At 36.4% G+C, this 136,137-nt stretch overlaps 8 protein-coding genes and 2 long non-coding RNA genes across 15 annotated transcripts; 7 read left to right on the top strand and 3 right to left on the bottom strand.

Moving 5' to 3' along the window:
* The first annotated feature begins 10,311 nt into the window (after nt 1-10,311).
* Nucleotides 10,312-20,291, top strand: LOC121423227 (putative methyltransferase DDB_G0268948). The gene is made up of 6 exons (XM_041618546.1): nt 10,312-10,422; nt 10,852-11,012; nt 11,720-11,936; nt 12,151-12,248; nt 18,273-18,404; nt 19,878-20,291. Exons 1-6 carry the CDS (start codon nt 10,312-10,314, stop codon nt 19,972-19,974), a joined length of 816 nt encoding a protein of 271 aa, XP_041474480.1. The 3' UTR covers nt 19,975-20,291.
* A 9,986-nt stretch (nt 20,292-30,277) lies between these two features.
* Nucleotides 30,278-51,980, top strand: LOC121422737. The gene is made up of 3 exons (XR_005971182.1): nt 30,278-30,350; nt 31,241-31,243; nt 51,861-51,980. It is a non-coding gene; the product is annotated as an uncharacterized LOC121422737 (long non-coding RNA).
* LOC121422736 (putative methyltransferase DDB_G0268948) lies at nt 30,343-44,436 on the bottom strand. Of its 2 annotated transcripts, none has more exons than XM_041617916.1 (7): nt 43,980-44,436; nt 38,892-39,038; nt 38,305-38,465; nt 37,628-37,844; nt 36,219-36,316; nt 34,633-34,764; nt 30,343-30,685 (listed from the first exon to the last, which is right to left on the bottom strand). In XM_041617916.1, exons 2-7 carry the CDS (start codon nt 39,015-39,017, stop codon nt 30,589-30,591), a joined length of 831 nt encoding a protein of 276 aa, XP_041473850.1. In that variant the 5' UTR covers nt 39,018-39,038; nt 43,980-44,436; the 3' UTR covers nt 30,343-30,588. The 2 variants fall into 2 exon arrangements, with proteins under 2 accessions (XP_041473850.1, XP_041473849.1); XM_041617915.1 differs by lacking the exon at nt 43,980-44,436 and adding an exon at nt 43,769-43,914.
* Nucleotides 51,981-52,068: 88 nt separating the features above from the next.
* Nucleotides 52,069-67,318, bottom strand: LOC121422735 (putative methyltransferase DDB_G0268948). 2 transcript variants are annotated; one of them, XM_041617913.1, is made up of 7 exons: nt 67,095-67,318; nt 58,693-58,839; nt 57,441-57,601; nt 56,139-56,355; nt 55,102-55,199; nt 54,215-54,346; nt 52,069-52,195 (listed from the first exon to the last, which is right to left on the bottom strand). In XM_041617913.1, exons 2-7 carry the CDS (start codon nt 58,816-58,818, stop codon nt 52,099-52,101), a joined length of 831 nt encoding a protein of 276 aa, XP_041473847.1. In that variant the 5' UTR covers nt 58,819-58,839; nt 67,095-67,318; the 3' UTR covers nt 52,069-52,098. The 2 variants fall into 2 exon arrangements, with proteins under 2 accessions (XP_041473847.1, XP_041473848.1); XM_041617914.1 differs by having other exon boundaries at nt 56,172-56,355.
* A 4,615-nt stretch (nt 67,319-71,933) lies between these two features.
* On the top strand, nt 71,934-77,971 carry LOC121423068 (putative methyltransferase DDB_G0268948). Of its 4 annotated transcripts, none has more exons than XM_041618347.1 (7): nt 71,934-72,019; nt 73,616-73,743; nt 74,286-74,446; nt 75,366-75,582; nt 76,145-76,239; nt 76,613-76,744; nt 77,468-77,971. In XM_041618347.1, exons 2-7 carry the CDS (start codon nt 73,633-73,635, stop codon nt 77,559-77,561), a joined length of 810 nt encoding a protein of 269 aa, XP_041474281.1. In that variant the 5' UTR covers nt 71,934-72,019; nt 73,616-73,632; the 3' UTR covers nt 77,562-77,971. The 4 variants fall into 4 exon arrangements, with proteins under 4 accessions (XP_041474281.1, XP_041474280.1, XP_041474282.1 ...); XM_041618346.1 differs by having other exon boundaries at nt 71,934-72,102; XM_041618348.1 differs by lacking the exon at nt 71,934-72,019 and adding an exon at nt 73,055-73,346.
* Nucleotides 77,972-84,439: 6,468 nt separating this feature from the next.
* Nucleotides 84,440-84,984, top strand: LOC121422913 (late histone H2B.L3). The gene has a single exon (XM_041618155.1). The coding sequence runs from the start codon at nt 84,547-84,549 to the stop codon at nt 84,916-84,918; it is 372 nt and encodes a 123-aa protein (XP_041474089.1). The 5' UTR covers nt 84,440-84,546; the 3' UTR covers nt 84,919-84,984.
* Nucleotides 84,985-87,296: 2,312 nt separating this feature from the next.
* Nucleotides 87,297-88,089, top strand: LOC121422971 (late histone H2A.L3). Its single transcript, XM_041618221.1, has one exon. It carries the CDS (start codon nt 87,434-87,436, stop codon nt 87,812-87,814), a length of 381 nt encoding a protein of 126 aa, XP_041474155.1. The 5' UTR covers nt 87,297-87,433; the 3' UTR covers nt 87,815-88,089.
* A 7,437-nt stretch (nt 88,090-95,526) lies between these two features.
* LOC121422401 (electron transfer flavoprotein subunit alpha, mitochondrial-like) lies at nt 95,527-108,041 on the top strand. The gene is made up of 8 exons (XM_041617413.1): nt 95,527-95,646; nt 98,247-98,396; nt 99,144-99,408; nt 100,061-100,171; nt 100,698-100,802; nt 101,772-101,923; nt 103,146-103,292; nt 104,292-108,041. The coding sequence occupies exons 1-8, from the start codon at nt 95,602-95,604 to the stop codon at nt 104,325-104,327; spliced, it is 1,011 nt and encodes a 336-aa protein (XP_041473347.1). The 5' UTR covers nt 95,527-95,601; the 3' UTR covers nt 104,328-108,041.
* Nucleotides 108,042-109,913: 1,872 nt separating this feature from the next.
* LOC121423232 (28 kDa heat- and acid-stable phosphoprotein-like) lies at nt 109,914-124,540 on the bottom strand. The gene is made up of 6 exons (XM_041618553.1): nt 124,433-124,540; nt 121,596-121,705; nt 118,223-118,327; nt 117,398-117,519; nt 115,536-115,687; nt 109,914-110,671 (listed from the first exon to the last, which is right to left on the bottom strand). The coding sequence occupies exons 1-6, from the start codon at nt 124,443-124,445 to the stop codon at nt 110,640-110,642; spliced, it is 534 nt and encodes a 177-aa protein (XP_041474487.1). The 5' UTR covers nt 124,446-124,540; the 3' UTR covers nt 109,914-110,639.
* An 8,010-nt stretch (nt 124,541-132,550) lies between these two features.
* On the top strand, nt 132,551-135,334 carry LOC121423233. Its single transcript, XR_005971248.1, has 2 exons — nt 132,551-133,591; nt 133,655-135,334. It is a non-coding gene; the product is annotated as an uncharacterized LOC121423233 (long non-coding RNA).
* The last annotated feature ends 803 nt before the right edge of the window (nt 135,335-136,137 follow it).

Genomic DNA, 136,137 nt, shown 5'->3' with positions numbered 1-136,137 from the left:
GCAATCAGGTCATTTTGTCTTTATTTTGAAATTGAAATGAACAATCTGGTGCAAATCTTATGAAGATTTTTTTTTTTAAGTCTGAGTTTGGGATGGGAGCAAAAGAGAGCCCAATACCCCCCCCCCCATGTATTTGCTCTAATCAAGGCTATCTTAAAGGTCACTTCCAAATAAAATAAAAATTTTGTACCTGCCCACCCCCTATATTTCTCTATCGATTACACCCCCCCCCCCCCCCCTCTCTCTCTCTCTTCCACACACACGCATTCCACATAATCATGCGAGCAAACAATTATTCTCATTTCATTTTTATTCCTATCCCACTTTTAAATCAAACTCATTCATGTCTTTAATTCGGCTGCACCTGAATGTCACAGTATGCCATGTTGCAATGGCTTTTATGGGCTTTCTTGCCACGCATGTTATTTTGATACTAAATACCTGTTGTACTAGTATTATACCCATGGATACCCGACATACAGAATCAATCAATCAATCAATCAGTAGCACCATCATATTCCAGTCATATAGAAGTAATCTTTAGTGCCATTTCATCACAACACAGTTTGGTAGCAATAACATCATCATCACATATCTTTCACGGAATATAAATTGGTGGATTAATTAAATCACGAATATCAATATTAAAAAGTAATATTTCAAAGTAAAATGTTTATTAATTAATAAATTTTTGAATACATGATAAAAATATTTTTTCTCTTTTTTCTCACCAAAGCATCAAATTACATCAGCAAAATGCCTATAATGAGTGCAAAAGAAATTGCAAGGATATTACAAGAGACGGGATGTATTTTTTTGGTAAAATCTAGAGAAAAAAAATGAAAAAAAAATAAGTATGTATATTCACTTACATAGTTATTGATAAGCCTTACATATTCAATATAAGGGGGGCATCAAGGATGTCATTAATAAAAAGAATATCAATATACCTCTCTCTCAAAGTCAGTTACTCAAATATCAAATCATTATTTTAGCATTTGCTGACAAGAAATAGCCTGCTAATCTAATCGGGGACACTTCATAAAAAAAGGGGAGCACATTGCCACATTTCTCTAAAGGGTGCCTCCCAAATCTGCACATTACAAAATCAGTAACAAAGTTGCTTATTGTCTATTGTTGTGAAGTGCTGCTAGAGCTGTGTTCTATTTCCAACAAATTCTTTTATTTTCAGAGCTAATCTAGTTCATTATATGGGACATCGACAATACAGTGTTACAAAAACAAAGAGATTAAAAACGAAAAAAAAATAGTACAACTTTTCACTTCCCCCAGAAAATGAATTCAACAGCTTAATGTCCAGCAATACATAGAGGTTCTTGTTTCATAAAGACTTCAATTATGGTAAATTGGCCCCAAATGTAACTAGCAACTAGCATGGGAACCCCAATTTTGATCTGTTGCTTTAATGTTTCCATAGTAATTACCAGAATTTCAAAGTTAGAATAGTAGTTAGTCTTAAAGGGGAAGTTTACCCTGACAAAAAGTTTATTGTAAAAATAGTAAAAAAATAATAAAAAATATTGCCAAAGGTTTGAGAAAAATTCATCAAATAATTAAAAGTTATTAGAATTTCAATTATTTGATTTGTGACGTCATATGCGAGCAGCATTCATACATAGCGAATGGTAAAAAATCAAATAAATGTCATTTTCTCAGAAAATTGAAAATGGTTTTCACTCTACCTTTTGTGTGTCAATAGACAAATCATTTCATACCCGATAATGAATAGAAAACAAAATTAAGTCATCAGGAACCATACAAAATTTGAAATTTATGCATTTGATATTACATAACACATGGGGCAGCTGCTCGTCTTCTATGACGTCACAAATCCAAAACTTTGAACTCTAATAACTTTTTTACTTTTTAACGGATTTTCCTGAAACCTTCACCAATATTTTTTTACTAATTTTTCTGCTATTTTTACAACAAAGTTTTCTTCAGGGTGAACTTCCCCTTTAATGAATTGGGGTCCCGGACTGAGAGTGATTTCTTCGCCCTTTGTTCTGTCACATTGTTTTTATTATGCACATTTTTTCAATGAAAATCCATTATTTCTTATCACCTTTATATGTCTGTAGGTGTTACTTAGCCCAGACCTCAGTAAAGGTCCATTCTGCATTGTTTAGATAACCAGAATACAACCTATCCCTTTCAAACTACTAATATTATTCAGTGCTTTCACTACCAGTATAAGTACTACATGTAGATGATTAGAACATTGATAAGGGGGGGGATAAGTGTGCCCTTTGGAAAAATATTTTAATCTTGTGTGAAACCTATGGACCTAAATATCTATACTCCAATTATTTTTTTTTCAACAGATGTGTAGTTTAAGCAACATTCACTATGTATTGACACATTTATTTAAATTCATTCAAGTTTTTAAATCTGTAATTGCAATGAAGAAACTGCTTGTTATGAACCTGGCCTTCATATTTCTTCTTGATCTGCCCTGGTGATACTCAAACTGCTTGTGAAACCTGCATAGTAAACAAAAAGAGAAAGGAACAAAATGAGCTGCTGATATAAATTATTCTTACTCATCTAGTCCAGTTTATTTAGAAGTTTTAAACTTTTTATGAGCCCCTACTCTTCCATGCAATATTATTTAGAAAATGTACATGTAGTAACTTATGTTGCCAGATAAAAATCATAGATCACTATTATAGATCATTATTCATATAACTTTTTTTATTAAGTGTGAAAACCCATTCAAATACATATCGAAAGATTAATCTCAATATTTTGTCCTTTTATTTCTGTCTTCAGAGTAACTGAGTTTTAAAGTGAATTTATGTATGATTAATATAGCTAAGAGACATGGACAAGAAGTATGCATTGATGATAATGGAAATACTGGTGAATTTGAATCCAAAAGAACATTATCTCATCATGGAGCTTTACTTTATGGGATAACATGATTCAGAAAAAATATGTTTTTTTTATATTTTTATGAAAACAAGCATACCTGGCAAGCTTTTAGATCAGATATCCTGTTACTCATCAGATTGTACCTCTTGGTGATGTGCAAATGGTATTTGACTTTGTACTTCTAACTAGGCTGGGACTGCTAAGAACTGGATCCCATTGGATCTGCAATTCAATATACATACAATACTTTACAGTTAAACATTTCAAAAGTGATAAACAAAATTCCTCTCTTAAAACAATTTTTCAGAGTTCCAGCTTTCAAAATTCCCAACACAAAAAAGCAGGTCTTGACCAAAAACTAAATGGTTCAAGCATACGCGGCCTACTATAGTGAGGTCTTTTGTCAATCTTCAATGTATATATATACACCAAGCCAGCTTTGACAGATGTAGGATAATTATCATTTGTGTAATAATATGGCTCTCGCTCATTCATCAGTGCGAGACAATCGTTAATTTTTTGCACTCGTCTATAAACATGTCTGATTTGAATCTCTACGTTAAGTGAGTTCCTCTTTAAGTTTGATTTTTATTTTAAAAAAGGGTTAGCTCACTTGCTGGCAGGTTTAAATGACCCTTTGCCTTTCACCACAAATAACATCAAGTGAGGACAATAAAGATAAATCAATTGGATCGGCTGCTCTCTCTGCTTAGCCTTATACATAAACAATGCAAAATAGGGCACTATAAATTTTCTCAACCCTTCCAAAAAACAATTGAGCAGTTTGAACCCTGACAAATAAATGTTGCCCCCCCCCCCCGAAAAAAAAGAATCATTAAACTCCGTTGCTAGGCTAATTATATTTTAGTCCAATGGTCCAGCCAGGAACTAAAATAAAGTTAACTTAAATCTTTGTAGAAAAAAAGTCAAACCAGACAGATCTAGAATTTTATTTTTTAAAATCTATGTTCAAGTTAGACCTATCCTAGGGCCTTACTTTTCTAAAAAAAAAAAAAAAAAAAACGTTAATATCTGTCTCAAATCATTCCATGAGCATGGCAAAATCTACCAATAAATATCATTCCAAACAGATTCAGTTCATTTAGATTTCATTTCATTTCATTTTAAATGCAGATAATTATATTGAAATAGCGGTGTCGAAAAATCAGTACTAGGCCAATGGCCTATAATTTCAAATTTCAACTCAAGCTTGTTTGACAATTAATTTCCAACACCTAATGACCTAGCCTACATCGGCAATTTCGCAGCCGGCTGGCACCGGCGATATCAAAGTCCGCATCCCGCTCTGGCTATATGGTACGGTATTTGGCTTAATTTTGATGCAGCTTTGCCGTTAAACAAGTCCACATCTACCCCTGATATTTGACAATAAGAACTGAAATACAGATTTAATAAGGGCGGACATGAAGCATCCCAATTAACAAACTTAGTTCTACGAAGAACTATGTTATTTTCTGAGAAAATATGTCAGTCAGATTTCAGACTAATTTAGGATCAGGACAGGAAAAAGAAATGGAAATATGGAAATTGTGGCTTGCGTTGTAAACTGCACATAAAGCCATGCATGCGACGCCGAACCCCAGCAAACACACTACAATTTCAACTAAGATCAAAGTAAGGAATTGAACTTAACTTACTTTTATTCCTATGGAATTACATTACATTGATATTAATGTTTCCTCCAAGATTTTCTGCTCCTTTGAAGTTCACTCAGAAATCATAATTTCGAACATCAATTCTAAAAACAGATAATTAGACTTGCTATTGTATTTCAAAAAGTTGAATTTCGCAGAATCAAAAAGAACGACACTTCGCACAGATATCGTAGGGAATTGTGGGACGGAAAAAAATGTTTAATGCATGAGGACATGAATAAAACATTAGCGTTTTATCCAATCATACAAGTGCATTGTGCGTATTTTGACGTCATTACTCATGAATTAAACATTGACCTTCCAAAATCAACCTTCAAATTGGACAAATGGCAGCCATGTTTGTTATGTACAAAACCTATGGAAAATCAAAAACGCGCAAAAAGAGTTGCCTCTCTAGCTCCCTTCGGGAGCTTACGTATACGTAAGATCGTATCTCTGTGGTACTAAACGTTTGTAGCGCCCTCTTTTGGCAGGATCATTACCTTCTCAAATATCATACACATGCAGATCTTTGTAAATGTAAAATCACATTATTTTCTTTTGAGACTCCTCTTATGAATCCTGATTTTGGTTCAAAACACACCCCGATACGTGAATATTTGAATTCTATGCCTGCGGTTAAATGGCCTCGATCACCACCCCCGGCCTAATGTCATGATCTTACCTTTGCCATTATTACCTCTGACATTATGACTTCATGCCATTTTTACCTCTGCAATTTTTTATCTCTGCCATTATTACCTCTGCCATTATGACCTCTGCCATTTTTACCTCTGCCGATTTTACCTGGCACCATTTTTTATGCCATGTTCCCTAAAAATCAATTTTATCATAACTACCCCACGAGACACTTATATACCACTTTACAGAACTTTACTGGCCAAAAATACATTCCAATTCAATGGTCCTAAATTCTGAAACTCCCTAGGGGAAGGCGGGGTAAGTTGTGACAGTTTTTACTTTTTGCATGTTAGAATTGATATGATTAATAATCTTGTCGAAATAAGTACCTTGCCTTGAAATTTAATTCTTCTGACATATTTTCCACCTATATATAACTTTCTATCCCCACACTGAAAGTCATCGTGACCTTTAAAAAAAACGATGTCAAATGGCTCAACTTGCCCCATATATGGGGTAAGTTTGAGCCACCTTCTGGGGTAAGTTGAGCCACAAAAACTATGTACAAAATGTATGGGGGAGAACCAGCATGTCAATTTTTTGTTTAAAGTCTTTTCATTTGCTAATTCTCTATAAATACTAACATCCTGTAAAAGGAAAAGAGCAGTCATGTAAATTTGCTCCTTTCAGCCTGCATTTCAATCGATTTTTATGGTTTGTTTGTTTTTTAAGATACATTACCATAGGAATTACCATGGCTCAACTTGCCCCATGCTGTTTGGCTCAACTTACCCCAGTCCCAACTTAGTGCGATAATTTTGTATCCACACATTTATTATGCATCCATCATATAAAAGACTATGACAAGAATGAAGATCCATACCTGGACTAATAATGTTGTTATCATGTCTTTATTATATTAAAGATGTGTCTGTTTATAAAGCACTTATCTATTTCACACTCTTTTTTACTTTTTTGGCTGAAATTCATATTTTTCCCTCTAAAAAACTACTTTTTGTTTCAAAGTTGGAAACAATGTGGTGGGGTTAGGGGTTATGCTATGGGTCATCAATACATGGCACCACCACAATATCTGACTCATTCATTATTGGCCTGGGGCTGGTGGCTCAACTTGCCCCTATGCTCAACTTACCCCGCCTTCCCCTATCTATAAATGTTAAAGCCGTGTCTCTTTAAATTCATTCAAACGTAAACTCAAACTTATCCTGCTTAATTCCTATAATTCTTCGCAACAGAACGAACACTTTATTATCTTATCATTCTTACGTGTTTTCATTTGTATTGTTTTATCTTTTTTCATCTATATTGTTCAGTTATATCATCTTTTATTGTTATTTCACCAGATCAAGCTGGTTTGTGGTCAGCCCTTCCCCAATCTGACTAAACCTCCTTTTTAAGAAATTAACTTGTTATTATCTTGTCTTGTATATATACTGTTTTGTCTTGTGTATGTTTTGTCATTCCCTCTCTCTTTCTGCTTTTTTTCTGTCTATTTGCGCAACATATCCTTCACAACGAAGACCTCTTTGTGTAAATAGCTTTGCATTAGTGTTTAGTAATTATGTTTATATACATCAATATGATTTTGACTCTTTTGTTCCTTATTTTTTTCTTTCCTGTATATAAACGTATATATGAATAAGTCGATTATATTTTCTTCATTTCCAAGGGACTTTTCAAGCTTTGCTGGCCCCCCTCATTTCCATTCATGCTCAATATTATACGGGTTTTTTACAAGTTTATTTTTTTTACGAAGTAAGAAAGCTCGTCTGTAAATTGTACTTGATTTGTATTACTTTATACTACTTTGTATTATGTTTTGAATGGAAATGGAATAAAGCCTTTGATTTGAATTAATATGTGCGTCGACAGTCCACAGGTAATCCATATACCTGCTCGCCGGCGAGGGGCCTTGCGTGCACCAAAACTTAGGCCTAGGCCTAACTTTAAGATAAAAATGCACAAAAATATGGAATGTTTTCCCTTGTTTCCTTCCTCAATTACACACACACGCGCGCGTGCTCTTACACCCTCACCCACATCACACCCTCACCGTAGGCCTATACATATACCCTCACAAACTTACCCATACATAAACAACTACAGGACAGTACTCAGCACGGCCTTGCATGAAAAGTCCCCCGGTTTTCCCGAAAGGGTGCGTTAATTTGACTACCCTCCCTATTGCATGCCTATAGCTCAACCAACCCTTCAGTAACACCAGTTTGAAAAAAAAAATAACTGGTATACTTCTTTGCATCAAATTGAATACAGTTGACGGAATTGGTCTCCAATCCTGGTCCAGCTAAAATCAACTGGCCCTGTAAAAATATGTTTTCTTTCATGAGGACATGTATGACAATGTAAAACAATAAGTGCATTTTATTTTTCAAATTTATACCATGAGCTATATAGCGGGAAGTGGGCTTAATTTGGAAAAAAAAACACATTCTCGATGATGATGATAATGATGATTATGGTAGTAGTATAGTAGTAGTAGTAGTAGTAGTAGTAGTAGTAGTAACTTGAGGTAAAGGTAAAGTAGTAGTAGTAGTTTTATTATCATCATCATCACCATCATCATTATTATTATTATCATCATTATTATTTTCTTATTATTTTCATCATCATCACTATCATTATTATTATTATTGTTATTATTATTATTATTATAAAATAACATCTTGTCTTATCTTCTTCTTTCAATATTTTTTGTGGATAGTCATCTAGTCTATGACCGCAGACCACTATACAAAAAATAGTATGTTTGGCCTTGCCTGAATTTGATCATCCGATCGTGTTTGGTTCAAGTAACTTTTCGAAGTTGCCAATAATCATATATCTACTATCCAAATCATATGAAAAATCAGCATTCATAGAGTTGATTGATATTTCCATATCAATGCATATATCAGGAATAAATTAGCCACACTGCAAGCCCTAGGCCCTGCATATGAGACAACTATACATTTCGGGGAATTCCCTAAAATAATGCAAGCTGCGCCAGCGAGAGATCGGAAGCGATCTAGCCACTAGGCCCTACTCTATTGTTGACAAACCAGCCGAGGAATCAATCTAGTACAGCATCTCTGACCCAACTACGATTTTCTGGTAAGAAGCGGTAATATTATAATTGGAAATATTGTAATTTTACATTGATTCTTCTGTTTTCAATTGCTCGCACATCATGACGACTCGCTCGTGTCACTCGTCGTAGTACCGGTACCGTGTACGCTAACTTGTTAAGTTCAATCCCGGCCGGTCCCGGTGGATGAAGCGCTGCAGCGGAAGGGCGCGGCAGCTGCACTTGCAGGGAAAGATTTCTCTCGTTTAGCATGAAATTATGATGCAAAAAAAAAAAAAAAAAACATAGAATTCTATATGCAGCAGACAGGCTCAATTTGTGTAAGAGGAAAACTTTGAGAAGTTCTCTTTTTTTTTTTGGGGGGGGGGGTTCTTTTTCACAATAATATTAAAAATGCTATGCCTTGGACCAAGATAAAAATGGGCGTCCTTTCTGCGGCACATACATGACATAGTACCCACCACGTATTATGAGTGCCCCCCGCCGGGGGTTCCCCCAAGCAAGTCTGTGCAGTCCCCCTAGTCTGCGCATACGTGTATCTGTGCGATTCTACTAAAGAATGTGACGTCCTCAAAAATTCTGCCATTCTCATCAAAATCCCTGAATCACATGTAAAGACTATAAAATGATGGGTGCACAGACATGGAGCACCTTTTTTGGTTCATTCTGAATATGACTTCCTGAGGTTTTTCCAAGAAAATCATATATTTCTTTAAAATAATTGTAAGATTTTGTTACACAGTTACAGGAATATAAGGAACATTATCAACCGAAAGATTTTGTGAAGTAAACAGTGAAGTAAACAGAAATTCAGGTGCACAGTTATGTGGGGCCCACCTTCGTACAATTTACTCATGATCTAGAAAAACACCATCCCCCCATTGAATAAAAAACGTGAGCGGATCACCCATGCCACCCCCTTCCCCACTTTTAATACCATTGTGCATCCCCTGTGATGTTATGGTGTAAATTCTATTTGAAAAGAGAGGGGTGCAGATGAGAATTTGCTTAGATTAATCTATATTTATTGTGTATGTTCAATGCAGTGTTCGAGCTAGACCCATTTTAGTGGTACTCGCTATTTCATGGCAATTCAAAGTTTTTTCAGGACGAGTTGTGGTCTTAAAGCCAAAAGTGAAGGAACATCAATGTAATAACGATCTGACACTAGCAAATCTTCAAAAATAAACTAATATTTATCAAAAGAATGTTTAATGTAAATTATGCAAATAAAACAAGATTCAAGATTTAAATTAACGCAAGTGCAATTCCTCTTTGCAAGAAGTTAGTTTTGAAACACTGGTGGACCGTGGATAGAAGTAGTGTCTTTCGTGATGAGTGGTGGTCAAAAAGCTTTTATGCCGTTTGGGCCCGACCTCTGCCTTCCACTACTGTATGTACAATTGTAGCTCTAACACTGGTACAATGATGTTGAAATATTGAGGGGAAATGTATCGCTTGCCTGGATCCACCAGTGTGGGTCATCTTTCAATTAAGAATTCACAATTCCTTGATATGAGAGCCTAGATGGTTTCATATAATTTCAGTGATCTTTTGGGGCGATTCCATGCTAGAAAAATCACCATTTTCAAAACATTTTTCAACCTGCTGTCCAAACAAACGAAGAACTTCAATTTCTTTTGTGGTAATATTAAAGTACCACTTGGTAGACATGCAAAAAACTGATAAACAACAAAAATGTGTCGTCCATAGATGAATTAGAGGTTAAAATGTTGCATATCCTACAGGACATTTCTGAGCATGACATGCAACATTTTCACCTATAATTTGCCCTTAATCATTTTTTTTTGGGGGGGTTCGTAATTAGTTTTTCACATGACTACCCACTATAGCTTTATTATCGACAAAAAAAAAGAAAATTTTATTGCTCAAGCATTTGGCTAGGAAACTAGAAATTGTCAAAATATCCCGTACAACACGTATGGAATCGCTCTTTGTATTTTACTCTTCATCTTCTTCCCTTTCCTTTTTTTTGGTCACAGTGCAGACACCATGTCATACAGGTTGTTTGAAGGCATTACTCACGTTGATCATTACGTCAAATTCAGACCCACATATCCTGCCGAGCTGTTTCACAAGATAACATCCTTCTTGAGTGAAAAGGTTAGAATGATGAATATGGGGGAAAGGATTGTGAAATAGTGCTAGGCGATATTTCAGTATCAAAATTATGCAATATTGAATATTCAATAATGGCTTTATGATTATGTTGATATATTGCAGTAACACAAAAAATATGCCAAAATGTTGTTGATTATGAAAAGTTCAGTATTTGTTGACCACAATTGCTGCTCTACATTTTTTTTCGAACCAACTAAGAAGTTTGTTGGTACCAAAAGGTCTGACATAATCCCTTATTAATATACCTTGGCTTATTATTCTTTATTTTGCAGATCTCTCATTGTTTATGTTTGGAATGTATTATTATATGTTGACAGGACATCAGTGAAAAACAGATTTGCAGATACGATTCATTGTTTTTATCCTGTATTTACATTGAATAAATAAATCTTGACTTTTAATTGCCTCTAGGTGCCCCCTCCCCATCAGCTGCTTGTAGACGTTGGTTGTGGATCTGGCCAAGGGACCTACGGCTTGAGCTCACAATTTGAACATGTCATCGGGTTTGATGTGAGCCCAGCACAGGTGGAGGCAGCAGCGAAGGCAAATACCGCCCCCAATGTTGAATTCAAGTGAGTCCTTTGTTTGAATTTTCAGTTGAGAGCCTTGTGAACATTATAAAGACCAATTGAGTAATATGTTTTAGAATAGAATATTTGGGTACTTTAATTCGCCCGTATTCTGAAGTCAGTTTTAACTTAGACCATGGTCTAACTCTGTGCTAAAATTATGGGAAGCCAAAAGTCTCAAAATTTTTATAAGTTGTATGTTTCTTATTTTTACTGTGCTCTTTCCTGATTCATCGATGGTGAAGATAATCATCTATTTATACTTCCTAGACAATTATGAATGATTTGAGAGCCAAATGAGCTGAAATAATATATCTGCCGTTAGTGATTTTTGTAACAATTGGCTATCCATACTTAAACCACAACTTTAAACCTGAGTTTAAGTTAAACCCGACTTCAGAATACGGGCCAGTGAGTTTTTGTTACGAGTGGTTGGCATTGTCTTTTTTCAACCAATTAAAAAGTTGTAACTTTTTATCAGATTCAGTGATGACCTGCTATCTTTTAAATTGATTCTCTGTAAAAAAAAAATCTATGCTTGTAATCAGCCAGACAGATGGACATAATCTAGCTTCAATATACAACGCATGATATATCCTATAATTTGTCACTTGAAATTTTGATCCATCTTGGTTGAAAATAAGATAATTGAACAAATGTACTTCCTTTTCTCTTGATTCACTCTCCCTTTTCTCTCTCTCCTTCTTTAGAGTTTCCCCAGCAGAAATTCTTCCTCTCGAAGATCAATCAGTGGATCTCATTACATGCTCTCAGGCTGTTCATTGGTTTGACTTCCATGCCTTCTGTGAGGAATGTAGGCGGGTCTTAAAGCCAGGTGGATGCCTAGCTATCACCAATTATGGAAACCCTAGGTTGGATCACAAGAATGAAGATGTGAGGAATAAACTGGACGATTATTTTGATGAGGTGGGTCAGATTTTTTATGTCTTTGGGTGTTAATATGCCAGTAGTACAGTAGAACATTAAATGGAGGCCCTGTGTAGAGGAGAGTCACCACCTTTGCACGTTAAGATCTTGCTGCATTATTTGTATAAGAGTAGGCAGTTAATACTAATGATAATCTGCCATTATTACAATATTATTACAATAATTTAAAATTACTATCTTATTTTTATTTCAGCTTTACAATAAAGAGCTTGGTTCTTACTGGAATCCAAGGAGAAAACTTGTTGAGAATAACCTGCCAGGTTTTGAGATACCTTTTCCAGACTTTGTGAGGTAAATTGTGGGCTGAAAGAGTGAGACTATTTGTTTATGACATATTGTTATTAACCCTAAATAGACTGGGCTATTTCAACGCCTAAGAAGACGGGGGGGGGGGGGGCTGATTCAGCCCCCCTTATGATCTCGGCCGTCAATCGCAAAAATTGGCACACGCGTTACCCATGGCATTATCTACAAAACTATAGCATCAAATTCTGCAAAAAATCTCATGTTTCATTAATTATGCTTATTTATGCGTAAAATCATAAGTTTGCTCTAATTAATAAAATAATGCCCCTGAAATGCTAATTTTTGTTTCACATACTCAAGATAGGCACCTGATCAAATTTATTTTTAAAAAATTTCAACATCACATTTATTTTCTTATGTTTTCTATTGTTTTCTAACTTTCTTTGTGTATTTCGTTGTTTTTCGACTTTTTTTTTTTAATGGAAATTGTCGGGGACTTCATTTTGACCATAAAAAATATAAAATTAATTGATTTTAAGCAGTAAAAGGAAAAATAATGATACATTTATGAATTTTGGCTAAAAACACTATTTGCATTGGATTTTTACACAATTTCACGTTTTTGAGTAATTTTGGGTCTGCATGCACTTACGAAATGTTGCGTAAAGGGGTCACAATTTTGGTCTCAAAAGTTGCGCGAGACTTGAAAGTAAAAAGTCAGCGAGCGACGCGGTCAAAAAAATTTGCGCGGCAGATTTATCGCGAAAAATGTCGAGGGGGGGGCTGATTCAGCCTTTTTGTCTCACCTGCGAAGCAGAGTGAGACTATAGGCGCCGCTTTTCCGACGGCGGCGGCGTCAACATCAAATCTTAACCTGAGGTTAACCGTTAAGTTTTTGAAATGACATCATAACTTAGAAAGTATATGGTTCTAGTTCATGAAACTTGGCCATAAGGTTAGTCAAGTATTACTGAATATCCTATTAAAGTTTCATGTCACATGACCAAGGTCAAAGGTCATTTAGGGTCAATGAACTTAGACCATGTTGGAGGAATCAACATCGAAATCTTAACCTGAGGTTAAGTTTTTGAAATGTCATCATAACTTAGAAAATATATGGACCTAGTTCATGAAACTTGGACATAAGGTTAATCAAGTATCACTGAACATCCTGCATGAGTTTCACGTCATATGACCAAGGTCAAAGGTCATTTAGGGTCAATGAACTTTGGCCGAATTGGGGATATCTGTTGAATTCCCATCATAATTTTGAAAGTTTATGGATCTGATTCATGAAACTTGGACATAATAGTAATCAAGCATCACTGAATATTTTGTGCAAGTTTCAGGTCTCATTATAAAGGTCAAAGGTCATTTAGGGTCAATGAACTTTGGCTGAATCAGGGGTATCTGTTGAATTACCATCATAACTTTGAAAGTTTATTAGTCTAGTACATTAAACTTGGACATATGAGTAATCAAATATCACTGAACATCCTGTGCGCGTTTCAGGTCACATGACCAAGGTCAAAGGTCAATGAACTTTGGCCGAATTGGGTGTATCTGTTGAATTACCATCAAAACTGAAAGTTTATGGATCTGATTCATGAAACTTGTACATAAGAGTAATCAAGTATCACTGAACATCCTGTGCGAGTTTCAGGTCACATGATCAAGGTCAAAGGTCATGTAAGGTCAATGAACTTTGGCCATGTTGGGTTTTTTTGTTGAATAACCATCATATCTCTGTAAGTTTATTGGTCTAGTTCATAAAAAGTGGACATAAGAGTAACCATGTATCACTGAACATCTTGTGCGAGTTAGAGTAGTATTCAAAGTCAGCACTGCTGCTATATTGAACCGCGTGATGCAGGTGAGACGGCCAGAGGCATTCCACTTGTTAGGGTTAAGGATGAAATGAGAAGATTTTAAACAACAAAAGAGTGATGATTTCTTTTTACATTTTGAAGTTTGCATCCATGAAAAAATGAACATCCAAATACAAAAAAATATATGAAGTGGATTATGTCGTCAGCCCTCCTTATTTTAGGTCTTTCATTTAATGATATCTTATTATTTTGTTGTTGTTTTTTTGCTCCAAGAATAAACTATAGATTCTTTAATTCTCATTTGATGTGTAGAATCATTTAAAAATATGGCTGTGATACAATCGGTTACACTTCGTAATTCCGAAGCTTCGTAATTCCGAAGGTTCTTTATTCCGAAGGTTCGTATTTCCGAAACACGTAAATTGCCTATACCTCGATGTTCATTAATCCGAAAACGAAAAAGGGTTCGTTAATCCGAACATTTGTGGCGTTATTCCGACGGTTCGTTATTCCGAAGGTTCGATAATCCGAAAACGAAATAAGGTTCGTTGTTCCGAAGGTTCGATAATCCGAAAACGAAATAAGGTTCGTTGTTCCGAAGGTTCGTTAATCCAAAAACGAAATAAGGTTCGTTGTTCCGAAGGTTCGTTAATCCGAAAACGAAATAAGGTTCGTTGTTCCGAAGGTTCATTAATCCGAAAACAAAATAAGGTTCGTTTTTCCGAAGGTTCGTTAATCCGAAAACGAAATAAGGTTCGTTAATCCGAAAACAAAATAAGGTTCGTTAATCCGAAAACGAAATAAGGTTCGTTAATCCGAAAACGAAATAAGGTTCGTTAATTCGAAAACGAAATAAGGTTCGTTAATCCGAAAACAAAATAAGGTTCGTTAATCCGAAAAATGAATACCGGGAAAGCAGAGGCGAGGGGGCGGGGGACACTGTTGCCGTTCAATTGTTATGAGGATGGGAAGGCAAGGGCGGCCGAACGAATTTTCGTTTGGGGGTAAAGCCAAAAAATGAAACTCATACGTCAAAATGGACACTTTGGTGATATTTTCCCCTTAAGATTATCATCTGCTTGAAGTCATTGTGTTTGATAGTGATTAAGTAGAAAAAAACCTTTTTTGAAGTGATTTCTTATTATAGCAAATCGTATATTTAGACATTATTTTTCGGGAGAGAGTGTAATGAGCGAGCGGCTTGGTAAAATAAATTCAAAGGTGAAGTTGTAAAACGTTTTGGGGGGTCAATTATTCTTAAAATGGCATAATTGCGAGGTGTTGCGAGCGTGAATCACAAGCTAAAACTTTAGGGTATTTCAATAAGAAATGAAAATAAGTTTTTAAAAATCCGAGCAGATTTCTGCTGTCATTAAAAAGATGTGCATCTAACTAAAAAATTAACACGAGCGCAAAACGCAGCTTAAACATACTGACCAGAAAAGGAACCTGTTAAAGAAAGCATTTAGTGACCTCTTTAGGATGCATATTTCACCAATCGAATGAGAGTGCGAAGCGCAAGCTGAAAATTTGCAATATTCCAGCCTGAAAACTTAACTTGTATACTTTAAAAAGTATTTTATTTCGAAAAAACACGAAAAACCGCATATTTATTTTTGAAAAAGGAACTTTCCCATTTTGGAAAATATTCATTTCCCTGTTTTGTTATTTCATTTTGGGGGTGCAAGTGCCCCCTGCCTCCCTCCCGGCGGATCCAACTTTCGTCAAATAGGGGGGGGGGCAATATTTTTTTCAGCCACATTTTCCTCGATCAGCAGCTTAAAGTTGATTTTTGTTTGTTTCTTTGAAAGGGTAGTCCTAACAGTCAATAATTAGCTTTATACTTATAAAAAAAGTAAATATGTAATAACATGATAAACCCTTTTTAAATAATGCGAGCGCGAGCTATATATTTTTTTTTAATATGATGGGCAATATGTTTGTGATCTTCAAAACGAAATGCCTATGTAACTAACTTTAGATAATAACTGCGAGCAAGGTCGCAAACAGAAATTTTAAATATATAAGCTCTGACCTGATCTAAAGGGGACATTTAAAGAATTTTTTGCAGTTAGCCATGAAGACGATGCGTGTTTCAACCAGTGGCGGCGGAATATATTTTCCTGGGGGGGGGGCAAAGCCAAAAAAGGGACCAATAGGGGCAATTTGGTGCAAACGTATATTTTCACCATGAGATTATCATCTGTGTAAAGAGGTTGTGTGTTTTGTAGTAATTGAATTGAGCAAAAAAATTAAGTGATCACTGATTGATAAATTATATATTTACGTTTCATTTCTGCGAGCGTAGCGAGCAAGCGGTTTGGGGGGGGGAGAAATCAAATCTGAAGATGTAAAATTCGCCTTTTTTGGTCAATTACTGTTAAAAGGGCATCCTTGTGAGATGTTGCGAGCGAATCACGTGCTCAAACTTTTGGAAATTTCATGTAGGCCTAGAATGTTAATAATGATATAGATAGGGAAGCCACTTCAGTTCTGAAAACTGTTCTCCCAGCTATTATTTTTTAACAAGAATGCTTAGAATGTCCAGTTTTCAGGTTGGAAAATCGGAAAATTTTGGCTCACGTTTCTCGCTCGCATCAAGTATTGTTTATTGAGGAACTCATTCTATTCCTGGTTACAAAAAATGTCCAGTTTTCAGGTGGAATATCACAAATTTTAAGCTTGCGGTTCGCGCTCTCATTATTTAGTTTGTGAGATATATATTCTATTCATGAGTCACTAAATGCAGTCCTTAAAAGATTACTTAGGTCACTATATAAACAAATTACAGCTCGCCCTCGAGTTAATTCTTTAGAAAGATACACATCTTTCTCACGATTAAAAAAAACTGCTCAGAATGTTTAAGTTCACGTCTTGTTACATGAAATGTCTACTAGTTTGAGCTTGCGATTCGCGCTTTCAACATCTCACAAGGATCATTATTATAGTATTATTTTTTATTACCAGCAGAAGCTGTTATTAAAAATGACATCCCCTCCAATACAAATCCTATTATCTAGAGGTTACTCGCACGCGACCAACACACTTGATCCCCTGCATCTTTAAACCATTTGCTTAGGCAGCAATTGCTCAGATAAAATCGAAATTAGCCTATGCTTGATCAGGGCGCATATTCTTAATGAAATACATGCTTTTGGCCACAACACATGCATGTATCATCGATCGTCATTGCATAATATCGTGTAATCTTGTAATGACAACACCGTTTTTGTTACCAAAATGAATAATTTTTCATTTTCGGAAATACGAACCTTATTTAATTTTCGGATTAACGAACCTTATTTCGTTTTCGGATTAACGAACCTTCGGAATTACGAACCTTATTTCGTTTTCGGATTAACGAACCTTATTTCGTTTTCGGATTAACGAACCTTCGGAATTACGAACCTTATTTCGTTTTCGGATTAACGAACCTTATTTCGTTTTCGGATTAACGAACCTTATTTCGTTTTCGGATTGACGAACCTTCGGAATTACGAACCTCATTTTGTTTTCGGATTAAAGAACCTTCGGAATTACGAACCTTATTTCGTTTTCGGATTGACGAACCTTCGGAATTACGAACCTTATTTCGTTTTCGGATTGACGAACCTTATTTCGTTTTCGGATTGACGAATCTTCGGAATTACGAACCTTCGGAATTACGAACCTTCGGAAATACGAACCTTCGGAATAACCGAACCTTCGGAATTACGAAGCTTCGGAATTACGAATGTATGCGATACAATCGATGGAATACCCTAATACTCTTAGGGTATTTAGCTCTTTGTCAATACCAGGTAGGCATTATGCCCCCTCCCCCCTTGAGATCTCGGCAGGGGATTGCATGAATGCATCTAACATTGGCATGATGATAGAGAATTATGTAATCTATGCATCTAGGGCTAAACTCATATATTCTGTTTTATATTAATCAGTTATGCTAATTTATGCATGAAATCATACTTTTGCTCTAATTGACCATCTAAAGCTGAAATGCTATTTCAAAAAAAGTATTCTCTATACCAAGTGTACCTGAAAATATTCTGGTATCAAAATCAAATTCTTATTTTTTTATTGTTTTGGTCATAAATAGAATTAAGTGACTTTTTTCAATAAAAAAATAATCACTTATTAAAAATAATGAAATTTTTTACCTAGCATAATTATCTCTGTAAAAAGTTTGGAGGTGTTAACATTGTTGTACCCTTTTTTCATTATTCTCTTCATTTTGAAACAGAGATGATTCATTGGAGCTGAGATTACAGTGGTCAGTATCTCACCTTATTGGTTATATCCAGAGCTGGTCGGCCTACACAAAATACCTTGAAAATAATCCATCAGGAAAAATTCTAGAAGAGTATCATAAAAAGTAGGTATTTCTCTTTTTTTCTCTACATATTTATTTATTTATTTATACATTTATTCATTCATTCATGTATTCATTTATTTATGTATTTATTTATTCATTCATTTATTTGTTTATTACTGATGAGTAGACAGGACTCTTCATCACCTTTGATGGTGGTCTTCCATGAGGCCCTGTAAACGATGAAACCAGGGGAGCGTTTCATGAAAGGACTTGTCGGATGTTTTATCCGACAAGTCCCATTCTATCCGACAGTTACCATAGGAACAGTGCCTCTCAGCCAATCAAAATCATGGAAAGATGTCAGATCTGACAACTTGTCGGATGAAAATATTGATGAAACGCTCCCCAGTGGTGACATAAAATAAAGACAACGTAATGAAGATCAAGAATATAAACTCATTACCTCAACAAAAAATAAGAACGTGTCTTTCTGTTTTGATGAGCAAAAGAATCAATAGACACAGGTGAAGCAATATTTTTTCAAACATGATTTGCCAGAAGATAATGTTTAAAATATGTTTGGAATATAAGTAAAATACCATGAACATGGCCATTTGTTTGAAAACTCTTATTTCAAAATAGGGAAAGTCTCAGATTTTGTTTAAAGAACATTATTAGAGGAGTAGAAGAATTTCATTTTTTCATTGTTCTAAGACTTGATTTTTTTTGCATTAAAAATGTGACTGAAAGCATTTGTCTCTGAAAGGGCCCTTTTCCAGGATGGCACCCCTTTTATTTCATAAAATGCTTAATTTAGTTGTAGGTTCCATGTTGAATAATACAGTCATAGAAGTTTGGATTGGGAAGAGTCTAAGAGTCAATTAAAAACATCAAGAAGAATGAGTGAAATATATGTCTAGTAAATACATACATAATATGGATCCCTGTTTACATATGTCCATCTGTTATAGCATGAATCTGTTACTCTGGTGTACAACTAGGTACAATGTAGTTTTTTCAGACAAATAGCCTTTTAACATATATTTATTACATTTGTAATGAGTAATGTGATGGTATTGTATTTTCTTTTAGAAATGAATATGAATTTTAACTTGTGTCAGGTATTTTAAATGAAAAAGTTAATAGAGACAGGTAATGGTATATTTCTATGTAATATGAAATTGGAGCATGCATTTATTTAATTGAGTTACACTTTGTTTTTTCCATCTTTCCTTATCCTCATAATACTTTCATCTATTTCTCCCGCTATTTGTTTTCCTTCTTATATTTTCTCTTCCTCTATCTCCCTCCCTCTTTCCCACCCAACCCTTCCCCCATCTTCATCCCCCTCTCCTCCTTTTCCTTCCTACATTTCCTCCTCCTCCGCCTCTCCTTTTCTCTTTCACCTCCACCTCCTTTTCCTTCTTATATTTTCTCTTCCTCCTCCTCCATCTCCCATTACTCCTTCCCGATACAACCCTTCCCCCTCATCTTCATCTTGCTGCCATATTTATACATCCTTAAATCATCTAGGGTCATGTCAGCTGTGGCTAGTCCTGGTTCATCTTCAGACGATACAATGGTTGAAGTAGTCGCTCGTCTGACCTTGCTCCTAGGTCGTGTTTCATAAACCTCTCAGCCTGTTGACTACTGGATTCTACGATTCCTACGGGCTTTGTACAGGAATCACCCAGTATCAGTAGGCAATGAGTTAACCTGTTGACTACCGGATTCTATGATTCCTATAGGCTTTGTACAGGAATCACCCAGTATCAGTAGGCAATGAGTTAACCTGTTGACTACCAGATTCTATGATTCCTATAGGCTTTGTACAGGAATCACCCAGTATCAGTAGGCAATGAGTTAATCAGTTGACTACCGGATTCTATGATTCCTATAGGCTTTGTACAGGGATCACCCAGTATCAGTAGGCAATGAGTTAATCTGTTGACTACCGTATTCTATGATTCCTATAGGCTTTCTACAGGGATCAACCAGTATCAGTAGGCAATGAGTTAATCTGTTGACTACCGGATTCTATGATTCCTATAGGCTTTGTACAGGAATCACCCAGTATCAGTAGGCAATGGGTTAACCTGTTGACTACCAGATTCTATGATTCCTATAGGCTTTGTACAGGAATCACCCAGTATCAGTAGGCAATGAGTTAATCTGTTGACTACCAGATTCTATGATTCCTATAGGCTTTGTACAGGAATCACCCAGTATCAGTAGGCAATGGGTTAACCTATTGACTACCGGATTCTATGATTCCTATAGGCTTTGTACAGGAATCACCCAGTATCGGTAGGCAATGGGTTGACCTATTGGTTATGAACCTGGGTGTATCTGTTCTGTAAAATATATCACTGGTCCACAGTTTCATCAAGATTGCAATATGTTTTTTTCTGAAATTCAAAGTGCCACTGAAATATTTGGAATACATTCATCATCATATGAAACGTCTAGCCGATAGACAGTACGTATTCAGGTCATACCTTTAGGTCTGCCCACGAGGCCAATGTTTACATTTGTCTACATCAAAATTATTTTCTGCTTAGCCTCATCTTATTAATCTTCATTTTGGTTTGAGATCATTCCCAAAAGGTGGGTAGTTGGCTTTATTGAAGCACCACACTTCCATCTTCATGTAATGTAGATAGATATTAGTGTGACAGAGTTTGGGAGGCTTTGTAGCCTTCTAGGTGGTTAAAATGAGTGCAGTATTTTCTAGTGTGTATGTATCAGAATGCAATGAATGAAGATAAGGCCTGAGCAAAAATATCTTTAGATGTAGACAAACATTTGTAACACTCAGCCTCGTGAACCCTTCAGACATTTCATTAATTCATTACTTTCTTTAAAATCATATAACAATATTGATATATACAGACATAAAAAGGAGTACAGACATAGGGATAAAGAAAACATAAAACAAGTAGGTAATACAAATGAAAGCATTGGGAGAGGCAGAAAGGCAGAGCCTTATATTAAAAGCCAATCTCCATACAAATCATACTCTTAATTTATCAAACAAATGCAGCATTGAATTTAAGATGGAGCTTTTTGCTTCAGGTACCTTGTTAAAAGTCTGTGCCAGGGGCGGATCCAGGATTTTCCAAAAGGGGGGCACATTTTTTGTTTTAACAGCATTTTTACATTACTAATTTTAATTATGCCTCTGGAAAGGGGGGGGCACGGGTCGGCTGTGCCCCCCCCCCCTCGATCCGCCAGTGGTCTGAACCACATCTTTTAGCAGAGGGAAGTGGGTTTGAATTCTATCCATGAAATGAGAAATTACTTCAGCAAGAAATTTACTCACATTGTGCTGCACTTAACCCAGGTGAGGTGAATGGGTACCTGACAGTGTTAATTCCTTGAAAGCAGCGAGTGCTGAAAGGCAGCTCTCTAGCTAAAGCTTGTGTAATAATAATATGCATCTTAGAATAGATTATTCCTAGCTAGATGGCACTATATAAATGCCTATTATTATCATTATTATTATTATTGTATCGGTTAGTTCTCAATAAGATTCGTATCACATTAAAGCTTATGGATGCATGGTAGTATTTTTGATGCTGTGACATTGTTTAGTGTTAATTCATTAGTGAGCGATTTGATAATAATAATAATGATAATAACAATAGCTGGATTTATATAGCATTTTTGCCTGGGGATACAAAGCGCTGCTATTATTACCCCAGCTTTAGCTCAAGCTACCATCACCGGCGCTCAGTGCATGCAAGGAATTACTCCTGCCGAGTGCAGCACAGTGTGGATAAATTTCTTGCTGAAGGAAAACACCCACGACCCTCTGTTTCAAAGGCTAGAGTCAGAACCACTAGACCACGACGCACCCCTAATGTAATATTATCTGTATGCATTGTAGACAGCAAAAAATCATATCAGCCAGAAGACTTCTACCTCATGTTCAAAGAAAATATAGCCATTAATTTTTTGTACTTAATCATGTGTGATGATAAAGAAATATCTTCTCTCTGCATTCATTTGAAATTTTGTGTTTAAGGAAGAGTTTAACACACAAAATGGTAGCACTTGTTCTCGTAAGCTTTCACAATCTTTAATTGCTACATGTAACTTGAGTTCATTGGTCAATTATAGTAAAGACAAGGAATCAGGGGGCCATTTCATAAAGGACTTGCAACTGTCGTAACTTTGCCATTATGGCAAATACCATGGCAACCTTGATTCTGATTGGCTGTTGAGCCCTGTTACCATGGTAGTTACCATAATGGCAAAGTACAACAGTTGCAAGTCCTTAATGAAAAGGGCCCCTGATCTGCCTCAGCGCAACATTTACATTGAAGCTAATGTATTATGTATTATGTTTGTATGGGCTTGATATTATATTATAGCTCTAAAAATTGAGCAATAGTCATTTCAGGATCTGAAATATACTGAAAATACTGTATCATATTTTGAAAAGAGTATCATGATATGTTTTGATTAAATCAATATAATAAACTGTATGTATGTATGTCTTATATTTTGTCTTGTTGCCTATCACATTACACTGGAAACATGTGACGAGAGACGAGCCTCAATGTATGATTGTCACTTGGTCTAATGTCCCCTTGTCTAATGCCAGTTTTGGTCTACCGTTATTATCATTTGGTCTCATTGCCATGTTACCATTCCTTACTTGGTCCACCACAACAAGAAAATCGATTTTATAAGAGAAAAGTCAATCAGCATAACATTAAATTAAGACAATTTTAATGATTTTTTAAAAATGTTTTGCCCTCTCGCTTTTGAGTTTCTTTAAAAATGTGCATGTGTCTTGCCCGCTTATCTTTCCCCTCCAGGAAAACATTTCTGCATAAGGCCATGTTCAAGTCTTGTAGCAATAATCCCATTCATGGCCCCGTATTCTGAACTCTGGTTTGAATTAAGCCCTGGTTTAAAGTTATGGTTTAACTATGGAGAGCCAATTGGGGCACAAATCCCTAAGAGTACACATCCAATTTACTAACTCATGACACCCAAATTGTCTGGGAATGATAACTTAGGTATTTTGAAGCATTTTTCTTCATTATGAAAGAAAAAAGGAAACAAAATAGAAAACATAAGAAATATACAATATAAACAGAATTTTACAATTTTTGGCTACCCATAATTTAGCACAGAGTTAGAACATGGTCTAAATTAAACCTAACTTCAGAATACAGGCCATTGTCTCACATTCAGAATTGTTTCGTGTTTCCTGAAATAGAGAGAAAAAGTCGCTGAGTGTGATTGCCAATGAAGGTATGGCCCCAGGAATCGGACTTGTGTTAAAGGTCAAGTCCTCCCTAGAAAAATGTTAACTTGTATCAATAGAAGAAAAAAAATCAAACATGCATAACGCTGAAAATTTCATCAAAATTAAATGGATGTAACATAAGACAGTTCAATGTCATTTTAAAGTTTCGCTTATTTTTCACAAAATAGTTACATGTACAATGAGAAAGTTGATGATGTCCCTCACTCTTTTCAATTTTAAGTGAAATATATATCATTGATTCTTCTAAAAAAATCTTTCAATATTTCAAAAGTAAATATGCCCTAGATAGAGAGGGGCCATTTGATGATGGTTAGGGATGCACCGGGGGGAGGGTTGCTGGAATTTTGCATTGATGCATTTTCCCCCTTTCCTTTTCCCCCTTTCAGATGATTTGTCAGTGGACCAATTTTTTTTTTAAACTCTGGTCTAATTTTTTGCTTTTTTTGCTCATATAGCAACACTTTTTTTGGGGGGGGACTTCCAGCCCCCTGGATATAGTAGTGCGTCCCTTATTCGTTTTTTTTTTGAGCAACTGAAACTGTCTAGCGCTTAAGAAAATGCAGTCTCGTGCAACAAAAAAAAATTTATGTGCTTTTTTTTTTGCTGTTGTTATTCATCGTATTTAAGGCTTTCAATATTGAAGAAACCAAAATAACGCTCTAATGAAGTTTTTGGACAGGAAAAATGGGGAAGTTCCTTTACGGTAGGCCCTATAATTATGATTCGGGCAAAGTGGAATATTGAAAGGGCTTAACTAAGTTTAAGTAAAATAATGACTATGCCTGTGAAGTTTTTGGTAACATTACACAAAAAGGGGCATGTGTAATAATTTTTTCTTGACGGGCGATATTTTAAGAGGTGTTACTTTTGGCAGATAGATAAATGGTTCATTGATAAAAATCAAAACATTGCGGCTAATTCCAAACTGCGATGTATTTACAAGGTAATAATGACCCAAAAATTGTTAAAACAATAACGCAGATAATTACAATATGAATAGCTGAAATATTATTGTATTGAAATAACTTGTCATTGTGGAATTTTTGGAATGAAATATTAACTGGAAAGTAAATAGGGTGTTTTGGAAATGACTAGTGGGTATGCCATTATAGTATATTCAATTATATCTTATTAAAATAGATTCCTAAAAACATGTTATCTTTTAAACATAAACATAATGAATGAATGCTATCATGCAAGTGAAACTAATGAAGATTATAGTCAGAAGCTTTTCCTGGTCATCTGGTTATAAAAAACAGATCTGAAGAAAGCAGAATTAAAATTAATCCAAAACTAACAGTTTCCTTCTAAGTATAACATAAAATAAGAATTAACAAAATATTACGAAGTAAAAAAGAGATTGAAACATATCATTTTATAAGTATAGTATATATTTTGATATCAATAAGTGGACCAAACTAGCACAGTCCACAGGGGCGGATCAAGCTTTTGCCGATAGGGGAGGGTTGAAAAAGATTTTCACCCATATTCTCCCCGACCTGCCGCTCGAAGTTTATTTTTGTGCGTTTCTTTGAAGGGGTGGTCCTATAACAGTCGCTTCTATAGCTTTATTCTTATAAAACATATCAAATTATCACTGATTAATAGTTCGAGCGCAAGCTAAAGTTTTGGGAAATTTCATGTCGTTTGCCGTGAAAATTGAACATTCTGAGCAATTTTTCTGACCCTTAACAAGATTTGTAAGTGCTAAATAATTATTGTGATCGAAAAGGGACCTGTTAAGGGCTGTTTGCAGTCACCCCCTACTATTTTGGGTAGAAGGACGCGTCCCCCCTGGGATTTCCTTCCATGCTTACTCGCATGTTTTTTTTCTATTCTGTTTGTCTCAATGTGTATAGGCCTGATGATCTGATGACCAACGATCTAAAGCGACTTCTCGCATCTGTCTTCATTTTATTTACGTCTATTAAATGTGATGAGATATTAAGAAAGTGGCGATGGGGCGTAGCAAGTATCTTCACTCTTCTTATTTCTTATCTTTTAATAGCAAAGCTTTTGACATTTTCACGGGTCTTCTTCAGGGCATTTGAGACACAAATTACTGAAAAATAGGCAAATAATAATGAATATAATGAAACCATGCGGTAAATCAAAGACGAGCAGGCAACAAAAACATAACCAAACGAATACAGCATTGTAACATACCGGTAAATAGAAATGTAAATAAAAGGAATCGGTCATTCGAGCTAAAAATGAAAATGAGGTATAACGGAAAGTGAAAAAATAGTAATAAAGTAATCTTGATTGTGGCAAGAGGATAGGATTTGGGTATAAGAATGTAGTGGTGTCGTGAATGAATATATACAGTGAGGGATTCAGTTTTGGAGGAGGTGCTACAATTGAAAGTATATAGAATGGCAACCATGCGTAAGTAATCACCGACGCATTGCCGGTCATGCATCGGGTAAATTTGCCTTGCGTCCGATATACTTATGCATGCCAAATTTACCGGATGCATGGCAAGCCAATTACTGATGCATATTTGTAAAAAAAAATGATTTTAAGCCCCCCCCCAAAAAAAAAAAAAAATCCACCATTCTATAAAACAAATGATACACAGGTATGTTCGTGCATCGGTAGGACTAGTTAGCATGAGGTAACTATGAAAACTAGTCTAAACCCACTCGGCTGAACCTCGTGGGTTTAACAGTTCCATAGTTACCTTATGCTCACAAAACTGCACTCGCATCTGTGCATCATTTGTACTTTAAGTTAAGTGGGGATTTTTCACATATTGTACGTGTTCATAACATGGAAGATGATACAGTGAATTCTGTTCTTTTTCAATCAAATTTATATAATTTGAGAAAAAATAATTATTATAATTCAGATTTATAGATTGCAAACGTAAAAAAAAATGGCTAAGGTAAAAATTCAACAGGTAAAAAACGCTTGAGGTAAAAAAATGGCTAAGGCCCGAGGCAAAAAAAATATTGCATATGCTTGTTTGTTTGATCATTTATTTCACATTCACATAAAAAACCCAGATCATTGCAATATGATATAATGAATGCAATGTACAAATTGATACAAATAAAAATACATCTAAAGAAATTATTGTCATTACAAAGCCTTTCATTCAAAGAGAAAGGGTTAAACATACAATATTCAGTAGCTGAAAATGAAAAGAGGGAAACTAAAGTAAGGCCAAATGGCCCTGTAAAATAAGTTCCCATATACGCAATACAATGAAGTATCAAATTATAGATAGACAATGAATAACCAGTACTGAAAAACATGTAATTCACAAAAAAATAAAGAAAACCTACCAAGCTAAAGAAATATCAGTCAGAGGAACATTGACAATGTAAATGAGATCTGGTAATACTACAGTGTATGTGAATTAGTATTTTGACATAAATAATGTTTTCAGATTTTTCTTAATTTTTTTTGGTTATTACAAAGAATAAAATGATTTGGTAATCAATTCCAAATTATTGGTTAACTACATCATGGAGATTTTTCTTCATACGTAAATAAAACTTTCCAACGATGAAAATTGGATTGATTCCTCGTATTGTAGTTGTGAATATTGAGATTTGTATTTAAGGTTGAAGTGTTGTACGGAAGGAGATTATGAAAATACAAGTAACCTAGCACTCCTATGATATCGATCAGATATATTCAATGTTTTAAGTTTTATGAAGAGAGGAGCAAAATGGGCGAGGTAATGGCTGTCGCGCATATTCGTAAAGCTTTTTTCTGCAGCTTAAATAAAGTATTTATTTTCAACTTGGCACAATTACCCCCAAACACAGTATGATAAATATGGTAATACAATAGCATTATATAATGAAAATAAAGCATGATTCGAAAGATAAAATTTGAGCTTAAATAAGACACCAATACATCTGGATACTTTACCAATAACATAGTTTATATGAGTATCCCATTTCAAATGACTATCAATATAAATTCCGACAAAATTTACAGCATTTCCCCTCTTTAATGGAATTGAATCAATGTTTATAGTAATATCAGGCAATGCGTTATAAGCATCAGACAAATTTTGTAAAGAAAATATCATGAAGTTTGTGGGGGCTTTTTTTTTCATAAAAATTCTATTGGCTTTAAACCAATAAGTTAATTCAAAGTTTAAAATGTTGGGTTGTGTACAAAGTATTTGATTTGATTTTATTGTTTACTTCTGCAATTACATCATTCGTATATAATACATTTTCCATAACATAACAAACATAGTATATTGAGAACTTTTTTTGGCATGAATCATAACTAAATGTACTAAAATTATCATTACAAACAAAACTGATCTCATACCAAATTAGTTAACATTTACAATTTGCAGGAGAAGGATTGTCATCATAAGCAGATTGCTTGAAAAAATGACAACCCCAGGTTAGAACTCATTGATTAATATAATACATTAATACAGCAGAATCGATAAACAGTTCATTTCATGAAAAACAGCAGTAATGTAATTTGAGCAATGAAGATGGAGATGATAAGGATGAAGATGATGGTGAAATGGTGAAGATGAAGGCGATGGAGAGGATGATGGTGATGATGCTTTAATGATGACACATCGACACAGAAATTTTACTTCAAATATTCTGATATCAACATAGATTGAACGTTTGCCTTAAATGAGTAAAGAGACGTGGATCTTTTTATAGATTCAGGTAGAGAGTTCCACAAATCAGGACCATGGTGTCTTATGGATCTCTGCGCAATAAGCAATTTGGGGTTGATTAAATGGAAATTAGAAGAGTTCCGCGTAGGGTATGAATGGATAGATGTGTTCATAGTATAAAAATTGTGAAATGAAGGTGGGAGCATGTTATTTACGTATTTGAACATAAGCAGTAAGCTTTGAAATGAGTTTATGTCAAAAATAGTTAGAGTCTTTAGTTTATGGAATAATGGATTTGTGTGTGATAAATATTGCGAATTAGTACAAATTCGAATTGCTTTTTTCTGTAATAAGTATATTATATTAATTTTAGTTTTTGCACACGTTGCCCAAACTATATTGCAGTACGATATATACGGCAATATTAATGAATTGTATAGTAGAACGAGTGTAGTATGAGGAATTATGTTTTTCATTTTGTAAAGTACACCTACGTTTCTGGAGATGTTAGTAGTTATACAACGTATATGTTCATTCCAATTTAAATGTTCATCTATTGTGACACCTAAAAACTTTGTTTCTTTTTTCCTTTTGAGTGGAATATTATCTATGCTTATGTCGTATGGAAACTCAGTAATATGTGAACTTGTATGCGTAAAATACATAAAGTTTGTTTTGTCTATATTAAGTGAGAGCCTATTACATTTAAACCATAAAGATAGTTTAGGTAATTCACGATTAAATGTATCTACTAAAGTTTCTAAGCTAGTGTTTGAACAAAAAATGTTTGTATTGATGTATCATCTGCATACATTGTAAACTAAAAATTTTCAGACTTGCCTATATCATTAACATATATCAAAAAAAAGGCAAAGGGCCAAGAATAGACCCTTGGGGTACTCCATTATTTATTATAGAATGAGCAGATGAATATTCATAAAAAACAGTGTATTATAACTATTTAAAAAAATAACTCTCAAACCACAGGTGTGGAATTCCCCTAACACCACAATATTTGAGTTTATATAAAAGAATATCATGATTTACAATATCGAAGGCTTTCGAAAGATACATAAATAAATAATAATATGTAAAATTGTAGAGGTAGAAACGGCAGAGGTAAAAATGGCAGCGTGACAAAACCGTGAATACTTATACACCTACTGATTTAAACACATTACAATAAATGTCCCACTTCATTATGGGACTGCGGATACAGCGTGATTCGCTCTCGAAGTCACTGTATAAAAAATTAGTGTTGACACAGTCTGTACCACAGTGTGAAAACATGTTCCAATTAATCGAAGTTGAATGAAGATGTGAAACACTATTTCACATTGTAATAACTACATGTATGTGTTCTTTCCGACCATCGATCACTGGTCTTTCTCCGACACTTCTGTTTCTGTTTGTGGTAACTCCCGTAGGAACTCGACAGGACAGCATTTTGCTGGTAAACGCCAAGCTGGTATATAACCAATTATCTTTGAAACGTTTTACGTCTAGGTTTATCAGTCATAGTGGCTGACGTTATAGACGACAGATATCACTCTCGGGCCTTTTCATCAAAGTGGAGACAATGGCAGAGTTGGAGTTCGAACTCACAACCTTGCGATTATGAGTCCAATGCTCTAACCACTGGACCACACGACCCTTCACTTCAGGAAAATCAGTGGTCTCTCAATGAACTTCTAAAGATATAATCTTGTATGTAAAAGAATGTTCCACAAGAGCCAGACCGGTGTAGACCGACGAACCCTGAAAGACCATGAAATTTGCCCTACCTTTTGATTTTCATTCAATGGACATTTAGCCGTTTTCGTATTCCCATTGGCTCTGAAACTTTCGAAATGGTTCAAGACAGTCTTAGAGAAAATGGTCTTCCATTAGCCTTTCGGCGGTCTGAAAATGAACTTTCAAATGTCATGTTTAGCTTTCCATGAGTGTTATAGCAAGACTCTTAGAAATCATTTTATGTAAATGAGAAACAGACGGGCAGCAAAACAGATCCCTTACAAACAACACAGTCATATTTAGAATATTGACACCATGTACCACAACAATCTGTTTTCTATTACTCAAATAACTTTGGAAAAGCTTGATTATTTACGTCATAAACCAAGTTATTTTCATTGTCATTTTTACACTTTTGAAATATATTATTAAAATACTGTTGTTTTGTAGTTCTAAAATTGGTAAGTTTATTTCTGTAAATTATTATTACTGTAACAAGTTTGCTTTTATTTTTCAAAGTGGGCTTCTTCGTTTTTCTTCAAACACTTTTTGGTAAAATTTGTGCTTTTGTGCTCTCCCTCTATTTTATTCTTAACCAAAATCATTTTAAACGTTTAGGAATTACGTCCTAAGAGCAAGGTTAGAGGAGCGACTATTTCAACCATTGTATCTTCTGAAGACGAACCAGGACTAGCCACAGCTGACATGAACCTAGATGACAGAGCAGGGGATGGGGGTCATATGAAAGGGCAAAGGAAAAGGTAGAATCGGAAAAGAAAGAATTGTAGAAGAAAGCAGGAAGAGAAGGAAGAAACAAAAAGAAAAGGGCAAAGAATGAGAAAAGAGAGAAATGGAAAATGTGGAGGAGGAGGAATGTGAGAGAAAGCATGAGGAATATTAATGATGACACAGAAATTTAAATTCAGAATATCTACTATGTTGTATAACCATATATGCCACATCCCTGATGTATACGTCTAAATGTATACCACTACTCTAACATTTTTTATTCATAAATTTGACAAAAGTGGGTCTACTTTCAGTTTTGAGGGGGCACAATAATTTTGTGACAGAGGAAGATTGTCCGCGAGAGGGCAAAAACTTTTTCATCCACATTTCCCCCGAATTAGTTGTATTGCTAAAAGCTAATTTTTTTTGTGGTCTTGAGGGGGCAGTTCCAACTAAAAACTGATGTTTAAAGGTATCCCATACACTCGAAAAAAACGTTTTAAAAAAATTAAGCAATATTGGTAGAAAAGGAACAAGCAAGTTTGCTATGCAATTTTTCCACCAGTATTGGACAAAAGTGCAAGGGTAACTTTTACCGCAACATTGCGAGAAGATTAGTTTGCTAAGTATTTGGAATCATTTCACACAGCAAACATACATGTTCCCATTTTCATGACGAAAATCTTGCTTTGAAGAGCAGTATACCCCAGTTTCCCTTATCAAATCTCTTCTCCCAGTACTACAAACCCTATTGCCCTCAAGCATGAAATTTAAGTATAGAAACACCTGTTTCTTGACCTCGGTCCGAAGATAATACACCCCAGCATCAACGGTCACAGCAGGGGGCCACACACGATGGATTGCAATGTGTGTAGTTCTGGTGAGTGCATGGAGTTCCATGTATACATGCATTGATAGAAACTTTTTTCTTCCTTTCTTTCTTTCTTTCTCTCTCTCTCTCTCTCTTCCTTCCTTCCTTCCTTTCGTTAAGACTGTATCATTGCGCGAGTGAACGGCATGCATCCCATATTTTCTTGCTGGATGGACAGAAACTATATGGGATGCATCGCGGTCCTTGCATGCTAAGCATACCGTAATTTTTATTCCGCTTACTTTCCTTATTTCGAGGTCGATTTTCTTCGTTCGAAATTGAAAATGGACTAGTATTGGATGTCTGAATGTAATATGCCTTTGAAAACGTGATTAATATTGAATACAATAATTTCATTCCGAAGATCCTTCTACAGGCAGACAAGTCTTACGTAATAGCACAGCTGTTGTTTATCATTTCGTCCTTGGCTGTGTTTATGCGACCTCGACCCAGAATCATGATTTGAATCACAATTTGAATCATGATTCAAAACAGCAGCATGAATCACGATCCGACAGAATCAGCGTTTATACGACCATCTTTCTAACGCTGTTTCTCCCTGAATTAGGGCCGATCCAGTGCGCATCACAGTGCGCAGTTTGACCCAGGAAGTATAGGTCAACATTTTCGCACGTGTTTCTAACTTCACGTCGGCTGCTAGATTTTTGCTGCCGCCGGAGCTAACGAGCAAACGTTTGTGCAAGTGCAACGCGTGCAACGCTTACTCGGCTTCCGAAAAATAAATCTTTTACTTCCAGAATTCCGTGTATTGTACCTCATATTGTTTTTGATCGGGAACCAGAAGGGGTCATTATCCTCCCTCCCACCTCCCGATCGATTTTTCTTGTCTATGATGGTCCTGTACTGGGCACGAATTCTGTTAATTTTGTCTCGACAGGCGGTGCCACATCTCCGTTGAAATCCCTCCCTCGAAAGCGCCGCTGAAAAGGATCGTCTTATTTCTGTGAATCCCGGTAAGGGATGCTTGTGCTTCAGGCTGAGCCCAAAGCACAAGCAGAGCCCTGAGTTAATTCATCGTCGATCAGTCCAATTTGTGCCTTTGGAACTTGAAGAAATGATTGATGAAAACAATGAAATATACAAATGACGCTACAGTACAACCCCGGGGGTACAGGTACAATACACAGAATGATAATTCCTAAATGCTGGCAATACTGCTACACGAAAATTAACCTGCACGAAACACAGCGCGCGCCTTTGAGTCGAACCCGGAAGAAGCACGACACAATGACGTCATAGAATCATGATTCAAATCACGATATCGTTTATACGACCTTTTTCGTTCGTGATTCTACAGAAACGTCTTTCCAAACGCCCCTTTTTTCGTGTTTCATGTTTGTGATTCTAATCATGATTATATTCAATTTCGACTAAACGCAATCGTGATTCTGCAGAATCGTGATTGGAATCATGATTCTAATCATGATTCTAGGGTAAAAAAGTGTCGAATAAACGCACCCCTTGGCTCAACGCTCGTTTAGCTGGCCCGTGGTGGTGAAATTGAGACAAGGGGATTCCCTGGCCAAGATGGGTTTATCGCGGTTGGAAATGTTGTTTGAGATTTTCCAAACAAAAAACGGGGTATACGACCGCAGTTTGCAGTCCGAAGTGCGGTCGAGAATCAAACGGGAAATTTTCGTAATGTTTCCCAATATTGGGTATACTTTTTTTTTAGAGCGTAATGCCTGAATAAATAGTACAAGCGCGTGAAGCGCAAACTAAAATTTAAAAAAAAAAATCATTTTTTCAGTTATGTAATTGAAAGTTTTAAACAAGACAAGAGCCATTGTGGTTTTTAGCTTTGAAATAATCCCCCTCCCACTACTTCGGGCACCTACGTACTTTGCATGCATCCTTCTCAAATTCAAATTGCATGTTTATAACTTTCAATTGTCAGTGCTGATTGTGAGGTTGTTTGACACCGGTTGGGAAGCAGGCCATGTGTTCTATACGTTTTAACCCTAATAAAACTGGGGCCGATTTGCCCACATTTTTTACGATAAATCCGCCAAGCAACATTTTTTGATCGCATCAGTCGCTGACTTTTAGTTTCACGTCTAGCACAACTTTCAAGACCAAAATTGTGACTCCCATGTATGCGGTTCCGAAATTGCGCAACATTTCGTAAGTGCATGCACACCCCTAATTGCTAAAAAACGTGAATTCGTGTACAAATCCAATGCATAAAGTGTTTTTAGCAAACATTCATGAATGTATAATTATTTTTTTACTGATTAAAATCAACTAAAAATTCCTTCTTGTTTATAGTCAAAATAAAGTCCCAACAATTTCCATTGAAAAAAAAACAATGAAAAAATATATGAAAAAAGTTTATAAAACAATAAAATGAAATACATAAGAAAATAAATGTGATGTTGAATTTTTTTCATAAGCAATGAGATTTTTCGCAGAATTTGATCTTATAAGTATGTAGGTTATGCCATGGGTAACACGCATGCCAATTTTTGTTGCAATCGCGCGATCAACGACTGAGATCGTGGGGGGGGGGCTGAATCAGCCCCCTGTCTTCTTAGGCGTCGAAATAGCCCAGTCTATTCAGACAAAGGCCCAACAAGTCCAAGAAGAATCAATAATAATAATAGCTGGATTTATAAAGCGTTTTTTGCCTGAGGATACAAAGCGCTGCTATTATTACCCCGGCTTTAGCTCGAGCTACCATCACCGGCGCCCAGTGCATGCAAGGAATTACTCCTGCCGGGTACCCATTCACCTCCCCTGGGTCGAGTGCAGCACAGTGTGGATAAATTTCTTGCTAAAGGAAAACATGTCATGGCTGGGATTCGAACCCATGAAATAAACGATAAAATCAAATTCCTTTGCCAACCTTCGATTTTGAAACAAGCCTTTTAGAACGAGAATTCGTGTTAATGTTTTGTTAAACAAAACATGACGCCACATTATGTATTGACGAGAACATAGGTTTTTAAGTCACTATTTATCTGAAACAAATCATACTTTTCAACTCATTCGTGGCGGTTGCGTTTGGAATCTAAACTTAAGATATTGAATAACTTACTTTTTCTGATACTCTTCTAGAATTTTTCCTGATGGGTTATTTTCAAGGTATTTTGTGTAGGATGACAAACTCTGGATATAACCAATAAGGTGAGAAACAGACCACTGCAATCTCAGCTCCAATAAATCATCTCTGTTAAGAGAGAATAAAAAATAGAAAAAAAATGGCACAACAATGTTAGAGACACATCCAAATCTCTGATTGCCTCTTTTTTTTTGGGGGGGCGGTCTATTTTTAGTATGATATTTATTTGTTCCTTTGCTCCCTTCCTTATTCACTTGTGCACCTTCAGCATGTCTGACGAGATGGATATGGCGCCTAATAACTTGCATTATTTCTATTATAGGGATAATTATGCTTACAAAATATTCATTTCATTTTTACGCTTGTATTCATTCTTCATTGACTGAGTCATCAAATTTGTATTTAAATGAATGAAATACAATATGAGTAAAAGGAAGTGCTTGCAATAAAGAAAATTTGTGTTGTTCAAGTTAAAGTTAAAATTATTACAAACAAGTGGGACGCCTCAGGCAGTCTCACCTGCGTCGAGCGATTCAACATGGCAGCAGCGTTGACTTTCAAAACTACTATAAAATAATTATTCACAAAAAACACCATTTATGTAATGATATAATACTACGTTCATCGACAATAAATGACATTTGACCTTGATCATGCAACCTAAGTCTTGTCAGTGATACTTGATTACCCCTATACCCACATTTTATTAACTAAATCTATAAACTTTGAAAGTTATGACACAATCTAATAATTACCTCCAAAATGGCCCAAGTTTAATGACCTTAATTGACCTTTGACTTTGGTCATGTGACCTGAAACTCACATGTGGTGTTCAATATGATACTTGATTACTCTTATGTCTAAGTTTCATGAGTCAGATCCATAAACTTTCAAAACTTACGATATGGTAATTCAACAGATACCCCCATTATGGCCAAAGTTCATTGACCTTTGACCTTGGTCATGTGACCTGAAATGCGCGCAGGATGTACAGTGATACTTGATAACTCTTATGTCCAAGTTTATGAACTAGATCAATATACTTTCAAAGTTATGATGGTAATTAAACGAATACCCTCAATTTGGCCAATGTTCATTGACCCTAAATGACCATCGACCTTAATCATGTGACCTGAAACTTGCACAGGATGTATTATGTCCAAGTTTCATGAACTAGGTTATGCTGTCATTTCAAAAACTAAACCTTCGGTTAAGATTTGGTGTTGACGCCGCCGCCGTCGGAAAGCGGCGCCTATAGTCTCACTCTGCTATGCAGCCGAGTCAAAAAGCAAATCTTGTGTGGGGGGGGGGGCTACAATGAGATGTATACAATGAAGGAACATACATGATAAGCACATTATATAAAGTACAGTTATGCACATATAACACAGATAAAACAAAAAACAAATTATCAAAAAGATATTTCCACTCATGGACGTCAGAGCAGAGGATAATCATTTGCATTTGAGGGGGACGCAACAATACACCCCCCATGATCAAAGGATACTTACCCCTCTGCGCTGACGCCCATTGTATACTTCACTCCTTGGTCCAAAACTTACCTCACAAACTCTGGAAAAGGTATCTCATAGCCTATCAAGTTATCGTAAGAAATTTTAGCCCTTGGATCCCAGTAAGGACCGAGCCTTTTCTTGAAAAGCTGAAACAAAATATATGTTGAATAGCGTAGTTTTAGTGCGACACACCTACAATTTTGGAAAAGCTGATGTGGTCGGGTGACTCATTTGGGTGGGGGGGTCTTTTGTGGGATGGTTAAAGATAAGTACTCTCATTGTTATTAAATAAGACCCAGAGACATCTGGATGAGAAGTTGGATGTAGACGACGTAAATAAAATATGTAATGTGCGTAGTCTTGATCAAAACACACGCTTCTCCTTTGAATATATTCTGACCATAAACAAGATCAAATAAATTGAGTTAAATCAACAAACGTAAAAATAATGTTATATTTTATCAATGTTTGCTTAAAACGAAAATTGCGTGAAATTTGCGCACGAATTGACGTTTTTTGAGAAATTTGGGTCTGGAATGCACTTACGAAGTGTACTTCGGACTGGAAGCGCGTATACCCAAGAGCCCGGACCCGGGGGGGGGGGGGTTACTTAGTATAAATGGATGATAGTATATGTGCCGGGGTAGAGACGCCCATTTTCAATCTAAATTAATTCCACTGCAAAGAAATTCCTATTTTTCTGTTCCAAAGACCCTCAATTTGGTTTCTCCCCCCCCCCCCCCACATTTGGATCACATTTGGAGAGCTAAGAGGGTTTCGTCGAAAGATGATGGAATCGGGGGGGGGGGGGGGTGGCGGGACAGCATCAAAATTTGATTGTATGTCCAGTGCAAATCTTCGGATGATCTGCTGTCCTAGTCCAACAACTTACAACAAAAGCCTCTTAGCTGTCCACTGTGATTTTAATTGCATTTTCTTTCAAAGGAATCGATGTGTTGTGGTAGTAGACTATGGGATGGGTAAGGAAAACGTATCTAGTTTTTCATTTCCGTTGGGCGCCTCCTGCAACCACACAAAAACGCTGTAACTAGTGGTAATTAAGGGTGCTAAAATCAATTATTAGTATACTTTTTATCCTAATTTCACTCCATATGCATCCTCCTATATGATCTACTGATAGATGTGAGAAAAGAGGCAGCTTAAGTGAAATATATACAAAACTAAAGGGAAAGTTGTTCACATGTGACGGCACACATCTTCGTCGCATTTCCAATGGGAGAATTTGCGTTGCAATAATGATCTGAATTTTAAATGCTCATAATTTTCTTATTATTTATTCAATTTTCTCACACTTTTGTTGATTTGTTTCTTTGATTTTCCTGTTTTCGCACAAGCTACCTTGTTCCAAAGGTTTAATTTTCCTTTAGCATTGCATAATATTAGGCCCTACATGGGGACAGGAATAGTTTTTTTTTTCGGATCGATCAGTAACCCACCTCATCAGAATATTCGGCCAGTTTATTCCTCACATCCTCATTCTTGTGATTCATCATAAGTTTTCCATAATTGATGATAGCTAGGCATCCACTTGGCTTTAAGACCCGCCTACATTCCTCACAGAAGGCATGGAAATCAAACAAATGTACAGCCAGAGAGCATGTAATGAGATCCACTGATTGGTCTTCCAGGGGAAGAACTTCTGCTGGGGAAACTCTAAATGCAGGACAAAAGTGAATAGAATAAGACGAGTAAGTGGGGTTTATACGTTTATCAATTAAAATTCATTTTGATTTAAAAGGAGACACCTATGCCCTTTGGAGTTGCCTCGTCATGCGTCATGCAAAGAAATGTAAAATAGGTCCCCCCCCCCCCGATTTATGAGTATACTGTGACCTGCTGGGCAACAAGTGTGAAAGGGGCACGAAAAGGATGAGAAGCATAGGTGAAAATTTGGAAATAAGCCATCTCGGCTTTCATGGGCAATCCTGTCAAGGTATATACTGTTCATATTTTCATGTACTTGTCCACAGTTACCTGACAAATAAAATCAATCAATCAAACACTATATTTTATGTATGACGACCCAGTAGAAATCTTATCAAATTTTAATAACATTTCTTCACTGGTTTTGAAAATTTATGTAAGTTGGTCTCAGCTCAGATATTAGACTCACTTGAATTCAACATTTGGGGCAGTATTTGCCCTCGTTGCGGCATCCACTTGTGCCTTGCTCACATCAAACCCGATGACGCGTTCAAATTGTGAGCTCAAGCTGTAGGTCCCTTGGCCAGATCCACAACCAACATCTACAAGCAGCTGATGGGGAGGGGGCCTCTGAAGATCAAGAGCAGAATAAACATAATTAAATGTGACTGTGGGTATATAGCAGGAATAAATCAATATTCTAATCACAAGGAAATACCAATAATAAAAAGTAGGCCTTGATGATTCGTGCATAATTATGGTAAGAATAGTTTGTGTTACTGCGGACTCAACATTGACAATAAGTTTATGTGTGTGAGGGTGTGTGTGTGTATATATATATATTATATATGTGTGTGTATATAGTGCGCCCCACCCAAAAAAAAAAAAAAAAAAACACGAAGCAACTGGTTCAAACTCCTTTTAATGCCAAACTCTACTGATCTTCAGGGCTCGAAGAGCAGGAGGAGGGGAAGGATTTTGGTGTGTGGATGTAGTGGTATCTGGTAAATTACGTTAAATATTACAATATATTTACCTCATAATTAATATTCTAACCTTTTCAGTCAAGAAGGAAGATATCTTATGAAACAGCTCTGCAGGATAGGCATGATAGGTAGGTCTAAATCTGATGTAATGTTCAACCTGGGTAATGCTTTCAAATAGGCCCAACCTGTATGACATGGTGGATGATTAAAGACCGCCCTGCGATACAATGAGAACGATATTAAAACAAAGCCTAAATTGATAAAATCACAGGAGACATTAGTTTACATCATGCGCCACGAGGGTGGGGGCAGGGGGCAACCCGAACCCCTACGATTTTTAAGTCGTGAAAAGGGAGAAAAGAAAAAAAAGAGATAAAACATGTAGAAGGGGGAAAAGAAAGAAGAGCAACAAGAATAGTCAATCCTCAGGCATTAGTTATCAAGAATTTTTTGGGGCATGATCAGACTTTAATTGAACACAATGGGGAAGAATGAAAACATAGTGAGCCAACAAACTCGATATATATATCTCTGCGGTGGCAGATTTCTCATCAACTCAATCTATCTTACTAGTATTCCCAAATAAATAGTAATGTCATTGTGTGTTTGTGGAAACGGGGAAATAAACAGGGAAATTAACTGAACATGTCATACCGTAAGCAATATCACCATTTAAACATTAAGATTATCAATGATGGGTGTCCTGGTCTATATAGTGGTAATGGCTCTCGTCTTTCAATCTGAGGGGCGTGGGTTCAATTCCCAGCTATGGCGTGTTTTCCTACAGCTAGAAATTTACCCGCATTGTGCTGCTCTTAACCCAGGTAAAGTGAATATGTATTTTATCCTGAAAGCCTAAGTCAGGGGCGGACCCAGCTTCCGCCAATAGGGGGAGGGGCCATTTTTTCACCCACATTTTCCCCGATCGGCCGCTCAAAGTTGATTTGTCCAAGTGCCGTAATGAGCCAATAATTTCGAGGGGGCTGGATATGGCGTATCGCATAAAATTCGATCAAAATCCAAAAAATACTTCTATTATGAATCTTGGCATGAGAAGAATGTTGTTGTAATTTCAGACTTATTAAATCCACCTCATCCTGGACATAAACTGTTTGAAGAACTTATTTTAGATTTTGATATTCCTGTGTCTGATAGGAGAAAATACAATTTTTAATGAAAAATATTCCAATGGAGTGGTTTAATAGAACAGTTTTGACTAATGTACACGTTCATGATATTTTGATTACTAAACTGATTACTGCGAAAAAAGTACCATGTTATGCCTATAAAATTTTGAATGTGCAATATCTTCCAGATAGACGGTACAACTACTGGAATGAATGCCTATCAATCCCTGTACCCACTTTGTGGGAAAAGGTACATAAAGCCAATTTCTTTTGTACTATCGATACTAAACTCCGTTCCTTTTACTTTAAGATTTTTCGTAATACTATAGCTCTAAATGCATTTCTGTATAAAATCAAAAGGAAAGATTTACCAAACTGTACATTTTGTGATAATGAAGAGGAATCAATAATTCATTTGTTCTGTGACTGTGATAAGGTTACCCCAATTTGGAATCTTCTATTGACTACGATAAAAAAACATATTTCAGATTTCAATCTCACTAATTTTCAAAAATTGTTTGGTGTATCAACGGATAGATTTGTTACTTACCTTTTACTATTGGCCAAATAATATATTTATATTTGTAAATTCAAGAACACCTTACCTAATGTGGATTTATTTAAAAGTTTTGTGAAGAAACAAAAGGAAATTGAGCATCACCTAGCCAAGAAAAGAAACAAACTCACTTTACACTATGGCGATTTGATATATGATTTTTATTTTTGATATAGGTACAGTAGTTCCCCCTTTTCCATTCTATTTGTTTTTGTATTTTAAATTGAGACTTGTATAATGCACAGAGTAATATGCTACAAATGATAATACATGTAAATTCATCTCGATGTGTATTCCCTATAGAGTAACCTGTATCGTCCAATGTTTTATTTTGATTTATGTCACCCTTTTTATTTTGTTTCCATTTATTTTTTTATTTCATCTTTGTTTTGTGATTTTACTGCTTTTTAACTGTTTCAAATCATTCCAATTACCTGTAAATATTGTGATTATATGTGATTTTGAATACCAATAAAACACATGATTAAAAAAAAAATAAATAAAAAAAATTTATAAGAAGTTGGCAGTGAGCGAAGCGAGCAAGCAAATATGTTGACACTTTTATTACAAAAATACAAGGTTGTGATATATTTTGAAATAATATTTGGAAAATAATAGTATATTTCATCCTAATCCCTTTCCTTTTCTCTCTATTTTTCTTAGCCTTGATTCTCTCTTTTTTTGTTGGGGGGAGGCAAACGCATGTCCTAACAGTCATTTCCTAGATTTACTTTATAAGCAACATAAATGTGTTATAATCTCACAAGCCATATGCAAGCTAAAAATTAAATTTAATGTATATTGTCCTGAAAATTTAACATTCTGGGAAATGTTTGTGAACCTGAACAAGACGCGTATGTAACTAGATAATTACCACGAGCGCGAAGCGCGAGCAGAAATGTTAAATATTATGGACTGGTCGAAAAGTTAGTCATTAAGACGATACATATTTCAACGATTAAACTGAACATTTTTGATATTCCAACCTAAAAAGATGAGATTTCAAATCCCCCAATGGGACATTCGACATTCATTTCCATCTCTCATTTTCTTATCTTTCTCTCTTTTTAGTATTTTTCTCTTCCTATTTTTTCTTCTTTTTTCCTTTCTTTTCTTTCTTTTCCCTCTTCCTCTTTTTTCTCTTTCCCCCATTACTTATCCCTCTTTCTTTTCTTTCCTTTCCCCTTTTTTCTCTTTTAATTTTTTTTCTTCTCTCCCTCCCCCTTCCACTCTCTCTCTCTTTTTATTCTCTTCTTTTCCCCTCTTCCTCTATCTCTCTTTTTTCTTATCTTTCTTCCCACCTTCCTCTCTATTTAAATATTCTTCTCTTCCTTCCTCTTTTTTTCTTCTTTTTCCTCCTTTTTCTTTCTCCTAGCTTTCTTTTTTTCTCTTCCTTTTCCCTCCTCTCTTTTTTCTCTTCTTTCCCCTGTTCTTCTCCCCTTTTCTTTGTCTTTCCTTTCCCCCTCTTACTCTCTTTTCTATTATCTTCTTTTCCCATCTTCCTCTCTCTTTTTATTCTCTCCTTTTCCCCTTTCCCCTCTTTTTTTGAGCGGGGGGTGGGTGGGTGAGACAGTTCCCCCTCGGCCCCCCATGGATCCGCACCTGATAGAACCCAATGGTCTCGTATCATTTGACCTTTGGACCTCTCGATGACATTTTATATATCTGATCATGATTTTACACGCACTGCGAACTATCGGACCCGCGGTTTAACGGACCCGCGGTCTATCGGACCCGCGGACTATCGGACCCGCGGTCTATTGGGATGTCCCCGGGGGGGGGGGCACTCGACCCAAAAAGTTGTAGGGGTGTGCCGCGGGCGAGACAAAAAACGGGGGCCTTGGAGCGGGCTTAATGTAAAAAGGAGGGTCCTCGGAACGGGCTTCTGAACTACAATTTTGTGAAAACGGGGGTCCTTGGAACAGATCGCCAGCGTGTGAGTATATACGCACCCCTATGGAACGGGCAGGCGTGCATGATGCACCTAGCGTGGCCTCCGCCGGGTGCGCTCGCCCAGAGACGATGGTCTGACAACGCTCGGCGGCCGCTTTTCACCAAAATTGCAGCAGATCAATGCGACCGGAACGGCGTAACGAAAAATATGCGAAGCTTTGGAGCGGATTTCTCCCGGGGGGGGGGGGGGGGGGCCACTTCCATTCACGAGTGGATACCATGCGCGACCATGGGGTCTCGAAAAGCACCCTAAACACGTAATTTCCATATTCTGAAAATGCACCCCTTAACAAGTATTGGCGTGTGAAACCCTACCCTTAACAAGTATTGGAAACAAAACGATACTCTTGGCAAATATTTCCTGAAATAAACCCCTAAACAAGTAAAGGAATGTTTTATTGTTACGGATCCTTTGGTTGTCGGCTTTACCTTATTTGGTTTAGTACGACCCCACCTTCTACACCTCGCGCAAATAGGACTCTAAACACGTAATGTTGGGGCAAAAAGGACATCCTTTATAAAACATTTTAATTTTGTTTTATCATCCCCGCAAATTCGACCCTAAACACGTAATTTTACGAGCGAAATGGATACCCTTTTTTCATTATTTTTGTGTTTTGACACCCTTTTCACGTTACGTACGTAACGTGCCCTATCGTGAAAAGGACATCCTTTTTACGTGTTTTTTTGGTCGCGCATGGTATCCACTCGTCAATGTAAGTGGCCCGGGGGATTTCTACCTTCTTTTTTCTCGATAAGAACAAAATGCTATGCTTTGGAGCGGCTTTCTTTGTTTTTTTTTCTCAAGAAGACAAAAATGCTATGCCTTGGAACGGAAATTTGGGTGTGAAAATGGGGGTCCCCTCCGCGGCACATACCCATGCACTATATACTGAGTGCCCCCTCCGGGGGATGTCCCCAGGCGTTCATAGCGCACACAGCTTTTTAAGGAATTACTTCCTACCGGTACCCATTTACCTCACCTGTGTTGAGTGCAGCACATTGTGAATCAGTTTCTTGCTGAAGGAAATTACGCCATGGCTGGGATTCGAACCCACGACCTTCTGTTTCAAAGTCCGAAGACTAATCCACTGGGCCACAAGTTCACGCTCCATCAATGAAGATGCTGGTGATCGACAATGGTGATGGAGCTGATGATATAGTGGTGATCAATGATGATGATTGCGGTGGTGGTAGTGGTAATGATGATGATAATTATGCTGATTAATGATGATGTTGAATGGAGATGATGATTATGCAAATGAATGAACAGAATGATCAATTAGAAAATATCTCTAAAAATACTCATACCTGCTCTGTTGCATGTATCAATATTGAACTTTGTTGGGATAGAATCCAGATCAAAATGCTTACTAGTTCGTTGAGGTGCAACTAAGATGATCGATCTATAACCGGGTCTATAACACGTAAAATACTTTGCACGCTATTATGATGAGTTATATAGAGCATACAACCCGGCATACATTTAATATCAAGAACAGGGTCGTCTGTTTATGCTTACATAAATCAGGACTGGACTTGACTGCACAGGACATCATAGGTCCTCGCTGCGTCTAAAGATGATAAAAGGTCATTATAACTAGGTTTATAGATCATTTTTGAAGGAAAACGATAGTAGCATATAAGGTCAGGAAGCAAGATAGCCCAACACAGAGGGGCCAGGGTCAATTAAACGGTTATAAGGAATATCAATTACCAATGGTCAATGGACATGATGGATGTAGGTCGCAGTGTTACTATGGTAACAAAATGGCTCAATGCCACGTTCAAATAGTTACATGTCACTGGCAAAAATGCTAAATGAGATGGAAAGGAATTCCTTTGACATGTTCGATGTTCAGTAGAGTCCGTGTAGGATATTTCTTTTTTTTCATTATCATTTATTTCATTTTCAACAAAATATAAATCAAATACAATCACAAGTCAATGCCATAAACAGTGTCCTAAGGTTATGAAATCGACTAAGAATATAGAGATCAATCGCAATAATCAGTGGACCCGGGGGCCACTTACATTGACGAGTGGATACCAGCATGCGCGACCAAAAAAACCCCGTAAATATAAGGATGTCTTTTTCACGACAGGGCACGTTACGTACGTAACGTGATAAGGGTGTCAAAAAAACCAAAAAAATGAAAAAAGGGTATCTATTTCGCTAGGAAGATTACGTGTTTAGGGTCGAATTTGCGGGGATGAAAAAACAATATTAAAATGTTTTATAAAGGATGTCCGTTTTGCCCCAACACTGTGTTTAGAGTCCGATTTGCGCGAGGTGTAGAAGAACGTGGGGTCGTACTAAACCAAATAAGGTAAAGCCGACGACCGAAGGACCCCTAACAATAAAACATTCCTGTACTTGTTTAAGGGGTTCATTTCAGGTAATATTCAGTTTGCCAAGAGTATCGTTTTGTTTCCAATATTTGTTAAGGGTAGGGTTTCACACGCCAGTACTTGTTAAGGGGTGCTGCATTTTCAGAATATGGAAATTACGTGTTTAAGGTGCTTTTCGAGACCCCATGGTCGCGCCGGGTCGCGCATGGTATCCACTCGTGAATGGAAGTGCCCCCCCCCTCCGGGCAGTGGACGCGTGATATAATGTTCAAAATTTGGATTATTGAGAAGGCTATGCCGGGAATGAGAACAAATAATAGCGATTGAAATAAATTTGAGGATATTTTTTTTGTTGCACATTTTAGGGATTTTGACGGTTTGCGTGAAAAGCAGTAAAACTCATAATTTTCCAATAACACATGCGTAATCAAAACGTGCGCTTCGTAACTGCCCTTTGCAATGGGGAGGCAATATCCTAACTCTGCCAAAGGAACTGGGCGTCTGTTTGGTGCTTGCTAAAATAGTATAACTCGAAAAAGAGCGTACACTGAATACTATTGTAAAAAAAATAAAATCATGAAGATATTGGAGCTTAAAAGTGCTACCAAGATTTTATAGTTTTGGTCGCCCGGGTTTTGTCTACATCCTGAAGAATTGAACAGATGTCGAGACCTCGGATCTCGTCGTATCTACATCCTGTGGTAGAGATGATCAGATGACAGATCTTAGATCTCGTCGTATATCTACATCCTGTGGTAGAGATGATCAGATGACAGATCTCGTCGTATCGATCTACATCCTGTGGTGGAGATGATCAGATGACAGATCTTGGATCTCATCGTATCTACATCCTGTGGTGGAGATGATCAGATATGACAGATCTTGGATCTCATCGTATCTACATCCTGTGGTGGAGATGATCAGATGACAGATCTCGGATCTCGTCGTATCTACATCCTGTGGTGGAGATGATCAGATGACAGATCTCGGATCTCGTCGTATCTACATCCTGTGGTGGAGATGATCAGATGACAGATCTCGGATCTCGTCGTATCTACATCCTGTGGGAGAGATGATCAGATGACAAGATCTTGGATCTCGAATTATGTTTACATCCTGTGGGAGAATTAAGTGATCGATCAAGAGCTGGATACCGGGGCTGGATACATGATCATGTCATCTAAAAGATAAAGACATGACAAAGTCATCTGATTATCTCTCCCATGGGATCGTGTAGACATGACGAAATATAAGATCTTGTCATCTGATCATTTTTATTCTAAAAGATGAAGTTATGTACGAGATCATGTCACCTGATCATCTCTTCTAAAGATGTAGATATGACGAGATCTAAGCTCTCGTCATACGATCATCTCTCGATGTAGACATTACGAGATCCAAGATCTCGTCATCTGATCACATCTCCCATATGGGATGTAAACATGGTGAGATCCAAGATCTTGTCATCTGATCATCTCTCCCATGGGATGTAGACATGATGAGATTCAAGATCTAGATCTTGTCATCTGATCATCTCTCCCATGGGATGTAGACATGATGAGATTCAAGATCTTGTCATCTGATCATCTCTCCCACGGGATGTAGACATGAGATCCAAGATCTTGTCATCTGATCATCTCTCCCATGGGATGTAGACATGACGAGATCCAAGATTTTCATGAAGATCCACCAAAGAGTAAGACAGTTAGGAATTTGTTTTTAATGTGTGATATCAATGCAAGCAGCTCCTCCTTACATCGCGTAATATAAACAAATTCTACATACCTGGCCTTGCTAATAGTTCCTGTATGCTATTACGAATTAATATTCTATTGTGACCATGCTTGGTGACTGTTTACCGTTACCAGACTTTATTCATTAAATGTTATTTACTGCATGTACTATCTTCATCGATTTTTTTTTTTATTTCTGTTAAATTATTTATCTCTCTTGCATTCCCACATTAATGTTAATGTATTTATGTTTGTATACATTGTACCTTTTTGCTTACACACAAGGTATCCTAGGTTATTTATTGTAAATATGCTGCCATAAAACCAATGATTTTTGCTTGGATTTTTTTCCAATGAACATAATGAACTGATGAATGAAGATCATAGAAGGGGGTTTGAAACAATGATATATCCACTGGCCCATTGCGCAAATCCCTCGTCTGCATGACAATCTCTCTTCTTGTTCTTTTTTTTCTAGCGCCATTTTACCGGGCCATTTTATTATCTTTGATCGCCGGAATTTACAGCGGTGACTCCAGGAGTGACCATTATTATCGGGACCCGAAATTAGGGGGTACTTTTCTTCAAAGGTTCCTGACAAACAAGAAGAAAAGGGGGCACCATGTACTAAAATCATAACCCCCCCCCCCCACTTATTATCAATGAGCAAGGCACTGAGAACAACCCCATATTTATCTCGAGGGTGCTACGTACAGGTAGCACCCTCTAGAAATCAGGTAATTGGTATGCTGAAAATTAAAACTTTGACCAAAATCACCTTCATTTTGCAGCAAGAACCTTTCTGTCACCCCCCCCCCGTCTCTCTCTCTCTTTTTCATGACATTTCTTTAACATCCCCCCTCTTAAATAATCGTTAATTTCCAGGGCCCTGGGAGGGGGAAATCAAATGCTAAATGCACATTTTTTTGCTCAGTGAATTCTACTCTATTCATTAACCTATAAATACTTTATATTAAATAAATATTTAATTGTATGTGTTCATAACCTGTTTGATGGTACAATGAATTTTTTTTTTTCAACAAATTGATATAATTTGAGAAAAAATGATAATACTTTAGATTTATAGATGGCGAAAGTAAAAAAATTGCCAAGGTAAACATTCTACAAGTAAAAAATACTTAAGGTAAAAAATGCTTTAAGGACAAGTCCACCCCAACAAAAACTTGATTTGAATAAAAAGAGAAAAATTCAACAAGCATAACACTGAAAATTTCATCAAAATCGGATGTAAAATAAGAAAGTTATGGCATTTTAAAGTTTCGCTTATTTTCAACAAAATAGTTATATGAACGAGCCAGTTACATCCAAATGAGAGAGTTGATGACATCACTCACTCACTATTTCTTTTGTATTTTATTATATGAAATATGAAATATTTCTATTTTCTCGTCATTGTCATGTAAAATGAAGTTTCATTCCTCCCTGAACACGTGGAATTCCATTATTTTAACATTTTGTGCTTCAGGCAAGGAGGTCCTAATCGTCAAATTCGTAAAAATTGACATATTGTATAATTCAAACAATAAATAACAAAAGAAATAGTGAGTGAGTGAGTGACATCATCGACTCTCTCATTTGGATTTAACTGGCTCGTTCATAACTTTGAAATGTCATAACTTTCTGATTTTACATCCGATTTTGATGAAATTTTCAGCATTGTGCTTGTCTGATTTTTCTCTATTGATTCAAATCAACATTTTTCTGAGGTGGACTTGACCTGTAAGGTAAAAAAAATGAAGAGGTAAAAAATGGCTAAGGCCCGAGGTAATGGTAATAATGGTAGGAGGAAAAATGGCAGAGACAAAACTAACAGCAGTAAAAATTGTTGCAGAGGTAAAAAAAGGCAGAGGTAAAAATGGCCGAGGTATGAATGGCAGAGGCAAAAAAATATTGCATTTGTTTGTCTGTTTGTTTGATCATTTATTTCATATTCACATAAATAAAACAGGTCATTACAATATAATATGAGTACAATCATATACAAATTGATACAAATAAAAATACATCTAAAGACATTATTGTCAGTACAAAGCATTTCATTCAAAGAGAAAGGGTGAAACATACAAAATTTATTAGTAGTTGAAAATGAAAAGGGGAAACTAAAATAAGGCCAAATGGCCCTGTAAAATAAATTCCCTTATACGCGATACAATGAAGTATCAAATTATAGATAGGCAAGGAGTTACTGGTACTGAAAAACATAGAATATTCAAATAAAGAAAACATAACAAGCTAAAGAAATAGTAGTCAGAGGAACATTGGAAATGGAAGGGGGATCTGGTAATACTACAGTAAAAGTGAGCTACATGTGAGTCAGTATTTTGACAAAAATAATGTTTTCAGATGTTTCTTGAATGTTAAATGTTAATTTTTTTACTACAAAGAACAAAATGATTTGGTAATGAATTCCAAATTATTGGTAAACTACATCGTGGAGATTTTTCTTCATACGCAAATAAAACTTTCCAACGATGAAACTTGGATTGATTTCTCGTATTGCAGTTGTGTATATTGAGATTTGTAGCAAACAAGGCTGAAGTGTTGTACAGAAAGAGATTATGAAAATAAAAGTAATACTGCTGTGTGATACAGATAAAGATCAGATATGTTCTAAGTTTTATGAAGAGAGGAGCAGAATAGGCAAGGCAGTGGCTGTTTGTGAATATTTGTAAAGCTTCTTTCTGTAACTTAAATAGAGTATTTATTTTCAACTTGGCACAATTACCCCCAAACACTCACACAGTATGATAAATATGGTAATACAAGAGCATTATATAATGAAAATAAAGCACAATTCGAAAGATAACATTTGAGCTTAAATTAGGTACCAATACATCTGGATACTGTACCAATAACACAATTTATATAAGTATCCCATTTCAAATGATTATCAATATAAATTCAAAGAAAATTTACAGCATTTACCGGTACCCTCTTTAATGTAATTAAATATTAGTCAATGTGTTATAAGTATCAGACATATCATGTAAAGAAAATATCATGAAGTTGGTATTCTTTTTATTTATGAAAAGTCTATTGGCTTTAAACCAATTAAAAGCTTTTAATAGTTAATTCGAAGTTAAAATTTTCTTCTAAGTTTAAAATGTTAGGTTGTGTATAAAATATTGTTGTATCATCTGCATACATTGTAAAATCAAAATTTTCAGAAGACTTAACTATATCATTAACATATATCCAAAAAAGGCAAAGGGCCAAGAATAGACTCTTGGGGTACTCCATTATTTATTATAGAATGAGCATATGAATATTCATAAACATGTGGAATGCCGCTGGCCGTCACCTGCATCACGCGGTTCAATATAGCAGCAGTGCTGACTTTGAATACTAATCTAACTCACACAAGATGTTCAGTGATACATGGTTACTCTTATGTCCACTTTTTATGAACGAGACCAATAAACTTACAGAGATATGATGGTTATTCAACAAAAACCCCCAACATAGCCAAAGTTCATTGACCTTACATGACCTTTGACCTTGATCATGTGACCTGAAACTCGCACAGGATGTTCAGTGATACTTGATTACTCTTATGTACAAGTTTCATGAATCAGATCCATAAACTTTCAAAGTTATGATGGTAATTCAACAGATACACCCAGTTCGGCCAAAGTTCATTGACCTTTGACCTTGGTCATGTGACCTGAAACGCGCACAGGATGTTCAGTGATATTTGATTACTCATATGTCCAAGTTTAATGAACTAGACTAATAAACTTTCAAAGTTATGATGGTAATTCAACAGATACCCCTGATTCGGCCAAAGTTCATTGACCCTAAATGACCTTTGACCTTAATCATGAGACCTGAAACTCGCACAAAATATTCAGTGATGCTTGATTACTATTATGTCCAAGTTTCATGAATCAGATCCATAAACTTTCAAAGTTATGATGGGAATTCAACAGATATCCCCAATTCGGCCAAAGTTCATTGACCCTAAATGACCTTTGACCTTGGTCATGTGACGTGAAACTCATGCAGGATGTTCAGTGATACTTGATTAACCTTATGTCCAAGTTTCATGAACTAGGTCTATATATTTTCTAAGTTATGATGACATTTCAAAAACTTAACCTCAGGTTAAGATTTCGATGTTGATTCCTCCAACATGGTCTAAGTTCATTGACCCTAAATGACCTTTGACCTTGGTCATGTGACATGAAACTCTAATAGGATGTTGAGTAATACTTGATTAACCTTATGGCCAAGTTTCATGAACTAGGTCCATATACTTTCTAAGTTATGATGTCATTTCAAAAACTTAACCTCAGGTTAAGATTTGATGTTGACGCCGCCGCCGCCGTCGGAAAAGCGGCGCCTAGTCTCACTCTGCTTCGCAGGTGAGACAAAAACAGTGTATTGATAACGGTTTTTTTAAATAACTCTCAAACCACTGGTGTGGTATTCCCCTAACACCATAATATTTGAGTTTATATAAAAGAATATCATGATTTACAATATTAAAGGCTTTCGAAAGATACATAAATAAATAATATGTAAAATGGTAGAGGTAGAAATGACATTGGTAAAAATTGCAGTGTGACAAAACCATGAATACCTCACTACTGATTTAAACATATTGCAATAAGTGTCCCACTTCTTTCTGGGATTGTGGACACAGCGTGCTTCGCTCTTGAAGTCACTGTGTAAAAATTAATATTGACACAGTCTGTTCTACAGTGTGAAAACATGTTCCAAATTAATTGAAGTTGAATGAAGATTTGAAACACTGTTTCACATTGTAGTAACTACATGTATGTGTTCTTTCCAACCATCAATCATTGGTCTTTCATATAGGTCTTCAAATAATCTTCCAGGAAATGCCCTTTCAGTGGTCTCTCAATGAACTTCAAAAGGTATAATCTTGTATGTAAAACAATGTTCCACAAGAGCCAGACCGGTGTAGACCTAGGAACCCTGAAAGACCATGAAACTTGCCCTACCTTTTAATTTTCATTCAATGGACATTTAGCCGTTTTCGTATTCCCATTGGCTCAGAAACTTTCGAAATGGTTCAAGACAGTCTTAGCGAAAATGGTCTTCCCTCAGCCTTTCGGCGGTCTGGAAATGAACTTTCAAATGTCTTGTTTAGCCTTCCATTAGAGTTATAGTAAGACTCTATCATTTTATATAAATAAGAAACAGATGGGCGCCACTACAGATCCCTTAGGAACAACACATTAACACAATTATATTTAGAATTGACAATATGTACCACAACAATCTGTTTCCTATTACTCAAATAACTTTTGAAAAGTTTGATATTTTACCAGAACATAATTTACATCATAAACCATGTTATTTTCATAATTTTTACAATTTTGATATATATATATTATAAAAATACTGTAATTTTGAAGTTCTAAAGTTTATTTCTGTAAATTTTTATTACTGTACCGTGTTTGCTTTTATTGTTCAAAGTGGGCTTCTTCATTTTTCTTCAAACATTTTTTGGAAAAATTTGTGCTTTTTGCTCTCTAATTTATTCTTAACCCGAATCATTAAAAATGTTTAGGAATTACGTCCTAAGAGCAAGGTTAGAGGAGCTACTACTTCAACCATTGTATCGTCTGAAGATGAACCAGGACTAGCTACAGCTGACATGACCCTAGATGATAAGGATGTACATGGCAAGAGATGGAAGAGTGTTAAAGGGCAGAGGAAATCATAGGAAAGGGCAAAGGAAAAGGTTGAAATGGAAAAGAAAGTATTGTAGAAGAAAGCAGGAAGAGAAGGAAGAAAAGAGAAAGGGCAAAGAATGAGAAAAGAGAGAAATGGCAAAATGTGAGAGAAAGCATGAAGAATATTAATGACACAAAAAGTTAAATTCAGAATAAAATGATCGCTGTATAACCATATATGCCACACCCCTGATGTATATGTCCATATGTATACTGCTACTCTTAACTTTTTTTTATTCATGATATTTGACAAAAATGGGTCTACTTTCAGTTTTGAGGGGGCACATTTTTGCCCAATTTTGTGACAGTGGAAGATACTCCGCGAGAGGGCAAAAACATTTTCATCCACATTTCCCCCGGTTGTATTGCTAAAAGCTGATTTTGTTGTTTTCTTTTTTTGCGGTCTTGAGGGGACAGTTCCAATTAAAAACTCATGTTTAAAGGTATCCCATACATTCTAAAAAAAGTAAAAAACGATTTAACCAATATTGGGTAGAAAGGGAACAAGCAAGTTTGCTATGCAGCCCCCCCCCCATATTGGGCAAAATGCAAGTTTACTAAAAGGGTAAATGTCAATGCAACATTGCATAAAGTTTGCTAAGTATTTGGTATCATTTCACTCGGCAAACATACATGTTCCCATTTTTACAATATCGGGTAAACTTTTTTTAGAGCGTAATGCCTAAATAAATAATACAAGTGGTGCGTGAAGCTCGAACTAAAATTTGAAAAATTTTAATTTCTTTTTTCAGTTATGAAATTGACAATTTCAAACAAGAAAAGTGCCATTACTGTTTTTTTTTCTTTAAAACAATCCGCCTCACGCTGCTTCGGGCACATACGTACTTTGCTTGCCTCCCTCTCAAATTCAAATTGCATGTTTATAATGTTCAATTGTCAGTGCTGATTGTGAGGTGTTTTGACACCAGTTGGGAAGCAGGCCATGTGTTACATACTTTTTAACCCTAATGAGACTGGGGGCTGATTCACCCACCTCGATATTTTTTGTGAAAAATCCGCCGCCCTAAATTTTTTGATCGCTGACTTCATTTTCACATCTCGCGCAACTGTCGAGACCAAAATTGTGACTCCCAGATACGCGGTTCCGAAATTGCACAACATTTTGGAAATGCATGCAGACCCCAAAATTGCCTTTAAAAAAAACATGAATTTGGGTACAAATCCAATGCATATAGTGTTTTTAGCACAATTTCATGAATGTATCAATATTTTTCTTTCTACTGATTAAAATCAAATAATTCCATCTTGTTTATGGTCAGAATCAAGTCCAAACAATTTCCATTGAAAAAACAATGAAAAACAAAAAAACAAATAAATACATAATTAGTTTATAAAACAATGAAAAACATTAGAGAATAAACGTGATGTTAAAAATTTTTAAGGTACATTTGATCGGATTCCTATAAAGAGTCTGTGAACCAAAAATAAGCATTTTAGGGGCATTAACACTAGAGCAAAATTTGTATTTTACGCATAAATTAGTATAAATATTAATTAGCAATGAGATTTTTGCAGAATTTGGTCTTATAATAAATAATGTACAATATGCTACAGGTAACACACATGCCAATTTTTCTTCATGATTGCGCGATCAACGGCCGAGGTCATAATGGGGGGGGGGGGGGCTGAATCAGCCCCCAGTCTTCCTAGGCGTCAAAATAGCCCAGTCTATTTATACAAAGGTCCAAGTCCAAGAAGAATCAATCAAATTAAATTCCTTTGCCAATCTTCGATTTTGGAACAAGCATTTTAGAATGAGATTTAGTGTTTATGTTTTGTTAAACAAAACATGATGCCAAATTATATAGAGACAAGAACTTTAACAGGTTTCAAAGTCACTGTTTATCTGAAACATATCATACTTTTCAACCCATTCGTTGGGGGGCTGTGTTTGGAATCTAAACATTAGATATTGAATGACTTACTTTTTCTGATACTCTTCTAGAATTTTTCCTGATGGGTTATTTTTGAGGTATTTTGTGTAGGACGACAAACTCTGGATATAACCAATAAGGTGAGAAACAGACCACTGTAATCTCAGCTCCAACGAATCATCTCTGTTTAAAAAAAAGAGAATCAACAAATGAAAAAAAGCAATGTTAGAGATACCTCCAAATCTCTGATTTTTTTTTTTGGGGGGTCTATTCTTTAGTAGCATATTTATGTGTTCCATTGTTATTTTGTTTGCTCCCTTCCCCATTCGCTTATGTACCTTCAACATCTATCACGAGATGGATATGGCGCCTAATAAATTGCATTTATTAATATTAGGGATAAATATGCTTACAAAAATATTCATTTTGGTTTTACGCTTGTATTCGTTCTTCCTTGACCGAGTCATAAATTTTGAATTGATTATTAAATTACTAAAATATAATATGAGAAAAAGGAAGTGCTTGCAATAAAGAAAATTTGTGTACTTCAAGTTAAAAAAAAAGTTCAAGTTAAAATTATTACAAAAAAACCAGGCACATAAGTACAAATCTATGAACAGACGATGCAAACAGATATGTGATATGTATAAAAGGTTTTCTAGGGCCCGTAAAGCGCAAATCTTGTGGGGGGCCTACAAATAGATGTAGACAATGAAGGAGCATACAATAAACACATAATGTAAACTATAGTTATTTCTCATAAAACACGGAAAAAACAAATAAAAAATGATCTCCACTCATGGGCGTCAGAGCAGAGGATAATCATTTGTATTTAAGGGGTATGCAACAATATATTGCCCCCCCCCTATGATCAAAGGATACTCACCCCTCTGCGCTGACGCCCATTGCTTAATTCCACTCCTTGGTCCAAAACTTACCTCACAAACTCTGGAAAAGGTATCTCATAACCTGTCAAGTTATTGTGAGAAATTTGACTCCTTGGATCCCTGAAAGAACCAAGCTCTTTCTCGTTAAGCTGAAACACAATATAACAGAGTTACGAGACTATTATATATTTATATTGCTTTATTATAAGAATATAACTAAGAAGTGACTGTCAGGACTACCCATTCAAGGAACAAACAAAGTCAAATTTGAGCGGCCAGTCAGGAAAAATGTGGGTGAAAAATTCTTTTGCCCCCCCCCCCCCTTATTCGCGAATGCTGGATCCGCCCCTGTGCTACTACTACTACTCTACTTCTACTAGTACTACTCACACTACTACTTTTCTACTACTGCTACTCCTACTACGACTACTTTGTACGGCTGATTATGACTATAATAATATTAGTACATAGCTTTATTACCCTTGTTACATTTTTTATCAAAGTTTTCAAAAAATAAAATAAATATTCAAAAATTTGTTTTCAGATATTCTTTCTTTATTTGTCACCTTATATTTCTTCCCTTTTCCTTTGCTTAAATCTAAAGACGTTAGATTACGCAAGGGGAGAATTAGGAATTCACGCACACAAAAACACAGCATGGACAGCCCAAGTTGCCCAAGTCCTGCCATTACCAAAAGTAAAAAAAAAACAAATAAGAACAATAATAATAATAAGCCCCCATGGGACACCAACTTTATGTTGATTGAGCACCCTGGTAGAATATTTGAATAAATGAATAACAAAACTTCTCATAGAAATGAGATCAGTGCCCTCATTCTAATTCCCTCACTCTTCAACCTATATCCTTCTACAATTTATGTTTGTCACCCTCTGTGTTCACGCCTCATACACAGTTCTTGTTATTATTTTACAAGCTTAGGCTGCAATTTGTGGTTTAGTGCCTTAACAGGCGCCGGCCTTTTCGAGTCACAGATTTATCGCACAAAATGTTGATAATTAACATTGCATAACATTAGGCCCTCTATTTGAACAGGATACAGTTTATTTCGGATCGATTAGTAACCCACCTCATCAGAATATTCGGCCAGTTTATTCCTCACATCCTCATTCTTGTGATCCAACCTCAGGTTTCCATGATTGGTAATAGCTAGGCATCCGGTTGGCTTTAAGACCCGCCTACATTCCTCACAGAAGGCATGAAAGTCAAACCAATGTACAGCTTGAGAGCATGTAATGAGATCCACTGATTGGTCTTCGAGGGGAAGAGCTTCTGCTGGGGAAACTCTAAATTCAGGACAAAAAGTTAATAGGATAACATGAGTAAGTCGGGTTCATAAATTCTTTCAAAAGGAGCCACATGCCCTTTGGAGTTGCCTCGTCAAACAAGAAAATGTATAATAGGTCCCTCTGATTTATGAGTATACTGTGACCTGGTGGGCCGCAAGTGTTAAAGGTCAAGTCCACCTCAGAAAAATGTTGATTTGAATCAATAGAGAAAAATCAGACAAGCACAATGCTGAAAATTTCATCAAAATCGGATGTAAAATAAGAAAGTTATGACATTTCAAAGTTTTGCTTATTTTCAACAAAATAGTTATATGAACGAGCCAGTTACATCCAAATGAGAGAGTCCATGTCACTCACTCACTATTTCTTTTGTTTTTTATTGTTTGAATTATACAATATTTCAATTTTTATGAATTTGACCATTAGGACCTCCTTGCCTGAACCACAAAATATCAAAATCAATAGAATTCCATGTGTTCAGGGAGGAATATAACTTCAATTCACATGACAATAATGAGAAAATCAAATTCATAAATAAAATACAAAAGAAATAGTGAGTGAGTGATGTCATCAGCTCCCTCATTTGCATACCAACCGAGTTGTGCATATAACTGTTTTGTGAAATGAAGCAAAACTTTAAAATGTCATAACTTTCTTATTTTACATTCGATTTTGATGAAATTTTCAGCGTTTAATATGCTTGTTGGATTTTTCTCTTTATTCAAATCAAGTTTTTGTTGGGGTGGACTTGTCCTTTAAGTGTGATAGGGCACGAGTTCGAAAAGGATGAGAAGCACGGGTATAGATTAAACATTGTGTCTAATTACAAATAAACAAGCCTGATGGGACATCACTGAATTTGAAATGAAGAAATACACTATAATTTAAGCAGGAAGCTTACATTCAGTAAAAATCTTATCAAATTTTAATAACATTTCTTTGAAAATTTGAAATAAAGAAATACACTATATGTTAAGCAGGAAGCTGACTATTCAGCAAAAATCTTACTAAATTTTAATTACATTTCTTCACTGGTTTTGAAAATTTATGAAAGTTGGTCTCAGCTCAGATATTCGACTCACTTGAATTCAACATTTGGGGCAGTATTTGCCCTCGTTGCTGCCTCCACCTGTGCCTTGCTCACATCAAACCCGATGACGTGTTCAAATTGTGAGCTCAAGCCGTAGGTCCCTTGGCCAGATCCACAACCAACGTCTACAAGCAGCTGATAAGGTGGAGGCCTCTGAAGACATTAAAAATCAAGAGCAGCATAAACATAATTATCTCTGACTGTGGGTAGCTTGAATAGATCAGTGCATAATTATGGTAAGAATATTTGTATTACTGCGGACTTGACGTTGACAATTTCAATTTTATATAAATATGTATATACAAATATATATATATGTATATATAGATATATATATATATATTTGAATATATATATTTATATATATTACATATATATTGAGGAAGGAATGAATTGAAGGGAATAATGGTAGGCATAGCTTACTAGTAAATCAAGGTTCCCTAGAGCTATCTGCCCTTTGGAAAATTGGTGATACCCCAAAAATGCCTCTGCCGAGAATTGAACCAGGGCCCCAAGCTTTTAATGCCAGTGCCTTAATCACTAGACCACAGAGACAGGATAGTGGTTATATAGGGCGACCTCGATCCGATTGACCGTCAGATAAACAGATTCTCGATACCATCAATTGAATTTTCCTTTGTCAGGTGTAGCCGCCATGCCTCGGCTGGTTCAAAGCTATAACTTAGATACAGTACATGATGGGACAAATTATACAAATGTGAGAAATTACACCACAGCTTTGGCAAATCTTGGATATATATCGTTGCACGCACCACGAACCATCCTCTCTGCGCACTTTGATGCGAAAGTTAGTTTTGCAGAGATCGCATTTAAAAAAAAGGTTTCTTAAAACCAGCAATAAGTGCACCTACAAGGAGAGCAAATTATTTACCGGTGTCTTTGTTCGATAGTTCAGGTTCCAAAGTTTCATCCCGTATCTTTACATTTTCTTGAAGTCAATTACTTACGCCACAGTGGGCATCGTAACAGAGAGGACGGTTCGTGGTGAAATCGTGAGGCGCAATAGCGCACTGTGTCTGCGCAGAGAGGACGGTTCGTGATGCGTGCGATGATAATTATATATAGTGCGTCCCACAAAAAATGAAGCAATTGAATTTACTGGTCTTCATCAGGGCTTGAGGAGCAGGAGGAGGGAAAGAATTTTGGTGTGTGGATGTAGTGGTTTCAGGTAAATTACATTAAATACAACAATATATTTTTTTTCTCATTATTAATATTCTAACCTTTTCATTCAAGAAGGAAGATATCTTAAGAAACAGCTCTGCAGGATAGGCATGATAGGCAGGTCTAAATCTGATGTAATGTTCAACCTGGGTAATGCTTTCAAATAGGCCAAACCTGTATGACATGGTGGATGATTATAGCCCGTCCTAAGATACAAAAAAAAGGAAAGATATCAAAACAAAGGTAAATTGAGAGAGCCTGTAAAAGATTGATAAAATCACAGGAGACATTAGTTTTCATCATGCGCCACGGGGGTGGGGCAGGGGGCGACCCGAACCCCTAAGAATTTTAAGTCGTGAAAAAGGGAGAAAAGAAAAAAAGAGATTAACAGGGAAAAAAAGAAAGAATAGCAACAAGAATAATCTATCCTTAGGAATTAATTATCAAGAAATGTTCCTTGCTGTTTCTTACTCTTAATTTCATCATGGAGGCAATTCTCCTGAAGGGAAAACTAAAAGCGAATTTCTCTGCTTACGAACTCCAAATATCTGTTGACGAAGTAGAAGCACATAAGGGGATACTTTTTAGTAGCTTCAATTCATCAAACTTCAAACGAGCAAAGTGGGAGGAGATTGCAGTAAAGGTTAATGCTGTTAGTTCTGGAATGAGGAGTGGAGAGGAGGTAAAAATAAACCCAGTCAACGGTAAAGGCGAAAGCGAGTCAGCTAAAGAAGCACTCGCAAAAGATGGGTGGTGGGCCTCCTTCGGACGATATTCTCGATGAGGTGGATAAGAAGGCTCTTGGGGTGCTCAGGAAAACTGGCCTGGGAGGTGTGATCTAAAATTAAATTGCCATAATCTGGAGTTGCTGTCAAAAAAGGGTGTGAGGACAACCTCTTGTATTATAACCTCGTATGTAGGATGAGTGCCTTATACTTCAATTGATAAAAAAAGGCAAGATAAAATATAATCATAGAATGGGAATGACACCATAAATTTTAGTATATAACCTTATTATGAACTATACTGACACCTTCAGCGTACCTTGGTGCTTGTTTCCTCCTAATGAGACACATTTGAAAGTCTTTTTACAGACATTATTTTACCTATTCATATGTCTATTCATGTCATTTAATAGCCTTTTTATGATATGCTTGTCAGTCTTAATGTTTCTACTTTTTTTCTAGTTTGTTTTTATTTTTACTGGCAAAAGCCAACGGGTCCATAATAAGTGATTTTCTGATTTTGCTCCCTTTTCAAAAAGATATTGAAGGTTTAATAGATGTAGCAGTGGTGGCGCCAGAATCGTCATCTGTAATAGTTGCAGAGTCTCTAGTATCCACATCCACTGCTACGTACAAGACAAAGCAGTCAACAATCGGTCAATCCACGAAAAGGTTCAAACGTCTGGAGGAAAGTTTCCCCAAGCAGCTCTTAAAAGTTGAGAAGGAATAATTAGCTCTCCTCCAACAGCTTAATGTAAGGAATTAATATCACAGTTTATGCTTGATTTTTGTGTAATAAGTGTTGGCCTAAATTCCACCCATTAAGTGAATTACTGTATTCCCTTAAACAGTTATGATGTCAGTGAGAAAAATATATATATTTCCTTGAAGTGACGTCAATCGTATCAGTTCTCTAAAGTTTCATTATATAGGGGTATCATAGAGGGTAACCGAGATCGACCACTACTTTTTCAAGTTTTCTTCCGTAATTTTTTTTTGTCCTATATAACTCTCTTTAGTATCTCATTTCCCTCCCCTTTTCACATCTTGATCTTAAAAACATTGTTGCTACTTCCCCAGTGGCTTGGCCTATGCTTTAGACTCAATAAAGTTTATGTCACTACGCTAATTAGAAACTTTATTATTATTTTCTTTTAAGAAAAAGAGAGACGTGCCGAAGAAAAACACAGATGCAACCTGGGGGAAGAAAGGCTAAAGATAGCGAGAGAAACACTTGAACTTAGAAAACAAAAATGAAATACATTGTTGAAGGAGCGAAACAATTAAATCTCTCTTCATCTTCTTTCTTTTAACTTTTTTAGTACATGAGGAAAGAAAAAAATGTCAAGGTGGCTTAAGTAGAAAATGGGAGAATAACAGAGGAATTAAGAGAGGGAGAGAGAGAGAGAGAGAGAGAAGTGCATGGTGAGGAGGAAGGGGTTGCCCAGATGATAATGTTGCTCTTGTTTGCACTTTTTATACACAGTTTTTTAACTAAAATGATCATTTTCAGACTGTATTTTACAAATTATACAAAATAAATCTTAGTTTTTTTAATTTGTATTACTCAGTAATAAATTTCCAACTTGATAACTTCTGTTGAATTTGGATAGGTTTAATCTTTAAATGTGTTCAAATCATTGAATATGTCTATCAGGAATATTTTTTTGTATCCTAAAATTTGAGGACAATTTTGGGAAGAGAACATTTTATGTAGGATGGTTATTTTGTTCATTTTCTTTAACTTGTGCTTTCTTCAGCTGTTTTACATTTCGGTGCGTCTAGACTTGAATTCATTTACATTTCTTTTCGGCACTGCCCTTGCAGTCTGAACTTAGTACATGTATGAGTTTAATTACTTTTACTTGCACCTGTATATAATTTGCATTGCACACCTAAACCTGGCCATACACACATGTCAAATAAACCATCTGCAAGAATCTTCAATCCTGAAGGAGGCAGATTTAACCCGAAGAAGAAGAATTATAATCAGTTTTCATTCATCTTTCTCCACATTGCATTTGTTTCCTCTGATTCACTTTAGTCATCTTCATTCCTTCTCTATTCAAGTGTTCCACTCATTCCATCCCTCACTTGACTCCTTAATTTCTAATGCCATTATTACATAATCACCCAGACATCTAATCCCCTTCATCTTATTCCTCATTGGTTTATATTATGAATTGGATTACTACATTTCAGTTGGGTTCTTCTATTTCCTTAATTTCATTGGTTAGCTTTAGGATAATTTGAATGTTATGATACTGTAGCAACAATTTTGATGTGGGCCGAGGAAGGCCAACTTAGGTGTAAATAGAGAAAAATAAGGAATAACCCGGGGAATAACTCATCGGTAACGTATATTTTCAAAATATTATAAAATGTATACGATATCAATAGAAAGATTAGAGTCTAACGAAAATAGTGGACCTTCGTCCAAGATAATATGTCATTTAGAATCTAAAAGAAGAAGTAACAAATCTGGACAAAACCCGTCCGCCGAATTGTCGGACCAGATTACACATGAAGGCTCGTACTGACACATTGCCGTCGGTAAATGGGGATTGTAGTAAAATGTCAGAAATTGTTGAATAAATCCCCAGAAACGACGGTTATTCCTGTCTAACAGCAGCGCTTTATTCAGTCGCATGCACGGTTCCCTATTTCCACCTCCATTCACTTTGTACACAAATGCGCGTATGGCAGTGTATCCTATTGCCGGACACCTTTATTTCAGTGCTTTAAAAATGACAACTAGAGGAAATACAATGAAGAAAAATTATACCTTGCTATTCCAAATATTCTGAAAATTATGAATATGATGAAATTATTTTATATTTTCCAACCGTTTTCTTTGCACCGCACTTGCCGCATACCCCTCCGCGAAAAACAATTATTTTCGTGCGTGACAAATTACATCATAATTCCGGACGCGCCACGGACGGGTAAAAATATTCTTAATTATAATGGTGTAAGAAAAAGTTGGTGTGATTTTTTCATGATATATCATCTCATGAGTAAATTCTAAGTTTTGGTTTGCTTTCTTATATCGATTTTGAGCAGATCTTTGTAATAAATTGGTGTTTGCTAACTAATTTAATTTTTTTAAAAATTTTTTTGATTGCGTGTTCGATATGGCACTTTCCAGTATTTATGCTCGTTCATATCTATCGATGCGCAGACGATCGTTGACGGCTCTCTACCTCGCGCACGGACGGCCGGGATATATACCTTGAGAACTAGCCGCCGTCGACGATCTGATCGATGGAGCGGACGAGATTGAAATTCGGCGAATCAGGCCCGAAATTAGGTCCGTATTGCCATCAGAAAATAGATCAATTGGGATCAATTGTTAATGCAAAACTATGTTATATGATATTTTAAGCATTTTCTGTCATTTTAGAGAAAAATAAGGTAAAAGTTGGATTTTTTCGCCTTGTTTTTGCAAACTTGTTCTTTGAATTGATCTGTGAAATTGAACTGCGGAAGTCTTACGGTACGAAATTGATTTCGTACGCAGTACTATGCGCGTCCGGAAATATGATAGTGTCCGGTAACACTCTAGGCGACAACGCAATACTTACCCGTGTTAAGAAACTGGGACTCCACTCACGCGCATTTGGGCCGCCCTAGCTTAGAACTAAGCTTTGTTTCACGAAAAATTCAATATTCTTATAATTCAATACATGTAACTAATTAGATTAGTACTGTTAAATCGGTACTCACCGGTTCTTTTCTTGAATTTTCTTGAAAATTCCCACGCTTCTGGCTTCAATTCTGCTATAAATTCTGTCGCCATAGACAGCTACACATGCAACTTTATTTATAAATGGAGCGCCCCTTACGAGAGTCGCTAATGCCGCGGAAAAATTGTTAGGCATTTTGGCCTGTGGTCAAGGCGTTCTTCTGTTCTATTTTTTTTTATACCTGTATGAGATCGAAATCACAGCGACTATTCACACTGTTCCATAATGATTCCGAAAGGAGGTGCAACACCCCCCACCCACATGGGCGCAAATCCCAGGGGGACACTTCCCCCTAACCCAAAATAGTAGGGGCACATTATCAAATGTCCCCCTACTATTTTTGTTCTTTTATATATGATGGAAAGAAATAGGCCTACATCATTTAAATCGAAGTAAAACATGTATTTTGGACGAGACGACCTTCTTTTGGGGGTGATAAACCTTCCTTTTTGTTTTTTTTTGTTAGTTTGTTTTTGTTTTTTTTGCCTGTTTTCCAGCCCCTGGTCCCCTACCTTAGATTTCCACCCTTGCCTCCCACTACTCTTGATATTGTTTGCGAATCTGTTTTGTAAATTAAAGGGGAATTTCACCCTGATAAAAAGATGATGAAAATATGAGAAAAATCATTTCAAAATATCGATGAAGGTGTTATTTGACAAAAAATGGAGTTGATAGAAGTAGAATGCTTGATTTATTGTGACGTCTATAACGAGCAGTTGCTCTATCCTAAATATAAAATGCCCAAATTTCCCATTTTTAATGGTCCGTAACGACCCACTTTTTTCTTTTTGATAACAAGTATGAATTGATATAGGCCTACTAAATGTACCATAAAAATCATTATCATGTATTTCTTGACATTTCATTTACTTTTTTACCATAATAATAGCTGCTTGCAAAGGCCTACGCCGTCACAAAAAACCCGGGGGGGGGGGCCACTTACATTGACGAGTGGATACCATGCGCGACCAAAAAAAAACGTAAAAAGGATGTCCTTTTCACGATAGGGCACGTTACCTACGTAACGTGATAAGGGTGTCAAAAACACAAAAATAACGAAAAAAGGGTATCTATTAATTCGCTAGGAAAACCGTCGTGTTTAGGGTCTAATTTGCGGGGATGATAAAACAAAATCAAAATGTTTTATAAAGGATGTCCTTTTTGCTCCAACACTTCGTGTTTAGAGTCCGATTTGCGCGAGGTGTAGAAGGTGGGGTCGTACTAAACCAAATAAGGTAAAGCCGACGACCGAAGGACCCGTAACAATAAAACATTCCTGTACTTGTTTAGGGGGTTCATTTCAGGGAATATTTGCCAAGAGTATCGTTTTGTTTCCAATACTTGTTAAGGGTAGGGTTTCACACGCCAATACTTGTTAAGGGGTGCATTTTCAGAATATGGAAATTACGTGTTTAGGGTGCTTTTCGAGACCCCATGGTCGCGCATGGTATCCACTCGTGAATGGAAGTGGCCCCCCCCCGGGCAAAAAAAAAATCTTACCTTTGAAAAAGATTGGTGGGGGATGGATTTTCCTCGAACGCATACCAATTTTTTTTCTGCTATTTTCATAATAAACTTTAAATGAATTCAACTTTGCACTACTTAATTTTTTCAAAGACAAAATAACAAAATTACATCTCGTCATCATCATCATCACCACTATCATTAGCATCACCATCATCATCACCACAACCGTCACCACAACCATCATCATCACCAAGATAATTTTCATCATCGTCATTGCCATCATCATCTTTTTTTTTCTTTATTTTTTTCCCCATCCCTTCTTCTTTTTTTTTCTTCCAATATTCCTCCTTTTTTTTTAGAGCGGCACACCGTCATGCTCCCTCACTGATTATCCGCCTCTATATGCTTGGTGTTGTATAAATTGGCGGATACCTCATAAAATGAAATACTGAAGAGAAAATAAGGAAAGGGAAAAAGTAAGAAGAAAAAGAAGATGAGAAGAAAAAAAGAAAGCCAAACAAATGAAACAAAACAATGTCAAAATTTCGTAATAAAGTCTTCTACGTCAGTTTAATAATGTTTTCATTGAAATGAGAACAAAAAAAGAATTGAAACCATAGGCGGCGGAAGCGGGGACGTTCCCCCCTAAATTTGTTGGTGACCTTTTTTTTTTTTTTGCTTGTCAATTTATTTTCCTACGTCCCCCCTAAAATGTTTGGGTTGAGAGCCTTTTTTTTTGCTTGTCAAAATTTTTTAGGTTGTCCCCTCCTAAAATTTGGGGCTTCCGCCGCCAATGATTGAAACAATGAGGTAAAAAGGACTACATTATATAGTGTAAAGAAATAGAGGGAAGCTCCGAGACAATAAAAAGGTTGAAAAAGAAAAAAATGTGAAAACACAAAGCTCTCACAACATGAGCATAATAACAAATAATAACAAATAAGCGAGGACAAGTAGCTGAGGGACCCCCCCCCAACTCTCTCTCTCTAGTTATCTATCTATCTATCCGACTCGATTATATAAGAGAAGAATTTACTAATCAAAATATTATGAGCAAAAAGCACGAGCTGATATTTTTAATGAATATTCAAAACTGATAGAGAGACGCAATCGAATTATTCGATTGCGAAATTGATGATCTGAGAATTTATTGTTTTTAGGAATTCATTAAAAGCATAAAGTTGATCAGCATTAAAATATGGCAGGCGCAACGCATGAGCTAAAGCTTTATAGGTATACACCGGTAAAAAATTTTAAGTATTTTTGGTAATCATGAAAAAAATTGATATTTCATGAAAGAAAGCTCAAATCCCGAGGAGGAATATTCTTATGAATTGACTTTAAAAAAACTGTGGTAAGCCCCATTTAAATTTTTATTATAAGTCGAATAAAACAGTAAAAGCTGAAAAACGTTCGCGTGATATTTGGCAACCTCCCCCCCCCAAAAAAAAAATAAATAAATAAAAAATAAAAAAAAGTTTTTAACTATAATAATGATCGAAGGTAATTTTGTCTCGCGTAGAACTGGACAAATGAAAAAAAGATTGTCACTAAAAAAATGAAGGTAATTTTGACCCACGTAAAATTTGGCGACCCCCCCCCCCAAAAAAAAAAAGGAAAAAAGGTTTTAACAAGCAAAAAAAGGCTAAAAAGAGAAAGAAGAGACAAGAATAATTATGAACGAAATATCCCCATTACAAATAATGCTGTGATCATCATAAGGGAGGGGTCGCATAACTAGTATGAACAACGTATTTAATTCCAAAATATTTACTACAAATCTCAATAGGGGGATCGGGCAGAAATGCTCACCCCCACCCCCACCCCCCGATCCGCCACTGATTCCAATCAATAATGACATTTATCTGCAATACTGATACTTTGGAATCAAGATACTGAAGATTGATACGCTTTACATAAATTATGAACGTCTGACAAAAAGATAATCTACCGATCACCTGACCGATCAGCTGACCAGTTCGCGTATCACTTCGGAGTTGATCACTCGTCGCAGCTGTGTGGAACGCTCACCGAAAATCAACAAAAAGGGCCTGAAATGTAAGTTTAATGATAATCTATTTTAATTTGAACTACTTAATTAATACTTTTAATGTCTCCCCACCAAATGAAAGTCATATCACTTAACTCCAATTTGTATTAAGGCGTACATTTACCAAAGTCTTGGGTTGGAAATCAGAACAGCATTGTCTAACCCATATTTTTGGGTAATGTCGCCTATGAGGTCCATACATGTTAATGTTTGGACCTCATTGGTACTAGGAGTGTCCGGTAATACAATACGTGACTATACACAAATCTATGAGTGGTTTCCAAAACCACGATTTGGCCGTGGATTTCTAACTAGTAGGTCGCGTTTTTTCTCTATTTTCATTCTTTAAAGCACCGAAATAAAGGTGTCCGGTTAGGTATGCGCGCGTCGTCCGGTATACACTGCCATACCAATATAGGCATGCCATAGGCATAGCGATACTTAGCAATGTAGAAAACAGTACACAGACTTACATATGTGGGACACATGCAGGAATGACTCTCAGAAAGCTGGCGAAATCCAGGTCAAATCACAGTTTGTAGATGCATTATAGAGTTCAGGGAGAAGAAAAATAACTTTTCTACGGAAATACGTAATTTTCCATCGCTGCCATTCTGTTTCAAGTCATATTATAAGTCAGAAACTGACAGAATTCACAGCTTCTGCCTTGTCGAGGGAGTAGCAGTTTGTAGCGCCCTCTTTTGGCAGGATCTTTACATGCTCCTTAATTCTCATAAACATGCAGATATGACACTTTTTGTTTTTTGCATGTTAGAATTTATATGACTAATAACATTGTAGAAATAAGTACATTGCCATTGAATTTGATTCTTGGGAAACTATTTTCACCTATATTTAACTTTCTACCCCCACACAGAAATTTATTGTGACCTTTGAAAAAAACGATGTCAAATGGCTCAACTTGCCCCATTATGTGCCACCTTCTGGGGTAGGTTGAGCCACAAAAACCATGTACAAAATGTATGCGGGAAGATTTAGCACGTCAATTTTTTTTATTTCAAGTTTTTTCACTTCCTAATTCTTTATAAATACTAGCATCCTCTAAAAGTAAAAGAACTGCCATGCGGACCTTTCTGCCTGCATATCAATGGCTTTCAATTTTTTTTTTCTTATTATCATAAAAATTACCATGGCTCAACTTTCCCCATGTTCGCTGGATCAAAGTACCCCATTCCGAACTTAATGCAATATTTTCACATCCACACATTATGATGCATCCATCATTTAAAAGACTATGACAAGAATGAATATCCACTAACAATATTGTTCTTATATATTTCTTTATTATATTTAAAGACGTGTGTGGGTAAAAAGCCCGGGGGGGCACTTACATTGACGAGTGGATACCATGCGGACCAAAAAACACGTAAAAAGGATGTCTTTTTCACGATAGGGCACGTTACGTACGTAACGTAATAAGGGTGTCAAAAACACAAAAATAATGAAGAAAGGGTATCTATTTCGCTAGGAAAATTACGTGTTTAGGGTCGAATTTGCGTGGATGATAAAACAAAATTAAAATGTTTTATAAAGGATGTCCTTTTTGCCACAACACTTCGTGTTTAGAGTCCGATTTGCGCGAGGTGTAGAAGGTGCATGGGGTCGTACTAAACCAAAAAGGTAGAGCCGACGACCGAAGGACCCGTAACAATAAAACATTCCTGTACTTGTTTAGGGGTTCATTTCAGGGAATATTTGCCAAGAGTATCGTTTTGTTTCCAATTCTTGTTAAATGGGTAGGGTTTCACACGCTTAAGGGGTGCATTTTCAGAATATGGAAATTACGTGTTTAGGGTGCTTTTCGAGACCCCATGGTCGTGCATGGTATCCACTCGTGAATGGAAGTGGCCCCCGGGGTAAAAAGCACTCCTCTATTTTACACCCTTTTTTACTTTTTTGGCTGAAATTTGTATTTTCCTGTCTAAGAAGGTACATTTTGTTTTAAAATCGAAAGCAATATGGTTAGGTAAAGGGTTATGTAATGGGTCATCAATAAATGACACCACCACAATGTCTGACTAATTTATCATTGGCCCGGGGGTGGTGGCTCAACTTGACCCTATGCTCAACTTACCCCGCCTTGACCTATAGAGCATACAAGATCAAGAACAGGGCGTGGGGGGCACTTCCATTGACGAGTGGATACATTGCGTGACCATGGGGTCTCGAAAAGCACCCTAAATAATGCTAAAAATGCACCCCTTAACAAATATTGGCTTGTAAAACCCTACCCTATCATAATCATAACCTTGTTCATTAAATGAGTGCCCTTAACAAGTATTCGAAACAAAACGATACTCTTTGCAAGCATTCCCTAAATTGACCCCTAAACAAGTACAACGATATTGTCGTCGGTTTTACCTTTACCTGATTGGGTTAGTACAGTCCCAGCTCCAACATCTCACGCAAAATCGTTCCACAAACACGTAGTGTTGACTCTTGGGGCAAACAGTACATCCCTTAGAAAACAATTTAGTCTTATTTTTTACACCGTCGCAAATTTGACCCTATAAAGACGTAGCTTTTCTAGCGATAATAGATACCCTCATTATTTTAGTGTTTTTGACACCCTTATTACGTTACATACCTAATGTGCCCTATCTTGGAAAAGACATTTTTTACATGTTTTGGGGGTCGCGCATGGTATCCACTCGTCAATGTAAGCGCCTCCCTCCCCCCCCCCCCCCGGAGGCAGGGTCGTCTTTTTATGCTAGTCAGGGCTGGACTAGCTAGACCGCACAAGACATCAAAGCCCTACCTGCGTCTAAAGATAATAAAAAGTCATTAAGTAACCAAGATAGTCCCACACAGAGGTGTCAGGGTCAACTAAACGGGCAAGAATAACAATTATCCGTCAATTATCCATTTTCAAAGAGGTAGATGTCACTGGCAAAAAAAATATATCTTGAGATGGAATAAGATGGAAAGAATTTCCTTCGAAATTTTCGATGGCCGTTCGATCTTCAATGGAGTCCATGTAGGATATTTTTTTTTTAAAATCATTATCATTTATTTCATTTTCAACACAATATAAGTCAAATAAAATCACAACAAGTCTATGTCATAAACAGTATCCCAAGGTCATGATCGACTTTCAGGGCTTAATTATTGGTCGATTTAAAATACAGAGACAAATAACAAATAATCATGGACGCGTGAGAAATGTTCGAAAATTGGGATTTTTAAGAAGGCTATGCCGGGGATGAGAAAAAATATTGGCGATTGAAACAAATTTGAGGATATTTTGCACATTTGGGGGATTTTGACGATTTAGTTTAGTGAAAGTAGTAAAAAAACCCCGTTATTTTCCAGTGACACACGCATAATCAAATCGTGGGCTTCGTTACTACCCTTTGCAATGGGTTGGTAATGCAATCCATGCTCTGTTTAATAAGTGCTCGTTAAAATACGTTATTAACCCGAAAAATGGGCGTTTAAACTTTGGTTTAACACTGTTTGAATACTATTGTAAAAAAAAAATCATGAAGATATTGGAGCTTAAACTAGACCCCTGTTACATCTGAGAGATTCCCTACCTCGGGCCGGCCCGGGGCCTACCTCGGGTCGGAAAGAAATCAGATGTAAACATCCCAAACCTACCTCGGGCCACCTTTTAGCGAACCTACCCGAGACCACATCCAGAGGTAGTGCTACCAAGATGTTTATATAGTTTGGATCTCCCGGGGTTTTGTCTACATTCTGAAAAACTGAACAGATGACGAGACCTTGGATCTCGTCGTATCTACATCCTGTGGGAGAGATGATCAGATGACAGATCTTGGATCTCATCGTATATCCGTTGGGAGAGATGATCAGATGACAGATCTCGGATCTCGTCGTATCTACATCCTGTGGTAGAGATGATCAGATGACAGATCTTCGGACCTCATCGTATATCCGTTGTGAGAGATGTTCAGATGACAGATCTCGGATCTCGTCGTATCTACATCCTGTGGTAGAGATGATCAGATGACAGATCTTGGATCTCATCGTATATCCGTTGGGAGAGATGATCAGATGACAGATCTCGGATCTCGTCGTATCTACATCCTGTGGTAGAGATGATCAGATGACAGATCTCGGATCTCGTCGTATCTACATCCTGTGGTAGAGATGATCGATCAGATGACAAGAGCTTGGATACATGATCATGTCATCTAAAAGATGAAAGTCATCTGATTATCTCTCCGATGGGATCATGTAGACATGACGAGATCCAAGATCTTCATGAAATTCCATCAAAGTGTAAGACAGTTACGAATTTTTAAAGTTTGTTTTTAATGTGTGATATCAATGCGAGCAGCTCCTCCTTACATCACGTAATATAAACAAATTCTACATACCTGGCCTTGCTAATAGTTCCTGTATGCTATTCCACTACGAATTAAGATTCTATTGTTGCCATGCTTGCTGACTGTTTACCGTTACCAGAATTCATATTTTATTCATTAAATGTTATTTACTGCATGTACTATCCTCATCAATTTTACATTTTTTTCTGTTGAATTATGTATCTGTCTTGTTTTCCCACATTATAATGTTAATGTATTTATGTTTGTATACAATGTACCTTTTTGCTTACACATAAGACATCCTAGGTTATTTATTGTAAATATACTGCCATTAAACCAATAATTTTTGCTTGGAATTTTTTTAATGAACATAATGAACTGATGAATGAAGATATGTTTGCCATAGAAGGGGGTATAAAACAATGATATATCCACTGGTCCATTGCACAAAACCCTCGTAGGACCAGGCGCAGATCCAGGGGGCACAAGGGGCACGTGCCCCCTTTTGAGAAGCAAAATTAAAAATTTGTAATGTAAAAATGGCATGAAAAAAGAGGTGTGCCCCCTCTTTTGAACTTGAAGACTTTTTTTTGGCTTGTCAATTTCCTCCGAAAAATTTGCCCCCTTTTGGAAAATCCTGGATCCGCCCCTGTGTAGGACAGTCTCTCTTCCTGTTTTTTTAGCGCTATTTTACCGGGCCATTTTATTATCTTTGGTCGCCGGACCTTACAGCGGTGACTCCAGGAGTGACCATTATATGGGGACCCGAAAATAGGAGGTACTTATCTTCAAAGATTTCTGACAAACAAGAAAAGGGGGCACCATGTACTCAAATTATAACCCTCCCCACTTGCTACCAATGAGCATGGCACTGAGAAGCACCCCCATGTTTATTTCGAGGGTGCTACGTAGTTTTCTTTTCCAGCCAATTAGCCCCCCCCCCCCCCGGATCCGCCCCTTATGATGTCATATTCTGCAGACCAGTCTAGTACTGATAAGTGGGTTCAGCGATCGTCACCGCCTAAAGGTCGGTTTCTACAAACACATAAGTAGATCACGATCTCTGATCCTTCTATCGCGAAAAAGTAATGTATATGCTCATACTTGCTTGAGAATGTCTCGCATTTATAATATCAACGAGCGAAATTGAATGATATCCGACAACAAGGTAGGAATTATTTTTGTAGTTTATCATTTTCAACATGATAGATTAATGAGCCAGAAATTTTGAGGGGCTAGATATGGCGTACCGCATAAAATTTATTTTTTAAAATTGCTGGCGAGTGAAGCGAGCGAGCAAAATTTCGATATTTATATTAATACCAAAGTCCATTTTTGTGATGGATTTTGACATGATATATGTAAAAAATAATATATGTCACCATCTCTCTTTCCTTTCTTTATTTCCTTGGTCTTGAAAAATTTAGGGAGGGGCAAGAGCTACCCCCATCTGTATGCCACTTCTTCCACGTAATTGATTATTCTCATCTGCAACCATCATTATCTCCACCACGTCCCATCATAAAACACACAAACAGAGGGATTAATGCCAGCACGAATCACGATCTGATATTTCTCATATACTGACCTTCAAAAATAACAATAATTGTAATTTCTTTTTTTTTGTAATTTATTAAGAGGATATATCACTCATAATGCGATCGCATAGCGATAACCGTAAATTCGTGATGTCCAGACCTGAAAGACGTTAAGAATTTTTAAATAAAACTTACCTCCATAATCAAAATAATGACAGCAAGGCAAACAAGCGGATTTTTTTGTTTATAATGAATTTAATTCAGGATATTCTAAGCTTTTTCAAGTTGAAGATGATATGTATTTCATGGATACAGTTAACACGTAGCTCAAGCTGATTTTTATTATAAGTGACCTGAAAGTTTATATGTTTTCCAGTGCTTCCCCTTTCCCAGCTAATCTTTAATAACATTTTCTGTTCTCCTTCCCTTTGTTTCTGCCCCCAGCCTTTTGCACCGCCAATAGGGGACCGTGCCCCCCCCCCCCCCAGATTCGCCAATGCGTTTCACAATAATACTTCGTAGTGAAGTTAGTGCAATTTAAGTTAGGTGGTTATTGTTTTACGATGGAAAAAAAATTGGATATTTTTTTACATGTGCTATATAAATCTTGAATTATCATCGTCATCATCACCACCATCATGTATATGGAGCAATATCGACAGGAATTCTGCAACGTGCCATCTAAAACAGTCAACACGATTTATTCAGATTTTTTTATTCTCTTCAGATTGAACAACTTAGTTATTTCGACCTTTGATTCTGATCTTGAATAAATACATCCCAGAGGTTCAAGCAATTAATATGATCAATTCATCGGTATACATGTATACAGATTATACAGAGTAACACCACGTACCCGAAATAAGTATAACTGGTAAGGTTGTATCTATTTCGTAAATGTATGTTTAAGCGTGTATTGCAAGTTTGTTGTAGTAGTCATGGTAGTAGTATTAGTAGCAGCATGCAGCAGTAGCAGCAGTAGTAGTAGTAGTAGTAGTAGTAGTAGTAGTAGTAGTAGAAGTAGTAGCAGCAGCAGTAGCAGTTGTAGTAGAAGTAGTAGTAGTAGTAGTATAGTAGTAGTAGTCTAGTATAGTAGTAGTAAATTTTATATGCGTTTTCTCACCTTTTCCAATCTGCACTCAGATTTTTATGACTCCACCATGTCAAACCGATTTTTTGAAGGTGCTTCACACGCGGATCAGTATATTAAATTCAGGCCTACCTATTCCGAAGAAGTATGTCAGAAGATTTTACGATTTCTAAACGAAAAGGTAAGATACAACCATAAATGTAGGTCCGAATCAATTTTTTTTTCGATGACTTGCGATTCGACATTAAACAGGAAATTACGGGTCCAGTTAGGGGCACAGTGGGAGGGGGGAGGGGGAGTTATTATTATTATTATTTCTTATTATTTGTACTGCGCTTTTCCCATTAGGCCCAAATCGCTTACAATAAATAAGATGTACTATTTTAAAAACTACAAAGATGAGTTTTTAATGACTTTTTGAAGATTGCTAATGATGGAGACTGTCTAATTATTAGTGACAGGTTGTTGGGTATATGCCGCCCCTGCCATATGTACATTTTATGAAAAGTGCCTCCTTTATAAATGAAAGATGCAAACTGCAAATCATGTCTATTACTGCTCTCTGTTCTTTCTTTCAGAGGCATGATAGGCCTATAATATTTGTTTATTGAAAATAGAATGTTTGTATAAATCTTCAACAACAAAAAATCGAATAAACTTATCTGAAAGTGCCCCCTCCCTTATAAGATAATTGAACACTTGCAAGCCTTTTTATTTTTCCAGAGCCCCCCTCCCCATCAGCTGCTTGTAGATGTTGGTTGTGGATCTGGCCAAGGGACCTATGGCTTGAGCTCACAATTTGAACGCGTCATTGGATTTGACGTGAGCCCTGCACAGGTAGAGGCGGCAACGAAGGCAAATACTGTCCCCAACGTTGAATTCAAGTAGGTCCTCCATATAAACTGATTAAAGGACAAGTCCATCCCAATAAAAAGTTGATTTGAATAAAAAGAGAAAAATCCAACAAGCGGAACACTGAAAATTTTATCAAGATCAGACGTAAAATAAGAAAGTTATGGCATTTCAAAGTTTCGCTTAATTTCATAAAAAAAGTTATATGCACATCCGAGTCAGTATGCAAATGAGGGAACCGATGACATCACTCTTTTGTATTTTCTTATATGAAACATGAAATATTCTAATTTTCTCCTCATTGTCCTGTGAAACAGAGTTTTATTTTTCCCTGAATACGTGGAATTACCACTGTCAAATGATCATTGCTGTCAAATCTGTAATAATTCAAAAAAAAAAAAAGAAAGAGTGAATGAGGGACATCATTGATTCTCTCATTTGCATGTGACTTAATTGTGCATACTTTAAAATGCGATAACTTTATTATTTTACATCCGATTTTGATGAACTTTTCAGCACTATGCTTATCTGATTTTCCTCTATTGATTTAAATCAACATTTTTCTGAGGTGGACTTGACCTTTAATAATATTTTCCATCTTGGTCTAATGCACTCTGCCGAGCAAGGAATTTCACTCACCCGAATATTATTTCATCTGAATTAACACTTACATTAAAGGCCTCCAAATTAGTTGCTTTGTTTAATTTGTGTGTTTTTGTTGTTAACAAATCTAGCTCCAATCAATAATAAAACAAACCAAAGATGATTTAACATTTGTAATAAAATTCTTGGCGGGTAAATTTGGAAGTTACCAAATATGAGTAGCAAATATGAAATGACATAAATCGTACAGATGTAAGCCATAATTTTCAAGAATCCATGTTTATTGTGACGTAAACAAATTCAATTAGTGAAGCTTGACCATCGGATAATTAATCCAATTTTTTGCAGAGTATCACCAGCGGAAACTCTACCTTTGGACGACCACTCTGTGGATCTGATCACGTGTTTCGAGGCTGTGCATTGGTTTGATTTTGATAAGTTCTGTAACGAATGTAGACGAGTCTTGAAACAAAATGGCTGCCTGGCTATCATCAACTATGGAGATTATAAGATCGAACACGTGGATGAACGTATCAGGAAAAACCTGGAACGATATTTCAAAGAGGTGACTGCAATAAAGTTTATTCTCATGAGGTGCTATACATCTTTCAATAATTGGATCGCCCCCCATCCTCACTGTTCCTAATAATTTTTATAAGCTGAAAAATATATAGGTCTTAATATGTGAAGCAAATATATGTTTTTAAAAGCACTATAAAACATTTAAACTTGACATAAACATGATATCAAATATACAAAGTTTTCAATTTTTAGCCCTTTTCTGTATTATAATATGGCGCGCGAAGCGCAGTGAAAGTTTTGGAGATATTCCCCTTTGATCCCCTCCCAATCTACAACATGGCTAGACGCCCCTAATTGTATCACTTAAATTCCACTCTACATTCATTTTCTATTCCCTCGGGGTGAAATCTTTAAATCATCTGCAAATTTCTACTTCCTTATTATGATTATAGAAGACAACACGCGTTGATTAAAGTGAATGACAAATTAAAAAACTTTTTAGAATATATGCAAAAATGTAGTTACTGAATCTCACATATAATTCTTTGTATTGTTTACTTTCTATATATGATTAAATCATTATTTATATAATCTTTTTTTTTCAGCTTGAAAAAGACCTTGAAAAGTTTTGGCTTTCAGAAGGAAAATTTGCACAAGATGGTCTGCCTGGATTACATTTACCCTTCCCACAATCCTTCAGGTAATTACAAGATGAAAATTGTTGTCATCCATTTTAGGAAGCAAAAGTTTAAGTTACACCATATTTCCAAATTTCAAACTTTACAAGTTTAACAGAAAAAGTCGAGTATGTAGTCAATGGAGGGAGTTTTATACTATAAAAAATTTACTGCTTCATATTTTTGATAACTAAATATATATACAACAATAACGTAATGATTGCATAATCAGTGTTTGAGTAACTTGAATGGACCTGCACGAAAACGCATCACCTAAAACCGCGATAATAATGTTATTGATCCATATAAAGGATGCCATGGTTAACAGTAATCTATCCCAATAAATACATAATCACGTTTTTTTTTCATTGTATTATTTTGTTTTGTCTAAAACAGAGATGAGTCTCTGCAGCTTAGATGTAAATGGTCCGTTTCCCAAATAAGTGGTTTTATCAGAAGTTCTTCTGCATTTCAGCGACAGTTAAAGACTAACCCATCCGATCAAGTTCTAAAGGACTACCAAAGCAAGTACGTCGTTCTACATTTTACTGTTGAAGTAAATGAGCCTTTTACATCCAGGGGCGAAGGAAACGGGGGCTGGGTTGGCTTCAGCCCCCCCCCCCCCCCCTCCCCATCCCAACTTTTTTCCCAAACCGTGTACAAAAACGTTAAATGACCATCTGATTATTGTTTTCAGCTCCCCCCCCCCCCGGCCATCCCCAGTGTAAAACCGTTTTCCGCCCCTGACATTTAAATTCACGTCGTAATCCCCCACAACACCGATATCACATGTTACTCTGCAGGCACAGACCCTGATTAAAACTATGATCAACAAGAGTGTCTCCACGCAAAGACTAGCACATATAAATGCTGTTTAAATTCTGAGCAAGAGGGCCTTCAATACGCATGGCATGAGTAGGCTGCATATTTAAACCCTAACTCGAGTGAAGGGTGGCAGTGGACTCCAAGAGGGCCTCCATTTTTAAAAACAAAATTTGATATTGTCTATTGGTATTTTCTGAATCTTTCCTCCCGAAGGGGCCACCCATCCCCCCCCCCGTCACATCCCTCTGTCCCTTCTCATGATATTTGGATAAGACGAATTTACTTTTAGAGTTTCTACATTATTACATGTAAAGAGACTTACGTACATTTAGAGATAATTGTGTTTTTATTTTTCATGTAATAATTTTCTTTGCCTGCCCCTGCCCACCTCACTTACCCCCTGTTTTGCACATTTCTCCTCTGCAGGGTCATGTCAGCTGTAGCTAGCCCAAGTTCATCACCGGATGACGTCATTCTTAATATCGTCTGGCCTCTCACGTTACTGTTGGGAAGAACATAATGAAATACACTTGAAGAGATGGACAAAAAGGGGGTTTATGGATCTACCCCCCCCCCCTCCTGTTATAGCTACGTTAGTAGCCGTGGATCCTAGAATATTCCGTTTGCAATATTAGTGAAAATGATGAGTTACAGACATAGCGTTTTCGATTGAGATATATATTTTTTTTTTTTGGGGGGGGGGTGTTCTCCAGGTAAATACGAACATTATCCTCGATCATGTCGATCGTCTTTGTCATCATCATCATCGTTTTCATGGTCAGTATCGTCATCATCATGACCATGATCATCATCATTTTTTTTTCTTTTATCCTCTTAATCGAGGTATTTATTCACAATAACATGTACATTTATATACAAACAATAAAAAAAAAACAATTCAATTCAATAATGCAATAATTTTTTGGATATCACATTTTTTCAAAATTCCTAACTTGGTTTTTTGTTTACATAAATTTTCTAAATAAATAATCATAATAAGTTTGAATTCAATCCATAAAGAATTCGCATCATATCTTTTTCCTTTGAATATGCTTTTTATATAATTTCGATTAATAACAAATTGAGCAATAACACAAAATAGATTACACATAATATTACTGGCATTTTGCAGATCATAACCTATAATTAATGTTTTTTCATCTATAGAAATAGTAATCTTGAAAATATAAAATACCAACCTTTCTATAACTTTCAAAAATAATCGAACATATTTACAATACAGTATGAAATTAAAAGTGGTATCAACTTCTCCACAAATGTTACATGTGTTGCTTTCTAATACATGCCACTTAAATAAATTGTCTCTTGATGGTAAAATCTTGTTTGGTTTAAAACTAAACTGTCTAACTCTGTTATCCACAATTAAATGCAACTTGAAATAAAATACATGGATCCAATTAAAGGAAATTGGTAATGGGAACAGATTAGACCAAAAAGATACAATACCTGGTTCTTCGGATACCTCTGAACACAATAAAGAATATATCTTTCTTGTTAGTAAGAGTTATTTGTACTCCACTTTTTAATGATATATTATAATTCCAAATTTTAATGATATATTATAATGATAAATTATAATGATAAATTTATATTATAATGATAAATTATAATGATAAATTAATTATAATGATAAATTAATGATAAATTATAATGATATATTATAATTCCAAATTTTAATGATATATTATAATTCCAAATTTTATATTATAATTCCAAACTTAAAGGTACTCTTCAGGCAAAAACTAAATACACCACATATAAGAATACTTTAACTAAAACAATACGTTTGGCAAAGAAAAGATATTTTACTGATCAAATAATTCTGTATAAACACGACATTCAAAACACATGGAAAGTTCTTAAACAAGCCATGAATTTATCCAGTAACAAGTCCGATATAACTGAAATTAGGTCTAACGGTGATATTATTGGTGATCCTGAAAATATAGCTAATATTTTTAATGACTATTTTTCATCTATAGGAACTAACCTAGCTCGAGACATCCCCCCTTCAACAAAACACTTTCATGATTACCTAGGTACACCTAATTCTAGTTCAATATTTTTCACTCCCGTAGTCAAAAAAGATATTACTGACGTTGTATCTAATTTGAATAATAAAAAAAGTCCTGGTTATGATGATGTCAATAACTTTATTTTAAAAGGTATAATATCTGAAATTATCGATCCTTTGACATATATTTTTAACCTTTCTCTAACCTCCGGTCAAGTCCCTGATCGCATGAAAATTGCCAAGGTCATTCCATTGTACAAAAAGGGTGACAAGTTAAGTGTCAGTAATTATCGCCCAATTTCTTTATTATCATCCTTGTCAAAAATTTTAGAAAAAGTGGTTTATAGCAAAACAATTGATTTTTTTAAATCTCACAATATTTTTTCTAACTTTCAGTTTGGATTTAGAGAAAAACACAACACAGAACATGCACTATTGAATTTCGTTGATAAAGTGGCCCACGCTTTTGATAATTGCTCACATTTAGTCGGCATTTTTCTGGACTTCTCCAAGGCCTTCGACACCATTAACCATGATATCTTATTACATAAACTTTCTCATTATGGTGTGCGCGGGAAGGCCTTGGAGTGGTTCAGAAGCTACTTGTCCGACAGACGTCAATTTGTATCTTTGAATGGTCATGCATCCAACATGCAATACATTAATTGTGCAGTCCCGCAAGGCAGTCTGTTTGGCCCTTTATTATTTATCATTTATATTAATGACTTTTGTAAATCATCTGATATCCTTTCGTTCATTCTTTTTGCAGACGATTCTAATATATTTTATTCCCATAAAAATCCATATACCTTAGTAAATACTGTTAATAATGAACTTTTAAAAGTCACACAATGGATAAGATCCAACAAATTGTCTCTTAATCTACTTAAAACTAAATACATGCTATTTAGCAATTCCATTGATACACTTCCCATGGACATTGTTTTAGATGACACTAATTTAGAAAGTGTCACATTCATTAAATTTCTCGGTGTTACCGTTGATAATAAGCTTTCCTGGAAATACCACATAGATTGTATATGTAAGATTATTTCGCGAAATATTGGCATTATCAATAAACTAAAATATCATTTTTCGTCGTCATCACTTTTAATGCTATATTCTTCCCTGATCTTGCCTTACTTGAATTATGGGATACTTGCCTGGGGCAGCACCCACCAAACCATTTTAGATAGACTGTTATTACTGCAAAAGAAGTCCCTTCGTGTTATTCATAATTCAGCTTTTCGTTCACACACTGACCCACTATTTATTGATAGCAAATTGCTGAAGATAAGCGACCTATACTTATTTCATTTAGGACAATTTATGTTTAAATTTGACAAAAACACACTTCCACGTGTATTTGATTCTATGTTTCCTCTTAATCGGTCTTTTCATAATTACCCTACTAGGCAATCTAACGAATTTCATTTACCCCGTTTTAGAACTTTATTGGCAAAGAGTACATTTATGTTCGATGGTCCTAGATTTTGGAACTCCCTCGACATTAACATAAAAAACAGCCCTTCCATACATTCTTTTAAAAGAAAACTGAAAAACTTCTTACTTCAATCCTACCGAGGTCTTCATTACTAATTCCCGCTTGTTATCATCTCCTCTCAGACTTCAAGTTATGTTTTTGTCTTTATCATTTTGTTTTATCCTCTCTTTTCGGTCGTAATTTGTCCTGATTCTATTTTACGTTTATTCTACTTTTGTCGTCCTGTTTTGTTTTTTCTTTTTTCTTTTTATTATTTCTTCGTTTTGTCTTGTTCTGTGAGTTATCCTGTTCTTTTTCATCTATTCTGTAAATCTTCGTAGGCAAATAGCAACCATTGCGTCTCTCTCTCTCCTCTATTCTCTTCCTTTAGGGGGGTTCACATTATACAAGCGATGCTTTTGAGTGAATCCCCCATTTCCACAGATACTTTTCTTTCCAAAGTATTATAATTTTTTCTATAAAATATTTTGTATTTTTTTTATATGTTATTATCATTAATGTATTGTAAATATTTGTTAAAATGTATGAAAATGATTTGTATATTTGCTATTTCTGTTGGAAATAAAATCTGAATCTGAATCTGAATGAAATTAAAATTCGTTCACTTTTCTTTAATTCTAGTACACGATTTTCTTTAAACAACTTATTTAACCAATAAACAGGAAAAGACTTTTTTAATTTAACATATTCTAAATCAAATAAAAGCTGAGAAGAATAGACAGATTTATTCAAAATAATTGTTGATAACCACTGACGATTTCTAATAACATCTTTTACCCTAATTATACCTGCATGCTTCCATTTCTCAAATATCAACATATGTTTATTAAGAGTTATATCGCTGTTATTCCAAATAATTTCATTTTCAATGTTTTTTACTCCAAATATACCAATATATCTTAAAGGTCAAGTCCACCTCAGAAAAATGTTGATTTGAATCAATAGAGAAAAATCAGACAAACACAATGCTGAAAATTTCATCAAAATCGGATGTAAAATAAGAAAGTTATGACATTTCAAAGTTTCGCTTATTTTCAACAAAATAGTTATACGAACGAGCCAGTTACATCCAAATGAGAGTCGATGATGTCACTCACTCACTATTTCTTTTGTTTTTTATTGTTTGAATTATACAATATTTCAATTTATACGAATTTGACAATTAGGACCTCCTTGCCCGAAGCTCAAAATGTTAAAATAATGGAATTCCACGTGTTTAGGGAGGAATGAAACTTTATTTTACATGACAATGACAAGAAAATCAAAATATTTCATATTTCATATAATAAAATACAAAAGAAATAGTGAGTGAGTGATGTCATCAACTCTCTCATTTGGATGTAACAGGCTCGTTCATATAACTATTTTGTTGAAAATAAGCGAAACTTTAAAATGCCATAACTTTCTTATCTTACATCCGATTTTGATGAAATTTTCAGTGTTGTGCTTGTTGAATTTTTCTCTTTTTATTCAAATAAAGTTTTTGTTGGGGTGGACTTGTCCTTTAACTTAGACCAGCTACCCAAAAAAATCATAGAAAAAATTGGGCATATTTGCTTTTGTACAAAGAAAATGCATATCTTTTGTTGAAATATTGTATTCAAAACATAAAGGAATTTCACCAATCTTTGATAACCAGTAATTAAAAAGAAATTTCCAACTACGTTCGCTTTGCTCTAACAGCTTGCTTATCCACGAAATCTTAAGTGATTCAATTTTCGATTCTAAGTGGACCATACCAAGACCACCTTCGTTTGTTTTATTTATACAAACATTTCTTTTAACCTTTTCTTTTGAAGAATTCCAAATAAAAGTATATAACATTTTATTTAGAGATTTGATTATTTTGGGGGGAACTCTAATTACTTTTGCAGGATTAGCGAGACCAACATAGTTTTGATGATAATAATTTTTCCGAAAAATGTTAGATTTCTTAGTTTCCATACGCTCATATTTTGTATCTTATTCTAGTTTATTTTGCCAATTATAATCTTCATCATGACCATGATCATCATCATCAATAACATCATCATCAATATCACAGTCATCAGTATCATCATCATCATCTTACCATAGTATTAGTGTCATAAGTGTGCATGACGGAGGGGTGGGGCAGGGGCAGTAGTGAGTCGTAGTAGTAGTAGAAGTAGTATAGTACTAGTAGTAGTAGTTGTTGTTGTATAGTAGTAGTAGTAGAAGTAGCATAGTAGTAGTAATAATAGTAGTAGTAGTTGTTGTTGTAGTATAGTAGCAGTAGTAGCTGTATACTATAGTAACAGTAGTAGCAGTATAATTGTTGTTGGAGTTTAGGTATAGCCAGTGAAAATGGGAGTGCCACAGGGAACATGAGGGGCAACTATCCCTATATTTTTCAAGTAGTGGGGTCGAATTAAAAGAAAAAATAAAGTAAATCATTTAATGATTCGTTATGCTCATTAATATCCCTATAATTCAACCGAAGAAAAAAAATACCCACAGATATGGGATCGCTTCCTTATCAATGTGTCTTAGCATGGCGGCCCTGAGAAAGTATAGGGGTCGTCATCGATTCCTACAGTTTGCTTGTTAATGATATCAGTGTTGTGTATTTATCTGTGTTTTGTCAAATTAAATAAAAATGAAAGTGTCATAACTATCCTATTCCATTATGTATTTCAAAGACAATTTTAATGAAACTGCAGCGTTATGCTTGTTTGTTTTTGTAATCATTCAAACCCACTTGTAATTTGGAGGAATGGGCTTATACTGAGATTAATTTCAGTAAATTCAGTCAAGGTGAGTAATGGTGTTTGGACCAGGGTCCGATCTGGATTTACCATTATCAGATTATAGGGGATCTAATATGACTTTAAAAAAATCCCGTAGAACTATAGACAGGCAAATAAACAAAAAACAATAGAATGAACATCGCTTCAAGGCCTATATAGCTCCCCCATGGTCGCACAAATCATTCGCCATGGCGTTATAAATGTGGCGTATGGGACAAAATTTCAAATAAGCTGTAAAGGCGAAGCAAACAAATAAAAAATGACAATTTTTTTAATTAAAATAATCTTATTTTGTGATAGGTTTTGAAATGATATTAAAAAATTTTCACCCATTTTCCTTTCCTTTTATATCTATCCTTTTTGTTTCATGGTCGTGAAAATTTGGGGGTCTGGCCTCCCAATCCCCCCTCCCCCATCTGTACCCGAATCAACCATGTATTGTCAAGTCCTATATACTGAAGCAAAATTAGCTGGCATCATATCCTGTTCATGAATGTTTTTCTTCATTTTCAGACGATCGAGTACACCAATAAATTTTGGCTGCGCTTATTTATGAAAGTGAAATCTCAATCAAATAAATAATAAAATTTACCTGATTTTAGTCAGCAGGCCATGGGGGATCAAAGAAATTTAAATTCCCCACCCCCTCTATTGTATTGGAAAATGATGGATCCACCCCTGATTGTGCATGAATTTAATTGCCTGGGCTGGGCTCAATATTATCATACATTGCGATAGACACTACATTGCGACTACTATTTATTTGCCTAGGCTATGATGTGTCTTGTTTTATTTTTCAGGCCTACTCGCCGAACAGAGCTGAATGAATATAATTCTTTGAAAAAAATCGCACAAAAATTAAGATTATCAGGACAGGAATCCAATATTCTTTCATATTCACCCAGTCTCATTTTTACCGATATACGTTGGTTCTTCAGTCTCCCTCTCACGTCCCTGGTTATACATTACTATACGAAAATGGGTGAACCACCGCACTGTTCACCCGGCAAGTGATTATAATAATTTATGATAATTTTGAGAAGCGCCGGCATGCCGCACGCTTGTGCCGGTCAAAGATCGCCTTATTTGCATATCCCGCCAGGTTTGGAAATACGGAAACGGGCGGACCAACACAGCGTATAAATACGATCAGCGCCACCGTGCCAGACTCACAGTATTTCACGATACTACAATCAACATGCCCGCCAAAGCACAAACCGCTGGAAAGAAGGGATCGAAGAAGGCCAAGGCTCCCAGGCCAAGTGGAGACAAGAAGAGGAGAAGGCGCCGAAAGGAAAGCTACGGAATCTACATCTACAAGGTTCTGAAGCAGGTTCACCCCGACACTGGTATCTCAAGCCGTGCCATGTCCATCATGAACAGCTTCGTCAACGATGTCTTCGAGCGCATCGCCGGTGAGGCATCTCGTCTTGCCCACTACAACAAGAAGTCCACCATCAGCAGCCGTGAGGTCCAGACCGCTGTCCGTCTCCTCCTCCCCGGTGAATTGGCCAAGCACGCCGTCTCTGAGGGCACCAAGGCCGTCACCAAATACACCACCTCCAAGTAAATTTGGTTCGCGCCATATTTACTTCTAAACGGCTCTTTTCAGAGCCACCAAAATTCAAGAAAGATTCAGATTTTACTCGAAATTTTGCTTTTTTTTTAAACGTACATTTAAAAGAGTCGACAAACAATTAAGATCAACAGGTTTCAACCAGACTTTTTTTCCTTCCCCGTTGATATAATGTAGTCATCCCTTTCAAAGAATGATTTTATTACAATTATTAGCAAGTTGATTTAAATGAAAAGTATAAATCTTTGGGTTCCTGTCCCAAGGAACTAATAATTCACAGTGCAATTTATACCGTCCAAGAAAATAATGTAATAAGAAATATCCAATACCAATGCATGATGCACCAAAATTAGTTTCGTTTTTACACAAATAAATACCTGGCTTATATAAGTTATGCATTTCTTTTGATGCCTGTTAAGTTATGAGTAGTGACAATTTTCAAGTTAAAAAGATAAATGATAAATTTGAGTCACAGGAAGAGGGCAAACTCCTTTTTGGAATAGATTGTTGCCTAGACATAAATTGGAATGACAATGTCGTGAATGTGTAACGACTACCGATCATAATTATCTTTCTGATAAGCGCTATACAAATAATGTAATTAATTATTATTATTAAACCGTGCCCATATAATGCTTTCTATTTATCAGTTTAAGAATACTAATAAAAATCTAAAATTGTTAAATATTCATTCTAATACACATCTAGGAACGAGTAGGAACGGATGGGGGAAATGTATGAGTATAATACAGAGAGAATATCAAATACTTGATGTAAGTGAAGACCAATAAGACCAGAATTTCATGCATCATTATATTTACGAATTAAAAACAAGATGAAAACGAACTTAAAACAAAACAGAAACATTCTATTGACACATGTATACCATAGCGTGAGATGAATATAGGCCTATATTATTATGAAAATGCGATGTAAAATAAAGCAGCCGTACGGTATATGTTTATCCAGAATGAAGCTTTGTTTTTTCCATTGGACTTCATCAGGAAATGATGAATTTAAATTCTCATTTCTCTTTTCCCGATCATATTCCATTTCTATTCCCCTTTTTTCTTTCCTCTTTGTTCTATTCTTATGTCTCCCGCGCTTTCCCCCTTGCTTTTTGTGTCTGTCTTCTCCTCGTTCTATCTCTCCCTCTTTGTGTAGCTGCGCTTCGCGCGCACTGGGTTGCCGTCGACGACGTTTCCTTCCCTGTCATAAGCTCTGATTCCATGGGAGTTACAAATCAATCATTTCACATTCCTTTTTAATATTTGTATTATATCACTCTCTTGATTATTAGTTTGAATAAACATATATATATATCTAACATATTAATACATTAGTCATTACCTGATGAAGTTTTATATGCGAAAAATTATTTTTCGGCTCTCATACGGTTGTTTTCTTTACCCCGTCTTTTCATATTAATACAACCCTCAGTGCAACCGGAGCCAGATCAATCATTATATTAAAATTATTTTTCATAAAGATATGGGTAGAGGAAGAGCAAGAAAGAGAGAAAGACAAAAACAAGTTTACCAACACATTCACGTCCACACATTTTCGAGCAGTTTCTGCTCTCTGCAGCACTGAATCCCCTCCGATTCCTTTTCTCCTTGCATCTCTCCACGTCAACCATCGAATGTGAACGAACCTTTACCTTAACTGACCTTTGCCCCAGTCTAGTTGCGGTTCTTCGATTTGTCTCGTCGTCGCGTGTCAGCTTGGCCAATTGTAGTCTCGATGATCAGACCAGATGAGAGTTACTTTATCAAACTCTCGATCTACCTTCTTGATATTTCACTGATCAGAACAAGAAACGTTCAAGAGATGTTCTTTTATCAGTCAGGTTGTCAGGGCCTTTCATTTTTAGTTCTTTCTGGCATATCAAATTAAATTCATAAGCAGAAGTTTGTAACGTGCAAAGCCCTTTTTAGTAATATGTTTGGATGCACGTATATACACAGGCCTATTCGAAAGACACAGCACGTCGGCTATTAATCTGTCTCTAGAAAGTTGGCTATCACCGGGGCTATAGGCCTACATGTCTGCATATATCAGTATGAATTTATGAAAAGGAAGCTCCTGAGTATTTCTGATACTAATTTTCATTTTTATAACTTAGGTACAACATGCTAGCTCTCGAAAAAAAAAACTATCATACGAATTATACCACTGTTGTCAGATTCTTATAAACGTGGTTTATTTACTCCACTCAGATTTGCGCTCAATACAAACTGTGATTTGTAAAACTGTTCAAATGGCCTAACAATACTCCTTTACAGTTAGACTGTCACTCACATGAGAGGACAATCAGAAAACTCACGAATGTGCACCTGCATGCAATGCCCTTTGTTGTGCCTCAGCGGCGACTCTGATTGGTCCGACTCGTTTGGCGCGGCGGTAAATTTAGATCCAGGGAAATGGTATAAATTTGAAGCTCGCACCGTAAGTTGCCAGTTCAACTTGTTTAAGCTTTTGCATCAGAACCCGCACTCAACGAATCAAAATGTCTGGACGTGGTAAAGGAGCCGGAAAGGCACGCGCCAAGGCCAAGAGTCGATCTGCTCGTGCAGGACTTCAGTTCCCAGTCGGTCGTGTCCACCGATTTCTTCGCAAGGGAAACTACGCCGCCCGTGTCGGAGCAGGAGCCCCCGTCTACCTGGCTGCTGTGCTCGAATACCTCGCCGCCGAAATCCTCGAGTTGGCTGGCAACGCCGCCCGCGACAACAAGAAGACCCGTATCATTCCCCGTCACTTGCAGCTGGCTGTCCGCAACGACGAGGAGTTGAACAAGCTTCTCAGCGGAGTCACCATCGCACAGGGTGGTGTCCTCCCCAACATCCAGGCTGTTCTTCTGCCCAAGAAGACATCAAAGGCTTCCAAGTAAATGCTGCTTTTGCCAAGCATCATTCCAAGACAAACGGCTCTTTTGAGAGCCACCTATCCTCCAAGAAAGATTCAAACGAATATATCTAACATAGTATGACAAATATGTCTCTCAAATTGAAATATATGGTTGTGTGTGGTGTATCGTGGGGTAGGAGCCGATCGGCTCCTCGAGGAAGTCATTGAAAGATTTTTAGGCTTATATACGATTTATCAAAATTTTAAATTAAGAGGGCAGTCATTTATGTTTTAAAACGCGTTGCATGGCTGCTACAAACAGAAACAAACAAAAAATATTACATATATATATAATGTAAGGGGGCCCTCTGCACAACGAGTAGTGCAGATATATATATATATATATAATTGTTCTATTCATCCATTTCTTTAAAAGAGAGTTGCCAAAAAGCTGTTGCACATGACAAGCTTGACACATTTGTATTTCTTCTCTCATACGTGTACTGTATCAAAGCAATAGCTTTGATCCAGCTGAGGCATGGCGGCTTGTCATTGTTCAAAACTCACCTTCACCCGACAAAGGAAAATATAATTGGTATAGTGTCGAAAATATGTCTATCTGACGGTCAATCGGATCGGGCTCACCCTAGCCACTAACCCATCTCTGTGGTCTAGTGGTTAAGGCACCGGCGTTCAAAGCTGGGGGCCCGGTTTCGATTCCCGGCAGAGACACATTTTCGGCATCACCAATTTTTCCAAAGGGTAGAATAGCTCTGGGGAACCTTGATTTAAGCTACGCCTACCATTGTTCTCTTCATCCATTTCTTTACAATATATGTGTGAAGAGTAGAGTAGAATCAAGGATGAAGCAAAGTGTACACTATGTTGTAAAGCTTTCGGCCCTGGCCTTCTTCAGTTTTTATTTGCTAAACAAAACAAATAAAGCAAATCATAGAATAAGCAACAGAACAAACATAATGTAAATAATAGCAAAATGACTGTGACATATATACATATATATGTCACAGTCATGGGGAGGGCGTGATAGCTTGTCGGTCCGAGCGGCAACCTCTTAAATGCAGAACTCAGACAAAGTAACAATCGGGACAATATATAGTTTAAGGAAATTTAATTTAATTTCAATCTTCAAAAGTGTTCTTTGGAACAACAATACATCACTTCAAAACATAAACTATGGAAAAGTATTCAATATAAATCAATCATCGAATTCAACGGAGATCACAACTTGCAATACAATCCAGTAATGCAACCTTTAATTATTCCTGAAGAATCACTATAAAAAAAATTATTGATGTATACAAAAATAACCAGACAGTCTACTGTGTTAAAGTCCAAAAGTTATATCTCTTCATTTCTTCAAAATAGTGGAACCTGATCTGAAGGAACTTCTTGAAAACATTGAGATCAACTCGTTGACCGTCTAACATGGTCGAAGTCCTTCGACGTTCGCCCTGCATGACTGACTCAACTTGGCTAGTGTACAGACCTTACATCATAGTTTACATCGGGTTTACACCTCTATGCTTGAGATTGAGAAACGCCTTCACTCAATCGACATCATAACGTCGTCCTTACAGGTCAAGTCCACCCCAGAAAAATGTTGATTTGAATAAAAAGAGAAAAATCAAACGATCATTATGCTGAAAATTTCATCAAAATCTGATGTAAAATAAGAAAGTTATGACACAGGCAATGCGAGCGCGAAGCGCGAGCGAAAAAAATTATATAAAGTCTATTTTCCAATTCTTCCCCTCACCTTTTTTTTGTTTCCTTTCGGGGTCGGGCCGGTCGTTACTAGGCTGTAAATTACACATCATGGGTAAAATACCTCTTTCTTACTTTTCTTTCTGTTTTTCGTAGTTTCTATCAAGGTAAAGAGTAAACTCTTTTCTGCAGGTTGTCAAAAAATAGGGGGGGCGGGGCCGGCTCGGCCCCCTCCTGGATCCGCGCCTGGTTGGGGTGAACTTGTCCTTTAATACTGTCGACATCGACGTCAACGCCATCTACAGATAATAAAATACCAAGGCATAAAAACTACATATTCCTAACAAGGCATACTCTTTATACTCTATCTTATATACTAAGAGATCAATCAAGAATTTTCAGCCTCATGCTATTTCCATAAAACAACGTCTGATTTATAGTTACATTATGACAGGCAAAAGTTAATACCAAGCAACATCCATTTTGGAAAAAGAACAATTAATATCTTTGACAATTAAGGATAATATCAAACTGACAAGAATATATTCTTTAAAATGTTTGCAATAATCCTCAGCTTCAAGTCAAATGATCTTTTAGATTATAATCTCCTTTACAGTTTAACTGGTGACAAGAAAGCTTGTAAGATCGGAGCAGCCCATGTCCAGTACAGACAAATGTGGTGCAACATAGCTATAGAAAAATATAACTGCCACGCCTTGTTTCTAGATGTATACGGCCTAAACATGCTGTCGTGTCGTCGCCCGACCCTGTCGCCCTAGCTGATGCTACCAAACCCTATATAGCAGGCTAGTGGCTGCCCTTAGAGAGAACTCGGAGGTCTTGCCTCTCCAATTCCTATGCTTCAACTGACAACTATCAATCTAACTAGGGTTCCTCCCATTTAAGAATTCCAATCTAAACCCAAGCTACTTAAATATTGCATCACCTGCTTATAACAAAAACATTGCAAGAAAACTATGCCACTAGTAGGTATCCCGGATAAGATCAGAATTTAGAACTTGCAAGAGAGCCTACTGAGTTATGCAAGGTATATGAAACACACAAATCAGAATAGCAGGGGCGGAAATCTCTCCCAAAAGGTGGGGGGACAAATTTGACAAGCAAAAAGAAAGGTCATCATCCATAAGTAAGGTCATCTCTCATCTCGTCATAAAATATGCATGTTTTATTTCAATTTTTAATGATGTAAAAGACCAAAAATAGAAGGAATAACGACATTTGATATTGTGCCCCCCCTACTTTTTTGAGTAGGGGGGCACATCCCCCCTGGGACATATCCCCCCTGAGATATGTAACGCTCCCCACCCCTCCTCGACAGTGGCAAAACGCAAAAGACAAAATAAAGATTTAGATTTCTAATTTGGTAGTTTATCTAAGGACTCCCAAAACCCTAACCGATGGAATAATGCTTCATTTCAATTTTAAAAGGTGAAAACACATTCACTTCACTAAGATTACTGGAGTAAATTTCACATTACTGACCATCTACCATTGAAACGGGTGCATGGACTTATCTTTTTATTTATTTTGTTCTGTCAAAAGTCGCTCGATTAAAAAAAAAAGGAATGGAAAAATAGGACAATCACGCATCCCTCTTAATTTTGCCTCATAAGGCTACGCATTTGACTTGATTTTTTTTTAAATCAAATCATGTAGATTTAGCATTTTGATCATGTCCACCAATAAATTTATGATAATTTGTTTGTAATCGATCATGGAAAAACAAGAAAATAAACAATTGAAAATAAACCTTATTTTCTGAAAAGTCCGAGCTTCCTCGATACAGATATCAAAGCTGATTTTAATCAAATCATGTACATTTGGCATAATATATTATCTTTGTAATTTGTTCTATCATGTTCAACAGTGGCGTAGCTAGGATTTTTTCCTTGGGGCACCAGGGGGTCCTTGCTTCTTCTGTGTGTGTATGTGTCAGAAGGGCGGATCCGAATTTCGCTGATATGGGGTGGGGCCTAAAATTATCTTTATGTTTCTCCGATCAGTCACTTCTTAGCTTTATTCTTATAAAACAATATAAATATGAAATAATCTCATGAGCCCAAAGTGCGAGCGCGAAGCGCGAGCGAATTTTTTTATCTTCCATGTATTTGTCCTGAAAATTTAAAATTCTGGGCAATGTTTGTGATCCTGAACAAGATGCATATAATTACTACGAACGCCAAGCGTGAGCAGAAGTTTTCAATAAATGTTCTAACATGATCGGAAAGGGACCTATAAAGGACTGTTTAAAGCTACCCACGAATACGGTATATATTTCAATAATGGTAGCGCGAAGCGCGAGCTAAAGCTTTTTGACATTCCGACTTAAAATATGGACATTCTAAGCACTTTTCGTGATCATAAATGGGATAGGTATGTAACTAAGCAATTGATGCGAGCGCGAAGCGTGAGCGGAAGAAAATTAAGATTTTAGACCTAAAAGCGGGACACTCTATTCATAGTTTGTAAATCATGAATATATGGTTAATTGGGTATCATTAATAATGCGAGCGTGTAGCGCGAGCAGACAATTATTGTATTCTGATCTGAAACTAGATAATTTAAGCAAGAACAAACAGGCTATCTCAATACACGTGCGTGCGCATGTTTTAGATTTAGACCTAAAACATGTAGAATCTGGGCATTCTGAATATATCTTTTTTTAATCATGAAGATCAATAATGCTAGCGAGCTGAAAACATTTGATATGAATGATGCGAGCGCGAAGCGCGAGCTGATATTTTTGCCTATTATTTTAACAAAGGACAGGGAGGACATTACATTTTTGTCATCATTGAAAATGATGACCATCTACCTGTTGGGCCTATTCCTAGGCTTGTCGATATTCCACTCTGAAATGACCCAATTTAGTTATTATGAATACATGAAAATGTTCATTTTGTTAATCTAATATGCGTAATGACAGCGTGGAAGTTGTTGTTAAGGATTGAAAACCAGAAATGTCAGCATTTTATACTTATGAATACGCATTACAATGGTAAATACATTTTAACAATAAATGCGTGCGCAAATCGCGAGCTGAATTTTTAAAATAAAATGTAATGAAATTCAATTTAATTCAATTTAATCTTTATTTCGCAAAATATGATAAAAATACAAAGGAACATCAAATAATGTGATTAGATAATAAAATAAATTGCGTGGCTTTCCATGAAGGTTATCAGAAACCTGTAAGGCTGGATCGCCAAAACATAGTAAAAAGACAACAATATGAATAAAAAACACACAGAATATCGTAGCATTATAGTAAATACAATTTACTATAATGCTATAGGGTTTTTGTTTGCCTCTATACAGTGCGTATCAAAAAAAGTTTACACTTTGAAAAAATGCTGTAAAATTATACATTTGTAATATCCTGAAGAATTTTCCACATTTTAACATTGGTACAGATCCATTTAAGCAAATGACGATATAACTGTCGAAAAATATTTCCGCTTGAGTGAGCACCACTTACTTTTGAAAAGTTAGTGAAAAATGATTTGCGCAGAACTTTGAAATTGTTATGCGAATAAAAGTAGACCTTAATGATGAACAACAGGTGAAATTTAGCTAGTAAAATTGATTTGAAGATATCTTTTACCTTTCTTGACACTTCGACGAGTGCTTTACGCCCCATTCCACTCCCCCAAACACCGAGGCCATCATGACGATATTTGCTTTACACTGAGCTGTGATTTACATGGAATGGCTAAAGCTTGATTTTCATTTTGTTAATCATTGCCAAGCTTAATAAAAGTGTGGAGAAACAAGTATAAAATGAAAAATGAAATGTAAACACACTTTCAATGGTAAAATCTGAGTGAAAAAAGGCTGGAGATGTCTGATATAATTTTTTGTTCAGATTCAGTTATGTCCTCAGATCCAGCTAGCAGAAAAAGGGAAAAGGTTGTGCTTACTAAGTGTTGAAATTTCAATTTTGGTGGCAAAATTGTTACAAAATGCTTGAATGTATCCGTTTGATTTCAATGGACTAAAAGTGCAAGGGAAATGTATGAGAAATGTTTTGCAAGGGAAGTTTGATTTCACCCTTTCCCCTTGACACATCGTGAAAACGAGCATTTCTGCGCAAACAGATTTCAGCAAGCTTTACACAAATGGTCAGTGCTCACTAAAGTAAAACATTCTGACAAAACTTTTATTTTCATTGGATAGATGAGACCCAAACCCAAGAATATACGTGAAAAAATTACCCACATGTTGTATATTTTTTAATTCCCAGGGGTTTTTCAAAGTGTAAACTTTTTTTTGATACGCACTGTATAGATTCGATATAGGGTATACTCATCAATCAAATTGCGAGCGTGCAGCGCTACCTTATCATTTTGACAGTCACATTTGAAAATTGATATTATGAGAACTTTCAGGCACCTATGGAAGACAATAGGAACTTGGCAAATCAAATAATGCAACCACGCAGCATGAGCTTAAAATGTTGATAATAATTATGTAGACCATATTAACGGACCTTTTACAGAGTGCATTTAATTTGTAAATGGGAAAAAAATAATGAAAGCTCGATGTCCGAGCAGAAATATGTTTTGTATATTGACATCAAAACTTGATATTTTAAGCTCCATATCAGCCTATTGAGCAAGATATGAATCTCATCGAACAGGCGATTCGAGCGCGAAGAAAAATTTATTTAATAACATGAAAGATTTTCTTTTTGCAAGTCTTCCCCAACATTATTTTATTCACTCATCTTCCTCCTCATATTTTTTTCTTCTTGTTTTTCCTTCTGTCTTTCCCCTTCTTTCTCTTTTTTCTTTCCTTCTTTCTCCTTTTTGTTTTGCTCCGCCATTTTTTTTCAGGGGGCACCTGGGGGGGCACACCAAATCTGGGGGGGGGGGCACGTGAGCCCCCAGCCCCCCCCCTCCCCCACGTAGCTAAGCCACTGATGTTCAAGCAGAAACCTTTGCGTAAACAGCATTGTCAATCCTGTCTAAATCACTGCACAGACTGAAGAATGAAGAAATAACTTGGTGCCGTGGCCGAGTGGTCTAAGGCGCCTGGTTATACATAGGAGGTCCGGGGTTCGATTCCCGGCCTACTGTTCCCGTGAGCAAGGCACTGCAGTGTGCAGTGCTCTTTTATCCTGCTTTCAAACAAATGAAAATATAAATACGTGTGCACTTGTTAAAAAAAAGAAAGAAAAGGGAAACTATATTCCTATTTATAGGAATACCTGGGATCAATGCTACAAAGAGTTACGATTGATCCAATCGATCTCAACTATTAACTGTATGGAAATCCATACTCATGCCTTTTTCTACAAGAAATTTGCACAATATCCTTAGTAAACAAAGAGAATCACATATGCACCGAATTTTCAAGACAACGATGTATGTATGAATATTCATCATATCTAAGCATGCATTTTAGATGTTGACGTTGTGGGCCATACCTAGTTGTGGTTGATCGGATCAATCAGAACTCTTTGTAAGACGGGGGCCTGATTTATATTAGTTTGTTTCATGTTTGAGTGGAGATGAAATAAAGAATTGAATTAAAGTCAAAATATTTCTGACTACTAACATTTCAAAAGGAAGCTCGCCATTTCTGCATCTGGAAAGCAAAAGAAAAGGTCATTTTCAGTAGATACACATTTACAGGCTTCTGGTCGGGTTTTTTTTTCAAGAGTCCTGCTGACTATCAATAATAGATTTGCTGACACAAAAAAAACACTACTAAAAAAATTAACAAAATATAAAAACAAATAATTAATAGTTTCGGTAATTCCGCAAGTGCTATTTAAAAAAAACCCGCCATGACATGTCTTTTATTTTAGGTCGTCTGGTCCCCCCCCCCCGCATAAAAATCGTGGCCTTGCCTGTAAAGAGTTGGACAAGTCTATCAATTTTTATCAAATCCTCAGATCATCCTCGATCCCAGCTTCCCCACCCCCCCCCCCCACGACGTTTTGTAATTTTCATACATTGGCCTTTTATCATCGAAAGAGGGCGGCAATAATCTTATACAACTTTTCACCTCTATCTACGCCTGCCAACGTTTTACCGGCACACTTCTTGTTCTGTTATTTGATTAAATCACCTTTAAAAAATGTTCGGACTTGTTAGTAGACCAGCAAGGAGGATTGGACAGACGGTATGAAATTTCATTTTTAAAGTTCTTTTTGTTTGTTTTCATTTCCACAAAGTAATGAGCGAAGGTTATTGATATCGTGTTTACGCACAGAGAATGTAGTTATGTACACGGCCACTGCCACACCGCACCAGTCGATCGGGGCAGCCACGCCACGGCCCGCAGTCGATGTTCCGTTGGAGGTCTCGTTCAAGAATCAATCAAGCTCCTAGTCCTACAGCTACAGAATTCAGTTTCTGCACAACTTTCATGAAGAGGGGGGGGGGGGTCCATTTCTACGCACCTACAAATTTCATTTTGGATTAAGCATGACTTTTCTTTTTATTCCAGATAGAACCTATTTCCATTAGGTAATGACACTGTCAAACACCGGTTGTGTGTCATGAAGTCGTCCACACCCACCAAAAAAAAAGAAAGTTGGTGCTACAACTATTCATCCTATTTAACGTTAGGTATAAAACAATTTAAAAGAAATTATGATTGCAATCTAAGATTCTTCACATATTGTTGGTCTAACCTTGTTCATTGAATGAGTGGGTCTAAATGTCTTCAAAGTTCCACAAACAATTGTAATTTTTAAGTTTAAAGATCTGCAACAATCCATAGGCCTATTTCATTTCATTTTTATCCGAAAAAATATTTGAAAGACTTTCTAGACTCACTGCTAGACTCTATTTTGTTTTTTTGCACAATCAAATCAATGAATTTGAATTTATTTCCACAATTGAAGTACATTGAAATTAAGAATTACTGTGAAGAAAATGTGTCAATCTGGAAGAATTGTTTTGAAAAGTGAAAAATTGTGACCATTCTTCTAGGCCTTTTTCTTTTTCAATGTTTTTTTACCTTGTTTTCCATTTTTACATGTCAAGGACATTGCTAAACTTATTTTTCAAGAATGTTCTACATGAAGCTTTCATTTGAAACCTAATTTTTGTAGTTGGAAATATTGCGTAATTTCGGAACCGCGTAACGGCATCACAAATTTGGTCTCAAAAGATGCGCAAGACTTGAAAGTAAAAAATCAGTGAGCTGCACAGTCAAAAAAAATTTGCATGGCGGCGTAGTGGTGAAATTTTGTCGAGGGGGTGTCAAATTGACCCCCCCCCCCCCCCCGTTTAATAAGGGTTAAACCCCCATTCCATAGAGGTCAAGACCTTTGAAAGACCATGAAATCTGGTTGATCTTTCAGAGGTCTCTCAATGAACCTACATTGCTACAATGGTCAATGAGGTCTTACACAAGTCCTGACCAATCTCTCAGTGGTCTTGGTGGTCTTCATGGGCTCCAAAACTTTTTGAAACGGTTCAAAACAGTCTTACAAAGGTCTTACAGAAAAATGGTCTTTCAGTGGTCTTTCAGCAGTCTTTTAGCGGTCTTTCAATGAACTTTCAAGGGTCTTTCAATGATCTTTCAGCAGTCTCTCAATATTTTTGCGGAGATCACTGTAAGACTCATGAGAGATCATTGATAGATCATTGAAAGACCAGGCAAAGTCATTGGAAAAAATTCTGAAAGATCACTTGTTGCATGAAAGATCTCTGAAAGACCATTGAAAGATCTCGAGAGGACTACTCTAGGACCAGTAATACAAGAAGTTTCCTTCAGACTTTCAGAGTTCTTTGAGGGGTCTTTCTGAGCAATTCCACAGAGATGACAAATTTCATTAATCTTGAAGACCGCTGTAAGACCTCACCAATTTTAAGTCATTCAGTGGTCTTTCATTGGTCTCCGTTCTAGTTTCCATTTAACTTGTTAGTCTAAATTTGTATAATTTTAGGGAAATGTGGAAAATGCACTGTACAGGACTATTTCTTTGATAAAAAGATGTGAAATTTCAGCTATTTGGGGAAATTTTGTGTGTGCTCTTTATACATTCATATGGTTGTCAAAATAGGAAAATGTTTGTGTTTTAACAGTCATTTAAACATTTTGACTCGCCCCTATTGGTGATTCAGATCATCTTTATGTTTCAACCATTTCTGAAATTTATTCCACAGAAACATTTGTCGTATGAACCCACTTTTCATGTTTGTCTTTGAGACATGTACATGTATACCTTTTATAAAACGCAACTGTGATTCTGCAGAAACATGTTTCAAAACGTGTTTCAAATCATGATTCTACCTCTAGAGTAAAGAAAAGTGGCAAGTATGTTCCCTACATGTAGATATCAACAATATTAATTTCAAAGTGTAACATATTAATATGGTACGGTGTGTATATAATAAACTTTTCTATGACAAGTAGTGGTAATATTTATTCTGCAACACATGGTCTACATGTATGATGCATGTTATGCTGCCATCACATTACTAACTGAAGCAACTGATATTTTTTTCAAGTTGACTTGTTTTGATTGGAGATATTTCCTGTATGATTGTTCTGGATGATGATAAACTAAAGAATTGGAATCATGTACATGACTGGAGTCACATACATAGCCCCCAATTTCTGAAATATAGTGCTTTAAAGCAAGTAACAATGGCACATTTTCCTCATTTATCAAGAAAGATTCCCTTCAACATAGGACCGTATTATGTATCATGCATCCCCAACCTGATATCCCATGATGCAATTTTTGTCTTTTTCTTTGTTTTCAGTTGTCCTATCTACAGAGACACAATAGTACCTTGATAGTGGCAGAGCACAACAATGAGAGTCTTGTACCCATAACCCTCAATGCCATTTCGGCTGCTAAGAAGGTCGGAGGAGAGATTTCCTGTCTGGTTGCTGGTACCCAGTGTGCCAAGGTAAGGGTAGTCTGTAAGTACAGACTCATATTTGAAACTTAAACCAATTATACCAGGTTTAGACTGAAGACTGTATGTCAAACTCCCCCACCTTTTCCTTAATCACCTTTCCTCCTTACTATCTTACGTAATAAGGTCAATGAACTCACACAAATAGAGAATTTTTCTCAAATTTTATAACTTTATATTTTTTTCATATTACATAAGGAAATGATTTTCTTGGTATCACATCATACTTTGCACTCCACAATTTTTTGTGACTGCTACACAAAATTTCCTTTGTACAGCAGTTTTGTACGTAGGACTGTACATAATATAGCTGAAAGTTTCTGAAATCTCCAACCATTTATGCTAATAATCAAATTTGAGAAGTAAAATTATTTCCTGTACATGAGGTTTATCTTGTGTTGGTTATTGCAGTGTATGTGAGGAAATTTTCAGATAATTTGATCACGGTCAGCTGAATTGATCAAGATCAAATGTCAGTTTAGGTTAAAAAAAAACATGGATAATCATATTTTGTCATAGTTTTGTAAGTAAATGGTCATATCCACTAAGTTTCCTTAAAGCTTGTCTGTTATGTATATATGTTGCTTATGTATATGTTTCTCATGAATGTAGGTTCAAAATGGATTCTGTGTAGAAGGATTTCACAAAGACCCAGATTACAAATAAGAATAACAAAACACAAGATCATCAAATGGGTGTAAAAAATAAACAAATTAATGGTTTTTATTCTTATTACAGGTGGCAGAAGAACTTTCCAAAGTTTCCGGTGTAACCCGTATCTTGGTTGCAGATAGTGAGGAGTACAAAGGTTTCCTCCCGGAAGCACTTACCCCGCTTCTTTTGGCCACTCAAAAACAATTCAACTTCAGCCACATTGCAGCAGGTGCATCCAGCTTTGGGAAGGGACTGCTACCCCGGCTGGCGGCTAAGCTCGACGTCGCCCCCATCTCTGATATCATCGATGTCAAGGGTCCAGACACATTTGTAAGGACAATTTATGCAGGTAGGTTAGGGGCGAACTCATGTTGTGTTAAATGAGTAAACTACTCAGATTTAAAAATTATAATGTGTTGTTTTCACAAGTTAGTGATCTTATCTCGTATGTACATTGTACACACTGATGTTTGTAATTTTCAGGTGTTGAACTTTTGGAGCCAAGAAAAATGGGAATATTTCCCTTTTTTGGGGTCACTATTAAAATCAAAGTATAAGGAAAATGGAGGTGCATTTTATGAATGCTTCATTCTATCATTATCTTTCTCTGTTCGGCTGCATATTTTTTGTTTCATCCCTTCCTCACCGTCTCTTCCATCTTTTTTTCATTCTTTCCAAGTATTTGACCTTGTGACAATAGTTATAATGGCAAAACTGGACTGAAAGAGTGGTCCTTTAGAGGAGCATTTCATGAACATTTTGTCCGACAAGTTGTCAGATCTGACAACTTTCCTTGCATTTGATAGGCTAAGAAGCACTGTTCCTATAGTAGTAGTCGGATAAAGCAATACTTGTCACATAAAATGTTTGACAAGTCTTTTTTACCTTTTATGAATCCCTTCCCAGAATGTCATCAGAAAAAGACTGAAATATCTTATACAGTATTATCCCACTCTGGAATTATATTGATAATGTTTTGTGATTGGTCTGTTATTGCTCAGGCAATGCTATCGCTACAGTGAAGTCTCTAGATGCCCTCAAGATCTTCAGTGTGAGGGGAACGGCATTCGAACCGGCAGAAGCCACAGGAGGGGCAGGGGCATCAGAGCAAGGTAAGACAGTGAGAAAGAGATATACTTGTAGGTAGTGGATGAGAGGCAGGGAGGATAAGATATTAAAGAAACAGGACAGGTAGCGGAAGAAGAAAGAAGGGGAGAAGTAGCAGGAGAGGAAGCAAGTGTAGAAGATATAGGAGTAATGGAAGGAGGGGAGAATATGAGTCAAGTAGGTGAAACAAAGGTAGAAGCTGGATATTAAGAAAGAAAGGAAAGACAAGAGAAGGAGAAGAGGATGAAATTAAAAAAACAGAAGAACAAGAAAGGGAGAATGGAGAATTAAAAATGAAAGGAATTTTTTTTTTATATGTGTGGAATTTCCTTGACAATCCACTTCCTCTAAATTACATTTGTTAATTTCCTGGTAAATTATGTCAATTTGACACAGACTCAAACTCAATGTTTGCATTATGGTTATTAGTATGATTCAGTGTTCAGACTGTTACTTTGGTGATTATTCACTGTCTTTATCTGAGAGGCCCTGGTCTTATTGTCAATGTGGTATGGTCATTTTCTTATCTAGCCCCTGCCTGTGATGCCAAGAATGACCAATCATCATGGGTCAGCCAGTCATTATCCAAGAGTGATCGGCCAGAACTGACCAGTGCAGAAACAGTCATCTCTGGAGGTAAGGGTTGATATTACAGAGACATTGAATTGAGTAGTAAATGAAGAAAGTAGGCATATTTTGGGACTTGCTTGGCTTAGTTTCAATATGTGAAAACATATATGCTACATGCCATGATTAATTGTCCAATCTTTCAATGTTTGCACAGTTTTGAAATAAACCAAGCAGTATTATCAGGGGCAAGCAATGCAAGCAGATGAGGCCTAGAGCAAGTTAAAAATCAATGTTTGTCAGGGAGAATATTGTCAGGGCAATAGGTAAAATAGGTTACTTTGAAACATATAGCATGATACAGGCTACTAGTTTGGGTACAACAGTCATGAAACCTGGTAAAAGTAAAAGGGTGGTATTCTGGTAACTAAAGCGTAGTCTACACTAGAATTTTAAAGCAAATTTCTATGGAATGCTGGGCTTCATGATATTGCTTCCATATTTCATGGCAATTATAATGTATCGATTAGTTCTTAAAATTAGTAATATTTTGTATTTACCCTAGCACTCTTCCCATTTCATGACTCAATTTTTTTTTACAACTTTTTGCTGCAGGATAAGAAAAATTTTCAATTTTGGAATGAATTAATAACTGGCACACCATAAAATTCTGGTCTCAATCAATCTAGGTTTAACTAAACCATGGCTATCAGAATACAGGGGTGTGAGAGTTCAGATTTTTATCTCATTTCAGATTTTTTTGTTTTGTTTTTCAGCTGAATTTCAGCTTATATTTGGCTTTCCTCTATACAAAAATTATGGGAGCTCTTTCTATTTCTGACTTTTTCAATACTCATCAGCTTTTTTCTGATCTTTTTATTTGTGACCACTCACACCCCTGCAGAATACCAGCCAATGAAGTTGTGTTTGATTCTGAGCTTGATGGTCTGCAAGCGTGGCTGTAAGTCACCCTCCTGCCTGGTCTTTGATTTTGTAAGACAAGTAAATTGCATGTGATTTGTTCTCTATTGTTCCTAGGGCGGGGCATGAAGAGCGGTGACAACTTTGAACTCCTGTACACCCTTGCCGACAAGATGAACGCAGCCGTGGGTGCATCCCGCGCAGCCGTCGATGCCGGGTTCGTTCCCAACGACATGCAGGTCGGACAGACTGGCAAGATCGTCGCTCCAGTAAGTATCGTCCCAATGCATGAGATACTTGATTTAGATCTCAAATGGAATCATTAAGGCGTCCATGGCCATGGCCTTTGATGGACTTTATAGATCAATTTGAAGATAAAAGAAAGTAGTTGCAGCAAACAATTATTTCAAAAGAAATTCTTTGATATCAATGTTAATTGCCCCCCTATTATCATACATCAAGGACTGATACATAAACATAAATTTGTCTTTGTGAAATCATGAAATCTGTGCTGAAAACTGACAAAACTTAAAGTAATTGGTTAACATTGGTTTGACTTTCAAAAAATCTGAGCTAGAAGATCACACTTTTCACCTGTGTCTGTGATATATTACAAAAATGAAGCCCAGAAAAAAAATGTGTTCGAAAATAATTATTTAGTGCTTCAAAAATTGAAATATAAAGTGACCGGAAACACCATCTTAATTTCATCCCATGCACTTATGTGTACTATTTATGCGTGTATAAGACACCTATTTACAAAATCGGGGTTTGCCTTGTAGTTTTAGCTTTTCATCCTCAATAATGGTTGTTTTCAGGGTTTATTAGTTCTAATACATGTACTTGTACACATGTTTCATCTTTTTTTTAAATTTGCTGCCCACAAAGTTAAACAATACCTTTAAGATCAGTAACACGGAAAAGCATTTGTGGGATAGTGTATTAATATGGCTTGGAAAAGTACCTGACAGTTGATGGAATCATTTTGAGATCGTTACAACAACTGGCATTTCTCTTTAAAGCCCTGCATTGTTGCATATTGTTCATCAAAATTGAAATAGGTTCAGTGAGCTTCACCATGTGGCACCTTGGAAAGAAGTTAATAATGGATTCTCATTTCAATTTGCGTGTTCCTTCCTTTGCTTTCATTCTCGTGTTTATATTCAACAATATTTAACAATTCACACCCTGAAGAAAGGAAAAAAAATCCAGGGGTCTAGGGGCGATTTTTCCCCTTGAAAATGTTCAAAAGATCCCTGGAAACTAAAAAAAGGAGCCCTGGAAAATTCCAATTCATTGCACTATTAAAGTTAATTCAATGTTGCAGATTTAAGCAATATGTTGTGGATAAAGTAGCCCCTGTAAATACGGAAGAAAATACACCTGCTGGAAAATATTTCATTGATGTCTTGGGAAGATGTTTTCAGAACTTTTCGTTAAAATGAAATTGTTCAAGCAAATGATGATATCTTTCTTTCATTCTTCTTGCAGCAACTATACATAGCCGTTGGTATCTCTGGTGCAATTCAACATTTGGCTGGTATGAAGGATAGCAAGACTATCGTCGCTATCAACAAAGATCCTGAAGCACCCATCTTCCAAGTTGCTGACCTCGGACTCGTAGCTGATCTTTTCAAGGTAAGACACTAATACCACTTTCAATAATTTGCTGACCAGTTGGGTGTTTTATAAAGCTGTTGGTAAATTACTAGCGACTTTACAATAGACCTGTGGCCCTTTCTTCCACCATTCATGAGTTACTTTACGAACAGCTTTATGAAACATCCACCTGGGTCCGTCTTACAAAGAGTTACGATTGATCAGATCAATCTTAACTATGGAAAGCCAGCAAGGTCAACATCTAAAATGCATCAATGTTCAAAATATTTTCTAGATATGTATATTCATACATTCAGTTTTCTTAAATATTCAGTATGCTTCCCTTTGTTTACAAAGAGCTACGATTGATCTGATCAATTCAACTATGGAAAGACAGCAACGTCAAAATCTAGAATAAATCTTTGTTCAAAATATTTTCTGGAAATGTATATTCATACATTCACTATTTTTTCAATTTAGAGTGCTTCTCTTTGTTTTCAAATGATATTGTGCAAATTTCTGAAAATTATGACATTGACAGATTTCCATATATTTTGCATTGATTGGATTAATCGTAAATTTGAAAGGCAGGGCCCTTTACATAAAAATCTAAAGTTACTGAATATCACCGGCCAAAAATACTAGTTTTATCACTGCATATAGGAGAGCTTAGTCGTGAACCAAGTGTGGACTTGAGAAATATTCAAAGGAGTGGGACCATTTCAAAGTGTGAGCTGGAAGCTTCTAGCCCATAGCCCAGTTAAAAATTGACTATTTGGATGCTATATTCAAGGCTCAGTGTAGCAGGGGTAATTATTCATTGACTCAAAAGGAAATTATTTAGTAGTTTTGTATCATAGGTATTTTGGCAAGTCAAGCACTTTATTTTTAGCACTTACTGCTCCAGCCTCTTCATAGGGAAGTTGCTTGTGTTTCACATAGTAATCATTAGTGCACATCTGTATTTTGTGTGCTAACAATTTGTTCTATTTTATTTCTCATTAATTTCACATATATTAATTTTTCATCTTTTTGCAGGCTGTTCCAGAAATGACAGAGATGTTGGATAAGTAGAGGTGACATCGACCCAGCTCGAATCAGTGTCGTCTATGAGAACTCCCCGGAATACTTGTTCAACATTCATGGCCGGGGCGTGTATCCACAAACTGCCCATGTCAAGACTGTATAGTTAAAGGAATACCTTATGCCGTGGATCATCTTGTGCACTGGGCAATCACTGTGATCTGATATCCTCAATTTATTTCACGTATTGGCAGAATGAACACTAATGAAAATAAATTTCAGTGAACATGAACCAATTCATCAGACTATGAGCTACAATGTAGGATGTAATTTGCCAGCAGACACTGTATATCACTGTAATTATTAAATCCATATGATAATTCTTTAATACCTGGTGTACAGATTAAATGAAGATATTGATAACACAACTACATGTATATGTATTGAATTTATTTGAAAAAAGATAATGAAATGTTCTTTTTAAATATGATATATTTGATTAATTTGTCTACACTACCATTCACAATGCTTTTAACTCACTATTACAATATAAAAGCACTGATCAATTGATTTGGTTCACTGAACCTTTTTTTCTCTGCTTTATAGTGTTATAGTGAGTTAAAGACTTGTGACTTGTAGTGCAATAGAGCTCACTTATTAAATCAAACACATTAGCAGGTTAATAATTGTTAAGTTTCTGTTGCTTAATATGGCAATTGAGTATGATAGGAATAACCCCACCAGGATATCTGAAAGAATGCCATAATGAATGACCTTGTGATGATAAGCTTCTATACAGATTCAGCTGAAAGATAATGGGTAATTCCATAATGTAGTCAACCATTTGGACTTCTATTCCCCCATTTTCCCATGTATACTTCACTCCACAATCTCATAATTCAAAAGCATTATGAATGCACTCTTTATGATATGAACAAGAAAATGGAGACATTTCAGGAAGGTCATGCTTATACATGAAGTAGTTGATCATGGTTGGACATACATACTTTGTAGAATTGCCCTGGAAACGACTGATGACATTAAAAATCGTGTCTGAAGGATTGAGAAGATTAGAATATACGAAGAAACGTGGTAGATTTTATACCTGTAATTAGATGAATACATATAAATGTACAAAAGAATTCCTATCTCTGTTATATTCTGAACATATCTCAATACTTCTGTCACCGTTACTGTCTTCTCATGGGTTTACGCATTCTTTAATTTAAATATATTTTCTGTAAATCTATTATTTGTGGAAGAGAAACTTTTTACATGTTCAATGATAAAGTATTGGATGTTATCCATGTATAAATTTATTATCTGTGGTTGTGTTTTGCACAAAATGAATATTCCTGTGATGTTGGATGAAGGATGATGTGTAGTAATATGTTGATAAAGATATGAATTAAAAAAATATGAAATTTTACCTCAAATTCTTTATCCTTTGCATCTCATTTGGTTACCGATTTCATTTTCATGTTTGACTGGTATATACATGTCATTTGAAATAGCCTAACATTATCCAAAATTTGAATACAAGGAAGTTGGTTTTGACATGGCTATTTCAGACATGGTTTTTATTGGAGAGGGAGGTCAATTTACCCCCCCCCCCCTTTGGGTCTAAAATAATTGGGCAGACTACAAGAAAGTAATGAGCATTCTATTGAGATTCTCCCATTGGCAATTCTACCACAAATCTTTACGTCATGCATGGACAACCTTCCCCTTCATACACTGAAAATATACGCCAACATATGAATATTGATATAAACATGTACAACTGACCAAGACAAACTATCAAACTACTCAAGAATTTCATCATAGTTTTTAAAAAGTACATGAACATTTTATTTCTGCTATGACATTAACTATCCACATTCATGAGTTTGATCAAGGCCCGTCTTACAAAGAGTGACGATTGATCCAATCCATCGTAACTCTATGGGAATCCATCAGTGTCATAATTTTTTCTACAGGAAATTTGCACAATGTCCTTCGTAAACAAAGAAGCACAGTGAATTTTCAAGAAAACAATGAATGCATGAATATGTCAAAGCTAGAAAATACTTTGAACATGCATAGTAGATGTTGTTGCTGGCCGTCCATAGTTGCGATTGATTGGATCGATCTCAACTCTTTGTAAGATGGGACCCCTGATGTGAAGGGATAGACAGTAAAATAATCTCAGTTAATACATGTGTGATAGTTGAAACTCGGTTCAAGAAAAGTAAGTAAATTGAACATGATATACAAAGGGAAATACATCTGTGACTTGGCTTGATACATCTATTTATTTCCTCCCATGAGGGGATTAACTTTCATTTTCTATCCCTGTAATTCCAAAGTTATCAATAATTAAGAATGAAAAATAAAATGCATGGCAGGGGAGACACCTATATACATGTACACCAATTGCTTAAGGAGTTCTGTGATAATCATTCCACATAATAATTCAATAATTACATCATTCAGCCTGAATTATATAACCTTACACTTATTACCAAATTGTATGATCAAAGCCTGATAACCAAAATGGCAATAATACTAAGGTGTAGTGTAAGAGTACATATAAAATTCAATCGTCTAGATTTTACTGTCAAAATTCAAAGCAACGGTCAGTTTCATTCAGTTTGAGCTTCGTAATAAAGGCGATAATGGCAAATTTTGCAATGACTGTACCTTTCCTGATATAGCAGCATACAGAAGCAACACATTTCTATGAAAGTATCCCTTCATATGCCTTTTTAACCCTTGCTTTTCAAACAGAGAATCATGGGTTCAAAACCCAGCCACATCGTCCCAGCAAGATATTGATAATTGTCCTGCTCTCGACCCAGGTGAGGTAAATGGGTACCTAGCAGGATTGATTCCTTGAATACACATCTATTCCCCTATAGCAGATGGAGCTTAAGCCGGGAAGATATATCCTGCGGCATTGAATAACTAGACAATCGGCACCTCATAAATGCTATATATTTTTATGAATCATAAAATTGATCTTCATACATATTCATGATTGAACTTTCTTCTAGACTAACGCTAAGGCACATAAAACCCAGACAAAAATTTGTTTGACATGCTATACTGCCCTCACTCGAGCCCAAGTATGTAGGTTTTATTTTCAATGAATGTTGCTTCACATTAATTAATCAAACTAATAGACACTTCTTCCTATTAAAATGTTGTATTTTTATTGATAAGTTTCTTTGTATTCTTTTGAATTACCAAACATTATGAAACCAAAATCATCACCCTAATTTTTTTTCTTGTTTTAAAATACATTTATTAACTTTAAAATGTAATACATTTTCCAAATCTCAAGTATGAACTTATATTAACCAAGTTCAGAGATTGAATCATACATTGATTCTTGATTTCAAGAACTCCAAAGGAAATTGATATTAGACTATTCATAAGCATCGGTGTGTATAGGTGCATACCATTTGGCATGTGCTTTACCTGGACTTCTGCTTGAAAATAAGACGCATTCACGCTAATGTGAAACACCAACTATAACGAACATAGAGGAGTGTGAACACAGAGGCCAAATATATTGCAAAAAAAGTGAATGTAAATATAATTAACATAAAGGGAAGAAAGTCACAGACTGCATTGAACTACGGGATAGCATCAGAATTTACATGAACAGTGCTAACTGCACAAACCAAAGTCACCGTAATAATAATAAAACATTGTAAGATGTAAAGCAAAATACATCAGGATACTCATTGCAAAACAAAAGAACCAACATTATTTGATTCAGATGACACTGAAAAAATGGAAATAGATAGTAATATTAATGTAAAGTTTTATGTGTTCATTACTTTTCAATATCTAAACTACATATACTTCTACTATAATATACAATGAAAAAGTTCATCCACTTAATCACATTTTCAGTCTCGAATAATTAACGACTTTGCATACTCACATTAGACTTTATAAACCAATATCAGGTTGCTGTTGCATAAAGTTCTTATGCTAACTCTGCATTCCATTGGTAATTGCCATGGAATCCATGGTTTGGAACGGCTGCTGAGCCCTGTTACTATGGTAATTACAATCGATGGCAAAGTTACTATAATGGCAACTGCTATAACAACAAATTATTCGTACCTCGATGAAGATAGTATTTTGTATAATTCTCACTCATGAATGAGTTTTCTGAAACTTGGACCCTATGATGTTAACACCAGTACTCTCCTGTAACTTAATGATGGCGAAAGAATTATCTAATTTGTATTCAAATAGAATTGTAGCAATAGTAATAATAAAGGACCAGGGGTGGTATTCTGAGGTCATTTTATCTTTAAAATATTTAATTTTATCTCTTAAAATGAAATTGGTATTCTGAGATGACATTTTATCTCCGAGATAAAATTTTCAATTTTATCTTGCGTATAAATTTTATCTTGCGTAACTATAGATGATACGCAACAGAACAGTGCTTGCGTAGACATACCCATCGCGTTTCTGGGTATTGCAACGCGGATGATGTGCTTGCGCTCATGTTACTTTGAGGAAAAATAAAATAAACTTAAAAGAGGGTAGGGGCTATTTTATCTCCGCGACGTTGATTTCACCAATATTTCTAGGTGAATTAACCCCAAATTTTGACATGAAAATGAAGAAAAAATATATATTTATTGAGAATAACACCTTAACGTTATTCCTGTACAATCAGAAAGTATTCCATAGGATATATCTTGACTAATATTGTCTTTGAAATGATGCTTGAAAAGATGCGATGGAGACTTCGAAAAAAGATGAGAGTATTGTCCTTTTTGTTAAAAAGAAATCTCTGTAAAGACGCGCAAGCGTATAGTGCAAGCGTATTTTAAGTCAATAAATTGACGCAATCTGTCCCCTTTGACACACCTCCTGGCGGAATGGATTTCAATTGGTTGAGTGACACGAGAGAGCTATAAAAGTGTGTTTCTAATTGGATAATGATTAAAAAGTAGGTGTGTCTTACAGAGATAAAATGAAGATAAAATTGTTCTCAGAATACCAATTCGGAGAGATTTTAAGGGTATTTTATCTCACTGATTTTAACGGAGATAAAATATTTTATTTTATCTGAGATGAAATGGATCTCAGAATACCACCCCAGGGGACCGTTTCATAAAGCTGTTCGTAAGTTAAGAGTGACTTTAAGAACGACTGGTGAACCTTTCTTACGCGCTAAACCATCGCCAATGAATCTACCATTTACCATAAGAAAGGATCACCAGTCGTTCTTACAGTCGCTCTTAACTTGCGAACAGCTTTATGAAACACCCGCCACTTCTAAAATTATTCATATCCTTATACATGTATATTGAAAAACTTATTTATTTTAATTTCATGTTAGAAAACCATATTCAAAATAGTAATTATCTGCTAAATATCTAGTTGACCACATCAACCCATCCTATGCTGCCATGGGAGTGCTTCTAGTGTTACACTCACAAGGACCAAGTTTCACAAAACCACCATTCATTAGTGAGAAAAATGCAATATATTTTTCATTGGGGTGTGAATAATTTTGTTGTTAAATGTATTCTATTTTGGAGGTGTTACAAGTATGCCACATCTTGCATATAATGCTGTAGAATACACACTGTTTTTGTTTGTCTGTTTTTTTTTTTGGAGGGAGGGAGTGATTTGGTGAAGTTAATGATGTGATTGAGATATTTATGAAAACGCTATGTTCATAGACAAAAGTGGTTGACAATTGGAACAGAGGCATTGAAATCCCACCATACAAATAATTTTGGGGACTCACAACACGAGATCTAATGCTCTTCAAGTCAGAATGTGGAAGCAAGAGTGTGATCAAATGTTATACTTCAGTCCTTCATTCGCACTCCTTTATTCCGGGTTCATTGTACAATTGTCATTCATCAGATCTTAATGATTACAATTATAAAATATTGTAGAGAAAAAAATGATGTAGGATGAGTAAAGAAGTTGGAAAATTATCACAGCTAAAGGATATTCCTTACAAGATTCTTCAATGAAAATGGCCTGGACGCATTTCACAAAACACCCTGCAAGTGATTTTCAAGGATACACCTACTCTCGGCCAATCATAAACAATGATTTCAGTAGCTTATAACACTTTGTAAATGAAAATCACTGAAAAGAAACAGCATGAAACATTCCCCTGATTGCAGCGTTGTGGTGATCCGTAGGAGGAAACTCCTTTAGACAGTAGTCAACGGGAGGGATAAAAGTTGATGACTGGTAAAGCCATTATCCCTTGTGATTGGTGTGTGTGTGTTAGCCATCTTGCTTTCATCTTAGCCCAGCTTTCATAATGCCAGTGAGTAGCATCGCAGACATGTGACTGATAGTTTTGAACACCGAGGGCAGTCGTCATTTCTTACCTTTAGCTTTAGCTTCTTTTGCTGCAAGAGAAAGAAAGAAGAGATAGAAATTGGGACATGTTATATTGTTAACAATTTCTGCTCAAGAGGCAGGACAGTTTACAATTTGGACTGTAAACAAAGGTGTCTGATGATGATTATAATGTATTCTGTAATTATTCTGAGCAAATCAATGTGCATTATATCTTATCAGATAGCATGTGGATACTTGTTAACTGATAACTGCCTACATCTCAAAACCACGGCTGGTCAATCAAACTGGTTATAAGTACCAGTCAATGTTGATATTAGTTAAAATAATTGACTCGTCATATGACAGATTTCATCCAATCATTTTATTATGGCAAGGGATGGCAATCCCATGAAATGAATAGTAGTATATGGGAGATGGAAAATAGAAGAATTTTGGTGTAAAAAAGAATATTTTAACTTTCTCCATTAGACATGTGTATAACATGATTTTGAGAGGAGTACTTTTCATGAACTTGCAGTGTTTTCATTTTAACCCTTATTTAACATATGGGGTTGTCAATCTGACCCACCTCAACAAATTTTGTCGCTATGCCGCCGCACACAAAATAGGCAACATGTTAGGGCATGTCTGACCAAATTTCTCCAAAACTTGATTTATTGTACAAAGTCAATGGAAATTGTGTTTATCAACAAAAAATCATTTAAGGTGACAGGTGCCCTAATTTTTTTTTTTATGATTTTATTTTTTTTGTCTCCTTTGCTAGTTTCATGTGTGTACTTCATCATGCAACTTGTTTTATCTCAATATTCTACCTCTTTTTTAATAAAAGGGGGGGGGGTTTAAACATAAAATTCTCAAACCGGAAGTAGTATTTTACACACCTGGGGCCTATTTCATAAAGAGTTGCTATCATAGCAAGTTGCTATCATAGCAACTCTGGTAGATTAGCAACTTTTACTTGCTATACTAGCAACTTGCTATGCTAGCAACTTTGCATTTCATAAAAGCACATTCGCTGGAAAGTCAGCTTGACTTTCCACTGAATTATTTGAATAGTCATGTACGAGGCTGATTAGGGGGAAATCCCCTTCCTCTCCACTTTTTTTTTCAATTTTAGTCACAAGTTTAGGTAGAAAGCACAGCAAGCACGGGCCCCCCACCTTTGAGAGGCAAAATTATTAAAAAGAAATTGAAAGTGAATAATTTTTTTTGCTTGTTAATTTTTTCGGGGGCGAAATTATTAATTTGCAGCGGCAAACAGGGTCTGCAGCATAAGACTAGCCATTGAAGCAGAGTGACTGATGGCTTGCAATAATCCTGACCCGGGAAGATAGTAAGAAGAAAATATTCATTTTTCAGAGGATTCTATCTCCATTGTGTAAGGTATCATAGAATTTAGGCATTTTAGCCCTATGCCAGGTAAAAAATTATTTTGATTAATGTTAAAACGTATTATCGCCGTTCGAAATTTCACCTTCAACAAATTTTCTACTGCACAATTTTAATCCCAGTCCCACACTTGACTTTTTGTGTCGGTAAAGCAAGGTTGTATCAACGACACCGTCGACAGGCGCAGGCCACTGCTGGAGCAGTGCTGTTAAAAATCACCCTGAAGCAAGTAAATATGTAGGCTCTAATTATGCATGAAACATTGAAAATAACCTTAAAACACTATTTTTGCTTATATTTGAAATGATTTTTAAGTTATCGCTTTCAATGGCGAATAACCATCCACTAAATGGATTCAAGTCAACAATGGCCACAACTTTTTTTTTTTAGAAAGTCAGAAACAGAAAAAAAGCAATTTATCATTTTTTAGGGCCTAGGGCTTTTTTAATTTAAGCCTTAAATTAAAAACTTCAACGTAATAGATCTACCTTCCTCTTTTTTTCCCACAAGAAAAAATATCCTCTCCATTTTTGTCTCACCTACGAAGCAAAGTGAGACTATAGGCGCCGCTTTTCCGACGGCGGCGGCAGCGTCAACATCAAATCTTAACCTGAGGTTAAGTTTTTTAAATGACGTCATAACTTAGAAAGTATATGGACCTAGTTAATAAAACTTGGCCATAAGGTTAATCAAGTATTACTGAACATCCTAATAGAGTTTCATGTCACATGACCAAGGTCAAAGGTCATTTAGGGTCAATGAACTTTGGCCGAATTGGGGATATCTGTTGAATTCCCATCATAACTTTGAAAGTTTATGGATCTGATTCATGAAACTTGGACATAATAGTAATCAAGCATCACTGAAAATTTTGTGCAAGTTTCAGGTCTCATGATTAAGGTCAAAGGTCATTTAGGGTCAATGAACTTTGGCCGAATCGGTGGTATCTGTTGAATTACCATCATAACTTTGAAAGTTTATTGGTCTAGTTCATTAAACTTTGACATTAGAGTAATCAAGTATCACTGAACATCCTGTGCGCGTTTCAGGTCACATGACCAAGGTCAAAGGTCAGTGAACTTTGGCCGAATTGGGTGTATCTGTTGAATTACCATCATAACTTCGAAAGTTTATGGATCTGATTCATGAAACTTGTACATAAGAGTAATCAAGTATCACTGAACATCCTGTTCGAGTTTCAGGTCACATGATCAAGGTCAAAGGTCATGTAAGGTCAATGAACTTTGGCCATGTTGGGGTTTTTTGTTGAATAACCATCATATCTCTGTAAGTTTATTGGTCTAGTTCATAAAAAGTGGACATAAGAATAACCATGTATCACTGAACATCTTGTGCAAGTTAGAGTAGTATTCAAAGTCAGCACTGCTGCTATATTGAACCGCGTGATGCAGGTGAGACGGCCAGAGGCATTCCACTTGTTTTTATTTTAAAGTCTGTCTATTTAATATAACCTCCCTTCTTTTATCCTTGGCCTGCCCTGGGATAACCTGGAAAATTCATTGTTTCGGTGGAACTTTTTAACATTTTTTTTTTAGGGGGGGGGGTGGGTAGATAGGACAAAAAAACATAATTTCTAATAGGAAGCATTACCTTAATATATATTCTTTATTAGCATTATTATCAGACACATTGCTCTAAATATCCGTTCTCTTGTAAGAGCCCTTTGGGCATGCGTGAGCACAACGTACACCATTCTTAACAATGAACTTGACATTGACAAACCCTTTACAGTGTCAACTTGACGCTCCCCCATGACCAGCGTCAAATATTTAACCCTATTTGACGCTCCAGTAACCATACTTGACGCTCCAGTAAAAAGTTGACGCTCCTACTGGAGCGTCAACTTTTTATGAAATGCGCTGCAGCATCAAATATTAAACTTGACGCTGCAAGTGAAAATCTGACGCTGTTTTGGGACTTGACGCTGACACTCTACCTTTATGAAATGGGCCCCAGAAGTGACTAAATCTGTCCCCAAAACCTTTGATACTGCCTTAAAAAAAGTCAGAAAATCCCCATATTTTTTTTGGCTGAAGCCCCAGATATTCCATGTAGCAAAGTGGACTACAACCCTCTGTTAGCCAAATAGGGAACTCTTATATTGTGTCTTACCATCAAAGGATTAATAGCTGTATACGCTAGGAGTGTCACTATGTGACAGACATGGCGCATTACAAATGTCCGTTATTATTAGTATTATAGCCCTTTCTTTATCATATTATACAAAATTTAGGGTTTTTTAATGAAAAATGGAATAATTTGAGTTCTAATCATTGGATTTGCATGAAATTTTGTAGAATTGTGTATCTTGTAGAGTACAACAAAATAATGATAGTTTTTGTGCATGGTACCCCCACAGGTGGAGTTGTGTATAAAAGTCCTTTCTGAATTTCTCATTATCTGACTGCTTGTTTAATCCATAATTTTTACAATTCTACTCTGAATATTTTTTAAAGCCATCATAAATTCATCACAAAGAAGTCAGAGAATTAATTTAATCCATCAAAACTTAAATGACACTCTATGTTGTGAAGTTATAACCATAGAAAGTTCATATAGAGAAAAATCATGATTTTTAAAGTCATGACTTTGAATGACCATATTTTGCTTATGCCTAAAGCTAATATGCCACAGTGCAAATTTTTGTGTAGATCAGCTCATAAGCTTTCCAAAAATATATAGTTTGTTGGGGTACAGGTACTTAATAAGAATCCTATGCTTGATTATATACCCGTAGTCGTTTCCGCACGGTAATAGGGCACCTGTCACCTTCAGATATGATTATTTTTATATTTGTTTGTTTAAATTGATTTATTTTATGTTTTTATGATCGCAATATGGTCTTATGATCGCAATATGGTCTTATAATTGCAAAGTTCATATAAAAAAATAAAATGCATAGGAAATCAATTATGCTTTGGCAATTTTTTAGGTAGATATTTCTTAGAAATGTAAAAATTGTTATTTTCATCAAAAAAAATTAGCATTATACAAGCTATATAAAGTGAGTTAAAGGCAAAAACATGCATAAAACACATTTCTGGCATATTTCATACTTTGCATAATTGATTTATTCAAAAACATAGGTACACAATTGATTTTTTGAAAATGTTATACAGTTTCATAGCTTACATCCATTAACACAGCATTGACCTGGGCACCAGAAGGGAATAGGAAAAGGGGCATGCCCAAAACAACTTGGCAACGAACAGTGGAAAGAGAAAGGACCCTGGCTGGATGGAGGACATGGACAGCAGCCAGAGCTGTGGCCTCTGATAGGCAAAGGTGGAGACGTTCAGTGGAGGCCCTATGTGCCACTAGGCATCTGGAGGATAGGTAACAGGTAGGTAACAGCCGAGATATCTGAAGGGGGGTAAAATTGCCCCCCCCCCACCCCCCGTATATCCTGGTCTGAAATAGCCCAGTTAAATTAGGGTTTAAAAGAAAATACTGCAAAAAATGGTAACATTAGGATTCTCTGATATCACCTATAATAATTACCTTTTGCTTCTAATTCTTTTCTCCTTTGTGCTTCTTCTCTCTGCTTCCTGACGATAGCTAACCTGGCTAAGTCTGCCCTTGCTTCATCTGTCTTTCCCGCAGAATGAGCTTTTATGTAACGCTCCTTTGCTTGTTGTTTCTCTATCTCTTCCCTGCAAATAGGAAAAAAAAAAATCAGAATTGAGTTAGCAATAAACATAGCCGTACCTATCTTTTTATCTCCCATCGTAGCTTTCAAAGGTAAATTGCAAATTTGTCTGCTGCCAACTCGTCCACTCGGCAAATAGTCTAATGTACTTTCATTTAGTCTAATGCCCTTCCGTCCATCAACACTTCGTCTATAAGATAATAATAATATCGCAGTTCTTGTACAGCGCATATCACATTACGTTATAACGTCCCTATGCGCTTCCAAAGGACTTGGATATTATTATCCCGGCTTTAGCCCCGCAGCATTTTACAGCGCAGTGGAATTACAAGGAATCAATTCCTGCCAGGTATCCATTCACCTCACCTGGGTTGAGTGCAGCACAATGTGGATGAATTTCTTGCTGAAGGAAATTATGCCACGGCTGGAATTCGAACCCACGACCCTCTGTTTCAAAATCAGAAGACTAATCCCCTGGGCCACAATGCTCCACAACAACCATTCGGTCCAATCATCACTTTGTCTAATCACCATTTCGTCTATGAACCAGTTGGTCTAATATCCATTTCATTTTCATTCATTTTGCACAATTAACACTTAGTCCAATTGGACCAAATGGTACATGGACTAAATGGCTATCGGACCAACTGGTTATTAAATGAAATGGTGATTGGACGAAATGGCAATTAGACCATGTGGATAGTGGACGAACCGATGATAGACCAAATGATAGTAGACGAGATGGCAATTGGACGAATTGGAAACAAACCCTTTCAAATTATGCTTCTCTACACTTCACTAGTTTAATTTTCTTATTGTATACAGGTGTATTTCATTTTGTCTCAAGTTACTTTGTTGTTGCAACATGTTGCAAAATTTATAAGGAAGCTTTTTAGTTTTATCTGTATTTCACTTTCTAATTATATTTCTATTCAATGTTTTATTATCCATGAAAAATGTATGAATGATTTAAAAATTGGAAAAAACAACTGAAACTGAATTTTGCCATCATTTACCAGACATTATTGAAGGGTGAATGAATGAGCTAAGACGTAAATGACAGTTGTGGTAATAATATGCAGTGCTTACAAACGTTGTATTAAAGGTATTCTTTAACTTTATGAGCAGCCGATTTAAAAAATTCTCAAACCAAGATGAAACATGTGTACAAGTGCATGTATTAGAACTAATAAACCCTGAAAACAACCATTATTGAGAATGAAAAGCTAAAACTACAAGGCGAACCCCGATTTTGTAAATAGGTGTCTTATAGATGCCTAAATAGTACACATAAGTGTACTGGATGAAATTAAGATGGTGTTTCCGGTCACTTTATATTTCAATTTTTGAAGCACTAAATAATTATTTTCGAATGCAATTTTTTCTGGGCTTCATTTTTGTAACATATCACAGACACAGGTGACAAGTGTGACCTTCTAGCTCAGATTTTTTAAAAGTCAAACCAATGTTAAGCAATCCCTTTAAGCGCTATATATATGTTGCATATTGTTGGCTTCCCACAAGAAGGGATAATTTTTATATTTTTATTTTGCTCCTTTTTAATTTGCTGATATTTTGAGCTTTACTTAAAGTTTCAAAAATAAGTTTGTACCATTGGAGAGCCTACGATGTGCTCTATTAATATTTGAATTTTTTTTAAAGTCCATTCTTGCGGGAAGCTGACGATATTATCATTTTCAAAATTATGTCCAACCTTTCTCTTCTTGAAAGTTGAGTTGGTCCCTTGTCAACGTCTACGTTAGCGGCTTTCTGCATCTTCTGTACTCTCCTGTTGGGATTCTCTATTTCTATAAGGCCCTCCACTCCTTTTGTTTTCTGCACAAGGATATCAACAGCTTTGCATTAGGTATATAATGATTTGTACAGTATGAATACACCAATATAAGCTTTTTGTCCAGTGTATGTGTCCAATCATATTGAAAGCCCAAGGCATATTGAAATAGGGGATGGGGGAGGAGAATAAAACACCTGTTATTGGAACACACTGAAAGAAATGCTATTTCAAATTCACTTGGGGAATGGAGATTTGTCATTCTTACATTTTTAGATTTTTATATTAAGTGTGACTTAAATAAGACTTACTGAAATCATGCCTAAAACCCTGACATGCTCATGATTTGACCAATGCGTTGATGTTTTTTATACCGTGCGCAACTGGGAATTTAATTGCACCTCCAATTAAAACTTAAATCTTTGTGATGCTCTCAGCCAATCAGATGCAAGGATTTCCAGTAGCTTACAACATTGTGGGGGGGGGGGGTGTTTTACAAAGACTTAGAGTCACACTTAAATCCCTAGTTGTGTGCGGTATAAAAAGCATAACAGCACTGGTCAGATTATGCAAAGAGGATGCGCACTACTGCGTATTGATCGATTAGACTGCGCGTTGCATTTCAGATACGCCTCGGCATTTAAGTGCGATTTAATTCAAACTTAAATCTTTGTGAAACCTCCCACCTCCGCTGTTGAAAATCACTGACAGAAGTCTTTGTGAAATGCTCCCCGGATGTACACTTACCGTCTCCTCCTCCTCACTGCTCTCATCTTCTGAGTCCGAGGGAGGCATCTCTCCCGCTCGAGCTTGCGGATGGGAAAAACTGTCATCATCTTCATCTCCCCTAGACTGAAGCCATACGTAAAAGAAAGATAAAGAGGGGAGAGAGAGAAAAGGAAAGACAGGCAGAGAGACAGAGAAAGATAGATAAAGAGAGGTAGAGACACAGACAGACAGAGAAGAAAGGAGAGAGATAGAAACAGAGAGAGAGAGAAAGATATTGTTATGAGATGAACACAACATTATCATGCTCTCTTATTAATTGTGTGAATTATACATGAAAATACAAAATAAAGACTTGATTTTTTTCCCAGCACAATTCAATCATAAAATGTGTAAATGTATGTCAATTAAGAATATCTAAGGACTTCAAGGGAATGTACAAAGACATACATGTACATGTAAATTGTGTATGTACATGTAAATTAATTATTTATTTTTCAATCAACTTTAATCATGCTCTGATTACAATGTGAAATTTCAGATCTATGCAAAAAATCACTTTACGTATAAATCCATCATATCCTAATCTGTTGTTCATTTTTCCTTGAAAGCATCGATTAGTTGGAAACTACCAAGGTAATGAGAAATATTCCCTTCGTTCTCAACTCTGAAAAATTTATTTCTGGAAATTCATAACACCAATGTGTACAGCCTGGTGAAGCCAACACAAATTGGTCATTCTTACATGTATCTAACATAAAAAATACATTTTATGCCAACTGATAGCTAATCCAAGAATATACAAGTGGAATGCCTCTGGCCGTCTCACCTGCATCACGCGATTCCACATAGCAGCATTGCTGACTTTGAAAACTACTAAAACTCGCACAAGATGTTCAGTGATACTCTTATTTCCACGTTTTATGAACTAGACCAATACACTTACAGAGATAGGATGGTAATTCAACAAATACCCCTATTATGGCCAAAGTTCATTGACCTTTGACCTTGGTCACGTGACCTAAAATGTGCACAGGATGTTCAGTGATACTTGATTACTCTTATGTCCAAGTTTTATGAATCAGATCCAAAAACTTTTAAAGTTTTGATTGTAATTCAATAGATACCCCCAAATCGGCCAAAGTTCATTGACCCCAAATGACCTTTGACCTTGGTCATATGATGTGAAACTCATGCAGGATGTTTGGTGACATTTGATTAACCTTATTTCCAAGTTTAATGACCTAGGTCCATATATTGCTTAAGTTATGATGACATTTAAAAAACTTAACCTCAGGTTAGGATTTTGATGTTGATTCCCCAACATGGTCTAAGTTCATTGACCCTAAATGACCTTTGACCTTGGTCATGCAGAGATGCCAACTTTTGGAAATCAGAATTAGGGAGGATTTGCAACCGCCACCATATTATGTGCGCGGCCGGGGTCCAGGGCCCGCCTTAGGGCCCTGGAAGCTCTGGGTTTCTAGATGCTCTCTGGTGCAATCTGACCCTTATTCTGGGGCATTTCACATGTTTTCGAATAAACATTGTTCCCACTTTTTTAACATAAAAAATATAAAATATGCATTATTACATGTAAAAAAAAATGAGGGGACAAAAGAAGTGTACATGTACCTGTTCAACAGTAATAATAAGGAGGAATTATCACTATCGGCTAGTATAGGCAGGTTATGTTCCACTATAAATCCAGTAAAGAAAAGCTCAGCGCTGGGTCCTTGCTTGGTGAAATAAAGACAACAGGGTACTAGTGGAGCTCGAAGATCTTGTCTTCGCAACGTCCGTAGGCCTATGCCGTTTGCTCCCGAACGTTAAGTGCTTCCGAATTATCATCACGACCTCCGTGCTAAACTGAAATGTCCACGCTGCAAATTGCGCAAAATGCATGGTAAATTCCTCTTTCCGACTTCCAAACACACAGGTACTGGAGACTGTATTCAGTCTTATACTTCTGAGACCATTTCTTGGTCTTCTTTTGTCGATTTTCCGCTATTTCGTGTCAATATCAACCCATCAATACGCCGAAATCACACACCGATATCCACCGCACGACTCGACAAATCCAGTGGCCGCGAGCGCACACGCCTCGCGAAGCTAGCCGGGCCTACCAGCCTGGTGCACAGTGGATTTCAGTTGGGCATATCACGTGCACCAGCTTTTCACTGCTCCTTATTTGTCTACCTTTCACACAGAATTTAGTAGCAGCGAACGTAATGGAGTTACTACATGCTAAAGTTAGCAGACGATACATGTCCTTCCAATCCAATTTGATCAATGCAAAAAAATTGTAATTTCGGGAGGATAAGGATGGTAATCGTAAGGGCGGGAGTTGGGATGAATTTTCGGGAGCCTCCCGATGAAATCGGGAGGGTTGGCATCTCTGGGTCATGTGACATGAAACTTTAATACGATGTTCAGTAATACTTGATTTACCTTATGGCCAAGTTTCATGAACTAGGTCCATATACTTTCTAAGTTATGATGTCATTTCAAAAACTTAACTTCAGGTTAAGATTTGATGTTGACGCCGCCGCCGTTGGAAAAGCGGCGCCTATAGTCTCACTCTGCTACGCAGGTGAGACAAAAACCAAATAGAATCATTGATTTTGAACCTAATCATGCTTTTTGGCTTCTTTAGTAACGGTGGGCAAGCTCTGTTGGTAGAGTGTCCATCTCACAACCGGGAAGTGGGGAGTTCAAGCCCACAATATCCTACGCTTCATCAAGATATAACTGCCGCTATCATATTTATGTTTACTGTACTTTAAAGATCTAGTAAACATTGATCTTGGAGACCCCCTTGAAATTTACAGAAATCCAACAGTATATTGACTACATGTACGTAAGGTTTAGCATGTCTTTCAGAGGATGAAATACATGACAGAGACGAGTGATTTCACCCAATGACAGCCCAAATCGCCCCTAAAATTACCCCCAAAATGCATGATTTGGGGCAGCCTCTCTTTCCAGAGTCGCCTCAAGATCTGTCACAATCAATGTTCAAGATCACTTTGAAAATCAATATTCTAACTATGGCAGAATAATGATATTTGCATTTACTGCATATTTTTTTTTCACACTATTAAAAAGAGTAGCCCTTAAAATGGAAGTAAATGGCCCCCAAATTATGCAATCACAGTGAATCACCAAATCGTGGAAAAAGATACAACTTAAAAACAAAAATAATTTCCTATCCTGGGGCCCCTAACACAAAACTTAGAAATGATCGTAGAACATGACTACAATGTACAATCAATCGTAAAAATCAAGCGTACGATAAATCAATAACCTTTGTGTTTCGGGACCCTCATGTATTTAACAAGAAGCAGTTTGCCTGTTAAAAAAAGAATAATATAACAGTAAATATTATATTTACCCTTGCTTTGCTTCCTTCTGCCTTCATCTGCGCATCCACTTCTTCCGGCGATGTAAATTTACGGGCGCGACCTTTGTGCTGGGGTTTTGACCTTCCTCCGCCACCTCCACCTGCATCAACGAAAAGTAATCCACAAACGTTATTACAAACAACGGTCAAAATAATTTTCTGGTTTCCAATCAGATCTCAAAAGTAAGAATCTAATGCAGTATTATGTACAATGAATTATTTCTGGCAACTGGATCATCGCAATGCCTCTATCATCATCATCAATAAATGTGCACATACAGAGTCTGCTTCTCAAATTGCATTATGTTAGGAGATTTTGCTCTTTTTAAAAAATATACCCCGGTATGTGGGATTCTGCTCAGAATAACAAGCATATAGGAACTTTAAAACATTAGATGCAGTAAGTTGCAGATTTTTATTCTATCTTGCTATGAGACGATATCCAGTGCAATTCATGTACGTGTATGGACATTGGACAAGATTGCACAATCTGAGTATTCCACTAAGTTTCAGCCCAATGACATTGCATTGTGCAACTGCTTTTTATGACAATATAAGCCTAGATGGTGATGGTGTTGTAATAATATCGATCAAAACATTTTTTTTCTTGCCCTTCGTAAAAAAATAAGATTTCAGTCTCTTAGATTCTACTTGTTGAAAAGAAAAATAGTGAGATTTCAATAACTATTTTGTCAAAAATGCGGAATGAATGTTTGCTTAAACTTAACGAATGCAATGCATGCAGCTCTTCACGGGGACCGTACATGTACAAACAGGTGCCAGGCAGCTGCGAGAGTATCCTCGCATTAGTGAATGATTTTGGCATTAATCATGAGCCAAGTCAGTCCCCGGTGACACGGATCCACAGACAACTTTTCACAATGTCCCTGTCAAATGTCCTTAGCGTTTGCCTGTGCACCTTTATCTGGGGGGCGTTTCATCAATATTTTCGTCCGACAAGTTGTCAGATCTGACAACTTTCCTGGATTCTGATTGGTTGAGAAGCACTGTTACTATAGTAACTGTCGGATAAAACAGGACTTGTCGGATAAAACGTCTGACAAGTCCTTTCATGAAACGCTCCCCTGATGCATAGGTGGAGGAAGCGAGGGGGGCACACGCCCCCCCCCCAAATTAAGGAGGGGGACGATCCCCCCTAAATTTTTAGTTGATAACCTTTTTTTTTTGCTTGTCAATTTTGTTTCCTGCATTCCCCCCTAAAATTTTGGGTTGATGATTTCTTTTTTTTTTGCTTGTCAAAAAATTTTGGAGGCCCACCCCCCTCTAAGTTTTTGGGCACAAAAGAGTTTGTAACTTCACTAATAATGTAATCAGCAATAGAGTTGCAAATATGGTTCATTTCATCTTCCGAGTTCTCAGATTGAGATTCATTGGGAGTGTTGAACATATCATTGTCTTTCAAAAATTTTCTCATTCCATCAAAATTTCCCTTGAAGAATGCATAATGTTCAGATTTGGTAGTCTCTGGGTGGACACTAGATGCCATTAATTTGAATTCAAGAACCAGATGATCACTCTTGCCTATCGGACATGAGATAACTAAAGATTCTACCATTTCTTCTTGATTAGTATTAGTAATAATGAGGTCTTGTACATTGGAAATCTGCCCTTCTCTTATTCTTTTTGGTTCAGTAACCGTTTGAAACATAAACCCTATATAAATCTTGCAGTTTATCTAAGAACTCACTGGAGAAACATGTAGATCTACATGTAGGCCTAGCCCACTTCCTCACTGCAACCATTCTGCCTGTAGGGAATCTACATGTACAGGTATTATTATAGTACATGTACCGTACATGTATGCCAGTGCTGTACAAAGCACACTTTTAAAAATCATGAAAATAGCACTTTTGTGACTAAAATTACTAATTCTCACACAGTTGCAATTTATTTTTCATTAGTAACTTGGGAACAATTTTTGTACTCACCAACTCACTCTAAAACTTGAATTTTGGGCATATTTTGGGGTACGCTCTCAATTGGAAGTGGAAGTGCTTTGTGCTTTTATAATTATTAATACAACAATGCAGCAACCAGCTGTAGATCTCCGGGCTGGGATCGGCGGAGGAAGAAGAAGAAGGCCAAGGTGGAAGTAATAAGGCAAGAAAATTTTCATTTTCAATCTCTATTTTTAATAAAGAAAAAAGTAATTTTAAGAACCAAATTTACTTAAGACCAATTTATAAGATGAATAGCTGTATTGGAAACTGACAGTGTAAAAAATAAAACATTTGCAGAGATGCCAAGTTCAAAGACCAGCTATGTGTGAGATTTTCTGTGAATCTGAGTGAGAGCACAGACATTGTGTACAACGTATATGGGGATAGGCTGTGAGTGTGATAGTTGCGTGAGATAGAGATTTTAGGGGATGAACAAGAGTCCAAACTGCTTGAGTCTCACGCATAATGCGTGAGACTTGGTAGCTCTGCATTTCTCCCAAAGAGAAAGAGAAAATAAGCCAAACATTCATTGGCATGCATTGCCACCCTTATTATTTTGCCACGCATGGAGATAAAACAGAGAACAGTCATTCACAACAGAAAAACAGTACATCAACACTTGGTTTAAACATCGTACTTGAAATCACCCATTGGATTCTAAAGGTAACGTTAAGCCTCCATAATCTTCAAATCAATTCAACAAAATTAACCTGTCCATCTGTCTGTCACTTTTAACATAGGACGTTGCCGCACAACCTAAATAAGAATGAATGGGACCACACAATTTCGTGAGTGACGGGCATGACAGGCATTGGGGAGGGCACGAGTTTCAAAGAGCAAATACAACCACAATTCCACAATACTCACCTCTTTTCGGCATCTTGATAGTGAAGATGAATATCCACTTCTTGAATGATCTGACTGAAATTATGATTTCTGGTATTTCTGACTCTCTATTTCGCTCTCAGATCAATAGACCTTATCGCAAATAGCGTCTGTCGCGTGAGGGCGTCTGTCATCGCAGAGGATCACGGGATGCGAAAGGGGGCAAACGCAGAATCGGCTTTTGGGAAGCCATACAACGCCATATGTTTTGTGCAGTGTCACTCAAAATCCAGGCTTTTTTTAAAGTCTGATTTCTTCGTATTTAAATTACTTTTGATACTTGAATGTGGATTTATAGAACAATCTATGTATCATGATTGCCCAGTGAAAGTATGAACTCAATACTCACCATATTTTCGAAGTTTTATGGGGCTAAACTTGGGAAGATTTTGTGGGAAAAGTGAGACGGTGATTGCGGGTCAATGCCGATCGACTTTAGAAAAGAGCACGTCGGCGATCCCAATTAGATAGCAAATTTTTCCATTAAAGAATATTCATGAGAATCATAATGTAGACCATATATCTCCATATAATTTAACTATATAGTTTTGTTATTTTGGGGGCAAATATAGTCCTCCTTTGCAACTCGGGCTCTTTGGTTTGATCATACAAGCTCTATATGGGGTGAGACAAGTCAAAAATAAGCTATACAGTATATATATATATTTATTTATTTATATATATATATATATATATATATATATATATATACATACATAATGAAGGACATATAAAAATGACATGCAGAATGAATAAATCCCTGAATTTAAAACATCCCTCCAATTAACTCTCTGTAATTTTATTTTGTCTGAAACTTAGTAGATGATGGATATTTAATTCATATAAATGATATATATTCCATTCTTTTGATAAAAAATCTTATTTCAACATTTACATCTTCAATTTATTTCATCGCATTCAGTCACTTCTCTTACAGATCACCTTCCTCATTAATTTTCTTTTTGTATCTTATTTTTCTCTCAATATATTTTCGTCTATTCTCATTTTTTATTTTCTTTTTTTTCTCATTATTTCATTCATTATTTTGTCTAAGCATGCCAATGATTAAACTTCAGAATGTCCGACCACGATCCTGAATAATATGCAACTATTATGTAGCCTACTGTGGAGAGAAAAGGAAAACACAGCTCGGTTTTTAGGCCTACTGAATAAAATCATGATTGAGATAATTATTTATGAAACATGTATTCTTGACTATCGATTGATATTACAAACATACATAACTAGAATAAAGTAATCAAATGTACTGCAGAGTTTGTTTTATTGATCATCATTTTATTTTTGCTTGGAATTAGGGACCAGTTTAGTTTCCTCCACTGCCTCGCCGACGTACAGTGTCCCCGGGCCGAGAGTGCATGCCCACTGTCCGTGCATGCACAGCAGCTGCGCAGCTCAAAACACGCACAGACAGTGCGCGAAAATGAAAGAAAATTATACTTTTCTTCATAAAATCTGTGGTAATTCTTGCAGCTATAGATAGCACATCTATCTCTGCCACCCATGATTAAGAAGAAAAGTGATGTTAGACTCTGGAACAAATATGACGAGGCGTTTACTGAAAGTTAGCAAAATGTTGGCTGCGGGCGTCGATCGTATTTTGATACACTATGGAAATCGTACACTTTATTGTCGGCTGCTTGCGCTCGCATGGTCGCATCCGGACAACAGCGGCGCTATTGCCCCCTTTGCGATCCCATGATCCTTTGCGTGAATCTATTTGCGATAAGGGGCCTGTTGCATGAAATGGTCTTTCGTAGAACCATTCTACATAAGAACGAGATATCGCTCAACTGTTTCACAAAGCCGATTTGGGCGATACGAAGAATGGTCCTTGGAAAGACACCTCCAGACATGTCCTACGTAGGCATGATCTTCTTTGCACACCGCCCGCCAACGTCGGCATTGAGAGAAAATGCGTTTACGGCAAGCCACACTGACATATCACCTTTAAACATATTTTTAGGGGGTTGATGATGCATTTTATCTAGGATGGCGCCAAGTTATTTTTTTATTTGGGGGCTAGTTGTCATCAATTTCAGGTCGACAAGACGACCAAAAACGGATGTCATTTTAACTTTTCCGGGGTAGATGAAGGCCCAAATATTTTTTAAAAATATGTTTTCTTTCATGATTCTCCCTCCGCCCAATCCCCACCACTTTTCTATTTAAAACAAAATAAACTTGATTTATCGAAATGGGCGGCACTATCTCTCTGACCCATCATGCTTTCTCATTATTGATAATTAAACAACATGAAAACGAATTTCTTTAAAAGAAATTATGTAAGGAAAAAACGTGTTTATATAACGCTCAACAAACAAACACTCGATAAAAAACTAAGAGGTTAAACATGCTAAATCATTTTATATTTTTATTTCATTTTCATTATTTTTTATGAGATTAATTTTAATCAATGAAAACCAATTCTTGGATTTGGGATAACTTGAGATGTGAAGCAGTGAAACAAAACAAACTCCTGCAGTAACAAAATAGCTAATTGAATTTAAGATACAGACTAGGCCTAGCTTATATACGAATCCATCACAATCATTACAAATGAAGATAAGTTCATCAAAGAAAAGATTATGGAAAGTACGTACGAAGAGGCGCATTTTAAATGGTAGGGTAGGCCCCTTTCGGCTCCTATGTCATGTTAAAGAAATCACGGTAGTCTCTACTCCTTACCGTTGAATGTTGAACATATATATTTTCTATATTCTTAAACCTTATATTCTTATATAAACTTCCATAAATTAAGTGATCAACGTTTTATATGATCGTTGTAATTTTTAGCATGATTTCTGATAGTATTTTTCCATTGTGGATTGCACAACTTTTTCTGTGTTTTAATTATTATTGCAAAGCACTACTTTATTCACTTGGCCATGTTTGCAGCAATGTTCATATTTTTCTTGTCATCGTTTACTCATCATGCAACTGGGGTATGTTTATACTCTAAACACTCAAATTAGTATTTCTTGCGTTAAATCTGGCAAATAAAATAAATAAATTAGAAGTTTCACACGCAGCCTCTCATATTTTCCTTTTTAGTCTAACACAATCAGACACTGTTGATTTTGTTTACCCCTTTCAAACCATATTTTTACCTCAACAAATAACATATTAACGCATAATTTACAAAATTATCATTATATATAAGCATTCTATAAAAATACAGAATTGAACTAACAAAATGTCGAAATTACTTAGTTAAATCAATTTTTATATCGGACAAGGGTCTCTTTCGTTGAAATATCAATGAAAGGTGTCTCTAAAAGGACACCGTATTCTAAGTAAGGTAAACAATGAAAATTTCAATTTTATTCATTTATGTTTGTGAATCTTTAAAGTTTCTTCTCTTTTTACCTCATAAAGTAAGCTCCATACATCATTTCTACAATCAGTAATAAATAAAACATCATTTGATCTCCTTTTATTGAAATAAATGATTTTATGAAAAGTCGTCATTCCGAAATAAAAGGTTCAGGTGACGATGAAGACTAAATATTTTTCCGATACTATCGATATCAAAAGATGTCGCGGACTTGGAAGACAAAATTGCCTTCGTGAAACGGTTTACGCTGATTTGTCGCCAATCTTCCTATCTCGGAAGAATGGTCCTAGGACGTTCCTACGTATCGCTCATCTCGTCATGCAACAGGCCCATGGTCTATATCAAAGTCAAGTTACTTCTGTTGCACCTTGTGTCGCAAAAGTGCCGGGTAATAATGCGGAAAGTATCCGACCAATATCCGGATCCGGATGCTGTGTACTAGAAAACGGCAAACTACCGCCCGACCCTCACCCCCCCCCCCCGGAAAAAAGAAATAAGAAAAAATATAGCAGGAAGGGAGAAGGAAAGAAAAATATAAAAGCAGAAAAGAAAGAGAAGGAAAGCAAAAGGGTGAAGACATGATATATTGTTGGATGAATAACCAGGCCCCCGGTCGATCCCTCAAAATTTGGGAAATTTCATTGCGCCACTACTGTCATTATTACAAGCTGGGCACCTATGTCATCAACAAAAGCATATTTCACCCTATCATGAAAATATAATTTTTAAGGCAAGCAAGGAGCTCCTTGAGGCATGATATAAGGTGAAATCTTGTAGGATAAGCTCTGAGGCTGCTGGGGATAGACCGGGGGATAGAAGGATATAGGCCTACTTATTCTTTAGAGTATGTCGTACAAATTATGGCAATTATACTCTTTGACTCCGATCCGTACTGATTATAATCGCTAGGCCTAATCCTTTAATTCTGCGCCTCCAAAAGAAAGCACGCTGCATTTGTTCCCACTCGCATTCAACACCATCATCATCAACACCATCATCACAATCATTACCACCATCACCACCATCATCACCACCATCATCACCACCATCATCATCACCATCATCATCTTCATCACAACCATCATCACCACCATCATCACTACCATCATCTTCATCACCACCATCATCACCACCATCATCACCACCATCATCACCACCATCATCATCACCATCATCATCTTCATCACCACCATCATCATCTTCATCACCACCATCATCACCATCATCATCATCATCATCACCACCATCATCACCACCATCATCACCACCATCATCACCACCATCACCACCATCATCACCATCATCATCACCACCATCATCACCACCATCATCACCACCATCATCACCACCATCATCACCATCATCTTCATCACCATCATCATCTTCATCACCACCATCATCATCATCATCATCATCACCACCATTATCACCACCAAAAGAAAGCACGCTGCATTTGTTCCCACTCGAATTCAACACCATCATCATCATCAACACCATCATCACAATCATTATCACCACCATCATCACCACCATCATCATCACCATCATCATCTTCATCACAACCATCATCACCACCATCATCACTACCATCATCACCACCATCATCACCACCATCATCATCACCATCATCATCTTCATCACCACCATCATCATCTTCATCACCACCATCATCATCACCATCATCATCTTCATCACCACCATCATCACCACCATCATCATCTTCATCACCACCATCATCACCATCATCATCATCATCACCACCATCATCACCACCATCATCACCACCATCATCACCACCATCATCATCACCATCATCATCTTCATCACCACCATCTTCACCACCATCATCAACACCATCATCACCACCATCATCATCTTCATCACCACCATCATCACCATCATCATCATCATCACCACCACCATCATCATCAACATCATCATCTTCATCACCACCATCACCACCACCATCATCCTCCTCCTTGCTCCTCTATCATTTTCATCATCATTCTTCCTTCAGGTGCTTGTAATGCATGCTTTGTGTGTATTTTCTCTCCAATCTCACAGAAAAAAATTCAGCAACACAGTCAAAAGTCCAATAAATCCAGGGGTTTCTTAAATCTATCAAAAACTGAAAATTCATTAAAATTGAATGTAAAAATTGTTAAAGTTTTTTGCTTATTTCACAAAACAGATACAGACACAGTGTATTGCACACTAGGTTCAACAATGGACCTACTCCATGGTTCAACTAGGATCACATTTTTTATGGAGGATTCAAAATTTGTTTTACATTAAAATAAGGGGGGAGATGTTTCATATCATATGATAGTGATTGGTGCTGGCCAGGTTGCACATATAATTTCTGTGACATTAAGCAAAAAAATGTCTTTTTACATCCAGTTTTGATTAAATGTTTGATGAGTTTTGCTCAAGTTTCATTTGTATTTAAATTAATCTTTTGTTGGGGTAGATATCCTTGATACACACACAATAAAAATGTGTGCAGTTTTGTGATTTCATTTATAAAAATGTGAAATGTTTTATAAAAGTATTTTTTTGCATAAAAATACAATTGTTTTTATTTTTCTCTGAAAAACTGAATTGATATTTTCATAATAAGCAATCACGCATGCCTTATGAAAAGTAAAGAAAACTAATTTTACATGGATTGAATTTAGAAAATAAAATCTAGCTTTTTTACATAGAAAAAAACTAAGTTATGGCAAAATGACAGAACACTTAAGACATACACAAAAGATAATATTGATTTTTTCAATAATATTAAATGATCTTTAATCAAGGTCTTGAAAGGTTAACATGTAACATATCTCTTTGTGCACAATTACTATAAATGTTATTTGCATAAAATACCAATCTATCATAATGATCATTAAGACTGCTGAAATACCTATTGTTTAGTCCATCATGATAACCTATTGCAAAATTTTGAAAACGAAATGCCATTAAGTGAAAATTTTTACGTGAATAATTAGTTTTGGCACTGACAATCAGTAATAAAGATTTACACAACCAACCATGCCACGTGTGTTCAATAGTATCATAACTCTCTAACCTTTGCAGTAAATAGGACTTTCGAAAGCAACTTATAATTGATTTGATCTGGGGCCCGACTTACAAAGAGTTGCGAATATTTAGTTTTGGCACTGACAATCGGTAATAAAGATTTACACAATCAACCATGCCACGTCTGTTGAATAGTATCATGATAACTCTCTAACCTTTGCAGTAAATAGGACTTTCGAAAGCAACTTATAAAAATTGATTTGATCTGGGGCCCGTCTTACAAAGAGTTGCGATTGATCCGATCAATCGCAACTATGGAAAGCCAGCAACATCAACATATAAAATGCATATTTGTTCAGAAAAAATCTAGAAATGAATGTATGTCCATAAATTAATTGATTTCTTGACAATATGTTCTCCTGTGGTGGTTTACAAATGACATTTTTCAAATTTCCTGCAGAAAAAAATTATGACACTGATGGATTTCAATAGAGTTACGATTGATTGGATCAATTGCAACCCTTTGTAAGACGAGGCCCATATTTACAACTCTCTTCTGCATACATTCATATCATTTGTATATTTTTCAAAACGAACATAATAATTGGTTAGTTTTGCGCATGATTCAGCAAGCTACATGTACATGAGCTGTGTACATAAAATCAATATGAGTCATACATAAAAATTCAACGACTAAAATTCTAATTATTCCTCTAAATCACTTTCATAATTTTCCATAATCAGAAAACTGATTTTCAAAGACATACTGTATGATTTAATGGATCCATACTTCATAAAATCATCCCAATTCTCTTTGAAAATACTGAATAGACAAATATAACAAAGTACATTTTATACAATCAATAAATTACTTCATAAATGCTCCCTGGTTGGTGACACGTCACAAGACATTTGCTCCTGCAACGATTGCTCCAATCTTAATATCTCAGAGGGCATGGGAAAAGAATTAGTATTGTAATAGAGTTTGAGGTGTTACAAGAATTATGTAAAGATAAGGATTAGTTTGTTTTTTTCAGTTTTGGAGCTTTACGCTTTATGTTTTGCTCAACGTGCAGATTCTTAATCGGAGCAATTGTCGCCAGAGCAAATATCATGGAACCCAAGTCATCATTTCAAGGTCTATTTATGTGAATTACATTACGGATCAATTCCAACACCACATTTCTGTATTTGGCAACGCATCGGTGACACATGGCCATGGTATGTTGTGACACCGGGGGGGGGGGGGCCACTTTCATTCACAAGTGGATTCCATGCGCGACCATGGGGTCTCAAAAAGCACCCTAAACACGTAATTTCCATATTTTGAAAATGCACCCCTTAACAAGTATTGGCGTGTGAAACCCTTCCCTTAACAAGTATTGGAAACAAAACAATACTCTTGACAAATATTCCCTGAAATGAACCCCTAAACAAGTACAGGAATGTTTTATTGTTACGTGTCCTTCGGTCGTCGGCTTTACCTTATTTGGTTTAGTACGACCCCACCTTCTACACCCCATGCAAATTGAACTCTAAACACGAAGTGTTGGGGCAAAAAGGACATCCTTTATAAAACATTTTAATTTTGTTTTATCATCCCCGCAAATTCGACCCTAAACAGTAATTTTCCTAGCGAAATAGATGTACCCTTTTTTCATTATTTTTGTGTTTTTGACACCCTTATCACGATACGTACGTAACGTGCCCTATCGTGAAAAAGACATCCTTTTTACGTGTTTTTGGGGTCGTGCATGGTATCCACTCGTCAATGTTAGTGGCCCCCCCCCCTGAGTTGTGACAGTAAGCACCTTACAGGTGCCATATGAGCTTCTCTGATAAATCTGAAAAAATTAAAGAAATCTGTAAGCAATCATCCCAAAATTTTGTACTAAAAACTTAAAAGGAATCTGTATATGAAATTGTCCTTAATTTTGTCATAATAAATATTTTAAAAACACTCTATATAATAAACATGGTCTAAAATTTGTGCACTCATGTAATTTTGACTCCTGTACTAAGAAGATGTCAGTGGCTCAGTGCGAAAGTTTTGCAGCTATATGGTCACCAGTCTGCCACCGCCTGATGTCGCGAAAGCATACATGAGAAAAATCCTTGCTCGAAGTACCCATCATGAACAATACCATATCAAAAGAATACAAAAACATTTTTTTTTTAACTTTCAAGAGTATAGGTGAAATACAAATTGCCTGAATGTAACAATTTATGAATCATATGCTCATAAAGGTCATGTGTGTCATTGATCTCCTTATTGTATAACAATTTTTTTTGGACGGGGCAGTGCAGTGCCGATCAAAGCAAGCTGATTTGCATCTTTGGGGCAAGTCAAAATCTGCATCACAGTTAGCGCAAAGTAAAATGGAAAGTAGGCCTGAGTCGAAACGGTTCCCGACCGGGCCCCGCCCGTCGCCCTAAAACCCGGTTTTACTTTTTCCGGTTTCGGGTTTTCCACATACAATAACTGCCCATAAAATCCTTTATCATTCCTCAGTGTTTTGATTTCAAACATTCTCCTACCTTCTCAAATCACTGTCATGTACTTTGTGACCAGTTAACCGCCTTTGTGCTCATGCGAAAGCAGCGAAACTTGTGAACTTCATGACCAGAAGACAGAAGTATGTCAACGTCAAATCAATTTGGAAGAGCCGCGCCGATCTACGGCCAGCTGTGCCAGCCTTGCCTACGCCACATCGCTGGCGCGCCTACCGTACCCACGCCTATATCTCTGGCCTGAGCACGCAGTTGCGCTGAAGCGGCAAGCGTGTGCGGCCGAAATGAGTAACATTATCTAGAAATACATGTAGTTTCAAATCTAATGCGAATAATGGAAGAATTTATCATTCCATTTGACAATCAATTGCAATGACTTTTGAACTTGAAGGGCCAGACGTCTAAACAAATTTGGTTTTAGTTAAAATAGACTTACGACGGCCTATGGGAAGTTTTGTAATCATGCTTCTCGTCGAAGAAAATGGAATATGATAAATTCGGACGAGACGGAAGAAGAGTATAAAAGAAAAAATAAAAAATCTGGGACCCTGGGTCGTGTAACTTTTTATATTACCCCTGTTATTCAATTGAGGAAATATTACATCACCTTTAGATCGTCTTGCCCCCTCCCCCATCAAAATACCCTGGCGCCGCCCCTGGGTAATATAATTATGTGACGCCGACTGTGAATTTGTTTGAGTCTGTTTTTAGTTTGTTTCTTCATCAAAACATGTCCTTGTGTTTCCCTATTTTTAGAATCTCCCCTGTAATAACTCTTTCTCTGTGCACCTCTGCAGGCCTATCATTTCCTCTTGTCTTCTTTGTTTTTCCTTCTTTTTTTAAAATAAACTTTCTGCCTTTCTCTCTACCTGGCACTTCCATACATACCTATATTTTACACTTCACTTCTTTCACTGAAATTCAGTCCAGCGGCTCCAGCCTTTACTCTCTTCCTTTCTTCAGGGCCTATCTACTATTACCTATCTACTACATTTCTTTGATAAACTATTATTAAACAATATGATCAACTCAAAAGTGCCAAGTAGACAAGTACAGATTTTTTTTTCTCTCTCTCTCTCTCAGTCGCTCTCTCTTTCTTTCTTTCTTTTTTTTTTTTTTTGAAAGTGCCCTATGTTATGGTCTGGCAGAGGGTTTATCTAATAGTCCTTTCCAACTTATAATAGGATGAAGGATTATAATGATAAGCATCGGAAAAAAAAAACACATTCCACGGTGAAAGTTTCCCATTCCCCGATCGCACTATCAGCCTTAATTAAAATGGGAGGTTGTCTTAATAAACTGGTTTATCTTGATAGACAGCTTTATCTTGAATTCTTGATAAACTTGTGTTCATGAAAATGCTCACTTCTAGTCCATTGTCATTTCACTTTCTGACATTGGCGTGGTCAGTCTTATATAATATTTGTTTCATTGCACTCTACGTCTTCATTTGAGTTAATTTCGTTCATAATATTCTACTGAGTTTGAACTTTGAAGCGGCACAATGCCTAGCAAGGTGTGGAAAGTGTTTCGCAAGTCGTCTGACACTTCAGCGACCTGTAATATTTGTGATCGCGTCTTTGCGTACAAAGGGGGCTCGACGAGTAGTCTGCTTGGCCATATTAAGAACTTTCACCCGGCCAGTCTGGAGGAGCCTGATGCTGCAAAGCAAACGAGATTGGCCTTTTCTCGCAAGTGTGACCCAAGAAAGACTGCTGCCATATCGGAACGAGTAGCAAGAATGATTGCTGAAGATGGCCTCCCTATTAGTCTGGTTGAAGGGAAGGGATTCATATCCCTTATGAAGTACATTTAGCTAGATTATACGCTACCTACTAGAAAAACTGTTGTTAATATCCTGGACAAAATGATGAGTGACAAAAAGGGAAAGGTGAAGCAAGATCTTCACAAGAGTGCCGCAATAGCACTAACAACGGATTGTTGGACAAGTCATGCACAGGAGGGCTATATGACTGTCACAGCACACGGCCTGATAGACTGGAAAAAAGCAAGCTTCGTTCTAGAAACGACCCCAGTTCAGCATCTAGCGGGTGAAGAGGAGGAGGATGAAGGCGCGGCCAGACTTCCACAACGCCATACTGCACTGGCGCTTCAAGCTCAACTCAACCGGGTCGCTGTTGAATGGGAAGTCGATGCTAAGATCAGTGCCGTCGTCCACGACAACGCAGCCAACGTTAGAGCGATCGGACAGGCAGTGCAAGCACCAGATATCGGTTGCACGGCTCACACCCTCCAGTTATGTGTGAATGCTGGTTTAGATTCGACCCAAACCATGAAAACATGCATTGGGGCCGTTTCTTGGCTTGTCGGCCATTTCAGACACTTCAGTAGTTGCGACTCAGGCACTGAGTGCAAAACAAGATCAACACAATCTTCCGAAACACAAGCTAATCCAGTCAGTGAAGACACGGTGGAACTCCGTGTATGACATGTTCAGCCGTGTGAAGGAACAGAGATGTGCGTCCTCGGAGACGAACGGGTGACGCCTAGAAGGGATGCAGCAACATTCGAACTTAAAGTTGAGCACTGGACAATTGTTGATAAGATGGTCAAAGTCCTTGGACCTTTCCAGGTAAATATTTCAAATTACTATAGCCCATTTTCAGTTTATTAATTGCCATTGGCCAATTTGATGGAAATTCAGAAGAAGAAAGTTTAATGAATTATAAATCAATGAACTAGTAAAAAGATAACAATAATGATAATAGTAATAATTGAATGTAATCATATGAAAATAATGATAATAAAAATAGCATTTATCATTCATGTGCCACCT

This window comes from Lytechinus variegatus, chromosome 10, assembly GCF_018143015.1.
Source record: "Lytechinus variegatus isolate NC3 chromosome 10, Lvar_3.0, whole genome shotgun sequence".
NCBI lineage: Eukaryota > Metazoa > Echinodermata > Echinoidea > Temnopleuroida > Toxopneustidae > Lytechinus > Lytechinus variegatus.
Note: the sequence above shows the minus strand (reverse complement) of the source record. Positions and strands in the feature narration are given on the sequence as shown.

Excerpts from the sequence above, each read along its gene's own strand:
- LOC121423227 (XM_041618546.1), top strand. The coding sequence starts at position 10,312 with ATGTCATACAGGTTGTTTGAAGGCATTACTCACGTTGATCATTACGTC. Across the intron at positions 11,937-12,150 it reads TGGACGATTATTTTGATGAG|CTTTACAATAAAGAGCTTGG; the intron begins GTGGGTCAGATT and ends TTTTTATTTCAG. Across the intron at positions 18,405-19,877 it reads CTAGAAGAGTATCATAAAAA|GGTCATGTCAGCTGTGGCTA; the intron begins GTAGGTATTTCT and ends TAAATCATCTAG.
- LOC121422736 (XM_041617916.1), bottom strand. The coding sequence starts at position 39,017 with ATGTCATACAGGTTGGGCCTATTTGAAAGCATTACCCAGGTTGAACAT. Across the intron at positions 38,466-38,891 it reads CTTCCTTCTTGACTGAAAAG|AGGCCCCCTCCCCATCAGCT; the intron begins GTTAGAATATTA and ends CTTGATCTTCAG. Across the intron at positions 36,317-37,627 it reads TGGCCGAATATTCTGATGAG|CTTTTCAAGAAAAGGCTCGG; the intron begins GTGGGTTACTGA and ends ATTTTGTTTCAG.
- LOC121422735 (XM_041617913.1), bottom strand. The coding sequence starts at position 58,818 with ATGTCATACAGGTTTGGCCTATTTGAAAGCATTACCCAGGTTGAACAT. Across the intron at positions 55,200-56,138 it reads TGGCCGAATATTCTGATGAG|CTTAACGAGAAAGAGCTTGG; the intron begins GTGGGTTACTAA and ends ATTGTGTTTCAG. Across the intron at positions 52,196-54,214 it reads CTAGAAGAGTATCAGAAAAA|GGTCATGTCAGCTGTAGCTA; the intron begins GTAAGTCATTCA and ends CTTATCATCTAG.
- LOC121423068 (XM_041618345.1), top strand. The coding sequence starts at position 73,582 with ATGCGTTTTCTCACCTTTTCCAATCTGCACTCAGATTTTTATGACTCC. Across the intron at positions 75,583-76,144 it reads TGGAACGATATTTCAAAGAG|CTTGAAAAAGACCTTGAAAA; the intron begins GTGACTGCAATA and ends TTTTTTTTTCAG. Across the intron at positions 76,240-76,612 it reads CCCTTCCCACAATCCTTCAG|AGATGAGTCTCTGCAGCTTA; the intron begins GTAATTACAAGA and ends TGTCTAAAACAG.
- LOC121422913 (XM_041618155.1), top strand. The coding sequence starts at position 84,547 with ATGCCCGCCAAAGCACAAACCGCTGGAAAGAAGGGATCGAAGAAGGCC.
- LOC121422971 (XM_041618221.1), top strand. The coding sequence starts at position 87,434 with ATGTCTGGACGTGGTAAAGGAGCCGGAAAGGCACGCGCCAAGGCCAAG.
- LOC121422401 (XM_041617413.1), top strand. The coding sequence starts at position 95,602 with ATGTTCGGACTTGTTAGTAGACCAGCAAGGAGGATTGGACAGACG. Across the intron at positions 98,397-99,143 it reads CTGGTACCCAGTGTGCCAAG|GTGGCAGAAGAACTTTCCAA; the intron begins GTAAGGGTAGTC and ends TTCTTATTACAG. Across the intron at positions 99,409-100,060 it reads TGTAAGGACAATTTATGCAG|GCAATGCTATCGCTACAGTG; the intron begins GTAGGTTAGGGG and ends GTTATTGCTCAG.
- LOC121423232 (XM_041618553.1), bottom strand. Across the intron at positions 118,328-121,595 it reads CAGAAGGAAGCAAAGCAAGG|TCTAGGGGAGATGAAGATGA; the intron begins GTAAATATAATA and ends GTATGGCTTCAG. Across the intron at positions 110,672-115,535 it reads AAAAGAATTAGAAGCAAAAG|CAAAAGAAGCTAAAGCTAAA; the intron begins GTAATTATTATA and ends TTTCTCTTGCAG.